Source organism: Heloderma suspectum, chromosome W (assembly GCF_057233095.1).
Source record: "Heloderma suspectum isolate Gila_16-S chromosome W, 16-S_ref, whole genome shotgun sequence".
NCBI lineage: Eukaryota > Metazoa > Chordata > Lepidosauria > Squamata > Helodermatidae > Heloderma > Heloderma suspectum.
The window spans coordinates 1,253,438-1,363,699 of record NC_139475.1 but is presented as its reverse complement, the minus strand read 5'-3'; the positions used below and the strand labels follow the sequence as shown (position 1 = coordinate 1,363,699).

At 47.3% G+C, this 110,262-nt stretch overlaps 2 protein-coding genes across 4 annotated transcripts; one reads left to right on the top strand and one right to left on the bottom strand.

The window, feature by feature from the left end:
- The first annotated feature begins 34,637 nt into the window (after positions 1–34,637).
- On the top strand, positions 34,638–84,010 carry LOC146333912 (tyrosine-protein kinase JAK3-like). 3 transcript variants are annotated; one of them, XM_084825199.1, is made up of 25 exons: positions 34,638–34,786; positions 35,245–35,319; positions 41,784–41,994; positions 45,002–45,125; positions 46,671–46,782; positions 47,498–47,643; positions 49,456–49,768; positions 50,740–50,862; positions 55,857–56,014; positions 61,507–61,618; positions 62,222–62,408; positions 63,460–63,584; positions 64,255–64,413; positions 65,138–65,222; positions 66,337–66,470; positions 68,192–68,330; positions 69,565–69,716; positions 71,655–71,805; positions 74,979–75,103; positions 75,511–75,700; positions 77,705–77,829; positions 78,613–78,785; positions 79,767–79,884; positions 81,413–81,523; positions 82,457–84,010. In XM_084825199.1, exons 3-25 carry the CDS (start codon positions 41,793–41,795, stop codon positions 82,571–82,573), a joined length of 3,381 nt encoding a protein of 1,126 aa, XP_084681325.1. In that variant the 5' UTR covers positions 34,638–34,786; positions 35,245–35,319; positions 41,784–41,792; the 3' UTR covers positions 82,574–84,010. The 3 variants fall into 3 exon arrangements, with proteins under 3 accessions (XP_084681325.1, XP_084681326.1, XP_084681324.1); XM_084825200.1 differs by lacking the exon at positions 35,245–35,319 and having other exon boundaries at positions 49,483–49,768; XM_084825198.1 differs by lacking the exon at positions 35,245–35,319.
- Positions 84,011–90,721: 6,711 nt separating this feature from the next.
- Positions 90,722–92,454, bottom strand: LOC146333911 (N-acetyllactosaminide beta-1,3-N-acetylglucosaminyltransferase 3-like). Its single transcript, XM_084824891.1, has one exon. The coding sequence runs from the start codon at positions 92,452–92,454 to the stop codon at positions 91,309–91,311; it is 1,146 nt and encodes a 381-aa protein (XP_084681017.1). The 3' UTR covers positions 90,722–91,308.
- Between the last annotated feature and the right edge of the window lie 17,808 nt (positions 92,455–110,262).

The following is a 110,262-nucleotide window of genomic DNA, read 5'->3' as shown; positions in this document are numbered from 1 at the left end:
GTGGCACCCCACCGTAGGAGTTCTCCCTGTGCTGAAACACATGCCACTCTTCTTTGGATGCCTGTTAAAAACATATCTATATCCCTTGCCATTTCCCGAGTTTAATACCAAGCTCTTCACTGTTGCCGCTGCTGTTTAATCTTTGTATTGTTATAACTGTTGTTTTAGTGCATTGTGTTTGTGCACCACCCTGTGATTTGATCATGAAGGGTGGAATATAAATATTTTAAATATATAATACATTTTTTAAAAAAATCAATAAACCAAGATCCACCCACCCACTAGTTAAAAGATCAGTTAGAACAGTGAGGCCTAATCATGAGTCACATTGATGTCCTGCTTGCAGGCTTCCCATATAGCTTTCACCCAAACTGGCACCAGTCCAATGTGTTGGACTACAACTCCCATCATCATCCACAACCAGAATGGCTGTGAATGCCACCACGGCCCAGGCTCATAGGACACAAATTTGCTCCAAATCTGCAAATGCCAATTTATATCTATATAGGCAAACTCAGAAATAATTACTAGGATTTATTTACGTTTCACAAGAGGCAAAGCCAGGGCTGCACAGATTCTGTGAAATCCATTCCATCTGGGTTTGGCAGATTTTCAGGTGTCTTTCATTCTGTCATCTGGTTTTTTTAGCGATGTACGAGAACTTCACTCCACTTGCACAAGTGCGCATTTGTGCCAGTGTGCATTGGCACAAATCCCCTGCCCCCCCCCCCCCCGCCATTAAAAATTGGTCCGGAACTCCGTGGAATCCCTGTGATTCAGAAAAAGCCGATCTGATGCAGAATTGACAGGTCGAATTCATAGAAACCCAAACTTATTTGAATCCGTTGCAGATTTCTGTGACATCCCTGAAGCCTGACAGTTCGTTTCTCACCCCAATCATCTCAAATAAAACAAACTCTTTACTTAATTTGGCCCCTAACACAGATCCTCCCAAATCAATGGAAAATGTGTCCTTGCTTTTAGCTTAATTGCCATATGGGGGAAGATTGTTGTGGCATATGGGGAGGGAAGAGTTAATCCTTCCGTCCCCAATGCCAATCCCCCTTAAAAATTGTCCCCTACATGGCAATTAAGCAGGGTGCCGGGGTTGGGAACTTCCATTGGCACCAATGAACACTCAGTACCCTGGGGAAGAGATCAGGACCCTGTAAAATAGTTTTGGGGAAGAGATCAGGTCCCCCACACACACACCCATTCCAAGCCTAGCAATACCCCTGCCTGCCACACACACTAAACAAACATATAAAACAATCAAACATATTTTTAAACATGTAGAAATAAATCAAGAGCCTCTTCCAAACTTTCTGGCAAGGGAAGGTGCAGCCGGAGGGGTGCGTGGGAGGGACAGAAATATGCAAGCGATCATTAGCCTGTCACTCAAGGACTTGCCCACCCCTCAAATGGGGCAACATGAATCACGTCCAGCTCCGTGTGCTTGGGATTAGGCTTAAAATACCTGACCCAGTTCTTTGATTTGACATGCTTGGCTTGGGGTTGCAAGAGAGGTTGCAAGAGAGTCAAGGAACCATTTTGCATTTGGGGTTGCAAGAGAGACAAGGAACCATTTTGCATGTTGATTAAAAGAAGCTGATTTGAATCTCATTTGAATGATAAACCTGCTTCCTTTGGAAGCTGTCGTCCCTGGCCAAGTATTTCCTCTATGATCAAATTCATACACCCGCCCCACACATGAGCCTCTCCTGAGAGATTAACCTACATTGCTCTGATGCCAATGGGCCCACACAGAGAAATGGTTGCTCCGTAGACACAGCATGCTACAAAGCAGGCAGCTCGAGTGAGCCACCCAGGTTCTAAAATGGAAACGTGCTCTCTCTCCTCTTATGTGCTTTGATCCTTCTTGGGGTTTATTCTGCCCCTGCATTCTGCTCTTGCTGAATTCTGATTTAACTAAGAGGATGTCTAACATGAATTCTGGAATTTCCTGCTTGGACTACTTGAAGGCGTCATATGTACGGCTGCCCTTCAAAGTAGGTGGGAAGATCCAGCAAGTCCAGAATTTGGCTGGTTTTCTGCAGTGGAGCCATCTTATCTCAGTTCTGAAGGAGCTACCTTTTGCTACCAAGCCCAATACAAGGAGCTGAGGCTTGCCTTTAAAGCCCTAAAGAGCTTAGGGCCCACAAATGCCTCTCCTATTCCATTCTGCCCATGCACTTTGACAGGGGGGAGCAGCAGGTAGCTCTCCAGATGTTTTAGACTTCAACTCCCAGAAGCCCCTGCTTGCATGGCCAATGGTCAGGCATGCTGGGAGGCAAAATCTACTTTCCCTGCCCACCCCTGCACTACGATCATTAGAAGAGGCCATTCTCGGTGTTCTATCTCTAGGAGATACATGTTACACATGGACAAAAGACAGGGCCTTCTCCGTAGTGGCATCCTAATTTAAGAATACCCTCCCACGGAATGTATATCTGATGGCAACACCATCCTCTTTGCAGTGCCCGCTTGGAACCTTTTCATTTGCCCACACATTTTAACCGCGGGTGTGTCCGTGTGTTCATTTTGCTGGTCGAAATAGTTTTTGTGCCTCTCAGTCTTACGGTATTGACGTAACTGTCCTTCTTGCACTGTCAGGGAAAGTAGGTGCAAAAGGGATAGTCCGTTTTTGATCGATTGTCCCGGAAGAAGCATCTCACCAGTCCAAACCATGTTGGGCTGGCATAAACCCTCGCGGCTGGGACTTCTGAGAAGTGGTCGCTCTTTTTCTTCTCGGCGTTCCTTCTGGTCTTGGTGCCTCCTCTTCTGATGTCCAGTTGCCAGGTTCTTCGCCCCAGTCTGACTTGGAAGGAAGTTCTGGACCAAAATGTGTCCAGCAGGACCCATTCAGGGAAGGGGGGTCAGATTTTGGAGGGCAAAACAGCACTCTCCATGGCCCCCTCCCTCAGTGAGCCTCCCTTCTCACCACCATGGTCACCAGCTGCTCTGCTCTTCTCGTCATCATCATTGGTCCACTTGCTTGCTTGACAAACAGAGAGCCAGTGAGCAAGCTGCCCATGGTGTCTCCTCACCATCGCCATTGTCTGGGCCGGAGCAAGAGGCAGGTGAACAAGCAGGCTGCCATGAGGAGCGGGGGACAACTCCAGGGGGCTCTTGTCAGTGGGCCCCTGCTGGTGTGTGGGCCCTCAGCACGTCCCCAACCATGCCAACCTGTGACTCCAGCCCTGGGGAGACAGGGATGGAACAGCCTTACCTCTTGTCACTAGTCCCAGAGTTTGTTTCTCAGCGATGGCAGGGCGGGCTTTTTTTCTGGCCAGTGTGCGTGCCCACGCTCACGCCTCCTGCTCTCTTCCACTGGGCTGCTCCACTGTTGTGGCATGCTTGGGAGTGGAGCCTCTCGAGTGTTTGCTTCGCGGTCACATCTTCTTCCTACACTTCCTCCAAGTGGCACAGAGCAAAGGATGCGGCTTGCATGGGTGTTATCCCATTTTACCTCTTTCATCCGCGTCCAGAAAACCATGAAGTTGTCAAGTGTATCACTATTATTATTATTATTATTATTTTATTATTAATTACTACTACCACCATCATCCTGCCTCTTAGCCTCAAGCCCTCTCAAAGCCTCTTACAAATAAGAAACTAAAAAAAGTTAGGATTCAACATTACACAATGCAGTAAAATAAATGTCAAAACAACCCCCACTTTAGAGATTGCTTGGCAATCTTTCTCCAGTTTTGGAATCGTGGGTTCATCAGAGGTTATCTAGTCCAGGGGTGCAGAACCTTTATATTGTGGCGTAAATCTCTTCCTGCCAGTAACCGAGCCTTAGGAGAGGGATGTCAACCATTTAGAATGGGGAAAAGAACTGCACAATCGCTGAGAAAGCACCAAATGATGGGTATTCAGGCCAGGGGGAGGGGCTAGGGAAAAGGGGCAGGCCGTTTGGGGAACCCTGAAGGGCTAGATTTGGGCCCCAGACCCGAGATTCCTTATCTGAGATTCCAGACCCAAGAGCTTTTCTGCACAAAGCATTTATTGTGCGCCTGTCATTCCCTACTCACAGTTGTTTACGGGTTCTTCAGACCATCCAGTTTCACTTCTGTGCCTGACCAACACGTTCAGCGAGATTCTTTAGATCGGGGAAATGCAGCATTTATGGTGCAAGCGAAAGGCAGCACGATTCCCTGTTGCATATTGGCGCTATTCCGCAATACCCCGGTGCCACCTAGAGGTCATGTAGCACAAGGGCAGGAAAGGAAACGCTCTCTGTGTAGTGCTCGGATCTCCATTCGGTGACAAAGCCAAAAGTAGATGCAGCGGATCAAGAGCCTTCTGCGGAAACGCTTTCGGTCCATCTCCTGCACAATGCAGGCTCTGAAGCGGAGGCTGCAGATACTCCATCCCTGATGGAGAACCCACCACCTCCTAAGACAATTTGTTCCCCTGCCTGACAGCTCTGACCACTGGGATGTTTCTCCTAATGCTTAGCCGCAATCCGCTTCCCCCAAATTTTCACCCAGGACAGCCCTTCAGACCTAGAAATGCCATCCTCCTCCCTCCCCTTAATGTTAATGATTCTCCCCCTTCCAATATCACCGGGTAGTACAGAGGGAGGCCTCCCGTCAGCCTCCGCTGTCCCACAGCTAAACGCACAAGCTTCCTTATCGCGCTGTGGTGAGTGACAGCGTGGAACCTCGCCTCCGCCACCACGTCCCGTGTTGCTTGGCTGCCCTGCCGCAATTTCTGTTCCTCTGCCATCTCCTTTCATCTCCGGTCATCAAAATGCAGCTGCCCTGGGTTCGAGATCACCGCCGACTCTTTGAATCCCTACTCCCATGTCTGGGTGTCCTTTGTACCTCTCCGCCCCATCTCTTTTCAGGTTGCTTTTTATTAAAGAGATTGTTTGTTTTACTCGCAGATTTATTTATTTACTACATTTCTATACCGCCCAATAACTCTCCGGCCAGTTATGACACTTTTCAGAACGAAAAAAAGCTTTCCCCAAGCCACTTAATCCCTTCCTGTTCTCCTCGTCCTCTTTCCTTCTTTCACTTTTTCTCCCTCCCTCCCCCTCATTCATTTCTTTTTCGTTTCATTTTTTACGTTACTATACCGCCCAATAGTGAAACAGTCCTACAACCCCCACCACCAGAAAAAAGTCCTACCACTCCCAGCATGCCCTAGCTAGGGAATGCTGGGAGCTGTAGGATTTTTTTCCTGACTGGGGCATGCAGGGAGTTGCAGGACTTTTTTCTGCTTAAACGTGTGTAAGATTGTACCCTAAATTTTAAAAAAATGGGGAACGAGTATTTCTCTGACATCCCCAGTGCACAGCAGTCCTTGTCCAGACCTCGCCGGTTTTTCTGGAGACCAGAGAAGGTGAAGGAAGTGCCTATGGTAGAAAAGAAGGAGGAATTACGCAAGAAAGCTGTGCCTCTTTTACCATCAGGGGTAGTCACAGCAGAGACATTCGTTCTGCTGAGTTTTCAGTTGTTTTTGTTTAACAGATTTACCCAATTTGCACCCCGATCTTAAGCCAAACACGCAGGTCCTATGGCAAGCGGAGGGGGGCTGGCAGTGCAATTGTGATAGGTCCTCATCGCACAAAAATGCAGCAAGGTCAAACAGGGTGAAGCACCGTCCTAAGTCCCATTTCCTGCACAGCCATTTGCTGACTTAAAAAACTGAGAACAAGCAAGACTTGTTATTAATAGTATTATCATTATTATTATTTACATTTCCATAACGCCCAATAGCCAGACCTCTCTGGGCAGTTTCCAAAAGATTAAACCATTCAAAAATACAATATGAAACATAATGCAAATAGCATTTCCGTACAGAAATAGTTCGAAGCAGAAATCCAGGATCAGTTAAAACCTTATCATATGGTCTCCGAGGCCTGGGTGTCATGGATCTCTGCCTTTTACGTGCAGGTGCCACCCGCAAGAGCGAGCATGCTGGGATAGCCAAAGGTGTGTGTTTCTCAGGGGTCAGAATCGCGCACTGGCTCCCAGCGATGACGACACAATTTTGCAGGAACTAGGATTTCACCGACTTCTATTTATATGACTTTAAATCCTTGCTTTCTTTACACTGCATGATCTTCTTATTTATTTATTTATTTAATTTACTAATCACCCATCTGACTGGTCACCCAGCCACTCTGGGCGATGTACAACCCACCATAAAACAATTTAAAACAATAAAATTTTACCATAATTTTTTTTTTTAAATACCCTAACCCACCCCAAATGCCTGCCTGAACAACCACGTTTTTAATGCACGACAGAAGCTCATTAAAGAGGGGGCATGGCGGAGTTCCCTAGGGAGGGAGTTCCACAGAGTGGGGGCCACCACAGAGAAGGCCCTCTCCCTCGTCCCCACCAGTCTAGCATTTAAACATGACGCAAACCTGGTAACCCTTGAGTTCTTCAGAAGTCAGTTGGGACATGTTTTCCTCCATGTTTGGCTTGTTTGCCTCTTTACTGCTTCCAGCGAAATCCGCTTCCACCATGAAATGGAACGTGTGCACAAAGAAGGAGTGTGTGTGTGGATCGGGTATTAATCAGTGATTATCTCAGTAACAAAAATCCACATGAAAACATTTAAAAGTGATGGCCATCTTACACAATGCTGCTGCTCACTTTGTTTCCTCTCCCCCAGCCCATAATCTGAGAAGCGATGGGCACCATGGCCTGACCCTGTACAAGGAAGCATCCGAGGTATGTTTGGTGCCATCCTGATCAGGAATAACCTCAGGTACCCAGTCCCCTTCCTTAGAAAGACTGGAGACTGGACCCATCAGCTCCTTGGGGCGGCGGGGGCCTAGCCAAGATTTCATCACCTTTGCCAGGTGCCAGAACAGTAAAAAGAGCCATGCTGGATCAGACCAAAGGCCCAAGAACGCCAACATTCCGCTTGCATATAAGGATGTGCAACTCAGTCCAACCTCGCTGACGTTCTACAAGGTCCATCGTGATGCTCCTTCCAACTCGAGTCTGTCTCAGATTGCGAGCTTTGCTTTTTTCTCTTCACATGAAAATCTGCGCATATTTTCATGCGTATTTTTCCAGACATACACGTCAGTTGTGCGCACCTTTGAAGCGTACGAATTCTTCTCCCATTGATTAAAGCGTATTTGTGTGCAGTTTTCAAAAAGTACGCATTTTTTCATGCACATTTTTTCAAAAGTCGAACACATTTTGGGGGTTCCACGAATCACACTGCAAGCTCAGAAATGTATGGAATTCAATCACGCATTGCGTCCAAGTCTGCATTCAGTCCAGAAGGTGCAGACTGAGTAAATCCTGATCAAAAATGAACTGAAGCAAATCTCTCATATATCTGCATTTGCATACTGGCCAACCTGATGTCCTGAGGGGGTAACCTCAGCCCCCTCTCTCTCTGCCGTTAACCTACTTCACAAGATTGTCATGAGGACAACCTGTAGGGGATAGACCGTGGTTTTGCCCTAGCAAAGGCGATTTCACTAACCTGAATTCCCTCATCTCTAATTAAAGTCTCTGCTGAGGGATGGTTCTTCCCCAACCTCCGTCTTCATGGTACGGAAGCAGGAAACTGGGAGGTAGTCTAAGGGCGTGTAAAGACATACCTTCAGTCAGGATTTGGGTCAATTATTTTGTTTTCCCACGGTGTAAGTCTTGCTTCCTCCTCCCTCTGCATTCCAGTTGCAAGACATATATGGCAGAAAATCGGGATAGAAATAAATAACGCATGCCTTGTTGTGGCGAAGGGGCTTGCGTAACACAGTGAAGCCATAAGCTATGCCATGCAGGGCCACCCAAGACGGACAGGTCATGGCAGAGAGTTCTGACAAAATGTGGTCCATTGGAGAAGGAAATGGCAACCCACTCCAGTATTCTTGCCAAGAAAACCCCATGGAACGTATCACAAGGCTAAAAGAGATGACGCCGGAAGATGAGCCCCTCAGGTCGGAAGGTGTCCAATATACTACTGGGGAAGAGCAGAGGGTATTTCCAAGTAGAGCCAGAAAGAGTGAAGCGGCTGGGCCAAAGCCGAAAGGACACTCAGCTGTGGATGTGTCTGGTGGTGAAAAGAAAATCCGATGCTGTAAAGAACAATATTGTTTAGGAACCTCGAATGTAAGATCAATGAATCAAGGTAAGCTGGAGGTGGTCAAACATGAGATGGCAAGATTGAGCATCGACATCTTGGGAATCAGTGAACTAAAAGGGACAGGCATGGGCGAATTTAATTCAGGTGACCATCATATCTACTACTGTGGGCAAGAATCCCTTAGAAGAAATGGAGTAGCACTCATAGTCAACAAAAGGGTGGGAAAAGCAGTCCTGGGGTACAATCTCAAAAACAATAGAATGATCTCAGTACGAATCCAAGGCAAACCACTCAGCATCACAGTAATTCAAGTCTGTGCCCCAACCACTGATGCCGAAGAAGCTGAGGTTGATCGGTTCTATGAAGACCTACAACACCTTCTAGAACTAACACCAAAAAAAGATGTCCATCATAGGGGATTGGAATGCTAAAGTAGGAAGTCAAGAAATCACCAGGATAACAGGCAGGCATGGCCTTGGTGTACAAAATGAAGCAGGACAAAAGCTAATAGAGTTTTGCCAAGAGAACACGCTGATCATAGCAAACACGCTTTTCCAACAGCACAAGAGGCGACTCTACACATGGACATCACCAGATGGTCAATATCGAAATCAGATTGATTATGTCCTTTGCAGCCAAAGATGGAGAAGCTCTATACAGTCAGTCAAAACAAGACCTGGAGCTGACTGTGGCTCAGATCATGAGCTGCTTCTTGCAAAATTTCGGCTTAAATTGAAGAACGTAGGGAAAACCACTAAACCATTCAGGTATGACCTAAATCATATCCCTTATGAATACACAGTGGAGGTGAGGAATAGATTTCAGGGATTAGACCTGATAGACAGAGTGCCTGAGGAACTATGGACGGAGGTCCATAACATTGTTCAGGAGGCAGCAACTCAATCCATCCCAAAGAAAAAGAAATGCAAGAAAGCCAAGTGGCTGTCTGATGAGGCTTTACAACTAGCTGAGGAAAGAAGGGAAGCGAAAAGCAAGGGAGAAAGGGGAAGAAATATCCAACTGAATGCAGAGTTCCAGAGAATAGCAAGGAGAGACAAGAAGGCCTTCTTAAATGAACAATGCAAAGAAATCGAGGAAAACAACAGAATGGGAAAGACTAGAGATCTCTTCAAGAAAATCGGAGATCTCAAGGGAACGTTTTGTGCAAAGACGGGCATGATAAAGGACAAAGAAGGCAGGGACCTAACAGATGCAGATGAGATTAAAAAGAGGTGGAAAGAATACACAGAAGAACTATACAGGAAAGATCTGAATGTCCCTGATAGCCATGATAGTGCGGTCACTGAACTTGAGCCGGACATCCTAGAAAGTGAAGTCAAGTGGGCCTTAGGAAGCATTACTAACAACAAAGCTAGCGGAGATGACAGTATTCCAGCTGAGCTATTTAAAATCCTAAAAGATGATGCTGTTAAAGTGCTGCATTCAATATGCCAACAAATCTGGAACACTCAACAATGGCCACAAGACTGGAAAAGGTCAGTTTACATTCCATTTCCAAAGAAGGGCAATGCCAAAGAGAGTTCAAACTACCGCACAATTGCGCTCATTTCACAAGCCAGCAAGGTTATGCTCCAAATCCTACAAACTAGGCTTCAGCAGTATGCGAACCAAGAACTACCGGAAGTACAAGCGGGGTTTCGAAGCGGCAGAGGAACTAGAGATCAAATCGCCAATGTTCGCTGGATCATGGAGAAAGCAAGAGAATTCCAGAAAAACGTCTATTTCTGCTTCATTGACTATGCTAAAGCCTTTGATTGTGTGGATCACAACAAACTGTGGCAAATTCTGAAAGTGATGGGAGTACCAGGCCACCTTACCTGTCTCCTGAGAAACCTGTATGAGGGTCAAGAAGCAACAGTAAGAACCAGACATGGAACAACCGAGTGGTTCAAAATTGGGAAAGGAGTACGACAAGGCTGCATATTGTCACCCTGCTTATTTAACTTATATGCAGAGTACATCATGAGAAACGCCGGGTTGGATGAATCGCAGGTCGGAATTCAGATTGCCGGGAGAATGATCAACAACCTCAGATACGCAGACGATACCGCCCTAATGGCAGAAAGCGAAGAGGATCTCAAGAGCCTCTTGTTGAGGGTGAAAGAGGAGAGTGCAAAAGCTGGTCTGAAACACAACATTAAAAAAACGAAGATCATGGCATCTGGCCCCATCACTTCCTGGCATATGGAAGGGGAAGAAATGGAAGCAGTGACAGATTTTATTTTCTTGGGCTCCAAGATCACCACAGACAGTGACTGTAGCCATGAAATTAAAAGACACTTGCTCCTTGGGAGGAAAGCTATGGCCAACCTAGACAGCATAGTAAGAAGCAGAGACATCACCTTGCCCACAAAGGTCCATCTAATCAAAGCTATGGTTTTCCCAGTAGTAATGTATGGCTGTGAGACCTGGACTATAAGGAAGGCTGAGCGCCGAAGAATGGATGCTTTCGAACTGTGGTGCTGGAGAAGACTCTTACGAGTCCCCTGGACTGCAAGGAGGTCAAATCAGTCCATCCTAAAGGAAATCAACCCTGAGTGCTCATTGGAAGGACAGATACTGAAGCTGAAGCTGAAATATTTTGGCCACCTAATGCGAAGAGAAAACTCCCTGGAAAACACCCTGATGCTGGGAAAGACTGAAGGCAAAAGGAGAAGGGGACGGCAGAGGATGAGATGGCTAGATAGCATCACCGATGCAATGAATATGGACTTGAGCACGCTCCGGGAGAGAGCGCAGGACAGGAAGGCCTGGCGTGCTATGGTCCATGGGGTCACGAAGAGTCGGACACGACTGAACGACTGAACAACAACATACCTATCTTGGTGGGCTTCCTACCAGAAGGGTTGTTCTTATTCCCAAATATAACATTATTTCCCTCCAAATCATCCATTGTCACTTTGTCTTGACAGCAGTGGACAGTTCAGACAGCATTGTTGGATTCCACTTTTTCTGTTCATCCACTCCAGGGTTTCTCATCATTATTTGGCACATGGAACACTGTCTTCCTCCAGATAATAAATTGCTTACCAATATTATTCTGTGCTTCCACCTGACCCACCCTCCCACGCACAGTTTCTCAAGATTTCTTTAAAATACAGACGTATGCTGACTTCTCTAATTTCTTTAATCTTTCCTAAGCCATCTTCTCAAAATTCTTGGATTGCATCACGATTTATGCAAAACTACAGCATCATTACTCTGAGATCCCCTACATTCCATTGAACTACAATTATATACCCTTTTAATCTTCACAGGTGTGTTTTAATAGCATTACCACATAATTTTTGCAAAAGGTTTTCCTTGATCGTTAGATTAGCAGAAATGGTCATGGCCTGTCGAGCGCTCCTTCTAATCGCCCGCTCGGGTAGCAAGTGCCAACAGAAATGGAGCCAGTGAGAAACAAGAGGGAGGTGTCAACGCGATTGGGGAATGCCAAGTTTTGCAGAAGGGCATTTTAAATCAACAAACTTAAGGGGGTGAGAAACCCTCAAATAGCCCAATGGCACTGAGTGTGCCCCCCAGTCACAGAACTCTCAATATCTGAACGGGAGCATTTCTACCGGTAGGGGGGATAAACTACAGTATTTGGATGTGCGCGCACACACACACACACACATCTGTACAAAATATGTTTTTCAACGTGTGGCATACTGTGATGCCAGCGAGGGAGCCAGCTCTCTGAGCATGCGGATCCCCAGTGACAGAGCGTCAGCAAACAAGTGAGTTAAGCAACTGTATGAGTTTAGCCACAGGGCGAGGAAGCCAGGGCAGGAAGCCCTTACTCCCTACTCCACACTCACAGTGACTAACTGTAAATAAATAACTATAAATAATTTCCACACCTACTCGTAGTAAACATCTAAGTTTTCCAGGGAAAACACACCCAAATAAAAAAGCGGTTATGAAAGCAGAAAGCCAGCAGCGGGGCGGGGGCTGTCCAGTGTATTGCAGTGAGTGCCATATGTATGACTATCTGCCTGCTGGACGGAAGTCGTGGGCGCGTCCTCGATGTAAGGAGCTCCTGGCCCTCAGGGAACAAGTGCGTTCCCTCGAGGCCAAGGTTGCTGACCTGGAGAAGCTAAGAGAGGTGGGGGGATGAGACCTTCAGGGACCGAGTAGCTGTGCCCCACTCCCAGGGTGACAGCTCCTCTGCTGTCACGGAGAATGCAGGTCTTGGGGAAGGAGGGCATCATTCTGAGGAAGAGGGAAATGATCCCTTTGAAGGGACTCATTCCTCAGAAGACGAACAAATACCCTCTCCCGCTGAGGAGGTGCCTCCTGGGGGAGGGGGCTTGTGGTAGTGGGAGATGCGATCCTTAGACACATAGACAGCTGGGTTTGTGATGGGCGTGTAGCCCGCAGGGTGAACTGCCTGCCTGGTGCGACGGTTGCGGATATCACGCGCCATCTAGGTAGCCTGGGGTGGAGTCAGTGGCCGTGGACCGTGTTGGTACCAGCGATGTGGGGAAATGTAGCCGTGAGGTCCTGGAAGCCAAACTTAGGTTGCTAGGTAGGTGTTGAAATCCAGGGCCACCCAGGTGGCTTTCTCGGAAGTGCTACCTGCTCCAGGCGCAGGGCCAGCGAGACAGGCGAAGCCAAGGGGTCTCAGTGCGTGGATGAGACGGAGGTGCCGGGAGGAAGGGTTCAGATTTCTTAGGCACTGGGAACGTTTTGGGACAACCCGGGCCTGTACAAGAGGGGCGGGCTCCGCTTGAGCCCAAATGGAACCAGGCTGCTGGCGCTAACAGAAAAGGGGGGCAGAGCAGCTTTTAAACTCAGCCCTGGGGGAAAGCCGACAGGAGCTGGGAAGCATCCGGTTTGGGCGAAATCATCCCAAAGGGATGAAGATGAAAATGCTTTTGAGTGCCCGAATGTAGAAGGGGAGGAAACGGGCCAGGAGCACGTGGCAGAACATAAGAGCTCATCAAAGGGGCCAACGTCCCATGGCAAAAGAGGCACACGCCAGAGGCATCTGGGGAGGGACACCGTGTAGAGGCGTTTCTATGCAAATGCTAGAAGCCTCCGTGCCAAAATGGGAGAGTCGGAACGCCTGGTTTTAAAGGAGAACCTGGATGTAGTGGGCATTGCAGAAACCTGGTGGAGTGGAGAGAACCAGTGGATGCGGTCATCTCTGGATATGAACTCCACAGGAAGGCCAGGGAAGGGCGCACCAGGGGAGGTGTTGCCCTGTACGTCAGAGAGGCACAGTGTCGAGCGGACGAGAACTCCTGGAGGGGGTAGGCTCTTCCACAGAAGCACTGTGGGGGACCATACCAGGCTCCGAAGCTCATTTAGTGCTAGGAACGTGCTATCATCCCCCAGACCAGAATGCTCAGAGTGACCTTGAGATGGAAAATGAAATCAGAGAGGCCTTCAAACAAGGCAGTGTTATAATAATGGGCGACTTCGGTTACCCCCACATTGACTGGACAAATGCATGTTCCAGCCACGAGAAGGAGGTGAAATTTCTAGATGCCCTAAACGATTGTGCCCTAGAAGAGTCAGTCATGGAACCGACCAGAGGGGAGGTGACCTTGGATTTAATCCTAAATGGTGTCGCCCAGGACCTAGTACCAGATGTAAATGTTGCTGAACCAGCTGGAAACAGTGATCACGGTGCTATCAGATTTAATATCTATTTCAGTGGGAAATTGCCCAGGAAGTCCAACACAGTCACATTTGATTTCAAAAGAGGAAAGTTCTCTAAAATGAGGGGAATGGTGAAACGGAAGCTAGAAGGGGGAGCCAAGGGGATTAAATCCCTTCAGAATGCTTGGAGATTACTCAAAACCACAACAATAGAAGCCCGGCTAAAATGTATACCACAGGTGAGGAAAGGCAGCACCAAGTCCAAGGGGTCGCCGGCATGGCTGACGAACAGTGGTAAGGGAGCTATCAGAGGAAAGAGAGCTTCCTTCAGAAAACAGAGGTCTTGCCCAAGTGAGGAAAACAAAAGGGAACACAAGCTTGCCAAAAGCAATGCAAGCAGACAACAAGAGACGCAACAAAGCATTTTGAAGAGCATATCGCTAACAACATCAAGGCCAACAGTAAAGAATTCTTTAAATACATCAGAAGCAGAAAACCAGCTGGGGGGCAGTTGGACCACTGGATGACAATGGAGTTAAAGGAGTAGTGAAGGAGGACAAGGAGACTGCAGAGAAGCTGAATGAATTCTTTTCACCCGTCTTCACTGCAGAAGATTAGGGATGTACAAAAGTCACTTACTTGTTCCCGAAAGCTGATTCGAGGTGGGGGGGAGGCGCCCCGTCCCTCCCCCCGAAATTCTGGCTGGGGGGGAGGCGCCCCGTCCCTCCCCCCAAAATTCTGGCCGGGGGGGGAGGCACCCCGTCCCTCCCCCCGCAAAATTCAGGCTGGGCGGGAGGCGCCCTGTCCCTCCCGCCGCGAATCCTGGCTGGCCGGAAATGCAAATGGCGGCGGCCGTAGCCGCCGCCGTTTGCGTCCCTGCAGTCAGCCGTGATAGGCTACGTAAATGTTTACATAGCCTATCACGGCTGAGTTAAAAAACAAACAAACCGCGCGTACGCAAAAGGCAGCGCCCATGGGCGCCGCCCTTTGCGTTCCTTATTTGGGCACATGTAGTCTACGTAAACATTTACGTAGACTACGGTGAAAATAAGGGGAACACAAATAGCGTAGCGTCTAAATAAGGGGAACACAAATAGCGTAGCATAGCGCGGTTTGTTTGTTTTTACTCAGCCGTGATAGGCTACGTAAACATTTACGTAGCCTATCACGGTATTTTTTTAAAACCTAGCCATGATAGGCTACGTAAATCTTTACATAGCCTATCACGTTTTTTTGGTGTGTGTTTTTTTTTTTACCGGAAATGGCGGCGGCAGCAGCCGGTTGGAAGACCCGCCGCCGAACCGCCACCAGAGCCACCGCCGCCAGGGAGATTCGCCCGAGGTAAGTCCCGTCCCGGGGGGCGGGGGGGCAGACCGTTTCGCCACCGATTTCGGGGGGCCGAATGCGCTGGCATTCAGCCTCCCCAACATTCGTGGAGAAATTCTCTGACATCCCTACGAGAAGATACAGGACAGATACCTGTGCCTGAATGGATGTTTTCAGGAAAGGAGTCTGAGGAACTGAGGCAAATAGTGGTGACAAAAGATGAAGTTCTCCACCTTATCGATAAATTGAAAGCAAATAAATCACCGGGCCCAGTTGGTACCCAGCCTAGTTCTCAAAGAACTCAAATATGAAATTGCTGATCTTCTACCCAAAATATGCAACATGTCCCTAAGATCAGCCTCTATACCAGAGGACAGGAAGATGGCCAATGTAACACCAATTTTCAAAAAGGGATCCAGGGGGGATCCAGGAAATTACAGGCTGGTTAGCTTAATGTCTGTTCTGGGTAAATTGTTTGAAGGCATTATTAAAGACAAAACTAGTAAGCACATAGAAGGACAAGCCCTGCTGAAAAAGAATCAGCATGGCTTCCGTAAAGGTAAGTCCTGTCTCACTAACCTTTTAGAGTTCTTTGAAAGTGTCAATAAACATGTAGACGAGTGATCCAGTAGACGTTGTTTACTTGGACTTCCAAAAGGCTTTTGACAAAGTCCCTCACCTGAGCAAACATAGCAGTCATGGAATAAGAGGACAGATCCTCTTATGGATCAGTAACTGGTTAAAGAACAGAATGAAGAGAGTAGGAATAAATAGTAAATTCTCCCAATGGAGGGAAGTAAATAGTGGGGTCCCACAGGGATCTGTATTAGGACCAATGCTTCTCAACCTGTTCATAAATGATCTGGAATTCATAGAATAGAATCATAGAATCATAGAATAGTAGGGTTGGAAGGGGCCTACAAGGCCATGGAGTCCAACCCCCTGCTCAATGCAGGAATCCAAGTCAGAGCATCCCTGACAGACAGCTGTCCAGCCTCATCTTGAACGCCTCCAGTGTGGGAGAGCCCACCGCCTCCCTAGGTCATGGGTTCCATTGTCGTGTTGCTGTAACAGTCAGGAAGTTTCTCCTGATGTTCAGCCGGAATCTGGCTTCCTGTAACTTGAGCCCATGATTCCGTGTCCTGCACTCTGGGATGATCGAGAAGAGATCCTGGCCTTCTTCTCTGTGACAACCTTTCAAGTACTTGAAGAGTGCTATCATATCTCCCCTCAGTCTTCTCTTCTCAAGGCTAAACATGCCCAGTTCTTTCAGTCTCTCTTCATAGGGCTTTGTTTCTAGTCCCCTGATCATCTTTGTTGCCCTCCTCTGAACCTCTCTAGCTTGTCTGCATCCTTCTTAAAGTGCAATGCCCAGAACTGGAGACAGTACTCCAGATGAGGCCTAACCGGTGCTGAGTAGAGGGGAACTAGTACTTCCCGGGATTTGGAAGCTATGCTTCTATGAATGCAGCCCAAAATCTCATTGGCCTTTTTTGCAGCCACATCCCATTGTTGGCTCATATTCAGCTTGTGATCAACAGCAATCCCAAGATCCTTCTCGCTTGTAGTGTTGTTGAGCCACGTATCCCCTATCTTGTAACTGTGCATTTGGTTTCTTCTTCCTAGGTGCAGAACTCGGCATTTATCCCTATTAAATGTCATTCTGTTGTTTTCTGCCCAGCGCTCCAGTCTATCCAGATCACTTTGAATTTTGTTTCTGTCTTCCAAAGTATTAGTTATCCAGCCCAATTTTGTGTCATCTGCAAATTTGATCAGCATTCCCTGCACCTCCTCCTCCAAGCAGTGGAGTAAGCAGTGAAGCGGCCAAGTTTGCAGATGACACCAAATTATTTAGGGTGGTTAAAACAGAATGAGATTGTGAAGAGCTCCAAAAGGCTTTCTCCAAACTGGTAGAATGGGCATCTAAATGGCAAATGTGGTTCAATGCAAGCAAATATAAAGTGTACATTGGGGCAACAAATCCCAACTTCAAGTATAGTCTGATGGGATCTGAGCTAGCGGTGACCGACCAGAAAAGAGATCTTGGGGTTGTGGTGGACAGCTCGAGGAAGATGTCAACCCAGTGTGCGGCCGCTATAAAGAAGGCAAACTCCATGTTAGGCATAATTACAGGAGGAATTGAGAATAAAACTGCCAATATCCTACTGCCCCTGCACAAATCTATGATGCGGCCACGCTTGGAATACTGTGTACAGTTCTCGTCACTGCACCTCGAAAAATATAGTGTAGAGCTGGAAAGGGGCAACTAAAATGATCAAGGAGGTGGAGCATCTCCCCTATGAGAGAAGATTACAACAGTTAGGAGTGTTTGGCTTAGAAAAAGGGCAAATAAGGGGAGGCAGGATAGCGGTCCACAGAACCATGCATGGTGTGGAGAATGTGGAGAGGGAGACATTTTTCTCCCTCTCTCAAATACTAGCACCCAAGGGGGTCATCCCATGAAGCTGATGGGTGGGAGATACAGGACAGATCAAAGGAGGTACTTCTTCACACAGAACACAGTTAAACTATGGAATTCGCTATTACAGGATGCAGCGATGGCCACCAGTTTGGATGGCTTTAAAAGGGGGTTGGACACATTCCTGGAGGAAAAGGCTATCAAGGGCTACTAGTCTTGATGGCTCTGTGCTGCCTCCAGTACCAGAAGCAGTGAGCCTGTGTGCACCAGTTGCTGGGGAACATGGGTGGGAGGGTGTTGTTGCGCTCATGCCCTGTTTGTGGGTTCCGGGTTGACGGCTGGCCGGCCACAGTGTGAACAGAATGATGGACTAGATGGACCCTTGTTCTGATCCAGCAGGGCTCTTCTGATGTTCTTATCTTTTGTTAATGGAAAATGTGCCACTACTTTATTTAATGGCTACACTCCCCTTCTAGTGTTATTCTGCTCTTGGCTTTATGGCACTAAATTGCCTTGATTGCAATTTAATTGTTTAAAGGCCATCTGGAGGCCTTTCTTTAAGCATCTCCGTGATTTATGAATAAATAACAGAGCAATCTGGTGCATTTCTATGAGTTTTAAGCTTGTATAGCAGCCTTTCCCAAACGGTGTTTGACTACATCTCCCATCCTCCCCAGCCAGGCACCAGGCTGGGGAAGATGGCTGGTGTATAGGAGTGCGGCCACAATAAATGAAATCAGGATTCCCAAAAGCACAATTAACTTTTTCAAGTAATCCTCCCTACAACACATATATGGAGAAAGAAAGAAAGAAAGAAAGAAAGAAAGAAAGAAAGAAAGAGATTGACTTTGAGTAAGCATAGATAGGATTCCGTGGTGTATGTGTCATTGTAAGATTTTCCAGTACTTTCTATTTCTCCACTTAAAATTTAAACAAAGTGAAAGGTACGGCGTTAGTTGCTGTGTCATTTACAGAGGTTTTTCATTCCAAACAAAGGTTTTTTGTTCTTTTAATAGAACACTAAATCACACCGGTTTATTGAACTGGTTTTCCTAATCAAATACTTTAGCTCAACTACTTTTGGCCGTTGTAAAAAAAGAAAAACAACTCATGGGATATAACGTATAGAGTGCAGAAAACAAACAAGGTATACAGGGGTGGTTGTTTTTTTAGTTTTGTTAAGCAAGTGTGGTGGCAAATAACCTACAGGGATTTTGTGAAGATAAAATGGAGAGGACGACGAGGGCTATGTGAACTGCCTTGGGTTCCTTGCAAGAGGAAATAAAAGGCAGGATATCAATGTAACAGCAGCAGCAATACTAAAAACAAATCAGATAGAGATGCTAAAGCAGATTCGTAATAATTTAAGGCATCAGAAATGTTCCAGTTCAAAATTTTCCAGAAGCCCAAGCTGAAGTATATTCCAGTGCATCCCTGACCCCATTAGAATAGGGATGGGTGACAAATTTGTTTCAGTTCATTTTTGGCTAGAATTTACCCAGTCTGCACCTCCAGGAAATGAACGCGGACCTGAACTCAGCCAGCGGTCTCCAGGTCCGCACATTTCTGAGCTTGCAATGGGCTTCGCGTGACGACAGATACATTTGAAAAAGGTGCACGAAAAAATATGCACACTGGGGAAATGCGTGTGAAAAATGCATGCATTTGAAAAATGCACATAATCACACTTTAGTCAATGGAAGAAAATGCATACAGTTCAAGAACGTGCACCGTCAATGCACACACTTTGGGAAATGTGCACTAATTTTTACGCAGGAAACAACACAACGCTTGTGATTTGGTTTGGAGCTTTGAACGAGCTTCAAGGTGGAAATTGCGGAACCTGCACAAGATGGGTTTTAGGAAAGGGTGGGTGCCCCCAATGGATCTGATCATGGTATGCTCCAAACTGGGGTTATCTGAGGACAGGACATGAGTGGTTTTAGACAAATTTGTGGAGGATAAGTGTGTCAATGGCTGCTTGTTATGACAGCTATGTAGCATGAGAAGCAGTATACTGGGGAACACGAGCAGAAGGGTTGCCCTCATACCCTTCTTGTGCGTTTCCCATTGGGGCAGCTGGTTGGCCACTGTGGGAGCAGAATGCTGGACAAGATGGACCCTGGGTCTAATCCAACATGGCATTTCTTATGTTCTTGTGTCCAAGAGGCCCGAATTTGGATTCCTCAGCTACACCACCATGGAACTGGGGTAGCCAGTTCATAAAATTGGAGACCAGCTGGGCTGAATAGCTTGGTAGAACTTCCTCCCCGCCCCCAACTGGCCTGACCTGGGTGGGCTTAGGGGGGTGTTGGAGCACCTGCCCATCCCTTCTCCCACCCCCATGTATTTTGGGTTGCTGTGCACTCCTGCGCATCTCTCTCCCCATCTCTCTGATGCTGGGCACCGCACTTTAAGAAGGATGCAGACAAGCTGGAGAGGGTTCAGAGGAGGGCAACGAAGATGATCAGGGGACTGGAAACAAAGCCCTATGAGGAGAGACTGAAAGAACTGGGCATGTTGAGCCTTGAGAAGAGAAGACTGAGGGGAGACAGGATAGCGCTCCTCAAGGACTTGAAAGGTTGTCACAGAGAGGAAGGCCAGGATCTTTTCTTGATCATCCCAGAGTGCAGGACACGGAATCATGGGCTCAAGTGACAGGAAGCCAAATTCCGGCTGAACATCAGGAAAAACTTCCTGACTGCTAGAGCAATACTACAATGGAACCCATGACCTAGGGAGGTGGTGGGCTCTCCCACACTGGAGGCGGTCAAGACGAGGATGGACAGCCATCTGTCGGGGATGCTCTGACTTGGATTCCTGCATTGAGCAGGGGGTTGGACTCGATGGCCTTGCAGGCCCCTTCCAACTCTACTGTTCTGTGATTCTATGATCCTCTCCAAGTTCTCTATTATTATTATTATTATTATTATTATTATATTTATATCCTGCCTTTTTCCCAATACTGGGACTCAAGACGGCCTTACAATGTTAAAACTGCTACAATTAAAACCTATACATAGAAATATAACTACAACTGTATAAAAGTTAAAAATAGCCAAAAATAGCTCTAGCTATCAAAATGCTACTATGAAGGGCAATAAATACATATATGTACCTCTATCGGTGACAGTATGTGCTCAAAACTCATGAAACCCCAATCTTCCACTGATTTAGTGTAGTCTAGAAAACTCTGAGCTTTATCTGTTATCGCTGGGAGAGCTAGACTTCTGTTTTATTCCTTGTCTCATTCCAATGCATAAGTTGGTGCCATACAGAGAGCAAGTCATAAAATCCGCGGATGCACTCTCTCCATATCCTAAAACTCACCACTTTGTCTGGCGACAAACAAATCTTGATGATAAAGGGCTGAAGCAACAGCTGATACTCAGGCACCAGCTCTACGTTTTAATCTTCTTATCAGAGAGAGCTAAAATGCTGACCGTTATCCATGCTCTGGTAGCGTCCCAGTGCCAGGCAAAGACCTTTCTTTTCTCCCAGGCATTTTGGAGACCCAAAATAGGTCGCTGAGGCTGTTTGACCAATCTGTCTGCAGTTTATCGCTTGGCATTATGTTCTTTTCTTGTAAATATTTATATGGCATGTTTTATTTTTAACTGGTGAAAAAATACCGGTACTAATTTCTCCGTACCGTCTGAATCAAGGCAGCTGTGCAAGACTTAGTCCAGCGCCTGGATGCCGCTGTGGGCTGGATGAGGGCCAATAAACAGAGCAAATAAATAGATCTGTGGGTGAGTGGCTCTCATGTCCAGGAACTGGGTCAGGCACCTCCTCAGGATGGCATTGCACTTCCCTAGAAGGAGCAGGTGCCATCTGGGGGTGCACTTGATCCAGCACTGTCCCTGGAGGCACAGGCGTCTTTGGTGAATAGTGCTTTTTACCAGCTCCGGCAGGTAAGACGATGACAGCCATAACCAGACAGGGATCGCTTGACTGCCGTGATCCATGCATTACTAACCTCAAAACTGGATTACTGCAGGGTTCTGAATCTTGAAGATGGACCCTCAACTAATCAGTTGGACTTCTGGTATAGTGAATTCTAATTTCATATAGAAACAGACCACTTAATGAGATGAGAATTTAATTCTATTCTCTACAGGTATACTGACAGTGTATATGTGTGACTGTATTTGATATATTGTTATAAGTATTTTTCAGAGTTTTGGAGGGGGGATGTTTGAGGGATGCATGAATGTACTTGTTATTGTCTGAAAATCTTTTCTTTTTTTTTTAAACTGGATTACTGCAATGTGTTTTACATGGGGCTGCCCTGAAGGGTGGTGCAGAATGCCACAGCTAGGATGGTAACAAGGCTTAACGCCAACATGGTGCAGCTATACTGAGGGAACTGCACTGGATGCCTGGATGCCGCCAGGTTAGGTTTTGAGGTGTCAGGACTTGTTTACAAAGCCCTAAACATCTCAGGACCATGATACATAAGAGATCACTTGATCACCTACTGAGCACAGCTGCGCTTGGTACCCAAGTTTTTGGAGGTTTGGTCCACTGTGGCTCAAAATAGGGCCTTTAATGTCATAGCGCCCACTCTCTAGAACTGGCTAGCCCTACAAATTAGGCAGGGGCCAACACTTCTCGGTTGTCGGTGCCTACTGAAAACATCCCTTTTCCACCAGGCATCCCCAGGAAGGAAACCGTGTCCTCTGCACGACGACTTGAGCTTGTACATTGCTTAGAACATTTATTTAACGCAACCCATTCATAAATATCGTCAAATAAATAACACTAGGCTTCCATCAGGGTTTTTTTCCCCCCAAACCCTGCCTGGAGATGCCAGGGACCAAAACTGGAACCTCCTGCATGCAAAGCAGGTAGGGATGTCAGAGAAATCTGCAGTGGATTCAAATGAGTTTGGATTTCTATGAATTCGACCTCTGGATTCTGAGTTGTACAGACTTGCGGACCATTTTTTAACATCTGGGAGGAATGTGCGCAAATGTGCACTTTCACTAACTCACACTCATGCTTATGCACATAAGCACAAGAACACATTAGCACCATTGAGCACTAGTGTGCATTAGCAGAAGTGGAATGAAATTCTTGTACACCCCTAAAAATATTCCAGTTCTGTCACTGAGTGGACAACAGAATGGAAGACTCCTGATAATCCATGAAACACAGATAGGATGGATTTAACAAAAACCTAAAAGCAGATGCTTTCCTGCTGAGCTACGGCCATTCCCCTAAAAATAAAGCACGCTTCTAGTCTCGTGGTTCTGAGCAAAGGGCTGATTTGAACAGGGACATGGGAAGCTGCCTTATATCAAGTCCATCTGGAGGTTGGATTCCATGGCCTTATAGACCCCTTCCAACCCTACTATTCTATGATTCTCTACACTGACCAGCAACAGTTCTCCAAGGAACATCATTCTTCATTCTGTTTTCCCAAGGTGCAAAACAGCAAGCATGTGAGCCCAGCGAACACAGGGGGCCAAGACAGAGAAAACGTGCAAATACACAACTTGTCCTTCACCTGCACCTTTGCCCCACCTATACCTCTGTCAAATCGGGGAGACTGAGCAGAGAGAGGTGAGCAGCAGGAGGGATGTTCTGCCACTCCAGATCTCTCCCGAGCTGCTTCTGGGGAAAGGCTTGAAGCCTGGCAGGCCAAGCACCCATCCTCTGCAGTGAGGTGTGAGAAGCACAAGCGCAGTTTGAGAGGTCTTGTTCAGAACGTCAGGCTTTTGCAGAAGGCTTTGAGGGATACACAGCCTTTAAAAGGAGCTGGAGGCAGGAGGCCATCGGTGGGGAGAAGACTGGAGCCTGGCTGTAGACCTCGAATGCTGCTATTCCCGTTAAGCCCTCCCTTATACAGAGGAAGATGCTTTGGACCAGTCAGAAACTTTGTCCGTTTTTCCCAGGATCGGCTGCTTTTGACTAGCCATGGCAGCTCCCCCAAAGAAGGGCCTTTGCCACTAACTGATCCCCTTTAACTGCATTGAACCCGGGTCCTTCGGCATGCAAAGCCGGGGCTCCAGCACTTACGGCCCTTCCCTAAAGATAAAGGAAGATGCTAGTCCTCATGCTTCAGAATAAAGAGCTGATTTACATAGGAATTGTATTATTCCTTAGAGCAGGGGCAGGCAAATTCAGAGCAAAACAAGTGAGATTTGGGGATTTTAGCGGTTTGGCACTGAATTTGGGGGGCTTGGTGGCACACCAGCGGCTGGCGAGGGCCATGTGCTTTGCCGACCTGCTTTATCAATAGTGATATCAGTACTGTCAACTCAGGTTCTCAGACAGGAGATGTTCCCAGACCAACCTGGAGCTGGCAGGAACTGAACCAGGAACCTTTCTGTGTGCAAAGCATGAGCTCAAACACTGATCACCACATACCTCACCTCCAAAGGGCAACTCGGAACAGGGGCGGCGGTGAAGAACTCAACCGCCGCTAATATACTCAAATGTTCTTTTATATGATCTCGACATATATGAGCAAAACCAGGAAGGGATCCCAAAAGGGGATTCTTGGGCTGGGCACTTACGGAAAGCCACCCACACGCCTCCCGTTGTGTTTTAAATTGCTGCGGCCTGCCCTGCCCTGGGCACTTGGGCTGGAACCAAAGAAAGTCGTCTCTATCTTGCCAGTTGCCCCACAGATGTGACAATCGCGCCCTGGTGGCACTGGCCCAACAAACGTGTGGGAATTGCTCCCGGGAGCACGGGGCGTTGCCCGTGAGGAAACTTTTCCAGACAAAAGGTGGTGCTTGGTGATGCAACGGAGGCCTTTCAGAAGAGAGGACAGGCGTCATGTTCAGCCCCAATATTTATTTGGGGAGGTGTTGAGTTTGAGAAGTGGTGGGGAGGAAAGCTGAATTGCACACCAGGGTGTGGGGCCGTATTCCGGGGCCACCTTTTTTGGCAGCTCCCTGTGAAGATTACACAAGGCAGCTCTAAGGAAGGAAAGGGCTTGGGGTTGCTCTGGGGGGAATCCCACCCCACTCATGAGATCTCCTGGGTGAACATTGTTCCTGGAGACGTCTGACTTGGCCACAGTGACACATGCCTTAGTTACATCCCGTTTGGATTACTGTAACGCGCTCTACATGGGGCTGCCTCAGAAGAGTGTTCGAAAACTTCAGCTGGTTCAAAGAGCTGCGGCCAGACTGCTGACTGGGGCTGGTTACAGGGACCATACCACTCCCCTGTTAAAACAGCTTCACTGGCTCCCAGTCTGTTTCCGGGCACAATTCAAAGTGCTGGTTATGTCCTATGAAGCCCTATACGGCTTGGGTTCAGGTTATCTGAAAGACCGTATTCTCCCTTATGAGCCTACTCATGCCCTGAGATCTTCAGGGGAAGCTCTTCTCGCCATCCCGCCATCATCACAGGCATGCCTGGTGGGAACGCGGGAGAGGGCCTTCTCGGTGGCTGCCCCAAGGCTCTGGAACTCCCTTCCCAGGGAGGCGAGAGTGGCACCCTCCATGGTATGTTTTCTCAGGCATGCAAAAACTTTTTTGTTCCAGCAGGCCTTTGGGGATAACTAGTCTGGACCTGGGAAAATGCGACGTATGGATACCATTTTTGTCGTTCTGTTTTTTTTTAATGTTTTAATATCTTTACAATTTTAATATTGATGGTTTAATTATATTTTTAACTTTTATGCAGTCGTATTTATATTTCTATGTATAGGTTTTAATTGTAGCAGTTTTAACGTCATAAGGCCGCCTTGAGTCCCAGTATTGGGGAAAAGGCGGGATATAAATAAATATGATAATAATAATTGTGCAAAGGATCGCCAGGTGCTTAAAGGGAGGGATCCTGCTCCAGTTTCCCAGTTTCTCTTGGGAGTCTTGCCTGTTCTTCTGGTTGTGGGGTGGGACATTTTAAAAACAGGTCGCCCAAAGGGTTCTGCCTTGACCAGTGTAGGTTACTGGAGGGATCCAAATCCCTGACTTTTGAGGACGGGGTGGGCGCACGCGTCCGTGGGAGGGCGTCTGCTCTGCACGGAGAAGCCCCCAAAGGCAGCCATTAGCCTAGCTGCCTAGAAGGACCTCGGGAAAGACCCCCGTCTGTCGGAGTAGACAACCGGATAGAGGAGTACCACGTAGTGAGCACCCAGGAGAGTGTGTCCTTTTCCCACTGGCCAGAAACTGTGGAAAGGTGAGGGAAAGAAACAGGCAGGAAAGGCTCCATCCACACCATAAGGACTAGTGTCTTGAATTTAACATGATCTTGGACAGCAGGGCTAGAAAGGGACCGCTCTCTGCATGAAGCCTGGAATGTGGCTACCCGTCAGATGAGACAATGCTGGCCTGGACGGTCCAGTGGTCTCATCCGGTGAAAGGCAGCACCTCGTGTTTACAAGCAAAATATCTACAGCTGCCTGTGGGCCTCCCGATGCTTTGGCCTACTACAACTCCCATCTGCCCTCGCCAGCATGGGGAACATGAATGGGGAGGTTGCTGTCATTGTCGTCCTGTCCTACCTGTGAGCTTCTGGTTGGCCATTGTGGGAGCAGAATGCGGGACGAGATGGAACCTTGGTCTGATCCAGCACAGCTCTTCTGATAGGAGCTGTAGGCCACATCATCTCGAGGGTCACAAGCTGCCCACCCCTGTTCTAGCCAGAAGCCCACAGATCAGTTGGGGAGCACCGGCTTTGCGTGCAAGAGATCCCAGGTTGAATTCCCGGCCTCTCTGGTAAAAAAAATAGACCCTACGTTGAAAGGCCAAGGCCTCAAAGACCCTCTTCCAGTTGGCGTAGTAGACAGAGAAGAGCTGGATGGAGCCCACGGTCAGACACTACAAACATAAGGAGAGAAGAAACAGATGCCCCAATGGGAAGGTTGGGAGAAGGTCTCTTTTAAGAACATCTGAAGCTGGCTCAGATCAAAGGCCTCTCTAGTCCAGCATCCTGTTCCCATGGTGGGCAACCACATACCTGGTTGAAGCCCACAAGCAGGACATGAATCCAATAGCACCCTCTGGCTCATGTTTCCCAGTATACTGCCTCTGATACTGCAGGGAATATATAGCCATCATGATGATGTGGAAAATGTGGATAGGGAGACATTTTTCTCCCTCCCTCATCATACTAGAACCCAGTTGGGTCATCCCATGTTGCTGACTGGTAGGACATTCAGGACAGATAAAAGGATGTCCTTCTTCACACAGCGCAGAGTTAAACCATGGAATTCACCACCACAAGGCGTAGTGATGGCCATCAATTTGGATGGCTTTAAAAGAGGGTTAGACAAATTCCTGGAGGAGGAGAAGGCTATCAATGGCTGCTAGTGGCTTCTCCTGGAGGAGGAGAAGGCTATCAATGGCTGCTGATGGCTATGTGACACCTCCAGTACCAGAGGCAGTATCCCTTCTATAGAGTGAGACCATCAGTCTATCTAACCCAGTGTTGTTGACACTGACTGGCAGCAGCAGCTCTCCAGGGTTTCAGGCAAGAATTTCCCCCCTAGCCTTACCTGGAGATGCTGCCGGGGATCGAACCCGGGACCTTCTGCGTGCAAAGCGGGGGCTCCCCCACTGAGCCACGGCCCCTCCCTAGCAGGTGGACGTGCGCAAGGCCAGAGTGAAAGGCGGGTGTGTGCGAAATGAGAAGGGGCGGGGGAGCTTTGACCCTGAAGGGCGCTGCACCCTGGGGCGAGCTGGGGTGAGAGACGTTATCGGGGTCCAGCTCCATCAGCTGGATGCGGAACTGCTACGATTTACACCTGGGAACCTGAAGCCCTAATCACGTTGGCGAAGTCTGGTCTGCAAACAAGGTCTTAGAACAATTACAAGCGTGAATCATTAAGAAAAACAATCAGCTGGTTCAGACGTATATCCACACAAGAAGAGAACGAACTGGGCGAGAGGTGGCCGTGGCACCCTTGCACGGACGACCGTTACCTGCAGCACTCCGCCTCCCGGCAGCGACGACAGGGCCGCAACGGTGATGCACGAGGTGCCGTAGATCAGCGCTGGGGGCAGAAGAACAGGCCGTTTCCTCCGTCAGACTCTTTGCTTCTGCTGACAGCAAAGCAAGTGGCTCGTCCGTGTGTGCAGCGGCGACGAGCCAACAACTTCCGGGAATGGACACGTTCCTGGAGAGGAGGCGATCGAGGGCTGCCAGCCCTGACGGCCCTGGGCTACCTCCAGTCTCAGGGGCAGCGTGTCTGCGTACCCCAGTTGCTGGGGAGCATGGGTGGGAGGGTGCTGCTGCACTCGTGCCCTGCCTGTGGGTGTCCCCTGGGCAGCTGGTCGGCCCTTGTGTGAACAGAACGCTGGACTCGATGGACCCTAGGTCTGATCCAGCGGGGCCCTTCTTATGTTCTTAACTACCAGCACTCCCCAGCCAGAAAAAAGTCCCAGAATTCCCAGCATTCCTGAATCTCCCACCCGTCCGCTTCCTGGGAGGACCCCACTGGGTTCTAGCCTGATGGGTGAGGAAGAAAATGCTGCATGTGGACGTTTTATATCATCAGACTGACACGGCTAATATCTTTATTCCCTGGTATTTCTTCCAACAACAGAGGATTCTGGACTCCTTTGACGCATCTTCATTGCTCCCTTGTGTTGCGTTCTCGTAACCGGCCATGCTAAAAATGACCGCTGATTATGGAGGAGACCGCAAAGATTGAGTTTTGTTGCACAAAAACAAACCCTTTTTCACAAAGGTTGCCAATTTCTTTGTGGACACGGAGCCCAGAAGAGATGTGGATGGGTGAGTGTCGATCTCAGTAAGTTTCCTTTCACAGCTCCACGTTAATTGCCAAGCAGGGAAATGGGTTGAGAACTCCCAGAGGTGACAGCGGTCTCAGATCCATGCTTCCGTCTGAGCATTGCAGTGACAGTGACCGATTGTTTGCCCATGTGGTGGTGAAGTGCACTTGGATCATGCCACAATGTGTCCAAGGCGTTTCAAATTCTGCTCAGCCCCAACGTTCTTTGCCTAGGTGAGGACGGTTTGTTCAACAATATTTTGCAGAGATGCGGGTAAAGAGATGAGGTGATGCAGGAAACAGTGACAAAGCTTTGAGATAATAGGGAAGTAAATAAAACGGAGAATGTAGAGAGTATGATCTACGATCTGGAAAACCCCTAGATAAGAATTTAAGGCTTGCCTTGCTAGATCAGAGCAAAGGTCCGTCAAGCCCAGCATCTTGTTTCCAACAGGGGATGACCAGATGCCACTGGGAAATCTCCAAACAGGATGTGAAGGCAATAGTTATTTGACCCTTGACCTGGTTGTGAGCAGCAGGGATGGACGGATCTGTCAAGTTCAGTTTCTCTCCATTTCTAATTTTTCCAATCTTAAGTTTGATTCATTCTGAACTTTGAGGAATTTAACTCTAATCAAAGAGAGTAGAGACAGACATGTGTGCTCTCACATTCTTGAGTTTGACTCTATTCTTCCAAGACATAATAAAAGTGCTCCAGCGAGAGACAAATCTTATACTCTGCTTTTATATCTCCGGTTCTCGCAAGTGCAACAGCTGTATTTTTTTCTAAGTTCCTAACATTCCATATTTTGCAAAGCATGCATTTTAATAGTTTTCTATATTTTATTGCAATAAGCAACTTAGCTGCTGCAATCATAGAGTGAAATCCAACATAGGTCCTACTTAAAGTAAACCCATTGAAATGAATGGGGTTTAAGTTCATCATGACTAATCCTATTCATTTCAGTAGGTCTTCTCTAAGTAGGACTTGTTGGATTTTATCCAAACTGGCCACCAGTTTGCCTTCTTCTTTTCTCTCAATTTTCTGATTTTCTGGTTATCCTTCAAACAATAAAAACAAGAACAGTCAAAACATTCAACTACATTTTTAAAAGGCTAAACTGAAGACAAGCATCTTAAGGCAGGGTCAGCTACCACTCTGGTCAGCTTCTGACTGTACATGCAATAGAGTGAGGTGGCATTTTGCCCTTTGCTGCAGACAGGAAAAATTGGGGGCCATCCCTGAACTGGGCTACATCTGCATTCAGCTTTTATTGTGCAATTGCTCTGCCTCATTTGCAGAATTTTACAGGGGGGCAGACATTGTCATGTGCTTCCATTTGTAACCCTTCCATGTTTCCCCACTGCCTTTTTTTCTTTCCACCCACCCTCCCTCAAAATGAATCAGTTCGGGAGGACAAGCTGGAATAGCTACACAGTGCCTTTGGACTGGTAGTGGGTTTGCTGAGAGGTCTGACCCTGGTGGTTGTATCTCTGTCAGGCACATTCCCAATCTTGAATTTGGGAACGGACAAATCCGTCCGTTGCGCTTCCTCCCATGTTCAGTCTTTTTAAATCCCTTTCACGAAGACCTCTGCAGAATTTGGTAAGATCTCCTCAAAAAACAAACGGAATTCTTGCCTGTTCCTAGTTTGAACAGGCTGCATCATGTCACCCTTTGCCCCTAAACCTCCCTGCAGTGAGAGCTTCTCTGCTTTAGGATTTTTAATGATGTTACGCTCAGAACATCATGCAACCTGAAACAAGCTGATTCTGTCATTCCCAGTTCAGGAGAACATCTGTGTTGCGGGGAAAAGATGCCACCTACAGGTCCATGCCTTTATTTCATCCTGCAAGATGGAAATTCCTTGAAAATTAACACAGATCTTATCACTGGGCCTTCTTAAGAAGGGAATTAGGTACTAAATATCCAGATGAAATGTGGGAACAGGGGGATGACACACCACATGAATTAACTAGAATATTGATGCTCTGTCTTCCGGGAAGCCTACAAGCAGGGCTTAAAGTTTTGTATCAAACTAGTGGCTGGGTCACTTTTCTTTTTCCTCCTCCCTCCCAATCCCTTTTCTTTCGTGTCATGCCTTTTTAGATTCTACTTCTCTTTTACCAATATTTGTAAGCTGGTGGCCTTTTCTGGCTGAAGAGCAGGGTAAAAATGCTTTTAATAAATACGTGGAAGATGGTTCCCCCCCCTCCCCTACTTATCATGGCTAAGAAGTGCTGTCACAAATTTATCTAACCCTATACAAGAAGATAAAAAGCTTTGCTGGATCAAATCAAGGTGGGTACGCCTCGTCCAATTTCCCGTTGCCAACATTTTGCAGTTAGACACTGCAACGAGAAACCCACAAGCCTTCCACAGTTGTTTCTGCCCATCATCTGGTGTCCAAAAGTGCCAAACCCAAGGGCCAAATCCAATTTCATGGACAGTCTCAGGGGCGGCATCCCAGTGGTGAGTGAGGCCAAAGGCAAAGGGGGCCAAAATACTCCCAAATACCAGCCTGTTTTAGCTTAAAACTCTTCCTGCGTAACGAAGCTATCGGAGAAGCATTTCAACCTTTTAGAAGGGGAAAAAGCTGCACAAAAGCCAGGAAACCCCCCAAACGGCTGGTGGTTGGTGGAAAGGGAGTAGGTTGCACCTAATAAGCTGCTTATAGATGTGTGTATTTATTTAAATACATCATGAGAAACGCCGGGTTGGATGAATCACAGGTCGGAATTAAGATTGCCGGGAGAATTATCAACAGCCTCCGATATGCAGACGATACCACCCTAATGGCAGAAAGCGAAGAGGATCTCAAGAGCCTCTTGTTGAGGGTGAAAGTGGAGAGTGCAAAAGCTGGTCTGAAACTCAACATTAAAAAAATGAAGATCATGGCATCTGGCCCCATCACTTCCTGGCATATGGAAGGGGAAGAAATGGAAGCAGTGACAGATTTTATTTTCTTGGGCTCCAACATCACCGCAGACGGTGACTGTAGCCATGAAATTAAAAGACGCCTGCTCCTTGGGAGGAAAGCTATGGCAAACCTAGACAGCATAGTGAGAAGCAGAGACATCACCTTGCCCACAAAGGTCCGCATAATCAAAGCTATGGTTTTCCCAGTAGTAACGTATGGCTGTGAGAGCTGGACTATAAGGAAGGCTGAGCACCGAAGAATCGATGCTTTCGAACTGTGGTGCTGGAGAAGACGCTTACGAGTCCCTTGGACTACAAGGAGGTCAAATCAGTCCATCCTAAAGGAAATCAACCCTGAGTGCTCATTGGAAGGACAGATACTGAAGCTGAAGCTGAAATATTTTGGCCACCTAATGCGAAGAGAAAACTCCCTGGAAAAGACCCTGATGCTGGGAAAGACTGAAGGCAAAAGGAGAAGGGGACGGCAGAGGATGAGATGGCTGGATAGCATCACCGATGCAATGAATATGGACTTGAGCACGCTCCGGGAGAGAGCGCAGGACAGGAAGGCCTGGCGTGCTATGGTCCATTGGGTCACGAAGAGTCGGACACGACTGAACAACAACAACAACAGCAACAACAACAATTTATTTAAAACATTTCCCTACCTTTCCTTTGGGGAGAAGTTGAGGTGGCTAGCAAAAAGATAAGACAGACTGGCAATTTCGATGGTGTCTGGATGTTATTACTTATCTTGGAATACTTATTCCCAGAAATATTTCTCTAATGATTACACTTGATTTGAATAAATTGATTCATGAGATTTCTCAGGATTTACACAGATGAGCATCTTGAAAGCGGAGTTTGTGGGGTAAGGTAAATACACTTAAGACGAATATTATGCCTTGGACTGTTTATGTTATATGTGAGGTTCCCTTATCTATACCTGCCAAATATTTTCAGAAAATCAGTGCTGCGTTTCGTAAATTTTGGCGGGGTTCCTCTCCGCCACAATTATTTCTGAAAAGGATGCAACTTCCAGTTAAAGAAAGTGGATTTAGTTTTCCAGGTCTTGCCTTATATCATTGGGCTTATCTGCTGTCTTGTACTGAATTTTGGTCTCTCCTGTCTGTATTGGATCTTGTGCCTTGGTCGGTTTGGGAATCTAAGTGGATGGCCTTAGCTTCTAGGCCTAGAAGAATGGATGGGGTTCCTCTCAGTTTCTCCTGTTAGAGATGTGTGGCATATAGTGTCACGTCAATTACACGTTGGTTCGTTTTCTCATGCTAAAGTGACTTTATGGGGCAATCCAGATCTAAAAGTTGACAAGAAAATGTTTTTGTGTCAGACGTGGCCAGATAAAGCTTTTTTCTTCTTCTTTTTTTACTTTGGATCAACTGGTGGGTGTTGAGGATGAGTTTTGTCATTTTCTGTCTCGTGCACCGAATATGACTTGCCAGCTATGGCTGGATGGCATTGCTCGCACCTGTAGCATTTGTTAGCATCTAGGTTTGGCCCGGCCTCTTTTACAGCATCAGGGTCTCCGTCATTACTGGAAGCACTTCTTGATGCTAGTCAAGCAAAGCGGCACACAATCAACGTCTATCAATACTTGTCATTGGTAAATAAATATGATATACAGGGATCTAAGCAGGAAGGAAACAAGGAACTGGATTGTCCCATTTTGCCTAATCAATGGATCGCCGCTTTGGCGTCTATGGATCTCAGGCTGCATCTTATTGAACAAAACTTTTGTTTCATGTCTATTGGATGGTGCAACGGCTCTTTAATAAGGGTTTGTCTAATTCAGCTAATTGCTGGAGGTGCAATGCAACTAATGCTTCTTTTCAATATAAGTTTTGGCAATTTCCAGCAGTTGCTTCTTTTGGGGAGGAGGTTATTATACAGATAAATTTTGTACTGGAACAGTCTTTAATATTCACTGATGTACATGCTCTTTGAAATTATCTGCCAGCTTCCTGGAAATTAACAATGGTTAGCGCAGATGGATTCTCTGTGCCCTTTTGACAGCCAAAAGACTGACATTACAACACTGGAAGGATAAATGCCCACCTCCTATAATGCAATGGATTGACAACCTTATACCATTTTCAGCATATGAATGGGTGGCGCATAGATGTGAATACTTATTTGGATATCTAATCCACTTTTGTTGAAGCCTATGTATAATTGCTAGAAAGCTGTATTTTCATATATATATATATATATATATATACACACACACACACACACACACACACACGTTTTATATGTATTCATTGCTATGGATATATATAAATTTATGTATGTATATTGAAAGAAAGAAAGAAAGAAAGAAAGAAAGAAAGAAAGAAAGAAAGAAAACAAGATAAAACAATATGCCAGTCTCATTCTGAGAGGTCCTCAGAGAGGGAGACAAGAACAATCTGCCACCTTCCTCTATCTGCCATCTGAGGCTGTTGCAGAACCCAGAGTCAGAGAGACCACGGAGTGAAGGAAAAAGAGATTCTTTATTTAATGCGCGGGCTTAAGGCTGGAATCATTTCCAAAGAGCCAGAAGCCCCGATTTATATTAGCACATTGTTTTTATAGATATTGTGACACATAGGAAACGGCTCCTCCTCCCCCTCCCGCGTGGGGTTGCAGTCCTCAACATTTCTTCTCCTAGCACCATTGTTTATAATACAAGAACTGGGTTATAGGGTAGCCGTGATAAGCAGAGAACAGCAGAGAACAGCAGAGAACAAGATATACAATCGTATGACCTTTGACAAGATAAGGAATTCCTGTGACTTGTCAGCTTACAACAATATATTCAAGGAAGAAAGAGCTCAGCAAGAACATGAAGCATGAGACTGCTTGAGGCTACTTAGTCTGACCCCCGATATGGCTGCTACATTCCCCCCTTAAATGCATAATTTCATTACAATTATAGCATTTCATTACACAAATAGACATTCTGGTTTGCGAAGCATAACACAGGACTCTTATAGCAACCTTCTTACTTAATATCTTGTTGAGCTATTAGAGCGTAGGGGGCGGCAGTTTTACTAGCCAAGACATAAAACAGATTGGTTAAACAGCGCATAAGACAAGGAATGCAAAGGCATAACAGTATCTCTATGAACAACACTGGTAGAATTAGGATGAACAATGCTTTTAATATATTCAATATATATTCAATATATATTCAATATATTCAAGGGAGAAAGAGCTCAGCAAGAACATGAAGCATGAGACTGCATGAGGCTACTTAGTCTGACCCCCGATATGGCTGCTACAAGGCAGAGGGGGCAACTCAGCTCCTGGGTGGGCCAGCCCTGACCCCCCCTGCACCTCTCTCTCTTCTAATCAAAGGAGTGTCCCTCCCCTCCATTCTCAGATATGTATCTCCCACTCTTTCTGCATCTCCTATCAGCGCTTGCAGTCTTTATTATCGCTGCTCAGCCTATGGTTTCAGAAAGCAACAGGAAACCAGTGAGAAGCTCCCAAGTTCTCTGAAAACAGGAAACCAAGACGGGTATTTTTTTCAACCCAAAAAAAATCTCATCAGCATCTCCTACATTACAACCAGCAGCCTACGCAGTTCTTAAAACTCGGAGGTGCTGTGCGCCACTGGCAGCCCATGCCCAGACCCTGGAGCTTTGGTTCCTGGCTGCAGCCTGGCTCTCGCCGGACCTCTCTCTCAGTTTCCAAAGAGGAGAAGAGCGGTCACTCTGCCAGGCCTCTCTGGAAGGTACGTTTGCAGGCACCCCTCATGCAAAAACAGAGTTGGGGAGTGGAGAAGCTAGCCTTCCCCCCCCACCACCACACACGTACTAGACATTAACAAGAAGAAGGGGGATTTAAAAAAAAAACAAACCCTGATGGTACAGAATAAAACTCGGAAGGAGGGGTGGTTCCTTGTACTGCAATTTTGCTATACAGGATAAGAGAGAGGGTACATTATTTTTACCCCTGAAGTAGCTTACATACATGAGGCAGCGGGCTTGGGAGCGGCGGGAGGGGGGCTGTTACATAGTTCAGCAATTATGGGTTTTGCACATTCAGGCAGCACAAAGAACAATAGCCCAGGATTTCCTTCCCAAACTGGTTGGAAAGGGTGGGATATGTTTTCAGCTTTTTATCTGGGGTGGAAATCCTATACTGTTTCAAGGCTCTTCTTCAGGAATCCATTTCTTTGCTTCTTTTTAGACACTGATGTACCACTCTTTGTCACAGAGACCAGGAAGAGGTTCACTATTTAAAACCGTTTATTAGGGCCTTAAGGTAATCTCTGGAAGCTGTTCCTCAAATCCACGTTCAATCTGAGGTTGAAAGGGTGGGAACACAACGGGGCCTTTCTGGTGGTGGCTCCCCTGCCTTTGGAATGCTCGCTTTTTGGCACCAAGCTAAGACCTTTCAGTTCCCCCTGCTTTTCAAGACCGTTTAAGAGCTTGTTCTTTCAGTCACTGCTGTCCTGATGGTGATTTTAGTGGCTGGCTTGGCTGGTTGTTTTTAAGCTCTTGCTTTTAGTATTGTGTATTTGGCCATTGTGTTTTGGGGGGTTGGGTTGGATTTTAAAGATTGATTGTTGGATTTGTATTACTTTTTACTGTATTCTTATTATGTTTTAACCACTTTTGTACTACGCCCAGAGAACTTGTTTATAAGATGTTGAACAAGTATAAATTAATATTCTGGCTTTAAAAAGAGAGCAAGAGAGAGAGTTTTTAGGGCTGCATTCCTATTCCCACTTACCTGGGAGTAAGACCTATTGAACTCAGCAGGACTTTCGTCTGAGTAAATTCTATAGAATTGTACTGTCAGTGTCTCTGGAAAGACCAAGGGGGCTATCTGGTTTTGTCTATGGAGAAAATTACAGTGTTTACTGGGGCAGCTACCAAAAAGACCCTGTGCTTAGTGGGGGCCAATCTAGACTTCATGTAAGATGGAAATTGGACTGGGGGGGGCATGCAGGTGGAAACATTCCCCTGAGATAATCAAGACACACAATTTAAGGGCTTTAGGACACAATCCTATGCATGTTTAGATAGGAAAAAAGTCCTACAATTCCCAGCGCTCCAAAGCCAGCCATGTCGTAGGACATTTTTCTGGCTGAGGAATGCTGGGAGTGAAGAACATAAGAACAGCCATGCTGGATCAGGCCATGGGTCCATCTAGCCCAGCATTCTGTTCACACAGTGGCCAACCAGCTGCCCACGGGAAACCCACAAGCGGGACAGGAGTGCAACAGCACCCTCCTGCCCATGTTCCCCAGCAACTGGTGTACATAGGCTCACTGCCTCTGATTCTGGAGGTAGCATGAAGCCATCAGGACTAGTAGCCATCGATAGCCTTTTCCTCCAGGTATGTATCTAACCCCCTTTTCTAGCCATCCAAAGTGGTGGCCATCACTACATCCTGTAGTAGCGAGTTCCATAGTTTAACTCGGCGCTGTGTGAAGGACGTCCTTTGATCTGCCCTGAATTTCGCTGCAATCAGCTTCATGGGATGACCCCACCGGGTTTTGGTATTATGAGAGAGGGAGAAAAATGTCGTCCTTTCCACATTCTCCGCCCCAGGCATCTATCATGTCTCTCTACAACTACAAAAGGCTGTAGGACGTTTTTCTGGCTGAGGAATGCTGGGAGTCATAGGACCGTTTTCTGCCTAACCATGCATGGGACTGAGTCCGTTTCATTAGGCGTGGAAACAAATTGGGAGCCGATGCAGATATTTAAAACACATGAAAGTATCACCCCACACCTACTGTGTATTCTACACAGCCCGAACCATTTTCAAGGGTGGCCGCATGATGACCACATTATAGTCATCCAGCCTAGAAGGTGCCAAAGTGAGAGGATCGCTGAACAGATTTCCATCAGAGCTCCAGCCGGCATTATCAATCAAAGCTGATAAAAGTGACTCTAGCTGCAGGAGCAACAGCAGATCCAGCAAAAGCAACAACCCCGGTTTTTTTAATCAGGTGCGTGGGTGTTCCCATGAGCTAGCCTGCACCTCCCCACCCAGCCCCCCACCGGGCTGCACAGTCTCACCTGGATTGGATGGAAAAGAGAAATAGACTTGGTCTCTGATGCCAGAGTGGGCCCCAAACCCTTCTGACTCTTAAGTGTTTGCAGCAGGAGGGAGCCAGAGATCTACCAGTGGATTGTGATCTGCCTTCTGCACACCCCTGCAGTGCAGTACCAAAAAGCAGTACCGAAAGGCCCCCAGCATGTCACTGCCACTCTCGCTTCTGCCTTGCATCCTCTCGTCTCCCAAGCCCACATCCTGTTAGTGTCAACTGCCCATCCTGGGTGTCACGGCACCTTTGAGGCCTGCCCCACTGCCTGGTTTGGTTGCCGTGGGCAAAGACTTCCATGGGTAGAGAAGCCAAAGGTGCATCCATTGGTTGCCTCCCCAGCACCCCTCCATGCAAAAAAAGAAAAGAGGAGGCTATTTTACAAAAGGGGAAAAATAAGACCCCAAAAGCAATCTAAGAATGGAGCAGAAGTACGCAGTAACAACCCGTCGGAAGAGAATTAATCGTTGTGTGAAAATCTCCATTTTTGCCTTTTCCCCGTCTTTTTAAAAAGTATCTTTGGAACGCAGCGAAACAACAACGAAGGGGGGAAATCATATCATAAAACATCTCAATATACAGAAATCATCACCATCTCCCTTGACACAGAGGTGGTGATGGAGAAGAGAAAAAGAAAACACCCGCACAAAAAGAGCCGATGGGGGTGGGGGGATTTTTCCGAACGTAGACATAAATATAATAGGCACCCATATGGCTTTGATGGTTGTCAGAGATACGCTCTGATGTTGTAGTTTTTTCGATTGCTTTTTTATTGTGAAATTTCAACCTCCCCCCCGACCCCAAACAATTACAAAAAGAAAGAGGGGAGGGAGAAATACACACACACACACACACACACACACACACGTACGTATATCCAGTACCCTTAAATGTAGCAAGAGCAGTGAGATCTTCAGTGCACGATGTCCACTGTTGTCAAGGATTTAGGGGTCTCCATGGTATTGTAGGCCGCCTCCGACCCTACTCTTCTATGACTATTCTGTGAGGGTACATTGCACTATCATTAATTCTATTTATTTACTGTTACATTTATGTCCCGCTTTTCTTCCTCCTTCAAGGAACCCAAGGCAGCTTACATGGCCCTCCTCCTCTCAATTTTATCCTCACAACAACCCTGCGAGGTAGGTGAGGCTGGGTGTCAGGGACTGGCCGAAAGTCACCCAGCAAGCTTCAGGGCTGAGTGGAGACTAGAACCCAGGCCTTCCCAGGCCTGGTCCAACACTCTAACCACTATACCACACTGGCTGTAGAGACCCCGCTTTGCATGCAGAAGGTCCCAGGTTCGATTCCCGGCATCTGCAAGTAAGACTGGGAATGACTCTTCTCTGTCTGAAACCCTGGAGTGCTTCTGTAGACCAGAGATAGGCAGGAAGTTGATCTCAAGATGTTTAGGCCTTCAGCTCCCAGAAGTATCTGCCAGCACAGACAGTGGCCAGGAATAGCTGGCATCCCAAACATCTGGAAATCTACTTTCTGCCAACCCCTGGTGTAGACAGTGCGAACTGGCTTGTTATCAGATGGCTCTGTAGTAGGTGGTGCCTCAGCTGCCCCAACAGGGAAGTCGCTCATCCTCGTACAAAAGAATGGTTCGTATCACAGCTGAGCAGTATAAATGGATCGTCACGCCGGCTGCAAAACAGGAGCGTGCATTCTGCGGGAAGAGATACCTCCCTGGTTTTTGCCGCCCCTCATCTCCCCCCACCCCGCCAAATGGAGGCTGCTTCAGATGTGCTGACGGGCGCGCAAATCCCACAACCCATCGTTTCCTTCTTGGTTTTCACAGTTTGCTAGTGATTGGAATGGACATCCCAGTTTGGTGTGGAAGTCCCATACTGTCAGCTGGGATGCAGAACCCCTTTCAGCCTGAGGTGAATCCCATTTTGAAGAAGTTCTCAGGGGCCACATTGCAGCAGTGGGGGGGGGGGCGAAGGCAAACAGGGCAGAGCCAAAAAACACAACCCTGCATTTGTTGCTGTTTATTCGAGTCAGGGGGCCCTAGCCGGCCTCTTTCAGTCTACTCCAGTAGCCAACTCCAGACACAGACAAAGGATTCTTTTCAAGGCTTTATTCCTTTTACAACTTAATAACTCTATCACCAGCGACTAAGCTATGAACAGCAGAGTAACCTATGCCCCGGGTTGGAAACAGTTGGTCCCCGTTTGAACGAGAATCACTTGCAGACCCTGGACTTAGGGCTAGGGAGAGTCCCTCCCCTTTTCCCTCGGCTCCTCTGGACGCGACCGTTGCTTGCGCGCCAAACAGGCGCTACGCCTCCTTTCCGCACCCTCCATAGCTCGTCGCTCTCTGCATCTGCGTCGAGCATCCAGCCAGCCCTCCTCCCGCGCTCCTTCACTCCCAGGACCGCTATCTATGTCTGGAATGCCGGCAGGAGGAGTCTCTGCCAGCTGAAGGGCCTGGGAGGGATGAGCGCGCTCCTCTCCCACGGACAGCTGTTCCTCCTCAGAATCAGAACTGCTCTGAGGTTCTATGGGCTCAGTGTCCACCCTGACAATTTGGTCAGTCACTTCCGACTCTTCGTGCCTTCATGGACCAGCCCACGCCAGAGCTTCCTGTCGGCCGTCACCACCCCCAGCTCCCCCAAGGTCGAGTCCGTCACCTCCAGAATATCATCCATCCATCTTGCCCTTGGTCGGCCCCTCTTCCTTTTGCCTTCCACTTTCCCTAGCATCAGCATCTTCTCCAGGGTGTCCTGTCTTCTCATTATGTGGCCAAAGTACTGCAGTTTTGCCTTTAATATCCTTCCCTCAAGTGAGCAGTCTGGCTTGATTTCCTGGAGTATGGACTGGTTTGATCTTCTTGCAGTCCAAGACACTCTCAGAATTTTCCTCCAGCACCACACTTCAAAACCATCTATCTTCCTCGCTCAGCCTTCCTTATGGTCCAGCTCTCGCAGCCATAGGTTACTACGGGGAATACCATTGCTTTCACTATGCGGACCTTTGTTGTCAGCGTGATGTCTCTGCTCTTCACTATTTGATCAAGATTGGTCATTGCTCTCCTCCCAAGAAGTAAATGTCTTCTGATTTCCTGGCTACAGTCAGCGTCTGCAGTAATCTTTGCGCCTAGAAAGACAAAGTCTGTCACTGCCTCCACGTTTTCTCCCTCTATTTGCCAGTTCTCAATCAAGCTGGTTGCCATAATCTTGGTTTTTTTGAGGTTTAACTGCAGCCCAGGTTTTGCACTTTCTTCTTTCACCTTCGTCATGAGGTTCTTCAGCTCCTCCTTGCTTTCAGCCATCAAAGTGGTATCATCTGCATATCTGAGATTGTTAATGTTTCTTCCAGTGATTTTAACTCCAGCCTTGGCTTCATCAAGCCCAGCACATTGCATGATGTGTTCTGCATGCAGGTTGAATAGGTAGGGTGAGAGTATACAACCCTGCTGTACTCCTTTCCCTATCTTAAACCAGTCTATCGTTCCATGGTCTGTTCTTACCGTGGCTACTTGGTCGTTATACAGATTCCTCAGGAGGCAGACAAGATGACTTGGTATCCGCATACCACCAAGAACTTGCCACAGTTTGTTATGATCCACACAATCAAAGGCTTTAGAATAGTCAATAAAACAGAAATAGATGTTTTTCTGAAACTCCCTGGCTTTCTCCATTATCCAGCGGATATTGGCAATTTGGTCTCCAGTTCCTCTGCCTTTTCTAAGCCCAGCTTGTACATCTGGCAATTCTCGTTCCATGAATTGCTGGACTCTACCTTGCAAGATCTTGAGCATTACCTTACTGGCATGTGAAATAAGTGCCACTGTTCGATAGTTTGAACATTCTTTGGTGCTTCCCTGTTTTGGTATGGGGATAGAAGTTGACTTTTTTCTTGCTCTCTTCTGCTTCTGTTAGGTCCTTGCCATCTTTGTTTTTGATCATACCCATTTTTGCCTGGAATTTACCTCCGATGTTTCTAATTTTCTGGAAGAGGTCTCTTGTCCTTCCTATTCTATTATCTTCTTCCGCTTCCGCGCATTGCTTGTTTAAAAACAATTCCTGATCTCTTCTGGCTAACCTCTGGAATTTTGCATTTAATTGGGCATATCTCCCCCTATCACTGTTGCCTTTTGCTTTCCTTCTTTCTTGGGCTGCTTCCAGCGTCTCAGCAGACAGCCATCCTGCCTTCTTGGTTTTCTTCTTCTTTGGGACGTTTTTTGTTGCCGCCTCCTGAACAATGTTGTGAACTTCTGTCCATAGTTCTTCTGGGACCCTATCTACTAAATCTAGTCCCTTAAATCTATTCTTCACCTCCACTGCATATTCATGAGGAATATTAGTGAGCTCATCTCTAACTGCTCTGTGGGTCTTCCCTATTCTCTTTAGTCTGATTCTAAATTGTGCAATAAGAAGTTCCAACCCTGGATATTTTAGCTTAAATCTCCTACTGCCAGTAAGTGAACCTTAGGGGGTTCATGCAAAAGCTAAAGAACCGCCCAACGATTGGTGGTTGAGGGAAATGGTCACCTGGGGAGCGGGGGTGCCCATCTGGGAATATTCCTCAATCTTTCCTCATCTTAGTCCATCTGAAACCGTAAAAACTGGAATGATGTGGTCGCATCTTTGTGGTGGATGAGACCGCTAAGAGTCCCAGTCCCAGCTCAGCTATCGGAAGACATCTGTTCCTTCCTACAGGTCTGAGCGATGCTTCCCCTCGGTGAAGACACCCCATTGATTGGCCATCGGACCAACAGCCTTTCCTGCAGCAGTTCAGGCATCCTTCTGGTACACCTTTATCACCAGCCAAACTCTGCCCAGCTGGCCCCAGATACGGATGGGAGTTTATGCTTCACCTTTGGGGAGTACACTGCGGAGGAGCTATGCACATCAGCTGCCAAAGCATGTGGTAAGTTTAAAGTCTCTCTCCCACCACGCACAGACATACATATATTTCCTCAAGGTGGAGGCGATGGCGGCGTGGGAAATTTTGAAATGAAGACACTCATCACGAGAACATGCACAAACTCACACACACCTGTGTCCAGTTAGGTCTCTCTCCGTTCGTTTTTTTCCCAATCATAAATTCCATTCATCTCAAACTTTAAGAATGTCACTTGCCTTGAGTTCTGTTCCTTTCAAATTTTGAGAATTTATTTATTCATAAGTATTTTGGGGCCCAATTCTCCTGTGACTTGTTTGTATATGCATTTTTGGCTAATAGAAACATTCTTTGCAAGGAATTTTCCTAATATCATGCATTTTTGAACATTACTTTTCCCTAATATATGTATTTTGGGTATGCATTTCTATTTGTTTATTACATTTGTATACTGCCCAAAAGCCAAAGCTCTCTTTTGCTACAATTTAAACCATAAAATACAAGTGGATAAAATACAATATAAGAGTTTAAACGTTTAAAACTACAGTATAAAATAAAAACCAAAAGGAAACCTAGTACCAATATAAAGATTTAAAATACAGTAACAGATTTAAAACAGAAACTGAACGACTAAAATATTTAGTGTGACATTTTTTGATTGGGGGACTCCCTTGCACAATGCAGAGCAGCCTGAATTCTGAAGGATGGCTGAGTTTTGGTTCACATTGTAGTTCGAACATGTGAAATTAGATAAGTTTGCCTTAAAACACGAACTGAACATATTTCTTCCCTATTGCGCTTTCTCTCTCTCTCTCTCTCACACACACACACACACACACTCACACACACACACACACACACACTTATTAGGATCAGCATGACTGCAAGTGCATGCACGATTACTGGAGAGCCAGCTTTGTTGAAATCAGTAATGCTGACATCTAACTGCCTCAGTTCCACTTCTAAAACTTGTTTTACTTGTATGCCACCTTGGCAGGATTTTCTCCCGAAAGACGAGACATAAATCACTGTAATCAATAAATACGAGCTCACTTTTTTTCCTCCTCCCTCCCCTCCCTTTTTTCCTCTTGTCTTTTAGGTTGTGTCCTGCTGTAGATTGAGTCTTGGCTGTTTGCAAGCAAATGCAGGGAGAGAGGCAACAGAGTAGTCAAGTTGGCATGCAAAGGGTCCAGCACACAGGTTTCAGTCCAAGGAGGTTTAGGGGAAGGCAGGAGCGGTCAAGATCTAGGCAGAGGTCCGAAGGCGGGCAGGCAGCGAACATCAGGCAGCAGCAGGAGTAGTCGGGGTAACAAGCAAGAGGTCAAACACAGCAAATCAAGTCCGGTACCTTGCGCAGCCCAGAAGCAGGGTCATTAGGCAGTTGAGAAGGTCAGGGGACAGAGCATCCATCACAGGGCACGGTGCGGGAGGCAAGGTGCAGGGGAGAGGCAGGATGGACCAAGTTCCTCCACTGCTGGCTGGGTTTCTAGTGAAGGTTTTTGGTCAATGCCAGCTGGACCCGGCCCAGAGCTCATCTGTAGCAATCAGAGCGCCCTTCCCAGAGCCTACTCCTGAGGAGTCCCTTTCTCCTGAGGAGACCTCTTCTGCAGGCGAGCGGCGAGCGCTCCTTCGCCAGGCGCCCTGCTAGCCTGTCACCTGAGGCTCGGCTCCCTGGGACCAGAGAGTGGCTCAGCTTCTGCCTCAGAGGCAGAGTCCCCCTCTCTTGACAGGGATGGCCCTGCGACCACCTCCCCCAACAGCTCAGGCTCCTGTGGGGCTGGGGGCAGTCCCTGATCTGGAGTAACCTGGGCTTCTGGGACCTCTGGCTCCTCTGCTGAGGAGGACTCCTCCAGCTGGGCACGGCAAGTTGTAAGCCTGAGCGCAGGGACTGTCTTGTTCTTCTGTTGAACTGTCAGCCACTTTGGGAGCCTTCTTCAGCTTACGAGCAGGATTAAAATGGTTTAAAACAGACACAGGCATGGCTGAGCTTCAACCCGAGATCTTCTCCTCGCTGATATGCAGCTGTCTGCTTTTCGTTAGAGAGGCATTCCATCTGACAAAGTAGGTCCCCATTCAAACTGAAGTTGGACTCCTTCGAAGAAAAGGAAGGGAAAGGCCAGCCTCTGGTGGTTTATTTTCCTCACTCTCTGACTTTTCTCCATGCAAACAGGAGCCAAACTTGAAAGCCTTGTTATCCCCTCACCCACTACCCAGAGCCCGGTGGGTCCGTCAGTTACACCAGCACTCCTGCAGATGACTTCACCGCTCTGAAAAAGTCCTGGGGCTGTGATCTCCCATATCCCCCCTGCCCCTCCACGACATCACTGGCTGAAGGAGTGCCACTTCCTTCAAGCCCTGATGGGCATCTCATTCCAAAAAACACAGAGAGATTCCAGCCATCAGGAGACCTCCCTCCTTCCTGTTCATTCCCGCTAACAAAAGAAAGCTTAAGAACATAAGGAAATCAGAAGAGCAGTGCTGGATCAAACCCAGGGTCCATCTAGTCCAGCATTCTGTTCACACAGTGGCTGACCAGCTGTCGACCAGGAACCCACAAGCAGGGCATGACCACAACTCCACCCTCCCGCCCATGTTCCCCAGCAACTGGTGTACAGAGGCTCACTGCCTCTGGTACTGGAGGCAGCACAGAGCCATCAAGACTAGTAGCCCTTGATAGCCTTCTCCTTCAGCTTGCCTGGATATAATGCGCAACCAAGTGTTTGCAAGCCAGATAGTCTGAAGCCCTGTTGAAAACTCTGCTGCCATCTCCCTCCTCAACCGTCCTAGGAGAGCAAAACTCCCTTCCTAAGAGACGAGACTTTTTCGACCCTCTGTATCTGCACTCCCCTGCAGGGGAGATATAAATAGAGAGGAGGTGGAAAGGCCTCCAACTTTCTCTAGAAATGTCTGCATTCTGATTTGCAGCAACGTCGCCTTTAAAAGAAAAAGTCTAAAAACAAAATCCAAAGCAGTTTGCAAGAGAAAAATAACACACATTAAAAATCAAACCTGGATCCTTTCCTCTTTCGCGCAGGGATCCTTCCTGTCTGCCACAGCCTCTTCTCGCTGGCCACGGAGGACCTCTCGTGCTGGTTCCCCCCCAACCACGTCTTCACCGTGGACGAGTCTTTCAGCCAAACGGTCGTCTATAGGATCAGGTACTACGGAGTTCTCCAAACTAGGGTGAATCTCCAGAAAAACAGCAACGACCACTTAGGAACTGCCAAAAGAGAGGACAGAACATGGGAGCCATTTGCACAAAATGTGCATGTCCTGATGTATCGGCGGAGGTGCACATTTATAAATCACTGCTATCATTTAAATAGAATTTAAATGATAACAATTTAACATTTCACCCTTTTGCGATCTGATAGCAGGCTAATATTTGTCCCTTTTCCCCAATTGCGCACATTGTGCCTACACTGCAGGGGCAGCTTGGTGAGTTGTTGTTTTTCATGCAGTTTCACTTTTTAGCTTCCCTCAGCATAGGAACCTAGGAAGGGGCCTTATACAGAGTCCGACCCTCAGTCCATCTAGCCCAGTGTTGTTGACACTGACCGGCAGCAGCAGCTTTCCCTCCAGGGTTTCAGGCAGGATTCTTTCCTAGCCCTACCTGGAGATGCTGCTGGGGATTGAACCGGGAACCTCTGGCATGCAAAGCTCATGTGCTCTACCTCTGAGTGATGACCCCTTCCCCTCATGTGCCCTACTCAACGCGTTCTGCCATTGAGCTGTGAATCTGCCCCTCGAAATCCGCAGACGCCTTCTTACAGAGTTGGACCACTGGACCACCCAACCCAGAACGAGTTGTTTCAAGCGGAGCAGGGAGCTGAGCAGGATCAGGACCAGCCCTTAGAGTGGACATAGGGAGCTATACCTCTTTCCACCCTGCCACAGTGCTGTCACACAGAGACACACGCCCTCCCACAAAAGTTGATGCAGATCGCACCTTCGGGAGATGGGGGGCAATTTTCTTCAGAGTTATGGCAGGGTAGGAAAGGGTTAAACTCCCCTTCTTCGACCCCCATGGTCCCAATCCTTCTTTTAGTCTTCCCCCCCCCCATAGGTGCGATATGCATTTTTAAAAGATACATATAGCACCACATCTAAGATGCTTATAACTTCACATCTAATTTGATTGACGAACCGCCTTCCCTTCACCTGGGGCCCTCTGGATGTGTGGGACCGCAAGCCCCATCGTCCCCAGCTGGCTGGCAATGATGGGATTTGCAGTCCTACACATCCAGAGGGCCCCATGTCAAGGGACGGCAGCCCTAGACAAGACTTGCTCAAGTTTAGAGAAATTTTATTTATTCACTGTTTTGATTCCATCATCAATTCAGCAGATCTTCACACCCTCCTTCATCCAGGGTGAGTTACAAGGGTTACAGTATGGAGACCCATTGAAATGAAGTTAAGTCTCATTCATTTCAATGGAACTACTTTAGGTAGGACTTACATGTGATGATACCCCACGGCTTTTTTAAAAACACAAATCTTTGAAACTGCATTTACAATGAAAAGGATCTGTTCTGGGGAATTCCTTCTTCCTGGACCTCTCAGTCTCCTAGAGTTCTCACCATCTCTGTGTCCATCAGCCACCAGGGGCTCCAGACATCTCTCCTTGAGGTCCCTTTCTATTCCTTGGCCTTCAGACAAAAATGTTCTCCATCTGCCTTAATCTCCCATTCTTTTTTGGGCAGGTTCTTGTTCCCTGACTGGTTTGGGCCCAGAAAATCCTATCGCTTTGGCCTGATGGGCAACTGTGAAAACCCGGTGTTGGATTATCCGATGATCGATTATCTCTTTGCTCAAGTGAGTCCAATGACCCCTTCTCCAGCTGCGCTTCCCAACAAATAGTGTGGTACTGATAAGGTCAGACCCAGATTTAAGCTGAATCAACTGTGCCATCCTAAGCCTTCCCCACCCCCCTCTAGTCCCCTGGAAATGCTACAGTCAGGAGTCCCTGCCAAATGGAGTAAGCTAGTGGGGCCCCAGGCTGGGGAAAGCCAGTTCAGAAGGAGGCTGGGGCATAAATGCTGAAGGAAGGCAGCCTCTGCTAGGTCAGGCTCAACAACTCAAGGCACGGAAACATCAGAAGCTGCCTTCTACTGGGTCACACCCTTGTTTCATCTAGCCAAGTGTTCCCAACACTGACTGGCAGCAGCACCTCTCCAGGGTTTCCAGCAGGAAACCAGCCCTACCTGGAGATGCTGCCTGGGATTGAACCTGGGCCTTTCTGCCTGCAAAGCAGGGGCTCTGTCACAGAGGCAGGCAGGAAGTTGGTCACCAGATGTTTTGGATTTCAACTCCCAGCATTCCTGACCATGGGCCATGCTGGTGGGGCTTCTGGGAGTTGAAGTCCAAGACATCTGGAGATCTGCCTGTGACAATTCCTGGGACCACAAGACAAAATGAAAAAGGAGTCCGTGACTTACTGGGGTGAGGAACCAGAAAAACTGGTACTGTCCCTGATAAATGACTGCTGTTGGAGACTGGAGTGCATCACCCATGGACAATCCCTTCTTAGACCCGCAGCGATTTCATCAGCAGACAGATGGAGATGTCCTGGACGCTGGAGGGGCAAGAGACATGTCTCGGCTTGGCTGTGCTTGACATGTCACGGATCTCCAAGGAGAGGAAGCAGAGCCTGCAGAAGACATTCAGAAGTCTCAGGTGAGAGGGGGATGCAGAAGGCTCACCAAGGAGTGAGGTCTTGGTGTGCAGGCCAAGAGCCCATCCTGGCAAAACCTGGTCTCACCTCATCACCATGGATTAACTCTCTTTGGGTCCCATCTGACAAGGCTTTTATCGTGCTCTCACGTTGGGTCACTCATGGACGTTTGTGGGTCCTCTTCAAGACGTCGCCAACCCCCAGAGCACATCCAGCGGTATTTCCCGCTTCTTCCATGTTAAAACGATCCAGAGATAATGGGGTGTTTAAACATCCCGGATTTCCTCTACTGTGCACTGTTAAACAGCCACTAGATGGCGCTGTGTATGGGAGCCCACGGTAAATGCAGGAAGGTTCCGCACGGGTAGGACGGTGGGCAGTTTCTGTAATGTCGAGATGCTTTGTCTCCAAAAGAGAGCCAGCGTGGTGTAGTGGCAGGAGTGCTGGACTGGGAGCCGGGAGATCCGGGTTCTAGTCCCCACTCAGCCAAGGAAGCTCACTGGGTGACTTTGGGCCAGTCAGAGTCTCAGCCCAACCCACCTCGCAGGGTTGTTGTTGTGAGGCTAAAATGGAGAGGAGGGGGGTTATGTACGCCACCTTGGGTTCCTCAAAGAGGAAAAAAGGTGGGATATAAATGAAATAAATGAATGAATGAATAAATAAATAAATAAATAAATAAAAATGCCTGGCAATTCAGGATCATCTAAATATCTATGAACTGTCTTATATAGAGTCAGACCATGGGTCCATCTGCACCCTGTTGTCAACACTGACTGGCGGCAATGGCTCTCTGGGGTTTCAGGCTGGATTCTTTCCTACTCCTCCCTGGAGCTGCTGCTGGGGATCAAACCTGGGGCCTTCTGCATGCAAAACAGGGGCGTTGCCACTGAATGCCTAAAATAAACCAAGATTCCAGTCCTCATGTTCTGAATACAGGGCCATTTAAATTATTTAAATTAAATTATTCATTTAAATTAATAATTTAAATTAAAAGCTGCCTTCTGCCAGGTCCCTCTAGTTTAACACCAGTAGCAGAGGCTCTCCCAGATCCCAGACAGGGGGATCTTTTTCCTAACCCTACTGGATATGCCGGGGATCAAACCTGGGACCTTTTGTGTGCAAAGTGTGAGCTCGTCCACTGAGCTACTAAAAATAAAGTAAGTTCCCGGTTCTCGTGGTTCTGCATGAAGGACTGATTTAAACAGGAAGCTGTTTGATGCGGAGCCATGCTGGCTGGGGATGGTGAGAGTTGTAGTCTGACACATTTGGAGGCCCCAGGTTGAGGAAGGCTGTTCTATCCATTATACCGTACTGTTGCTTCTCCTCCCCACCCCCATTTTGCATTAAAACAAAACAAATAAAGATGTTTAGGCAAAGGCAAAGTGTCCCTGACTGCGTGCAGAGTGTTTACTTTCGAAAGTGAATGCTTGCCCAGAGAGGTACACTGTTGGAGGTTAGCACAGTGGGAAAGCCATCTTCTTATGCAAAAGAACATCAGATGATAAGGCAGAGAAGGGGGCTTACCAGTCGTGGGGAATCTTATGATGACGACGGTGGAAATTTGGCCCGCGGTCCCATAACTGCCGCCTTATTTTTTATTTATATATTTAAAATATTTCTTGCCAGGAGCCCTCCCAAGGTGGCATACAACAATAAAACATATAATTTATATAATTATATTATATTATATTATATTATATTATACTATTATAATATAATTTATTTATAAACATATAAACCTCGATGCGGCATTAAAAATGGTAAAAACACAAGAAAAACAACAGGTCGTAACCTTTCTTCCTCGCTGGTGACAGACTTGTGCTCACGTCTCCCCGCTCCAGCTATAAGACGTGTCTTCCGGAGAAAATGCGGTGCCGGCTCCAGGCGGAGAACTTCGTCACCCGGAAACGGATCCGGCGCCAGTTCCTTCGGTCGCTGCGCAAGTTCAGCAGCCTCCAGACAGAAGCGCGCTTCCTCAAGCTGAAGTATCTCATGGAACTGGAGGCTCTGCAGCAGCCCGAGGAGACCTTCCTGACCAGGGTGCCTGGCCCAATGGGAAAGGAAGCCACGCGGCTGATTCGCGTCTCTGCGGAAAATGGGATTGTGTCAAGCCACAGTGGTGCTGAGGTGAGACGGCTGGGGGCACGTTTTCCCCCACTTAGTTTGGACCTGTGGAGACAGGGCGGAGCGGGGAACCAGTTCAGCTTGTGAGAAACAGAGCACTGGAATAAAAAAAATAATCCGCAAATCAAGTGATCCTCGCTTGAATTGGTTTGGGAGAAGTATATGCTTTCTCCCCATATCTCCCGATCTGTGTACATTGCTCCTGTGATAAAAATGCCACCTTCAACCACTCACAGATCCCCTGCCGTCTTCAGTGGTCCTTACTCCGAAGTGAGCGAGTACAGGATCACAGCCTCCTGTGCAAAAATAAGGGTCAGATTTCTGCTCCAACCTTTGCAGCCATAAGGACTAATAACTTGGTGCATGTACATGCGGTTGAGCTACATGAACTGAAGACAGGCTTATGTCGTCCCAAAGAACAAAATCTGTTCATCTTTAGGACAGAAGAAAAGATCAGATTAACTCAGTTCATTTCCTTTTAGTAAATCAATACGTGAGCAATCGCCATTAGTCCAGACAAATAAACAAGTGCATCGTAAAAGGTCCTAATGACTTACAAAAGATTCTGAAATTGCATCCAATACTACAAATGGTTGCACACAGAATGACAATATATGGCGATACTCCTTTTTTACTACAGGCTTTGCAGTCATAAGGCCTAGAAACTTGGTGTGTGTGTGTGTTTTAAGGAGGCAGGGAAGACATTCTCCAAAACTGCCTTGTGGGTTTGGTACAGGCTGAAGGTGGAACAGTGACGAACTAAAATAACTGTAGTTTGCTATTGGAGAGAACAGAGGGATAGGTACATTTCCCTCTCTGTGCAACATTAACAAATACCAGTTAGAATGTGATCCTCTGCAACAGTCCTTCGCTCCTCGGGGGGGGGGGGGTGTCAAAAGACAGGCCAGATTCATTCTTCTTTTTTTCCCCAATGCCCCCCTGCACCCTCCCCCCACCCCATTCCAAACCTTCAGGCCCCGCATCTGTTCTGCGATTTCCCCGAGATTGCTGACATCACCATCAAACAAGCCAGCCGGGATGGTCTCCCTGTGGAGGACCGCATCGTCAGCGTGACCAAGACAGATAACCGGGTTCTGGTACGTGCAGGCAGTGGTGCTCGGCTCAGTCTCTTGGCTCCTGACTGGCTTCAGGCCGTTCCATTTCCTCCTGTCAGGGATGAGTCCAATCCCCTTGAGATGTCTGACAGCTCCGATTCTGAATCAGAGTTGGAACAGCTAGATCAGAGCCCAGCAGAGGGACCTTCCCTAGAGCCCCAAGACGCTGGGAAAGATTCCTCCGATGGCCTTGACAAACAGATGGCCCAGGCTGAGTCACTGCCCCCTCCCTCCACCACCAGAACTCAAGTTTCTGAGCAGGAGGAAGAGGGGCATGACGTGAGAGATGCAAGGGCACAAGCAAAGAGGGAAAAGTTAGGGGCAGGGCTCAGATGCTCTGCCAGGATAGCCACTCTTGGAAGCCATTGTAGGGGGGAGCCACACTAAGGGAGGGGCATCACTGCAAAGCAAGCTTGGCCATGAGGTTCACGGGCAAACTGTCAGCAACTTCACTACCCTCCTGTTTGTCTCCTCTAATTAAAGATCACAGATTAGTTGTTTAAAGGCCTGAGGCAGTCTGAGAGCTTCCTTGAATCTGCATTTGTAGAAAGGCTAGTCTCTAGCAAAATAAAGACCTATTAGCCTGAAGCTTTGTCTCTTTGTGGAGTTGATTACCAAAGGGAAGGACAATCCAGTCCTGACATCTCTCCTCAGGGGCATGCTTTGTGTTAGAACTAAATGTGAATAACAATAACATAAGGTTGGATCCCCCCTTCAGGGATCACTGCCTTGTTGTGGCGAAGGGGCTTGCGCAACTCAGTGAAGCCATAAGCTATGCCGTGCAGGGCCACTCAAGACGGACAGGTCATGGCAGAGAGTTCTGACAAAATGTGGTCCACTGGAGAAGGAAATGGCAACCCACTCCAGTATTCTTGCCAAGAAAATCCCATGGAACGTATCACAAGGCTAAAAGATATGACGCCGGAAGATGAGCCCCTCAGGTCGGAAGGTGTCCAATATGCTACTGGGGAAGAGCAGAGGGTATTTCCAAGTAGCGCCAGAAAGAGTGAAGCGGCTGGGCCAAAGCCGAAAGGACACTCAGCTGTGGATGTGTCTGGTGGTGAAAGGAAAGTCCGACGCTGTAAGGAACAATATTGTTTAGGAACCTGGAATGTCAGATCAATGAATCAAGGTAAGCTGGAGGTGGTCAAACATGAGATGGCAAGATTGAACATTGACATCTTGGGAATCAGCGAACTAAAATGGACAGGCATGGGCGAATTTAATTCAGGTGACCATCATATCTACTACTGTGGGCAAGAATCCCTTAGAAGAAATGGAGTAGCACTCATAGTCAACAAAAGGGTGGGAAAAGCAGTACTGGGGTACAATCTCAAAAATGATAGAATGATCCCAGTACGAATCCAAGGCAAACCATTCAACATCACAGTAATTCAAGTCTATGCCCCAACCACTGGTGCCGAAGAAGCTGAGGTTGATCGGTTCTATGAAGACCTACAACACCTTCTAGAACTAACACCAAAAAAAGATGTCCTCTTCATCATAGGGGATTGGAATGCTAAAGTAGGAAGTCAAGAAATCACCGGGATAACAGGCAGGCATGGCCTTGGTGTACAAAATGAAGCAGGACAAAGGCTAATAGAGTTTTGCCAAGAGAACACGCTGATCACAGCAAACACTCTTTTCCAACAGCACAAGAGGCGACTGTACACATGGACATCACCAGATGGTCAATATCAAAATCAGATTGATTATGTCCTTTGCAGCCAAAGATGGAGAAGCTCTATACAGTCAGTAAAAACAAGACCTGGAACTGACTGTGGCTCAGATCATGAGCTTCTTGTTGCAAAATTCCGGCTTAAATTGAAGAACGTAGGGAAAACCACTAAACCGTTCAGGTATGACCTCAATCATATCCCTTATGAATATACAGTGGAGGTGAGGAATAGATTTCAGGGATTAGACCTGATAGACAGAGTGCCTGAGGAACTATGGACGGAGGTCCGTAACATTGTTCAGGAGGCAGCAACTCAATCCATCCCAAAGAAAAAGAAATGCAAGAAAGCCAAGTGGCTGCCTGATGAGGCTTTACAAGTAGCTGACGAAAGAAGGGCAGCGAAAAGCAAGGGAGAAAGGGGAAGATACATCCAACTGAATGCAGAGTTCCAGAGAATAGCAAGGAGAGCCAAGAAGGCCTTCTTAAATGAACAATGCAAAGAAATCGAGGAAAACAACAGAATGGGAAAGACTAGAGATCTCTTCAAGAAAATTGGAGATCTCAAGGGAACGTTTTGTGCAAAGACAGGCATGATAAAGGACAAAGAAGGCAGGGACCTAACAGATGCAGATGAGATTAAGAAGAGGTGGAAAGAATACACAGAAGAACTATACAGGAAAGATCTGAATGTCCCTGATAGCCATGATAGTGCGGTCACTGAACTTGAGCCGGACATCCTCGAGAGTGAAGTCAAGTGGGCCTTAGGAAGCATTACTAAGAACAAAGCTAGTGGAGATGACAGTATTCCAGCTGAGCTATTTAAAATCCTAAAAGATGATGCTGTTAAAGTGCTGCATACAATATGCCAACAAATTTGGAACACTCAACAATGGCCACAAGACTGGAAAAGGTCAGTTTACATTCCAATTCCAAAGAAGGGCAACGCCAAAGAGTGTTCAAACTACCGCACAATTGCGCTCATTTTACATGCCAGCAAGGTGATGCTCAAAATCCTACAAGCTAGGCTTCAGCAGTATGCGAACCGAGAACTACTGGAAGTACAAGCTGGGTTTCGAAGAGGCAGAGGAACTAGAGATCAAATCGCCAACATTCGCTGCATCATGGAGAAAGCAAGAGAATTCCAGAAAAATGTCTATTTCTGCTTCATTGACTACGCGAAAGCCTTTGATTGTGTGGATCACAACAAACTGTGGCAAATTCTTAAAGTGATGGGAGTACCAGACCACCTCACCTGTCTCCTGAGAAACCTGTACGAGGGTCAAGAAGTAACAGTAAGAACCAGAGATGGAACAACCGAGTGGTTCAAAATTCGGAAAGGAGTACGACAAGGCTGCATATTGTCACCCTGCTTATTTAACTTATATGCAGAGTACATCATGAGAAACGCCGGGTTGGATGAATCAGAGGTCGGAATTAAGATTGCTGGGAGAATTATCAACAACCTCCGATATGCAGACGATACCACCCTAATGGCAGAAAGCGAAGAGGATCTCAAGAGCCTCTTGTTGAGGGTGAAAGAGGAGAGTACAAAAGCTGGTTTGAAACATTAAAAAAACTAAGATCATGGCATCTGGCCCTATCACTTCCTGGCATATAGAAGGGGAAGAAATGGAAGCAGTGACAGATTTTATTTTCTTGGGCTCCAAGATCACCGCAGACGGTGACTGTAGCCATGAAATTAAAAGACGCTTGCTCCTTGGGAGGAAAGCTATGGCAAACCTAGACAGCATAGTAAGAAGCAGAGACATCACCTTGCCCACAAAGGTCCGTCTAATAAAAGCTATGGTTTTCCCAGTAGTAACGTATGGCTGTGAGACCTGGACTATAAGGAAGGCTGAGCGCCGAAGAATCGATGCTTTCGAACTGTGGTGCTAGAGAAGACTCTTACGAGTCCCCTGGACTGCAAGGAGGTCAAATCAGTCCATCCTAAAGGAAATCAACCCTGAGTGCTCATTGGAAGGATAGATACTGAAGCTGAAGCTCAAATATTTTGGCCACCTAATGCGAAGAGAAAACTCTCTGGAAAAGACCCTGATGCTGGGAAAGACTGAAGGCAAAAGGAGAAGGGGACGGCAGAGGATGAGATGGCTAGATAGCATCACCGATGCAATGAATATGAACTTGAGCACGCTCCAGGAGACAGCGGAGGACAGGAAGGCCTGGCGTGATATGGTCCATGGGGTCACGAAGAGTCGGACACGACTGAACGACTGAACAACAACAACAAGGTTGGATCCAGGGTCTGCCTTCCCGTAGAGATGGGGCGGCACAACAGGGGGGCCAGAAAGAAGCAAGGTCAAAACCACCCATCTTTTTCAGGGGCTGGATTAAAGTAGACCTGGTGGTTGATCTCTCTCCAAGTTGTGGCGTGTGTCACTGGCCTGCATGTATTCTGGGACTGTGCCAAAACTGGATGCAGAATCTGGTGTCCTGAGAATCCCTGTTCTTGCTGTAAAACAGAAATCAGGGCTCATGTTTACAAATGAACATCCACAAACCCTGCCTCCTGTCTCTCCCCACCCAAGTCACGCCTTAGAATCATAGAACCATAGAATAGCAGGGTTGGAAGGGGCCTGCAAGACCATCCAGTCCAGCCCCCTGTTCCATGCAGGAATCCAGCTCAAAGCATCCTTGACAGGTGGCTGTCCAGCCTCGTCTTGAACGCCTCCAGTGTGGGAGAGCCCACTGCCTCCCTCTTCCAGAGTCTTCTGAAATAGTAACTACAGGGAGCCTTGCCAAAAGGTAAGGGGGCAGTCTGTAATCCCCCCTGCTCAAATTGCATATGCTGGCCCTATTCAACAGACCACCATCCTGTAAAGCAGCCTTCCCCAACCTGGTGCCCTCCAGATTTTTGGACTATGGCACCTATCATCCCTCGCTGGAGATGACAGGAGCTGTAGTCCAATACACACGCACCCTACAGGTTGAATAATACATGCACACATCCAACACTTTGGAGTGGAAGGTCACCCAGGCTAAAAAGGCGAAAGCGCAAAGAAAGGGAAGATCAGAACAGAGGTGGACACCTTCATGAGATGCGTTTGTATTTGGTGGTGTTGTCCTGGGGGACTCAATAGTGAGTAGTATAAAAGGACTCACCTGATACTGTAAGAAGGGGGATGTAAGTTTGTATTGTGACTCACTCAGTAAAAACGATCTTTGCAACCTTGTATTTGGAGTATTCTGTTTACGCCTAAGAACACCCAACATTACAGACCCCGACGGGCGCCACGGCCTCTGCCATGTCACATAACTGTCAGTTGCTTCCGTTCCGCAGGAGATGGAGTTCCCCAGCCTGACCGAGGCCTTGTCCTTCGTCTCCCTCGTCGACGGCTATTACCGGCTCCTGGTCGACTCCTCACACTATTTCTGCAAGGAAGTGGTTCCCCCACGTCTCCTGGAGGAGCTGGAGAACAAGTGCCACGGCCCCATCAGGTGAGGGGAGAACTGCCACGGCACAAACTAAACCGCGCTTTGGGGAGAGGGGGGCAACCTGCCCCCAGTCCAGGGTGCGATTGGGTTGCCAAGACAGGAAGGTCGACTGAGGTTCAAGGCATTAGGGATCATTCCCAAATCTGAGGCTCTCATGCACAGCAGCTGCTTTTCACGAGAGTGTCTCTGCCGCTGGTTGCACGAGGGGGTTACTAGTTGCACCACATCCAGGGAAATGGCCCCAACTGTGCTCAACCTCCAGTGCAACAAGCAAGAGACCAACTCACCCAGGGGTGCCTTTCTCCCGTGATTGTTCCCTGGGTGGATCTACACTGTTGCATCATCAGTGGTGCAAAGTACCAGTACCTCTGGATTTCTCACCTTAATTTCTCCCCAGATTTTACCTGGTCTTTCATTCATTCATTCATTCATTCATTCATTATACTGCCCAATAGCCAAAGCACTTGGGGCGGTTCAGAACACGGTAAACATAACCTTTAACCTTTAACATGCAAACATTTAAAACAGTTTGAAACAGTTAAAACAATTACCAATAGAATTACCAGGACCCGATTAAAAAGGGACATTAAAAAGCCCCCGTCATATGCTGTCAAATGCCTGGGAGTCGAGGAAAGTCTTAACCTGGCACCAAAAAGATGACAATGTTGTGCCAGGTGGACCTCACTGGGAAACTGTTCCAAAATCAAGGGGCCACCACCAAGAAGGCTCTCTCCCTTGTTTCTGTCCTCTGAACCTCCCTCAGAGGAAGCACTTGGAGGAGGGACTCAGATGTCAATCATAGTACAGGTGGGTTCATATTAGAAGAGGTGCCCCATCAGGTATTTTGATCCCGAGCCGTGTAAGGTTTTATAGGTCAAACAAGCACCCTGAATCGGGGTTGGAAACATACAGGCAGGTAGCGCAAGTGGGCTAGAATTGTTGTTACATGCTCAGAACTTTTGGTCCCTGTTATTAACCTGGCTGCCACATTTTGCACAAGGTGCAACTTCTGAACAGTCTTCAAGGGCAGCCCCATGTACACTGCATTGCAGTAATCTAACTTGGAGGTTACTAGAGTGTAGATCACTGAAGCCAAGTTATCCTTGTCCAGATAGGGGCGTAGTTGGGCCACCAGTCGAAGCTGGCAGAAGGCACTCCATGCCGCTGAGGCCAGCTGAGCCTCAGGTGACAGCGATGACTCCAAAGTCTTTCCAAAACTGAACCAACACAGTAGGAATCCTCCACTGGTCCATTTTTATTTTGGTTACTCCCAAATAGTTTACAAGCTGATGTACAGCCATAGTTTTGCCACAGGTTCGAGCTCCTTTGATACATTTGGGGTGTCTTCCCAGCCATAGCTACATTACCCAGGCATGCGTATGCATTCATAAACAGTGGGGAGAAACCCACACACAACACAAGATTGTTGTTCAGTCGTTCAGTCGTGTCCGACTCTTCGTGACCCCATGGACCATAGCACTCCAGGCCTTCCTGTCCTGCGCTCACAACACAAGATATATGTATATAGTTATGGTGATGATTTATCTAAACTGTAGTGTTAAGAAATATGTTGCTTACGATGTATTGTGAATATATATATATATATATATATACATATATATCACATTAAAATAGATTTATTATATCATCGCAAAAAAAACAAAGCAAAATAAGAAATAAATTCCTTCTGAAATGAACCCAAACACTTCATTTCATATTAATGAAAAAGAGAGAGAACGGATGTACATTGCCCTGGAATTCCTATAGCCAGCAAATGTAACCATTTTTCAGCAAATGTATTTTCCACTAAGTGATTTCCTCTTACATTAATATAATTCGTCAGTTCCATTGCCGAGGCAAAAATCCCAAATCTGTTTTTAAAAACCCCAGTCTGATAGGGTGGGCACTGCATTTCTTCCCATCAGCAGCTATTGAGATTATGGCAGCCATAAATAAATTAATAACCATTTCTGTATCACAACCCTCTGCACAATACTTAAGGGTATTTTTAAAAAAAACTCTCAATCACAACACAACCATCTGGATGCGATTGTATGGACTGCAGGGTCAAGCTCCTTTTTCTCATGTTTCGCCAAAGCACAAGTGTAAAACACCACTCCCAAACACAGATGAATCTGCAGGCAATGATATACGAAGACAGATTGCTTTTTGGCCAGTGTTTTATCAGACAATAAGCACTTGTTGGTAATACAGATGAGGAAAAAACATGTGAAGCAACAGACATGCTGAGAAACAGCTCATGCTTATAAAAAGCACCTTATATCCTGAGTCAGATTGTTGGACCATTTATTTCAGTGTTGGGAGATGTCAGGATTTCAGGCCGAGAAGGGTTTTTTTTCACCCCTTGCTATGCAATCCATGGAACTGGAGACACCAGGTTTAACTTGCAACATTTCTTGCATGGAAAGCATTTTTAATTTTTTAAATATTATTATTTATTTTTAGTTATTATTAATTATTATTTTTTAATCCCCTTGCAAGGAGCCCAAGGCAGGTTACATGGCCCTCCTCTCCATTTTATCCTCACAACAACCCTGTGGGATAGGCAGGGATGCTCTGTCTGTGTTCCACAGATTGCTAGGCATCTTCCATTCCATCATCCACTCATTGGCGGAACTGGATTTTTATTTTTCATTTTAGGGATGAATGAGAATTTAATTCCTGCTTGCAAATGCACGTTTGTGCAAATGCACATTAGCACGTGTGTGAATCACCGCTAATGCGCATTAGTAGGAGTGTGAATTTGCCCAAATCCCACCCAAAGATAAAAAACTGCTCTGCTATTGCACAGAATTTGCGTGACTCAGAAAAAGCCACTGTTGAACCCACACGTTAGATTCATAGAAAACCAAACTCATTTGAATACACTGTGGATTTCTCTGACATCCCTGTGAGGTAGGTGAGGCTGAGAGTCAGTGACTGGCCCAAAGTTACCCAGTGAGCTTCAGGGCTGAGAGGGGACTCGAACTCAGGTCTCCCAAGTTCCAGTCCAACACTTTGCCACTGAGCCTTTCCCCACCCCAAAAAAAGAAAAATTCCTGTTCTCATGGTCCTAAGTGAAGAGATGTTTTAAATAGGAACATAGGAAGCTCCCTAATACCAAGATAGGTAGACAGATGGATAGATAGATGATAGATTATATATATATATATATAGAGAGAGAGAGAGATATTTTTAAAACTCTGCGGATGTAGTAAGAAGGGAACCTCTATACAAATGGAAATCTTTGCAGACAAAACAGGAAGGTACAAGGATGCCGAAGTGAAATGAAACAGTGGAAGTTGGAAGGGGGTCATGACTTAAGAACATAAAACCACAGAATTACTGTGAAGAATTACAGTCCATACAAGAACATAAAACCGGGAGAGGGACAGGGGGAGTGCGACCCTGTTGATTCTCCTCGACCTCTCAGCGGCTTTCGATACCATCGACCATGGTATCCCTCTGGATAGGTTGTCTGGGTTGGGAGTTGGAGGCACTGCACTACAGTGGTTCCGCTCCTACTTGGATGGCCGATTCCAGAAGGTGGTGCTGGGGGATTATTGCTCTGTGCCATGGCAATTGTGCCATGAGGTTCCACAGGGCTCTATTTTATCCCCCATGCTGTTTAACATCTACATGAAACCGCTGGGGGAGGGTATCCGGAGGTGTGGGCTGAGGTGCCATCAATATGCAGATGACACCAGCTCTACCTCTCTTTCTCATCAAACCCAGGTGAGGCAGTGGCTGTTCTGAACCAGTGCCTGGGCACGGTAATGGACTGGATGAGGGCTAATAAACTGAAACTCAATCCAGACAAGACGGAGGTACTGTTAGTGGGTGGTTCGTCTGCCCGGCTAGGTGATATTCAACCTGTTCTGGAGGGGGCTGCACTCCCCCTAAAGGATCAGGTTCGTAGTTTGGGGGTGCTCTTGGATCCAGAACTGTCACTTGAGGCACAGGTGAACTCAGTGGCACGGAGCACTTTTTATCAGCTTAGGCTGGTATACCAACTACGCCCTTATCTGGACAGAGAGAGCCTAGCTGCAGTTATCGACGCTCTGAGAACTTCTCGTCTGGATTACTGCAATGCGTTATACGTGGGGCTGCCTTTCAAAACGGTCCGGAAACTTCAGCTGGTCCAAAATAGGGCAGCAAGATTGTTAACAGGGACTGGCCTGCGAGCTCATATTACGCCAGTACTTTTCCAGCTGCACTGGCTGCCGGTCCATTTCCGGGCCCGATTCAAAGTGCTGGTGTTAACATTCAAAGCCCTGAATGGCTTGGGGCCAGGTTACCTGAAGGATCGCCTCCTCCCATATGTGCCTGCCCGGACCTTAAGATCATCCTCAGCGGCCCTCCTCCGTGAGCCCCTGCCAAAGGAAGTGAGGCGGGTGGCTACTAGGAGGAGGGCTTTTTCTGTTGTGGCACCCCAGCTCTGGAATGAGCTCCCTAGTGAGGTTCGCCTGGCGCCTACATTGTACTCCTTTCGGCGCCAGGTGAAGACCTTTTTATTTTCCCAGGCATTTTAGCTTTCTAAATTTTTATCTTTGCTGTTTTAAATCTGTATTTTAAACTCCTGTACTGCTGCTAGGTTTTATTGTGGTTGTATTGTTATATTGTGGTTTTAATGTTCTATATATTTTAAATTGTTTTATTGTGTGTTGTTTGGTTTTAGTTTTTGTGAACCGCCCAGAGAGCTTCGGCTATTGGGCGGTATAGAAATGAAATAAATAAATAAATAAATAAAATTACCTCTGCCTCCCTTCCTCCCTTGGAAGGCTTCATGAAAAGCCTTTCTCTGGAGCTAAAATGAAACCATGAGCTTCTCTACACAAAGCTGTTAATCTGCTGTATCTACTTTCAGTTTTGTTGCAGAATTGAGATCCGAGCATTATACAAAGAGCGTTTCCTTTTCTGCTTTTCCACTTCATGATCTCTAGGTGGCAATGTGGTATAGCAGAATAGTGCAAATACGCAAGAGGAAATCACACTTTCTTTCACCTTCACCATTAAATGCTGCATTATCCCTGCTCTAAAAAAAACTCGCAGAAGGTGCTGTTTAAATACAAAAGCGAAACTGGAGGGTCACGACATCGTCTAAAGAACGTGTAAACAACTGTGAGTAGGGAATGATGAGCACATGATAAATGCCTCGTATAGGAAAGCTCTATCAATCAGAGTTGAGTGCCATCACCAAACCTGGAATTTAGTAGTCTGTGATTTCAATCCCTGCCCCAAAGCCGATTTTTATCTAGAGAGGTTGTGTTTGACAAATTAAGGTGGCATCATTAACATTAACATGACAGGTGCTTTCAAGAGCGGCAGGGTTCTGTATTTGACATACTCAAAAAAATACAGAACCAGGCAAGGTAGGGGTATGTGTATTTAATCATGAAATTTATTCTATTTTGAAATACAGTTAACAAAATCAAGGCAACAAAAAGAAGCATTTACCTTTCCAAGGAACTCATATGGGTTGTTCCTGTTTGCAGGTCAGAATTTGCAATGCACAAACTGAAAACAGCGGAGTACCACGAAGGAGCGTATGTGCTTCGACGCAGCCCGGAAGATTTCGAGAGCTTCCTGCTCACCACCTGCCTCGAGGTGAAAATGCACCCCCTTATGTCTCCTGGGCCCACTAAGAAGGGGTTGGGTGGGAGCATTGCAACCCTGGGGTACCAAGATGTCAAATACCAGTGATGGAGGCATTCTAGACCAGCCCTTCTGATGCGAGGGATGTGGGGGCGGGGGTCAGCCCCATGCTTCTAAATTCTAATTTTAAATAATCAGCGGGGAGGAGTGGGAGGGAAAGGCACACTGCGCATGCTCCATTTCGGCCCACCTATAATGAATTAGGAAAAATCTTTTCTATCTTCAGTTTATGATAAGGAGTCTGGTTATCCCTAAAATTGCTCCCCGAAATACAAGAATGTACTGTTCGAATCATCTTTCCCCTGCCATTAAAGCTGGAAACCACGAAATGATCCGCAGTTAGGGAGAATGGGGCGGGACCAGGAGAAGGGAGGTGTGGCCATCTGGGAAGCCACTGAAGGCCGGATTGGGACCCCAGGCAGACTAGGTATGTTCCCTAGGCTTCAGATTCCACCCAGCTGGCCTAGGAGTGCCTCGCGCCTTTAGAAGCTTTTAACCGAAAAGTGTTTGTTTTTCCCGCCTGGGTCATCTCCTCATCCTGACTCCTGCGCCCAGACTCCCCTCGGCAAGAACTTCAAGAGTCTATTGATCCAGAGGAACCAAGATGGAGCCTTCTTGACTCCCGGTGTGGCCAAGAATTTCTGCAGCCTGCCAGAACTGCTGGACGTCTGTCAGCGCTTCAGCCTCCGTGCTGATGGGGTGGCCCTGCGGCTGAGCACTCTCTGCCCCCCACAGCCCAAAGGTACCTTCCGGACCAAGAGATGGGAAGTGTGGGGAGCGATGTGCCGACTGTGCAGGATCCGTTCTCTCTGCACCTCGCGGATTCTCAGGCGCCTTTTGTTCTGTTGTCTGCTCATCAATAGAACTGGATGGGGGGGGCGTCTGAATTTGTGCAAATTCGCACTTGCACAAAGATGTGCATGCAAAATTGTGCAAATCCCTCCAAATTTTGCACAAATTTCCCCAAAATATTAATCTTCACGCTTTAGCTTATGGGGAAAATGCACATTTTCAGCTGCCTTTTGTTTATTTTGCATATTTTTCTGTTACTAAATTTGCACAACATTCGGGAAAGTTAGAAAAATGGTCCACAAGTCCCCAGAATGCACCCAACTGGGGAAAAGCCGCTCCACTGCAGAATCCATGGGTCGGATTCATAAAAATTCAAACTCATTTGATTCCGTTGCAGATTGCTCTGACATTCCTAGTGAGGGGGCAGCAATTATAGAAATTCCATCACTAAAAACCACAGCACCCCACCTCCATGCCTCCTCAGGCTCCTACTCACTCCTGCAAAACAGGCCACTGACAGATAGGATATAAATTGAAGAGAGAAAGAGAGAGGCAATGAGAAAAAGAAAGAGGGAGGGAGGGAGGGAGGGAGGGAGGGAGGGAGGGAGGGAGGGAGGGAAGGAAGGAAGGAAGGAGAGCATGAAAAGAAAGAAAGAAAGAAATTCAAAGAGAGAGAGAGAGAAAAGAAAAGAAAGAGAGAAAAAGGATTGAAGAAAGGAGAGAAAGAAAGAGAAACAGATAGAGAGCAAGAGAGAGAGAGAGAGAGAGAGAGAGAGAGAGAGAGAAAGAAAGAAAGAAAGAGAGGAAGGAAGGAAGGAAGGAAGGAAGGAAGGAAGGAAGGAAGGAAGGAGACAGAAGGAAGGAAGGGAGGAAGGAAGGAAAGAAGGAAAGAAGGAAGGAAGGTTTCTGCCAGAACTGTGGGGAGGGGCAGGACCTTTAGCACTCATTGCACCCTGTCCTGCTTCTTCCTTCCCTTCCCTTCCCTCCCTCCTTCTCCACAGAAAAATCCAACCTGCTGATCATTCGTGGGGGCAGCTGCCACCAGCTGCCCATGTCCCCGACTGCTCCACGACGCGCCGTGAATCAGATGATGTTCCACACAATCCAGGCAGAGAACCTGGTGCAGGTAAGACACGAGAGAGAGAGAGAGGGAGAGAGAGAGAGAGAGAGGGAGAGAGAGAGAGAGAGAGAGAATGAATATCTCCTCTCCGGAGTGTAGAAGAAAAGCTCTCTTCCAGTCCTCCATGAGGACTACTGTCTTGCTGCTGTACTACTCTCTGTCACGAGATGCAGTGCTGGGTGCTTCCTGGGCTGGCTTTTTTTAAAAACCCAAATCCATAGAGGACGTTCCCCTTGCTTCGGACAGCCATCCGACCCCCTGTGGCCCAGCATAAAAACATCCCAGTCCAGACCGGGGCAGATGAAAGCACAGAGCAATAGGCCTTTTACAACTCAGACCAGCTCTTTTTCAGAGGTGTTTTATGGCTCATTTAAAAGTAACTGCCTCCAGTTAGCAGCTGATCCCTGTATCTAACCTGCAGGGTGGGATCAGAGCAGGCTGGGGGAGGGATGTGACCCTTTCCTCCCCTGTTGTGGTCCCCAGGAAAACCTCTCTTCTGAAGCTGTGGGGTGGCGGTGGGGGGAATCCCAAGCTGGCACCGTTTGTAGCTTCCGCAGTGGATTTCTGCACAACAAAGCTCTGCGAAAGGTCCTGGAGCAGCTGAAGCCACGTTTTCCTGGCCACTTGGAAGCCCTCCAGCCAACCCTTTTGCCCAACCCCATCTTTCCCTCCACAGTGTGAAAACCTGGGGCAAGGGACCTTCACCAGGATCTACCGGGGATTCAGACAGGATCCGAAGGAGGAGGGCGATGTCAAGAGAGGCGAGGAGTTTTGGGAGTACGGGATGGAAGTTGTGATGAAGGTCCTGGACAGCAGTCACTGCAACTGGGTCGAGGTGAGGCTCACAGGGCAGCGGAGGGCTTCAGGAGGAACAGGAACGTAGCAAGATTCCTAGCGCCCTTTGAGGAGAGTGGCTAGAGCTCTCCGGGGTTTCAGGCAGGGCTCTTTCCCAGCGTCACCAGGAGATGTCAGGATTCAAACCCGGGACCTTCTGCACTTAAAGTAGGGATGTCCGAGAAATGATTTTGGATTTCTAAAAATCTGACCTGCAGGTTCTGCATTGGACCGGCTTTTTCAAAGACGTGCTGACTTGCAGACCGGCTTTTTTATATGTTGAGGGGGTGCGTAAGTGCACGCCTGCGCCAATGTGCGTTAGCCAAGTGCACGTTTGCAAACGGGAACGAAATTCACATGCAGCCCTAAAAAAAAAAAAAAAAAAAATCTGATCCTGTTGATGAACTGACGAAGGACCCAAACCCTCCTGACAATCCGTGAAACGCAGACGCAACAGACTTAACAAAATCAAATGCAACACAAATTCAAATGCAGAAGTGAGGTTCTGCTGAGCTGTGATCGAAAGAAATACACAGGGCTGAACCAAACCAGACCAGCCACACAACCAGTGTGGCTGGGCAGTGTTATTTTGTAAGCTATTGCTGCACTTAACTTCTGTTAAGGGAAAGCTTTGGTTAAAGGAACGGCCGGAATAAAAAGTACGGGGCGGGGGGGCAGGGCTGGGACAGAGGCTCTCTATTAACCTCTTTGGTGTCCTTTTGTAGCCCTTCCTGGAAGCGGCCAACATGATCAGCCAGCTCTCCCATAAGCACCTCATCCTACTCCATGGAGTCTGCGTGGGGGCGGAATGTGAGTTTTCCTTCAGCCAACGGGAATGGGGGGGATGCAGGGGACTGTATCGCCCTGGCCGTGGGCACTGAACTCTTAGGTTAGAAGTGCCAAGATAGTGATACATCAGATCCATAGGTTTACTTACAAGGAGTACTTTACTGAGTACTGACAGCACACAGGCGTACCCAATGGTTGGATCAGACAGCTTCTCTGAACCAAGAGCCATGGGGTGCAATGGGTTTTATACAATACATGTTAGCAATAAGGCAGCACAACAGCAGCAAGCGCCCCGAGCGTTCATTCCCAGCGTAGCGTAGACTAACAGCACCACGTTCTCAGCACAGCCACCTGTATCTCAGCATAAACACACAGCTTCACTTCCCAGGCACGGCCTGATAAGGCCTTCTAGCATTCATTAGTATGGAATGCGCTGGGGCTCTTATCGGCCTTTTGACTCATCTGCACGTGCTCAGAGGCTTACTAACAAGGGAATTGCACCAATAATGAACTTAAGCAAGCCTTATGGATCTCTAGGCCCCTCTAACACTACAAATGGCTTGGCTAAGTTCCTGGGGCCAATACAGGGGCTGGTGGGGTTAGGGGAAGTGGGATACTGGAACGTGGGAGTTCCGGCCCCTTGAGATATGTTTGTCCGTCTGGCCCCATCTACATCTTCTGTTGAGTATTTTTAAAATTAAAATAAAATGTGGCAAAATCTAAACGAGAGAGGGTGCAGGGACAACCAGAGAGGGAGATGAGGCATTCGCTCGTCAAGGGTCCCCAGATGGCCATGCCCTCTTTCCCACTAGCCACCGATCAGTTGGTGGTTTCCTGGATCTGGTGCTGCTTCTGCCCCATTCAGAAAGGTTGAAATGCTTTTCCTAAGACTTCGCTACCGGCGGTCAGAGCTTGAAGCCGCAGTAAGCTGGTATTTTTGGCCCCGCCTCTTTTTTCCTTCAGCCCTGCCCACTGCTGGAGCGCGGCCCCTGAGGGCTTCTCTGAAATGGAATTCCGCCCTCGGGGTGAACGAGGTTCTGCTCCCCTGGTGTGAACAGACAGGCAACCCCTCAAGGTTGCCCAGGGAGGCAATCAGTGCTTCCAGCCTCTGATCTGGCTGCCTTCCTTCTTCCAGACATCATGGTGCAGGAGTACGTGAGGCATGGAGCCCTAGACACTTACCTGCGGAGGAACGCAGCCACCGCCAAAGTGACCGCCACCTGGAAGCTGCAAGTGGCCAAGCAACTAGCCTACGCCCTCAACTTCTTGGTAGGTTAGTGGGCGGAGCAGCCTCAGGCACCTTCCACCCTGCTCAAATCCAGACCTGGGAATGCTAGCCCTTTCTCGGGGGATCTGATTAAAACACGGGGCAGGGGGACTGGCCAGAATTGGGACCAGCCCCAGAGGCTATGGGGCCTTGTAGTTCTTTCAAGCATTTATTCATTTATTCTTATGCCACTGGCCCTGCCCTTTTGCTTTCGTCGCCACACCTTAAATGCAGGCCCCTCGAGACCGTCTCCAAAAGGGCCCATCTGAATGCAGCTGAGCCAATTCTGTCTTCAGTCGCTACCTACAAAACCCTCTGGTGGCCCAATGGCTGAATCAAAATTTATGGGATGAGCACCGATGGAGGATGCACCCATATTGGTGTGGTGTAGTGGTTAGAGTGTTGGACCAGGACTCCGGAGACCTGGGTTCAAAACCCCACTCAGCCTTGAAGCTCACTGGCTGACTTTGGGAGGTCACTGGCTTTCACCCTGACCTCTCTCACAGGGCTGTTCTGAGGATAAACTGGAAAGGGGGAATCATAGAATCATAGAACAGTAGGGTTGGAAGGGGCCTACAAGGCCATCGAGTCCAACCCCTTGCTCAGTGCAGGAATCCAAGCCAGAGCATCCCTGGCAGATGGCGGTCCAGCCTCGTCTTGAACGCCTCCAGGGTGGGAGAGCCCACCACCTCCCCAGGTCATGGGTTCCATTGTCATGTTGCTCTGACAGTCAGGACGTTTCTCCTGATGTTCAGCCGGAATCCGGCTTCCTGCAACTTGAGCCCATGATTCCGTGTCCTGCACTCTGGGATGATGGAGAAGAGATCCTGGCCTTCCTCTCTGGGACAGCCTTTCAAAGACGTGAAGAGCGCCATCCTGTCTCCCCTCAGTCTTCTCTTCTCAAGGCTCAACATGCCCAGTTCTTCAGTCTCTCCTCACAGGGCTTTGTTTCCAGTCCCCTGATCATCTGTGTTGCCCTCCTCTGAACCCTCTCCAGCTTGTCTGCATGCTTCTTAAAGTACGGTGCCCAGAACCGGACACAGTACACCAGATGCTGTGAGCCATCCCTACTATTCTATGTTTCTATGATTCTATGAGGCCTAACTAGTGCTGAGTAGAGAGGAACGTGAGCTGCCTTGGGTTCCTTGCAAGAGGAAAAAGGGCAGGATATAATGTATTATTATTATAAAATCACAGAATCATAGAATCACAGAACAGCAGGGTTGGAAGGGGCCTGCAAGGCCATGGAGTCCAACCCCCTGCTCAGTGCAGGAATCCAAGTCAGAGCATCCCTGGCGGGTGGCTGTCCAGCCTCGTCTTGAACGCCTCCAGTGTGGGAGAGCCCACCGCCTCCCTAGGGAATGGGCTCCACTGTCGTATTGCTCTAACATTGCTCTATATTCATTGCTTATTATTTAGTATTGTTTATTTATATACCACTCCACATCAAATGATTTTGGAGCGGTGAACAGCAAAGATAAAAGAATAACGCATCACCTTAAAACAGTTAAAACATTTTAAAAGAAACAAGTTCTGATAAGGCTGAACTTAATAACCCGCAGCTGGTCGCTCAAGGGAGGCTTCCCAAAATAACGATGTCTGCAGGAGGCGCCAGAAACAGCATATTGTTGGCGCCTGCCTGACCGCCCAAGGTCGTTTCTGCTGCTGTTATTATTATTATTGAAGATAATAATAAATCATGCTTGCTCGCTCTCAATCAAAGGAGGACAAAAAGATAGTCCATGGCAACGTCTCGGCTAAAAAAGTCCTGCTAGCCCGCGAGGGAGACCCAGCAAGCGGACAGCCCCCCTTCATCAAACTCAGTGACCCAGGAGTCGGCACCGCTGTGCTGACAAAAGACTGTGAGTTGTTGCTGTTCCTGCACCTCGCGTTTCTTTTGTTTTGTTTTCCCAAAGTCACGTCTGATTTTCAATGTTTTATAAGAGACGTAGCAGTGTAGGTGGGCCCTTTTCAACTCTGGACTTCGCGGTCGTCAAGGGTCTTTCAGTGGTTGGGGGCATAATGTCACTGACTTCGAAATGTGTGCACCAGCCTGCCTGCTGGGGTTGGGGCCCCCTCTTGTTCATGTTGTGGAATGGGGCTGGGATGTCTGCCCCAGAGTCCGTCCCTGATGGCACCACTGAAAGGGATCAGCCCAGACCCTCCTCGTCGCCCCCTAGTGACAAAAAGCAACCAGTTGCATCCGTTATAACAGGGCTGCAGAACCTCTCGGCCCGAGGGCCACATTCCAGGAGTGGGCAGGGCCAAAGTTAAAAGGGGCAGGGCCAAAAATATAACAGAGTGCCAGCATATTGTCATTTAAAGTTCTTACAGACAGTAACTAACCCTTAGGAGAGTCATTTCAAGCCTTCAGATGGGGGGGGGCAGGAAACCATCAAATGATTGGTGGTTGAGAGAAAGGGGGTGTGGCCATCTGACTGGAATCAGAGGGACTTAACATTAGCGTAGTGTAGTGTGTGTACTGGTTAGAGTGCTGGACTGGGAGCTGGGAGATCTGGGTTCTAGTCCCCACTTGACGGTGAAGCTCCCTGGGTGACTTTGGGCCAGTCACTGACTCTCAGCCTCACCTACCTCACAGGGTTGTTGTGAGGATACTACAGAGAGGAGGAGGAGAACTATGTATGCCACCTTGGGCTCCTTGCAAGAGGAAAAGAAGCAGGATATAAACATAGTAAATAAATAACTTAAGTCCCAGCAATTTCAATGGGTCTGTCCTAAGTATGACTCAGTCTGGATCCAACCCAAGGTACTGTATTGATTCCATTGATATCAATTCTTTGGCTTTTCCTCTGCTATCAGAACATAGGAAAGCGCCTTATACTGAGTGCAGACTAACCTCGACCCTATGCTTCCCTCCCCGCACTGAGAGGTCAGGTTAGGCCAAGGGATTGCAACTGGCTCAGTTCCAGCCAGCAGACCTCACGCCTGAGTGGAGATTAGGACAGGGGCCTCCGTGGTCTGATTCCAGTGGCCACACTGGCTGGGAATTATGGGAGCAGTGATCTATCTGGAGCGCGCCATGGTGGAGAAGGGTTGTTCTAACCTGTCTGTTCTTCCTCTCTGGCTCCGTCTCAGTGTTAGTCGACCACATCCCCTGGGTGGCCCCAGAGTGCTTGGATGACCCCCCAAAACTGGTGGCCGAGTCAGACAGGTGGAGTTTCGGCACCACTTTGTGGGAGATCTTCAACAACGGGAACATGCCATGGAGTGCAATGGAGCCTGAATCGGTCAGTTTCCTGGGTGCCCTGTTCTCATTCCGGGGGTGTCACTCACATTGCAAAGCTGGGGACAGGAAAAAGACCCGTCCTCAGCTCAAAGGTAGTTAAGCTGCATACTTGTGGAAGCACCTTGTCTGTGCTCAGGTTACCAAGTATTTACACCGTGCAGGTTTTAGTTAAGGATGTATGAGAATGTTGTCTTCGCTCGCAAAACATACGAGTGTGCCCTGTTCGACATCCCAGACACGATCACAAGCATGAGCACATGCCCACTGAAAGCGTTCGCAAATTGCCGGACATGTGCTCCCATTCCGTTTGCCCCATTTCCCCAGTTCAATTCTGCACAAATGTCTTAATTTGCACAATTTTCCCCTGCGGACTGAATCGGCTCTACTTTACTCTGTGGAGTGAAGTTGCGCAAATTAGGAATTTTGCAGAAATTTGGAGAAATGTGCACAAATTTCATGTTAGATCACTGCTCAATTTGCACAGTTTTCTCATTCGTACAGAGTGAGCAGGGATTGCACATGCATACAGGAATCAGGTGAGAAGACGTTCAGAGAATCCTAGCGAGCTCAAACATTGCTTGTTCACCCATCTGTAGCTTTAGATTTCTTGTTAGATGATTACATGGCTGTTATTCTCTGACATTCTTACTATCCTTACAATAATCTCCTTTTCCAACTCCACAATACCCTTTTTGAGGTATGATGACCAGAACTCTACGCAGCATACCAAGGCGTTACGATAACTTGGCCGTTTTTATTTTCAATCCCTTTCCCAAAGATCCCCAGGCGTGAAATTTGCCGAACAGATCATTCAAAGCCAGGGAGCAGAACTGGCCTGCAGGGGGTGGCAGAGTGCTTTGCCATCCTACAGGAATGAAACGTCTTCTTGAAACCTAAAATCCCATTTTTATTTATTCATGTATTACATTTCTATACCACCCAATAGCCGAAGCTCTCTGGGCAATTCATAATTAAAAAAAACAGAGAGAGAGAGAGAGAAGTTACTTCATATTTGTCCTGTAGATTCAGACTTCCCCAGCCTTGTGCCCTCTGGATGTGTTGGAATACAACCCCCATCACCCCCAGCTTTGTGGGGAAGGTAGGAGCTGTAGTCCCCCACATCAAGGAAGGCAGGTTGAGTGAGATCATGTGAAAGCTTTGTCCCACAGGGGCTTCCCAATCCAAAAAATAATAACCACTGATTCTACACCACAAAGAATATTCGTTATTTCCCTAACACAGAGGTGGTAGGAAAAGGTCACTAGCAGTGCAATCCTAGCCATGTCTACTCAGAGGTAGGTCCCATGGAGTTCAATGGGTCTTAGTTCTTGTAGTCTTGGGATTGGCTCCAAGCCAGGAAGAATATCACTGGAAGCAAAGGTTGCTGTCCAGATTTTTCTAAGCGTACAGGCCAACCCTTTAAAATCCATCTGATATAGATTCCTTTAAAATCCACACAATATAGGTTCCTTCCCAGTTAATGGATTCTCACCTTCCTCCTGCCCCACTTAGTCTGACCTGGGAAGGCTTTCCCCCCATGCCCCATTCAAAAGTAAATGAAAGCAGTTGATCATAATGTCGGCGCGATCGAACAAAAGCAAGAATACTTTGCCGTGTTTCAACACTGAGCAGCCAAACCCAATTCTTCTTTGTCCCACGCCGCTTGTAAGTTCATTCCTTAATTTTAAAAAAATGCAGCTGATCCCTTGCAAAGCTTAGCTTCAATGAAAGATCAGTTCTTGCACCAGACCACTGGCATTTATTTTCCCTCCTCCCTCCCAATACCTTTTCCTTTTGTGTCGTGTCTTTTAGATTGTAAGCCTGAGGGCAGGGACGGTCGGAAGCTGCTTGGGTAGCCTTTTTTGGCAGAAGAGCGGGGTGAAAATGCCGTCCATCACTGAACTCAACCACTCCTTTCTCCCTCCACCCATTTCTGCAGAAGCTCAAGATCTACCAGGACCGCCGCCAGCTACGCCCTCTCAAGTGGACAGAACTGGCTGACCTGGTGGTCCATTGCATGGATTACGACCCACAGAGGCGCCCAGCCTTCCGCGCCATCCTCCGAGACCTCAACGGCCTCATCACTTCGGGTAAGTCCTGGGGGCAGCCTGAGCAGAGTGCTCAGATGCAAAAGCAGACAGCACAGGGTCCCTGCACCTTTTAATACTTGAGTGATGAGGGTAGGTCACACGGGAGCAGGTCAAGAGCCTAAGAAGAGGTGCCGAGTCAGGCTGAAGGCCCATCCCAGCTCCTACAGCCTCCAACCACAGTCGCCCACTACTGTTTCTCCCCATCAACTGGTGTTCAGAGAGAGACTGCATCTGAAAATGGAAGCTCCATTCCTTTTGTAATTGCCATCAAGAGACCAAGGAGTCCCCTCGTAATACGAGCAGAAGAACTGCCTTATCGGGGTCGTGCCAAGAGTCCATCTAGCGGAGCTTCCTGCTTCCCCTAGTGCTAGGGCTGCACTGATTTTGTTAAATCCGTCGCATCTCTGTTTTGTGGATTAACAGGCATCTTGCGTTCTGTCATCCACTCATTGACAGAACCAGAATTTTTTTAGGGATGTACGAGAATTTCATTCCACTCACGAGCATCAATGCACATCAGTGCCACCGCAAACTTGCAACAGTCTGCAAGTCCACAGAATCAGCACGACTCAGAAAAAGCCAGCCTGCTGCAGTATCAACAGATCAGATTTGTAGAAATCCAAACTCATTTGAATCCGTTGTGGATTTCTCCAGCTTATCTATGCAATGCCTAGTGCAATGCCCAGGCAGGAAGCCCATGAACAGGGCATAAAAGTCGCAGTTCCTCCATACACATGCAAATACACACTGTATGTCACCAGTACTGGTTTTAAGGGGTAGACCTGTCTTGAACATGGAAGCTCTTTTCTTAGCTATCCTAACCAATAGCCCCCTGAGAGATGCTGCCTCCCTTTCCATTGTTGCAAAAATTGTGTTCTGTCTCTGGTAGACTCATCCAGTTTGTTTACCAAGAATGAGAGGAGGCAGAGATCTGGTCCAACATGATTTTATACTGCAGAATAAGGCAACTTTTGGGGCTAGTGCACCAACAAAGATGGCAATCAAGTAGTGTGATCCAGAAGCTTATATACACAAGTCTCTGGGGGCTGTCTTACGCTTGTGCTCTATCAATCTCTTTGTCTAGCTGAGATGGAGGCAGGAAACAGGCAAGGCCTTTCACATACTCCGGCATGCACAGAGGTAGCAAAGAGGTAGTCACGTACTCTACCGTAAATACATTCTTGGCATTCCTGAGTCTCTGATCAGGCACTGTGTCTTTGTCAGCATGGCAGTTTTATACAGAGGTAGAACACACACAAAAATCTAGCTACGTAGAACAGCTTAAGCTAAGCTAAACATAGTAAAGCCGAAATTTCTATAACACCATGAGCTTGTGTAATGCCTTTAAAATGTATCATTCATTCCTTCATATTTATATACTGTCTTATCAGCTAAAAAGCCATCAAACTGGTGTACAACCATTTTAAAAAGCAAAATCATTATAAAACGACACATTTTAAAAGCCTAAATCAACGGTCATTCTTGAGGTGCTGCAGTCAAATGTCATCCTGACCATGAAAACAAACGCCCACAGCAGGCAATGGAGCGGTTTCTCCAGCTATTGGAGAATTTCACAGGGAGGTCATGGCGCTCCTGTTCCGTGGGCTGGAAAAAATACCACATTTATTGCTTTTGGGGAAAACACAGGATAGGCTGGGGGAATCATAGAATCATAGAATAGTAGGGTTGGAAGGGGCCTACAAGGCCATCGAGTCCAACCCCCTGCTCAATGCAGGAATCCAGGGAAATGGCAGGAGACACCCTGGAGAGTAACGGCATCCTCTGAAGAGCCCACAAACGTCCGAGAGAGAGTCATCTCCATAGCAGGATAACAGCTCTGTGTGATGAACCCCTGGGGGTAACGGTGCCCTCAAAAGGACCCCTCCTGCAGATCTTAATAATCAGACAGGTTCATAGCTGCAAGGCCTCAGGCCTGAACCAAGCTACTAGTAGTTTTAGAGGGGCTTAGATGCCCCATAATGCTCTCTGACTTTGGTTCAGTTGGCCGCTGCTTTCACTAACAGGCCTCTTGATTTACCAGGATGAGTCAAAGGTCGATAGAGTGTCCTCAGCACATATTCCACACTAACGAGCCGGAGTGTTTAACGAGCATTTTGGCTTTCTAAATTTTTAGCTTTGCTGTTTTAAATCTGTATTTTAAACTCTTGCACTGCTGCTAGGTTTTATTGTGGTTGTATTGTTATATTGTGGTTTTAATGTTCTGTATATTTTAAATTGTTTTATCGTGTGTTGTTTGGATTTAATTTTTGTGAACCGCCCAGAGAGCTTCGGCTATTGGGCGGTATAGAAATGAAATAAATAAATAAATAAATAAATAAATAAATAAATAAAGTGAGGCTTGTTTGTCTTAAAGCTGCAGCTGGCTGTGCTGGGAAAGCTGTGATGGTTTCCCTTCTGACCAAGCGCTGTTAGTCTATGCTGGGAATGAATGCAAATTAACGCTTGCTGCTGCCATGCTGCCTCACTGCTGACATGTATAGTATAAGACCCATTGAACCCCTTGGCTCTGGGTTCAGAGAAGCTGTCTGATCCAACCACTGGGTACGCCTGTGTGCTGTAAGTACTCAATAAAGGCTCCTTGTAAGCAAACCTGGGTCTGGTTTATCACTATCTCAGCACCTCTAAATTAAAAGGCCTACAATAGTGAGACAGGCAGTGCCTTCGTTAGCCAGGTCCTAAACCGTTTAAGGCTTTCGGGGTTAAAATGGACACCTTGAATTGAGCCCAGTAAAGCAATTGGCAACCAGTGCAGGTCTTTCAACGACAAGTGTAACACGGTCCCAATACCGCGCACTGGTCCACAGCTGAGCTGCTGCACCCGTGGAAGCATCCAGACACCCTTCAAGGGTAGCCCCACACAGCGCACCTTGCAGTAGTCTAAACGTGATGTCACCAAGTCAAACTGACTCAGGAAGGCTCGCAGCTGGTGCACAAAGTGTAACTGCGCAAGATGCTCCTTTTAAAGCCATCTCTATGCCAGTCACCAAGCAGCTCTTGCATGGGAGGAGTGTTTTGTTCACCTTCAAAAAGGTCCAGTAATCCTTTAAGTCTGGTTGACCTGTGGTGGCGAGCACACGCTGTACACTCAATCATTGGTGTTTTGCTTTCTGCTGCAATCTTTGCTTGATGCTCAATCACCCTTTTACTTCCAGATTATGAGCTTCTGTCAGACCTCCCGGCCACGGACAATTTTGCGGGGTACCTGGACTTCTCCTTGGGCCAGGACCCCACCCTCTTTGAAGATCGGCACCTAAAATACATCTCAGTGTTGGGCAAGGTGGGTGGCACACCCCTTTAGAGGTCACCAACCTCCTTGAGTCGACAGGCACATTTGGAATGTCAAGAGAGTGGTGTGGGCGCTCTCACAACTTGGCTGCCACAGAGCAGGATTTGCTCAGTCATGAAATGGCTGGCATGGTGGGCACGGCCAGGCACGAAAAACTAATTTCCCAGAAGGCAAACTGGTAAGACTTTAGTGGCTGAGTCTCCCTGAACCATTAACTCAAAAGCCTCTTCTTCAGAGGACAAGAGGTCAGGATCCTATGAGGACGGGGGTTTGGGGTCTGGATCCATGACACCTCCAAATGGAAAAAAGGAATAGCACCCTAAGTGACTTGCTCGGGGAGGAATCCCCTCCCTCCAATACTTCCCCCCCTCCCCAAATGCATGCATTGTCGTTGGCAGGGGAATTTCGGAAGCGTGGAGTTGTGCCGATATGACCCGCTGGGCGACAGCACTGGAGAGCTGGTGGCGGTAAAGCGGCTGCACCAGAGTTCAGCCAAACAGCGGCAGGACTTTGAGAAGGAGATCGCCATCCTGCGCGCCCTGCACCACGACTTCATTGTCGCCTACCGTGGGGTGTGCTACAGTCGAGGTGAGGCCATGGTGTGTTTGGGTGTGTGTGTGTGCGCACGCGTGTGCATGGGATGGTTGTTGTTTGGGATGGGTGAGAAATTAGATTCATTTGCATTTCAGTGTAAATGTACCAAATTTGCTCTTCCTGAACCTAAACACACAGCATGAAAATCTGTATAATGCAGTTCACACAAATAAAAATGTGCAGGGAAGATGTATACATTTTTTAAAATGTACACACAAAAAATGTGCACAGAAGATGCATATGTTTTCGAAAAATGCTCACAAAAACACTTTATTCAATGGGGGGGGTATGTACATTTGCAAAGATGTGCACAAAAGATGCAGACGGGGGGCGGGCGGAATGCATACAAACCGTGCATTAATCCCTGCATGTTCCTCATGAGGACATAAGAAGAGCCCTGCTAGATGTGACCAAGGTGGGTTCAGCAAGCCCATCATCCTGTTTCCAACCTGATAGATGGCTAGATACGCCATTGGGAAGCCGTCAAACAGAACAACTGTCCCCTAACACTATGGTTCCCCAACAGCTGGGAATCCGAGACAGACTTTCCCTGAATGTGGATGTTTCATGGTAAAATGGCTGCCAGGACCTACTCTCCATGAATCTGTCAATTCCCTTTAGTGTGCATTTCTCCTAATACATCCCATTTTGTCTGCAATGTTTCCTAATACGCACAGTTTTTTATCTTTTTCATTTTTTAGTTTTTTAAAAACATATATACCTACATGGATTTGTATATACACATAGCAATGAATAGATATGAAATGCATATATATGAAAATACAACATTCTAGCAATTATACATAAGTTTCAACCAAAGCAGGCCAGATATCCAAATAAGTATCCATTCGCAGGTGGCGTCTATATGCCACCTGTCCAAATATTAAAAGCGTTGCAAGGCCCTCAGTCCGTTGCATTAGAGGAAGTGAGCCTTTATCCTTCCAGAGTTGTAATATCAGTCTTTAGCTGTCATGAGGGCACAGAGAATCCATTTCCACTGACCATTTGTTAGTTTCTAAGAAGCAGATAGATAATTTAAAAGAGCATGTCCATCAGTGAATAGTAAAGACTGTTCCAGGACAAAATGTATCCGTATAATGACCTCTTCCCCAAAAGAAACAACTCCTGAAAATTGCCCAAACATACGTTGACAAGAAGCATTAGCTGCATTGCCCCTCCAGCAATTAGCTGAATTAGACCCTAACTTACTAAAGATTTGTTTGTTTATTTGTTTATTTCATTTCTGTACCGCCCAATAGCCAAAGATCCCTGGGCAGTTCACAGAACATTGCAGTGCTCAATAGACATGAAACAAAAGTTTTTTGCTGACTAAGATTCAGCCTAAGACCCACAGATGCGACAGGTATAGATGCCAAAGTGGGGATCCATTGTTTGGGCAAAATGGGAGACCCAAGTCCCTCTTCCATTCCTGCTTATGAAATTCCTGGAATGTCATTCCATTCCCTGTGTATCATATTTATTCATCAGTGACAAGTATCCATAGACGTCAGTTGTGTGCCACTTTGCCTGACCAGCCTCAAGAAGTGCTTCCAGTAATGACAGAGACCCCGATGCTGCAAAAGCAGCCAGGCCAAAGATGCTGATACGAATAGATGCTGCAGTTGCCATTCAGCTATAGCTGGCAGTGGCAAGTCAGTTTTTTTGCCAGCAATTTTCCTAATAGCCTGCATTTTTAAGGTTATTTTCAAAATATGCACATTCTGGTGCGCACCTTTCCCTCATATGAATATTTCCCCCCACCACCACCACATTTTTGGATTGGGGAAGTCCATGCAAAATTCGGAGAAGTGCGTATTCTGAAGGAGAACCGAATTTCAATTTGCATCCCAGCTTGAAAGTGCGAAAACACTCCCCCGCCCTGCACTCGGTCCTTGTGGCCAAGACAGAGCTGCATTTTGCACCTCTACGGAGCAATGGAAGCCAGGAAGTTTAGTTCTGTTTCCCAGTGATTACTGCAGCACTCACCTCCCACCTCAGGCCGGAACTGCCTCCATATGGTCATGGAATACCTGCCCAGTGGCTGCCTCAGGAATTACTTGCAGAGGAACCAGAAGCGGCTGGACTTGAAGAAGCTGCTGCTTTATGCCTGGCAGGTGTGCAAGGTGAGATGACTTGGTTTTCTCATGGGTCGGGCACCACAAACCTTAACAAACAAAGGGAAAACCCAGAATGCGAAGCCAAGAACAGACTCTGGCCTGCATAAGCCATGTGACGTCCTCTCCCGACTTACATGATGCGCGCATGCGTTGCATCTTAGGAGCGCATTGGTGCAGCTTTGCTGGGTCAGACCAAAGGGCCCCCTAGACCAGCCAATGGCGCAAGTAGGTAATTTTAGACCAGGGACGGGTGACGTGGCCGTGATGCTCCCAATGCAGCCCGTGACAACCAGCACCACTCCACATACCGCAAAATAGAAAATGGCATTCAGAGCACTGTGGACCCCCCAAAGGTCAAATCTAGCTTGCTTGGAGGAGGCTGGCTGGGAATGATGGGAGTTGTAGTCCGACACATGTGGAGGGTACCATTTTGGTGGAGGCTGGCCAGGAATTATGGGAGTTGTTGTCCAATGCATCAGGAGGGCACCAGGTTGGGGGAGGCTGACTGAGAATGATGGGAGCTGTAGTTCAGCACGTGTGGAGTGCCCTTTCCTACCCTGCACCCCAATTCCATGATACAGCTACTGGGAGGGGAGGATTCTCCTTTCGACCACCAACTGCATGTCACCACCAAGTGTGAAGATCCTGAGGTACACTAGATTTGCCAAGGAACTCTTAAGAAGCTCCTTATTCGTTGCTCCAGATGTATCTCAGAGGCACAGCGGGGTGGGGTGGAGCTGAGGAGAAACCCCGGCCACTGAGGCCCTCTGATGTCCATCTTCCTCGCAGGGCATGGACTACCTGGGCTCTCAGCGCTACATCCACAGAGACTTGGCCACCAGGAACATCTTGGTGGAAAACGAGAACCGTGTCAAGATCGGTGACTTCGGCCTGGCCAAAATCCTGCCCCCGGGCAAGGAGTACTATGTGGTGCGGGAACCTGGACAAAGCCCCATCTTCTGGTAGGAGAGGAAGCCGTTGTCGCCAAAGCAGACATGTGGGGGGGGGGCGGTCTGTGTACCTGGCGGCAAGGTTACGTTTTATTTTGATATTTTATTTTAGTTTTTATTTATTATTACCATTTATATACTGCCTTAGTTGCTAAAAAGCCATCAAGGCAGGGCAGAAAATGTTTAAACCGGGGTGGGAAAGTATGGTTCGCAGCCCCCAAGCCTTATCTGGCCCACCCCAGACTGTCAGCATCAGGCGCCACCAAATAAAGCAGGGAACAAGGGAAAAAATGCTCCATGGTTCCTGCCATTGGAACCTCATTCTTAGACTGTCCTTGAAGCATCCTAGCAAGCAGCGCTTGAAACTTTCTGCTTGCTTCCTGGGATGTTCTGGGGATGCTCTAGGAAGGAGGCTTCCCTGGCAGGACCCAGAGAGCCCATCCTGGAGTGGGTTTTTTTTTTAAATCTCTTTTTGCTTCCCAACAGTGATCAGGCAAGTGAACCTACATAAGAATATAAGATGAGCCCTGCTGGATCAGGCCAAAGGCTCTCTGGTCCAGCATTCTGTTCACACACTGGCCTAAAGAGAAAGCCCGGTTTAAGGAAGGGTAAAGCATGTCGCCATCATCACAAAACATGTCACTATCATCAAAGTGCGATCTAACAATTTTAAGATAGCAAGGGCACAATCCTATACCTGTTTAAACAGAAAGAAAGTCCTACAACTTCCACCATGCCCCAGGCAGCATGCTGGGAGTTGCAGGACATTTTTTCAGTCTAAACGTGCATCGGATTGCATCTTAAGAACGGCCTTTTTTATGCAACCAGCGAAAGGAAGTTGCAGGAGACAATCAGGGCAGGAATCTTGAGAAGAATTGGATGGTGTGAGTCCAAGCAAGGGATGCGACCTGGGAAGCAGGACAGCTAGATACACACACATCTTTTGTTTGGGGTTTTGTTTTGTTTTTTAACCATGGCTTCCCCCCATGGCAGGTACGCACCAGAATCTCTGGCTGACAACATCTTCTCCCAAGAGTCGGACGTCTGGAGTTTTGGTGTCGTCCTCTACGAGCTGTTCACCTATGGGAGCAAGAGCCGCAGTCCCTCGGAGGTGAGATTGACTCCTCCTGGACCTCACAGACATTAGGGGCTGATCAAGGAGAGGTTGCATTGGTTGCTCTCTGGGGTATCTGTGTGTACTGGATCAGCAGTGAGTGTTCAATTCCCAGAGGGGTGTGTGTGTGTGTGTGTGTGTGTGTGTGAGAGAGAGAGAGAGAGAGAGAGAGAGAGAGAATCTCTGTTGCTGTTATTTTATTTATGTCGTCATTCATTCGTCTGTTTGTTTATTCATTAAATTTCTTAGACATCTTTCTCAGACAAAGACTGAAGGTGTCTTACACTAGGGATTAAAACATACAGAAATGTAAAACAATTTAAAACAGCTAAAAACAATCCACAATAAAATACCAAGAGCTGATAAAACAACCAAATTAAGAAGCCCACTGAGTGGCACCACATGCTTGGAAATAGTGGGAAATCTTCACCTGGCACCAAAAATGTGGCAATATTGGGGCCAGGCAGACCTCACTGGGGAGAACACGTCACTATAATCACACGATTTGGAGCCAAAACACATTGCTATCATCACAAAACATAGCAGTATCACCACAAAACACATCAGTATTATCACAAAACACATCACCATCATCTCAAAACACGTCACCATCACTGTCTGGGGCATGCTGGGAGTTGCAGGACCTCTTTCTGTATAAGCATGCAAAGGATTGTGCCTTTATTGTATTTTTAATTCTGCTTTATTTGTTACTGTATACTGCCATGAACATGACAAAGGCAGTTTAATTAAATAAATAAAAGGCTTGGGTTTTTCCTGTAGTTTTTAGGTTGTTAAACTTTAGTTTCATTCATTGTTTCCATGCTGCTTTTCTGTAAACATACAAAAGACAAGAACAACCAAAGTGGAGCTTACAGTTCCCCGGAGGAAACGTTGCTGTACCCGACTAAACGTTTGCTTACTGCAAACAAAATAAAAACAAAACATCCATTAAAAGAATAAAAACGGCAGAAGCGGAGTGGTCTGAAAAGACTCCAACTTAAACTTAAAATGGCAAAAAGAAAAAAAGTCTGAAAAGTCTGAAAAAAGTCTGAAAAAAAGTCTGAAAAGACTCCAACTTAAACTTAAAATGGCAAACAGCAGATGATACAGTAAAAGCCGGATGGAGTTTTATTTTGTTCTTTGTAAAGTCAGCTGAAATAAATAGATCAGCACATCAGCACAGGTCTGTCCTGCGTATCTATGTGTGTAGGCATTGTCTGCGCAGTGTTAGTGTGCGTGTGCATGCACTGTATTTCTGTCGCTGCTATGCCTTTCTGTGCTGTGTGTGTGCTGTGGTGGCTGCATCTAGTTTTATATTGTGCACACGCATGCGCACGTGCACACACACACACACACACACACACAGATATAGAGCAAGGTGTTTTTTGAAAGACATTGCTACCCCCAGGCAGCCGTAGTCTGTTTCTGATATTGGAGTGTGTGTGTGTACACACACACACACACACACACACTGGCCATTCTTTTCTGCCATCTCTTCACCTCCCCCTCCTCTTTTTCCCCTTAGGAATTTCTCCGCATGATGGGACACACCAACCCCCCCACGATCGTCTGTCACCTCCTTGAGCTGCTGAAGCAGACCAGGCGACTCCCGCCCCCCACGGACTGCCCGATAGAGGTGAACAGACTGTCCATGCGTGGCCCCTGGCTACGCCGTTCTAGGTTACAATTTAAGGATGAGCAGGGACCCCCCTCCCAAACGGCATAGGCATGTATACAGCACCACTCCCTTCCTAGCAGGACTTCTCCCTCTCTGTCCCTCTCTCAATCCCTCACAAAGCATTTTCCCTCCAGCGGCTGAGTTGTCACCCAAAAGCATAAATGCTATTATTATTATTTATTTGTATCTACTTATTTCAAGTATCTTTTATCCCACTCCTCAGCCAAAAGGCCTCCTGAATTAGGTTATATATAATCAGTAAAACAAGACAGTCCCTCCCCCCCTCCCCGGTTTGCAATCTAAAAAGACACAACACACAAGGAAGAAGGGATGGGGAGGGAAGAGGAAAAAATTAAGTCTTTCAGCAGGGCTGGTGGAACGGCCCAGCTTCCCCTCTCCTTTACCTTACTACAATCTTTAGCTGTGATTTTACATCCCAGCCACCCATTTGTTATCTCCACAAAGCTTTTTTTTTTTTTTTAAGTGGACATTAAGGGTTTTTTTTAATTGCAACATGGGCTGGTACTTCACAACGGACTGCCTGTGTCCGTAGTAGCTTCAAGCCACCATAGCTATCCAATTGTATCGTTGACATTGTACTCAAAATAGTATGTATCCTTCGGCGTCCTCTTCCCCAAATTTAAGGCCACAGCCCTGCCTGTGCAGAATGCCTGTGTGCCGCAACATCTGAGGAAGCAAAATGGCATTCTGACACGGGCGAAAGGATCGCAAGGGGGGAAATTGGATTTCTGGAGCACACCTTGCTGGTGTGGAAGAGGGCCAAAGGGGAGGCTTGGCTTGCTTTGGGAAGATGCCGGGATTGTGTTCTGCTCCTTCTGGCTTGCCCTGATTAACAGCCCCCTCCCGTCTCTCTCCTTACGCTTTCCCCAGGTTTTTGCCTTGATGCAATCCTGCTGGTCCTTCGCGCCGAGCCAGCGGCCCCGATTCTGCAAGCTGGCCCCACAAATCGAAGCCCTGAGGAATAGCCGCTGCAAAGCCCGGGGCTAGGGAGTGACACCACTGGGTTTTTAACCCCATCCGCCCAGCCTTGATATTTTCATTCACCTGTGCTGCCATCATGGAACTCAAGGTGGCCGTCCGGGGGGGGGGGGGGGGTCCCAAAGTGCTGCCCCGCCATCCAGGCATGAGTCAGACCTGCTTAGCCTCTGTGTGAACCACTCCACCTTCTCCAGTGTAGGCTACTTTGGTCTCCTCTTCCATTCCTCCCCTCCTCCAGCATCCAAAGGGGTCCCCCAGATTGCTGTGTGTGAAGTTTCGGTGTCCCAGGTCCATAGCACACAAAACTGTGGAAAATCTACCCATGCTAATTTATACCTATATATGCCAGTTTAGAAATTATGTCTAGGATTTGTTTAAATTCCACAAGAGCCAGCAGCGGACAACGACTGTCTCTTCCACGTTGTTTCACATTCAATACGTTCTTCAGTTAATTTGCACCCTGACCCAGATCAGCTGAAACCAAATGAAAAAAAGAGGCTTTTCCCCCCCTCAGCTCAATTGCAGGGGACAATTGGAGAGGGGGTGTTGCATCATGTGGGAAGGAGAGGGTTTGCCCTTCCTGTCCCCAGCTGCAATGACCCTTGAAAGCCGCCCCCTACGTGGCAATGAAGCTGAGGAAACATCTTCCACTGGCACCCACAGACCGGCAGGGCCCTGGGAAATAGAGCCAGGGCTGGAGCCTCATGAGCCCAGACCCATCAATGCCCCTGCCAGCTCTGTCTCAGCTCTGGAGACCTCGACAGCACTCTGCCACCAATGTGCCCAACCCCCTTTTTAAGGAGAGCACAGGAGCAGCCTGCTCGTCTTGCAACCCCTGCAAATATGCATCCTTCTCTCCTTCTCTCTCCCAGTTAATACATCCTTGCCTGGTGGAAACATGGAAATGTGTTCTGTCAGGTCAGGGCATCCATCTGTCCAGCCCACGATGGCTATGTTGATTGGGAGTGACTCCGCAGGGTCTAAGCGGAGAGGGGCATCTCCCAGCCTCCTCTTACCTGGCAATGTTGGGGATGGAACCTCTCGGACTTTGGAGCCATGACTCCATGTTGGCGTTCTCCTTTGTCTGGTCTGCTGCAAATCTTCCCTCCGCCTCTTCCTCTCGTAGCTAATGGGCTGCTAATATCAGACGTGCTTGATACTGGTGGCCACATGTTTTTGGAAGGCACCAGGCTTTGCAATGCAGCTAGTCCTCATTGCGGCAGCGTATGCGTACATTATCCAGTATGCACGAAAGACCCCTGAATTTATCTGATTTGAGTTTAAAGACTTTGCTGAAGCCCGGAGAACTTTGGCTTTGGGTAAATGAACGAACTAACAAACACAGGCAGACCATTGGCCCATTTAAGCTCAGTTCTGCTCTATCCCTGAGCTGTGGTCCATCAACTAAAGAAATCTAAGATTCTAGTCCTTATGGTTCTGAACAAAGGGCTGATTTAAAAAGGAACATAGGAAACAGTGTTGTACTAAGCCAGACCATCAGTCCATCTAGCCCAGTGTTGACACTGACTGCCAGTGTCTCTCCAAGATTTCAGGCAGGAATGTTTCCAGCCCTGCCAGGAGATGCTGCTGGGGATCGAACCTGCGACATTTGAAGGCAAAGCTACCACTGAGCTATGGTCCTTCCCCTCAAAATAAAGCAAGGTCCCAGTCTTCGTTGTTCTGAGTAAAGGGCTGGTTTAAATAAGAAGCAAGGAAGCTGCCTCATACCATTAGACCTCGAACCATTAATCCCAGGCCCTGCTGGGGAGCAGATATTTCTCTGCTTCCCAGCTCCACCATGCTGCATTTAGGTTTTAAAAACCTTTATTGCAACCACTGGGGTGGGGGAGCATTTTCGGGGGGGGGGAGTGTGTGTGCGTGCGTGCATGAGTGGGGTATGGGCAATTTCATCAGCAGCCACATACCAGCAGCGACTGGCCCAGCCCACTTTTGGATGTGGCCCAGTCCTGTCATCTGGTCCCTTTGCCCAGAGCCCATCCAGCCCTCAAAGTGATGAAAAAGATCCCTCACTTCCAGACCTTTTCCCTGCACTGGTCATGAGAAGTTGTCAGTGTTCTGAGAAGGGCGACACTGCCAGAAATGATCCAGTAAACTTTTAACGCTGTTGCTGTACTGTGTTTGCGTGTCTGGATGTTTTTTCTTCCTCTTGCACTTAAGAGTGTGTGTGTGTGGGGGGGGGTTATATCCCTCACTCCAAATAAAATTGGTAATTCACAGTGCCTCTTGTGCGGCACTTGGCCGTACCTAGGGTTGTGCGAAGCAGGAAGACTTGCTGAAGTTCTTCAAACTCCATTTCAGCTTTGGGTGGTATCCAGCTGTGTCATTTCATGAGTGCAAATGATGTTGCACTAGCGGAAACTAGGTTACTAACTATGCACAAGAGGAGACGCCAACTAAAGCTATGCTTGCGCATGTATGGTTGTGCAAGCAGATGCACAACCGGCTGCAGAAGATTCAGCAGAGCTCTGCTAGTGCCATTTGAGTTTGTGGAACTGTGGAACACTGCCTTCTGTTTTTTCCTCTTCGTAGGAAAATCCGTGCATATTTATGTGTATTTTTCCAAATGTACTCATCAACGGTGCACATCTCAGAAAGCAAGCATGCTTCTCCCATTAATTTTTGACTGATGCGTATTTGTGCACATTTTTCAAAAGTATGCATTTTTCATGTGCATATTCCAAAGGTACACATGCTGTCAAACGCATTTTTTGTGGGGGTCCCCAAATCACATTGCAGGCCCAGAAATCGACTGACTTCAACTGCATACTGTGTGTGTCTGAGTTCGTGTTTGGTGCAGAATGTGTAAACTGGGTAAAATCCTGATAAAAAAACAAATTAAAATGAAGTTCTCATACATCCCTAACTATAACCTTCCACTGCAACTGTGCCATCAGTTCCCCAGGATTTTCCACTGTTCTTCCAAATAGTGTGGGATGTGCCACTAAGCAATAAAGCAGAAGGAAAATCCACAGGCATGCTGTAGCAACTCATGATCACATACCGCTGTGCAAATTTGCCCCCTCTGAAAAACATGCCCTCCCAGAAAGAACCCTCTATGTCCCCAATACCCACCTCACATCCACTCACTTTTCTCTTCCCCACTTACACACACGCACACACACACACACACACCCCTAACTCACATTTTAACCCTCCTCCAAAAAACGCATTCCTAGAACATCCCTGGAGCATCCTGGAAGCAGGCAGGAACCTCAAGCACAGTTTTCTTCGGTTTTCTAGGAATGAAGCTTCTATGGCAATAGCCAAAAAGCACATTTCTAGAGTGCTTTTTTCCCTTTCTTTCTCTCTCTCTCTCTCTCTCTCTCTCTCGGCAGTGGCAGATGCTGGGGGTCTCTGGGGCTACTCAAGAGGACTTGGGGGTAGCTTTTTTTGCACTCCTTCTTGAAATGTTTTGCTTGGTGCCCAATCAAGCTGAAAGTGCAAGACAAGTGCAAGACAAGGTCACCCCCCTTGTTGTTGTTGTTCAGTCGTTCAGTCGTGTCCGACTCTTCGTGACCCCATGGACCATAGCACACCAGGCCTTCCTGTCCTGCGCTCTCTCCTGGAGCGTGCTCAAGTTCATATTCATTGCATCGGTGATGCTATCCAGCCGTCTCATCCTCTCCCATCCCCTTCTCCTTTTGCCTTCAGTCTTTCCCAGCATCAGGGTCTTTTCCAGAGAGTTTTCTCTTCACATTAGGTGGCCAAAATATTTGAGCTTCAGCTTCAGTATCTGTCCTTCCAATGAGCACTCAGGGTTGATTTCCTTTAGGATGGACTGATTTGACCTCCTTGCAGTCCAGGGGACTCGTAAGAGTCTTCTCCAGCACCACAGTTCGAAAGCATCGATTCTCCGGCGCTCAGCCTTCCTTATAGTCCAGCTCTCACAGCCATATGTTGCTACTGGGAAAACCATAGCTTTGATTAGACGGACCTTTGTGGGCAAGGTGATGTCTCTGCTTCTTACTATGCTGTCTAGGTGTGCCATAGCTTTCCTCCCAAGGAGCAAGCGTCTTTTAATGTCATGGCTACAGTCACCGTCTGCAGTGATGTTGGAGCCCAAGAAAATAAAATCTGTCACTGCTTCCATTTCTTCCCCTTCTATATGTCAGGAAGTGATGGGGCCAGATGCCATGATCTTCGTTTTTTTAATGTTGAGCTTAAAACCAGCTTTTGCACTCTCCTCTTTCACCCTCAGCAAGAGGCTCTTTAGATCTTCTTCACTTTCTGCCATTAGGGTGGTATCGGCTGCGTATCTGAGGTTGTTGATAATTCTCCCGGCAATCTGAATTCCGACCTGTGATTCATCCAACCTGGCGTTTCTCATGATGTACTCTGCATATAAGTTAAATAAGCAGGGCGACAATATGCAGCCTTGTCGTACTCCTTTCCCAATTTTGAACCAATTGGTTGTTCCATCTCTGGTTCTGACTGTTGCTTCTTGACCCTCGTACAGGTTTCTCAGGAGACAGGTCAGGTGGCCTGGTACTCCCATATCTTTAAGAATTTGCCACAGTTTGTTGTGATCCACACAGTCAAAGGCTTTAGCGTAGTCAATGAAGCAGAAATAGACGCTTTTCTGGAATTCTCTTGCTTTCTCCATGATCCAACGAATGTTGGCGAATTGATCTCTAGTTCCTCTGCCTCTTCGAAACCCAGCTTGTACTTCCGGTAGTTCTCGGTTCACATGCTGCTGAAGCCTAGCTAGTAGGATTTTGAGCATCACCTTGCTGGCATGTGAAATGAGCGCAATTGTACAGTAGTTCGAACACTCTTTGGCATTGCCCTTCATTGGAATTGGAATGTAAACTGACCTTTTCCAGTCTTGCGGCCACTGTTGAGTGTTCCAAATGTGTTGGTATATTGAGTGCCGCACTTTAACAGCATCATCTTTTAGGATTTTAAATAGCTCAGCTGGAATACTGTCATCTCCGCTAGCTTTGTTGTTACTAATGCTTCCTAAGGCCCACTTGACTTCACTCTCTAGGATGTCCGGCTCAAGTTCAGTGGCCGCACTCTCATGGCTATCACCCCCCTTCCGCCCCAACAAAACACACCGTTTCCATTAACCAGGATGTTCTTTTTTATTACTTTTATTAATATTTAGCAAAAACATCATAAAACTACAATCCAAGAAGATTCTTTAAAAAACAGAAAGAAAAAGTAGAACATAGTTCCTAACCAGAGTTGTGCTCTAAGAAAAATAACAGGCAGGCAGTTATAGCTTACTTTGTTACAGGAGATCCGTAACTAGAAGCCCAATGCTGTGGAGAAAGAAATCCAGGCTCTGGGCTGCCACATTAGCTTAGTGGCAGAATGCAGTACCCTTGGCTCTGTCTTTCGATAGATTTCACATATGCCACTTACAGTGCAATCCTAGGTATGTCTACTCAGGAGTAAGTCCCACTGATTTCAATAGGACTTACTACCAAGTCACTGTGTGTATAGGATTGTGCCTTTAAAGGGCTTTTCAGCCTCTTTCCCACTGTTGGTGGGCATGTATGAAAGATGCAGTTTCAAACATGCTTATGCCAGGAGTTGAAATAAACTAATGATGGTGCTGAACAGCGGACTTACAATCAGAAAGCAACCTTCCTGTGTGACCTATATATAAATCGATGTCTTCTATTGGAAGCCTACTGTTGGTTCTCTGTACCCATCACATTTTTCACTGAGTGCTACAACTGTCTATATTGCTATCTGCATAGAGGAAAACCTTGCCAGTTTCACCAGCAGCAAAAGCCTCCCAGATTCAGCAGTGCTAGGAAAACTTTGCCCATCCACTCCTTTATCCTGCTGGTGGTGGTTCAAGAAAGGCAAGTGAGAGGGGTGTTTTTTTGTTTTTAGGGGGAAGGCTTCAAAAAGAAGTGAATATTAATACCTTAACATTTTTTAAAAGAAAGAAACTGACAAGTGGGTGGGAGAAACTGACACAGCTTTCCCCTGATTTCCCACACACCATCGCAGAGCAGCGAGGATGGTGAAGAAAATGTTAGCGAGGTGGAGTAGGGTACTGTTGGGACTGTCCAGTCCACCCAGCGGTGTAGGTCTTCTTCCGCACTAGTTGGATTGGGCAATGGCAGGGAAAGCCCAGCTTCTGAACAGTGGTAATGAGAGGAGACACCCAGTGTTGGTGAAAGCACTGCCTGTGTGGCATCAGCCCTCATAGGAACATTTCATGGGGAAAGGAAGCCCCGGGGATGACATTATCTAGGAAGGTAAACATTGGGCTGGGCTGATTCATGTTGGTCTCTGCAGGAAAAGCACCTGGGGGCTGTTTCAACCCTGTCTAGGACTAGCCAGAATGCAAAGTAGAGAGAGAGGCAGCTCAACGCAAAACTGAAGGCTGCATTTTGCTAAATGCGGTATAGCCCTGATTCAACGCGATAGCCCCCTCCGCCCTCGGTCTCACGGGATGTCAACCCCCAGATGGACCCAACCCTGAGAAGACTTCAAACATTTAGAGGCGGGAGCTGTGTGAGCCTTCCCTACCCACCCACCCATTTCACCCACAGCTTCCAACTCCATTTCCTGCTGAGCACTCGCCTTAGCTTCCTGCGAGATCCAAATCGGCAAGCGTACATTTGCATCCTCGCCCTGCCAGATCAGAAGAGGAGGTCCCACCTGGAGCCACAGTTTCACATTCCATTTTGGAAGGCAAGAGACAACAGCAGTTAGCGGATGTGAACATCAGGACAAACCACAGGAAAAGGAGAAGGGGGAGATGCAAAGGAAAGGGGAGGGAGCCAAGGAGTTCTAATCCTTGGCAGGCCACTCGGCAGGCCCCGGAACTCAGAAACCCACACTGGGCCAAGGAGTCCTGCTGGGGACCACTGATAAGGGCCTTGTGACAAATGTGCAGCTGGGCTGGGGATTTGGACATTGTGTGTCAGAAAAAGTGGATCTTGGCCCATGAATCTCAGGTGATCAAACCAAGTACCTTAGCCCATGAAAGGTGCAAGAGGATGGATCTGCACAAAGCACTACAATGACCTAAGATGAAATAATAACAGCTATTTCACGATTAAGCAACTTCTACATGGGAATTTGTTCTTTTTCTAACGACAACAACAGCAATTCCTGAGTCTTATTTGCTCTGAAGCTCAGACACCCTTAATTGCTCGCATTTTGGAAGGACAGTTTGAAATGTAATAATAATAATACCATTGTTATTAATAATACATAATACATAATAATAAATTATATTAACATTACTATTATAATATCATATTTACTATTATAAAAGTTATTGTTATGGATCATTACTATTATTATTATTCTTGGATGGATCTTATTTGGTTTGGTGCCGAGACACAGTTAATGGCTTGCATTTTGGAAGGACAATTTGAAATGCAAGAATAAGAATAATATTTATTATAATTATGAGTATTATTTCCTGGATTTTATTTGTTCTGAAGCTCAGACACCCTCAGTTGATTGCATTTTGGAAGGACAGTTTGCAATGTAATAATAATAATAATAATAATAATAATCATATTTATTACGATTATGATTTCCTGGATATTATATGTTCTGAAGCTCAGACAGCCTGAACTGCTTGCATTTTGGAAGGGCAGCTACCATCCCTCCAGAAGCAAGAAAGAATTACTGCCCCTCCCCCAGCCAATAAAGTGAGTGAGTGAGAGGATAGGGGGTCCCAAAAGGGTATCCCCACTTCTGCCCCCAGTGGCTTCCTTATAGACAAGCCCTTATCCCAGCAAAGCCTCAGGCAAGCCATTTTTAACTGATACCCGTGTCCCATGTATCGTGTGGTGCAATGCCACATTGTGGGTGACCACAGAGACCTAAGGTTAGTGCAAAGAGCTTTGTACATCCTGAATCAGAACAAAATCAAGCATGACTAACACACACACACACACACACACACACACGTTGATTCCAATGACAGATATCCACTAAGGCCATAAACGTTCCCACTGTCTTGGCCAAGAGTCTCTAAGCAAAGAAAGCTGCAGATGGATTTTTCCCTCCTCCTTTTCTAATTGGCACCAGTGAGCCATTGGGAGAAAGGTGGTGAGTCCTCCAGACTTGGTGTTCAGGCCTGGAAAGAAAAGGGCAGTGAACCATGTCCCTCCAGCTCCAGCACGACCACACGCTTGCGTCCAAAAAGTGACCTTGCCGAGGGAGCTCTCAAAGCTGCCATTTTGCCTGAGCCAAGCCAAAGTGGTCATGTTGAGACCCTGAATGAACCACCAAGCGAAGGAGGCGGCAGAGGAGTCAGTCTCTTCTGGAAACAGAAGGTGTAACAGAAGTCCCAGAGAAGTAGTGCATCACTGATCAGAATTCCTGAGATATCATAAAGCCGCAAATATCATTCATTTCTGATTTTGACACAATCCTTTAATGAAGAAACTGTGAAACGCCATGGAGAACCCAAAGTGGAAGCAAAATGCGTTTGAAAGAAGCCATCAAATCCAAACCATCTAGTCAGGGCTGAGGAAAAAACTTACCCTGACAACCACCATGCACCGATAGCTGGACGATTTTAGCAGTTTCTTGGCTCTCTCAAATAAAATCACATCTCTGTCATCAAATGTCCAGACGTACTTTCTTTCATCCTTCCTTTGAGGCACCAGGGGGGAAAAGATGCAAAACAGAAGCTATCAGCTGCAAACAAGAACCCATAAAAAAAGCAGGTTCTTTCGATCTTCAGTTTTAGATTCTTCTGACCTCTCTGTCCCTCTTCCTCCTCCTCGTGACCCTCAGAGACTCTGATAAACCTCCATTTTCTTCCCACAGACCAAGTCTGGCTGGTGAATGGCGTCCCACATCACCAGCATCTCATACGGCACAAATCGATGGACCAAGAGGAGCTCTTTGTAGTAACAGGGGTCGAAGGACTCCAGCCGGGAAGACGGCACCATCACGCCCACTGTCCGGATGCCCATGTGGGAGGAGGGTGCAAGGCCTGCTCTCTGCAGGCACATCCCCAGGTAGACGTCATCAATGGGGAAGAGTTCGATGCTGAGGGATTCCTTGTAGATGGTGTGGGAGGTGTAACCGGACATGAGAAGGCCTCCACCACCACAATACGGTGGGTAGGACTTGGATGTGGTCACTTGCTCCGGCACATAATATTTGCTCCACTTTTCCCGGATGGGGCCCACGTTGGTAATCAGCTGCCCCACGAAGAGGTGCTCATCTCCTGCTCCTGGGACGCTCAGCAAGTAGTGGACGATGTTGTCGGTGTTGGCAAAAACGTCATCATCTCCGTTGAAGACAAAACGGACTCCCGGGCACCGGGCCTCCATCCAGGTGTGGAACAGGACCTGTTTGAGGGTCAGGTTGAAGAAGCTGTCCTGGAAGTCCCATTGGAGGATGTCTCCATACGCCTCAGTCTCCAGCCTGAGGAGTTGGTTGAGCTTCCGGGCTTCCCGGGCATTCGCTGCTACTCCTGAGAGGAATACCCGGCGGATGTGGACGCCCTCAAATGTCCGCTCTTGCCCCCACGTCTTGCGGATGATCTCGCGCCGTTCATAGTTCCCAGGAGATGACTTGATGGCCAGGAGCAAAAAGACCTCGTAGGAGGTTTCCAGGCTGCCACACTTCTCCGGGAGGTCCAGGAGCAACGGGAATTCTTTGCAATGTTTATACCATAAGAAGTCTTTGATGTGATTGGGCAGTTCAGCGAAGCCAGAGACGCTGGCCGCTGATTCATTCACCTGGCACTTGGTGAGGGGCTTGGGGGCTTTGGTAGTGATTGGCGGGATCAGCTTGGAGGTTTCCCTTGCCTCTTCCACGACATGGCTGTTCGGACGGTCGTTGCTCCGGAGAAGAAACAGGAAGCCTGTGAACCCCACCAGGCTCAGGAAGGCAGCTTCCAACCTGTAGCACCATCTCCAGGGCATCTTCCCTGAAAGACAAGGGGACACTGAGTGGAAGGACGACACACCACTGTGCTCCCACTGGCTACAGAACATCCAGCTGCAAGACCACCAACTATCTTGAAAATCCAGACCCATCGGTATTTAGATTTGCGCCAACGATGTGTTTGGCATTCACATCACTGGTTTTAATAATTGGTGCCAATTTAAGGGTTTTTTTTCCCCTAATGCTGGTCTCTACACAGCCGACAAGTGGGGTATGTTTACTGAGATCAAGGCTGGTGGCAGAAGGCGTAACCCTCATCCAGCCATATATATATGAGCGGGGGGGATTTTACTAAGCTATTCTCCAGTGTATCCTAGGATGGTCAAATGCGTCACAGCCAGAAATGGGTCCGCAGTGTCGGAAGGAGTATATTATACACTGAAAACATTAGAAAAGTATCACAAACTGTCCAGGGAAAACTTTGTTTTTACTAACAACCAATGTTTCTTGGTGTTGTGGGGTATTTTTCTATCCCATAACACTTTGCATTTCTGAATATGATGAGGGAAATGTTCCCCAATGAAAGCCCGCGGTTTGTGCCAAGCTATTGACACCCAGAGTACTTAAGCCAGCTTCCCTGAATCCGTTTTCTTTGGTAAATCCATATGACGTTGTTATACCCCAGGCACATTGCCTGGTTTTGGGGCATAAAGACGCCCCAAGTTGCAAAATCAGTAGATTCTCAGAATAAGTAGAACAGATGAGAGGAGAGGATTCAGGATGGGAACAAGAGAGAGAGAAAGCCTTTGTAAACTTTAATAATTAATCTTCCCTTTTTACTCTCATCCCTCACTCTTCTTTACCTTGGGGCTTATTCCTGACAGATGCGTACAGGATTTCACTGTAAATGTACACATGTAAATTGACTAGGCAAGCTCATATGAATCAACCAAGATTTATTTGATTTATTTATTTTATTATTTATTGCATTTATACCCCGCCTTTTTTCCTCTTGCAAGGAACCTAAGGCGGCTTACATTATCCCCCTCTTCTCCATTTTATCCTCACAACAACAACCTTGTGAGGTGGGTTGGGATGAGAGTGTGTGACTGGCCCAAAGTCACCCAGTGAGCTTCCATGGCCAAGCGGGGACTAGAACCCGGATCTCCCAGCTCCTAGTCCAACACTCTCGCCACTACACCACACTGGCTCTCAGGTGATCCAGTGACAACCCTAGTTAGATCATTAGGGGCAGAGCTCCTGAATTGTGAATGAGCCAGGAAAACTTATGCCCAGGATCCAACCCATCCCTGCTTACACTTTCTCTGCCCATCGGAGGCATTTAAAAAGCTTTCACAATGCACGTTTGAAGCCATGACTTTAATACTGAGCATGGGGCAATATGATTCCACTGAGGATCAACTGCCATATAGGACACCCCCAAAAAAGATAAAGATGAGGAAAAACTAGCTCTGATTGGTCTTCAGTGGCTGGTGGCAATTGGGACATGATCCAGAGAAATACACTTGCATAAGAGAGAACCTGGCCCTTCACTTTCTTCCCTCTGTGCAGACAAGGTGCAATTGCACAACAAAGGAAGTCTAGAAGAAGAAATGCAGAAGATACAATTGCAGTTGATTTTTTTCCTCATTCCAGAGTGATTATTCTTTTGCAGCACAAAGACGAACAGATTATTATTATTATTATTATTATTACTATTTCATTTCTATACCGCCCAGTTGAGGAAACTCAACTCAAGTTCCTCCCAAAACACACCACAATAGAAGATAATGAAAACATAACATACAATCGCTAATATACACCATTTGAAACAGTTTCATGCACAATCCCATGCATGTTTAGACAGAAAAAAGTCCTACAACTCCCAGCATTCCCCAGCTGGGAAGAAGAAGAAATGCAGAAGATACAATTGCAGTTGGTTTTTTTCCTCATTCCAGAGTGATTATTCTTTTGCAGCACAAAGACGAACAGATTATTATTATTATTATTATTATTACTACTACTATTTCTTTTCTATACCGCCCAGTTGAGGAAACTCAACTCAAGTTCCTCCCAAAACACACCACAATAGAAGATAATGAAAACATAACATACAATCGCTAATATACACCATTTGAAACAGTTTCATGCACAATCCCATGCATGTTTAGACAGAAAAAAGTCCTACAACTCCCAGCATTCCCCAGCTGGGGAATGCTGGCTGGGGAATGCTGGGTGTTTTAGGACTTCTTTCTGTCTAAACATGCATGGGATTGCGTTCGAAAACAGCTAAAACCGTTACAGTAAGATATTGGACCTGATAGAAATAACCTTTACGGTGGTGGAGAGGTTTCTCTCAGGGTGATTGCACAACAAACGCCTTGTCTAGAAGCACCCTTCCTCTCTTTGTGGGACCTGCATGAAACAGGCTCACACAGACACTGAGAGCTTCTCAAGGCACACGTTGCGCCAACCATGCAACTGATAATCACAACAAACCAATTGCCTTTTCTCTCCAACCCTCCTCCCCGCCCTGCCCCCAAAGCATCCAAGCCTGTATTATTGGCAAAACATGACCGGATCACAGCAACGTGTGTGGCTGCAGTGAAAAAGGCAAATTCCACGTTCGGCATAATTAGGAAAGGAACTGAGAATAAAACTGCCAATATCATACTGCCCCTATACAAATTGATGTCACCACACCTAAAAATGACCTTGTCGAGCTGGAAAAAGTGCAGAAAGGGGCAACTGAAATGATCGAGGGGCTGGAGCATCTCCCCTGTGACAGAAGGTTACAACAGCTGGGATGGTTGAGCTTGGAAAAAAGGAGGGTCAAGGGAGACATGACAGAGGTGTACAAAATTATGCCTGGTGTGGAGAATGTGGAGAGGGAGACATTTTTCTCCTTCTCCGATAATACTAGAAACCAACGGAGTCATCCCCTGAAGCCGATTCATGTGAGAGTGAGGACAGATAAAAAGGAAGTTAAACAATGGAATTCACTTCCACAAGGCATAATCATGGCTACCATTTCGGATGGCTTTAAAAGAGGACTGGGCAAATTCATGGAGGAGGAGAAGGCTATCAGTGGCTACTATGCGACCAGGGGCAGTATGCCTGTGTACACCAGTTGCTGGGGAACATAGGTGGGAGGGTGCTGTTGCACTCATGTCCCATTTCTGGGCTTCCCATTGGAGCATCTGGTTGGTTGCTGGGTGAACAAAATGCTGGACTAGATGGACTTTGGTCTGATCCAGCATCAGGGCTCTTCTGATGTTCTTAACAGTCTTACGGCTACCAGCCAATATTTAGTTTTGTTGCTGGTTGGTTGCTTAGAAAAGGTAGTTATCTCTGCAAGAGTTAGGAAAGAGCTGAGATTCTCTCTCAGTTTTGGAAGGAGATACCCAGCAGAGCCTGGGGAGGGTGCTACACAAACCAGTCAAAGGGGAGAGGGCTGTGTGTGTGTGGTTCTGAAGGCACCTATGATGAAAAGTATCTGAGGATCCAAGGATGGGCAGAAGATTTATCTCTATCATTTTTACTCCACCCTTCCTCTACGGAGCAGTGTTCATGATTCTTACACACACACACACAGCTTTTATCCTTACACAACCTTGCAAGGTAGGTTAGGCCGAGAGGTTGGAACCAGGGGCAGGTGAGGCTACCTACCGTCCATTTCTATAGGAGTGAACAAGGCGATTTTCTATTATTTGAAAAGATGGATTGCTATGCTTGACTATTACTTGGCCAAACTCTGCAGAAGAGGAAGGAGCTGATTTGGGGCTGATTTTTGCTCCGAAAGACTGGCCTATGCTGGATGCTAATAAAGATTGGGAAATTACTCAGCAGACAGCATCTGCTAGGTGGTACCATCCTTACAAGTGCGAGAGATCTCTCTCGTTCTCATGAATTCTTTGACTGATTTCAAGTGGAGGGAAGTATTTACGGAACAGTGTTTCCAAGCAGTACCTTCTCTTTATCTGGGACGGCCAGTGTGTAAATCTCCCATACTTCAATGACTCTGTATATGTGGAGTTGAACAAAGAGAGAATATTCTACACTCGCTCACTCACACTCTGTGTGTGTGTGTGTGTGTGAGAGAGAGAGAGAGAGAGAGAGAGAGAGAAATTGATTTGTACACTGGTCCCCTTAAAGATTTCTTATACCTCCCTTGAAAGGAATGTCTGATAAAAAATCCTGCTTGAGCAAACGTGTCAATTACTTGCAGATACAGATCTTTACCTAATCAAATAGCCTGGTTTGCTATCACTGCCAAAAGCATTTGAATAGGGGCGTAGAACTCCTTTTAGCCAACGGGCCAAATTGCATTTCAGAGAGGCCACTTTCCGGTGGCGGGCACTGCCAAAGGCAATGGGAAAAACAACCTGGGCAAAAGCTGCAAAACTACCAAAGATCAGTGGTTAAACGCTATTGCTGTAAATTGTGAGTATGATTATTTGATTGGATTAGTATGTCCAATTCTGCCCCCCGCCCCCTGCCCTGGTAAAATTTTCCTACATGAGAACCCGGCAGTTCAGGCCAAAGCTGGATGAGGCCCATGAATTCATTCCACTTGAAGCTGCTTAAAAAAAATAATAATGATTTAAGCATAGCTGGCTGGGGAATGCTGGGAGATGTGGGACTTATTTTTCTGTCTTTTTTGGACTAAACATGCATAGGATTGGGGCCTTAGAGACTTTAGAGTCTTACGACTCTAACTGTGAATAAAGACAAAACAGAATGCAACTCCCGAACAATGATAAAACGATCAGCCAAAGAGCCCAGTAGGTTTGGCCATGCCTTGGCCAAACAGCCAAGAAAAATCATGGAGACAGATTAAGATCTCAAAAGCCTGCCAAAATAAATAGGATTTTTAAATGCTCCCTGTCAGGAAGCTGCCAAATTCATCACAGACAATATTTTGTCACTGGGGCAAAATAGGGACACGCTGGCAACATCCCAAGCCTTACACAAAGGGTCAAACACCACACAACGTCAAAACACCGAGGGAAATTGCCACCTCTGCATTTGGAATTTGCATTGGGAGGGGGAGCCAATGGGGAAGCCCCCCACAAAGCCAATGGGGGATACCCCCCCCCCAAGCAAAACTAGACAGGCCTCTGACTGCAAAGCGCTTACAATCTCGAACAACTTGGGAAAACAAGAGCAGGAAGGAAGGGAAAGGGAGAGTGCAGCTTCACAAATCGCACCTTGGTTTCAGTTGGGGGAAATGACGATGAAGGGGATAAGCCAAAGGCTACCCTCAAAAAAGTGGGGTTTGGAGTTGGATCTGAAGGGCAGGAGAGAAAAAGAGAACAAGAAATACGCAGGTGTTCTTGGACGCAGGTGTTCTTGGACAGTCAGGGGCAGCAAGGGATGGTTATGATGGAAAGTAAGGGAGCTTTCGTTGCTGGAGGCGGCAGAGTATGAAAAAGGCGAGGTGGGGGTTAATGCTAATCCCTTTCTCCTGCCAGATACCCTGGGGCAAAGTACCATGTGCTGTGTGTCACCTGTGGGTTTGGGTGGGTGGGGTGTTTCCTGTTGAGTTGGCTTTCTGAGCTGCATTTCCAAGGCCCGAACAGGAGAATTCCTCCCTATTTGCAAGGCAGAATTAATTGAACAGGAGAATTCCTCCCTATTTGCAAGGCAGAATTAATGCAAGCGGAAGATCATGTCTAGCAAGAAAGACTAGAGCTGCAGCGGGGAGAGAACAGAAACTTTCCAGCTTCTGAAGGCAGGGTGTGGGGAGAGAACAGAAACTTTCCAGCTTCTGAAGGCAGGGTGTGGAACCCTTTTTGCCGTCAGGGCTGCATTGCCTATAGGCAACCTTTCAGCAGCCCCATGCCTGTAACAGGTGAGGCCAAAGTCAAAAGCAGGCAGGGCCAAAGTATGCACATAAACACACGTCAATATGCCCTCTCTTCATGCAGTGGGAGGTTTGGGGGGGGAAATCTTCCCGCTGCCTCCAATGGGAAGCTTTTCTCGCAGTAACTGCTGCAGTAGAGTTCCTTGCCCCAGCCTTTAAGCAATTCAGATTTTGACCACCAAGGTGTGAAAAACTCTGTGGGGAACAAACTAACAAATGAGAAAAAAATATTTCCAGGCTACCTTTAAAGGTGGAACCCTCCCAAGACAGTGTCCAAGATAAAAAGCACACAAAGTGGAAACAATTAAAATCCATTAAAATGTGTTTCAATAAATATCCATACAAACTGAGATTGCCAATTAAAAACATGCAAAACTAAACTGACCAGTAAAAACAAACAGACCCAACTTAAGGGAAGGCTAATGAAAACAGACAGGTCTTCAGAGCTTTTCTGATGAATCCCTGATGGAAGTTGATTCCAGAGGTCCAGGGCTACCACTGAGAAAGCCCCGCAGCTCCAGAAACCACAGATAGAAAGGGCACGAAGAATGGAACATGAATTGATGCAGCGTGCAGTGATTTACACAGTCCGAGGGGACAGGTTCGTGCCCCAAGGACCTTGCAGTCTAAGCTTCCACGGAGCAGAGTCAATGGAAGAAGAGACAGACTCTGACAAAAGAAGATGTGCCAGATTGTGGTCACACATACCTAACATTTGGCTACATTTGGGGAACAGAGGATGAGCCAAATGCTGTGTGGGGAAGGATTATGGGCAGGGAACAGTGGGGGCTGGGGGCTCTGATGTCAGGGGGCAGTGCATCCGCTTTGGGTTTCAGATCGAACCAAAATAGCTCTAAAGGAGCTATCCAAGATGCACGGACTTCGACAGCAGATTGCATGTCCAAGCCCATGTTCGATCCGGAAGGCACAAACTAGGTAAAATCCTGACGAAAAATTAACGGAAACAAATTTCCCATCCAGATAGCGGGAGAGAAATCATAAAAGTTGCATGTGTTCATTGACAGGTATAGATGCAGATGTGGGAATAATGATGATGGATTAAACAGAAATACAAGGCATCCCACACTAGCGGGAAAGATTCTGTGACCAGGCGAGCTGTGCGTCTCCTGCTCATTCTGCCGTCCATGTGCTGCTGCTGGGAATTTCCGAAACCCGCCCTGCTCTGCTGCCCCTACTTAGAGATTCCTGACCTTGGACTGAACAGCCTTTCAAACAGAGGACTGCCATCTGCAAAGGAAGCCACATGGGCCACCCTACTATGTATGCTCCTCCTTCTGGTGGCAAGACGTGAACTGCAAAACGGCCCAACTCCCGGACTGGCTTACAAATCAACACTTGAACAGGACGGTCTGTGCCCGTGATCTTAAAAAGGCATGACACACAAGGGAAAAGGGGTGGGAGGGAACGGGGGGGGGATTAAGTAGACTTTCCGCGTGCATCGGAAATGGCGGCATCCTGGGAAAAGGGTCCATGGGCAAGAGATACCCCCTTTTCCCCCTGACCTGCTGTGTTATGCGAGTCCGCCTCCTTTCAACCAGGCTTCTCTGCTGTGGCAGCAGATCTCCATCCACACTGCCCCAGTGACCGCCAAAAGCTTTGGCTCGTTCCTCGTTTGCTTGTCTGAAGTCTCCAATTAAAGAAGTCCCGGGTCAGCCAGCCAGGCCTGGCAGCCGCCTTCTCTCCTTTGTCGAGGTGAAAGATGAGCGCAGCGCCCAAGGTGGGCGGAGAGGTCGTCCGAGGGGCAAACAGAGCCCAGAGAGAGGGCCGTGGCCCTGTGCCACAGCTCAATGGGGAGGAAAAGCCACCACATTTGGGCTGGCCACAACTGAACTTTGGCAGTCCATGGCCCCCACACAGGCTGGTTCCCAAGCAATATCCGGGCCCACCCACTCAGTGGTATGATAGAGCCAGAGGGGGTCTCAAAAGGTCATCTAGCCCACCCCAGATGCTGATGCAATCAAATGGTTTTCTAGCTGCTCTGGGGAGGGGGTCTCCTCTCACCTTAGCACAACCTCCCTCAACCCGGCGCCCTCCAGATGTGTTGGACTACAAATCCCATCGTTCCCTTTCAATGTGGATTAAACAAATTAAGGTGAGAGGTGTAGGGCTCTATCCATGTCCCTCAGTCGCTCAGGTTAGCTAATTCAACCCTCTCTTATAGCTTACAGCTTCACGTAGTCTTCTAGTTGTTTCAGGCTACAACTCTCAGCATTTCTGACCAATTGCCAGCAGGGGCTGATGGGAGCTGAAGTCCAGAACAAATGGCCAGAGGTCACTGGAACGGAGAAGGCAGGGCAAGCGTTTGGAGAGTTCTCTTTCGCAATCCCATCCACCAATCCAATCCACCAATCCCATCCACCAATCCCATCCACAATCCCATCCCATCCCATCCACCAATCCCATCCACAATCCCAATCCCATCCACCAATCCCATCCACCAATCCCATCCACAATCCCATCCAATCCACAATCCCATCCACCAATCCCATCCACCATCCACCAATCCCATCCACCAATCCAATCCACCAATCCCATCCACCAATCCCATCCACAATCCCATCCAATCCCATCCACCAATCCCATCCACAATTCCAATCCACCAATCCCATCTACTGTTAGGCAGAGCTGGCACCTGCCTTGCGCACCAGTTGCTCGGGAGAGGGGGGACAGAAGAGAAAGCCTCCCCTGTGCCCCCTAAGTTAGCTAGTTGCCCTCAGGGTCAGTGGTAGAAACTGTCCCATTGCCGGCATGGAAGGAAGGTTCCATTCACCTCAGCAGCAAAATGCCTCTGACCGGCCCCAGTTGCAAAACCCACCGGTCTCTCGCTGGCTTTCCCTGTGCGTCACAACAACAGAGACCAATGTCTCCTGGTGGGAAGGAAAGCCACCACCTAAATCCAACCTGGCACATTCCAAAACCTGTGGACCCAGTTTCGTCAAAGCGTGCTGCCAAAAATGGGGGGGGGGAGAAAACTGGACACACGAGATCAGCCGGCTGCCCAAGGTGACAAAACCCAGGTTGAGCCAGTTTGGGTTGAGCCCACAGGATATGCGACGAACCACGGAGGGGTTGAGGAGGAGGGTTGGGTGGGAGGCTGGGAGGGGCACAGCTTGGGGATTGATCCCCTGCTTTGCATGCAGATGGACCTGGTCTGGTTCTACCAGTCTGACCTGGTAGAAGGCAGCTGCCCATTTAAATGAGCCCTTTATTCAGAACCACGGGGACTGGAATCTTAGCTTAGTTTTAGACGTTCAAGGCTCAGGGCCAGCTTATCTGTTGGATTGCCTCCTCCCCTGTGTGTCTGCCCAGACCCTAAAATCATCCTCAGGGGTCCTTCTCCAGGAGGCCCTGCCAAAGGAAGAGAGGCGGGTGGCTATCAGGAGGAGGGCCTTTTCTGCTGTAGAATGAGCTCCCTAGAGAGGCTCGCCTGGTGCCTACCTTGTTTTCCTTCTGGTTGCTTTCCTTCTGGCGCCAGGTGAAGACCTTTTTATTCTCCCAGTATTTTAGCATATTAGCTTCCTAGTCTTTTAGCTCTGGTGTTTTCAGTCTGTATTTTGAATACCTGCACTGCTGCTAGGTTTTATTCTGGTGTACTTCTCTATTGTCGCTTTAAGCTTTCATATTTTATATTGTTTTATGTTGTGCTCTGTGGTTTTAATTGTTCTGAACCAACCAGACAGCTTCAGCTATTGGGCGGTATAGAAACGAAAGAAAAGAAAGAAAACAAAGTTCAGCAGCAGGGCCCCTCCTTGGCATGCACATGGTCCCAGGTCCGGTCCCCATCTGAAACACTGCAACTTGGTGTAAGACCAGAAGTGCAGAACCTCACACCCCCTTTTTCCCTTGGCCTCACCCCTTTTCCTCCAACAATTTGGTGATTTCCCAGCCTTTGCATGGTTCACACACACACACACACACTCCTTAAAGGTCAAAATGCCTCTCCCAAGGTTTCGTTATTAGCAGTCAGGGCTTGAAGCTACGCTGTGCTGGTATTTCAGGTTTTGGGGCCTACCTCTGTTTGCCCTTGGCCCTGCCCACTGGAATGCTGCCCCCGAGGGCTTCTCTGGAATGGAATGCGGAATGTGGCAAGAGGTTCAGCACCCACGGTGTAGACAATGCCGAACGTATTCTTGTTGTATTATTTTATATAGCTGTCCCACCTTTCTGCCAAAAACCCAACAACGAAGTTGTTGTTGTTGTTCAGTCGTTCAGTCGTGTCCGACTCTTCGTGACCCCATGGACCACGGCACGCCGGGCCTTCCTGTCCTGCGCACTCTCCCGGAGCGTGCTCAGGTTCATATTCATTGCATCGGTGATGCTATCGAGCCATCTCATCCTCTGCCGTCCCCTTCTCCTTTTGCCTTCAGTCTTTCCCAGCATCAGGGTCTTTTCCAGAGAGTTTTCTCTTCGCATCAGGGGGCCAAAATATTTGAGCTTCAGCTTCAATCCAGATTAAAAACAGAACCCTCATCAAAACATACTGTAACAAGAAATATATTCAAGACACAATTTAAAAAGCTAGACAGACCAAGGGCCTGATGCAGTATAACACAAGTGCCTATGGTTCTCTTTAAAGCAGCCATTTATTCAGAACCTTGAGGACTGGAATCTTACTTTACTTTTAAGGGAAAGACTCCTGCCTGAAACCCTAGAGAGCTGCTGCCTGTCAGTCAATCCTGAGTTGGATGGATCAAGGGTCTCACTTGGCATGATGCAGCACTCAGTGTCCCTACTTAAATCTGTTCAGAATCTTGAGTACTGGAATCTTATTTACTGTTAAGAGAAAGAAGGCAACTGAGTGGTAGAGCCCCTGCTTCGAACGCAGAAGGTCCCGGGTTCCGTCCTCGGCTCTCCAGACAGGGCTGAGAATGACCCTGTCTGAAACCTTCTAACTTCTGTCTTCTCAAGTTTGAGAACGTTTTAATCTCGCCAGGGGTTGCCAGCACTAATCGTATAATAGCTGGACGTCACGCACATTCACCGAGATAGCAAAAGACGTCAAGTGCGTTGGCTCCCAGCTATTGATACTGGAAGTTATTTGAAGGTGGAAACTTGAGGAGGAGAAGGAGGAGGAGAAATCAGTTGAAAAGAAGCAACAGCACTTTGGTTCACAGCAGGGACATACCCAAAGCAGGGTTTCTAGAAGGCACATCAAAGAAACTTCCCAAGAGATGGGAACTGGGGCTGCGGTTTTCATCACCAGAGACCGAGAAACAGGGCCTGTCCTTCTCACAATTATGCTTTTTCCCTGGAAAGGGAGTCGTTCTTTTCCAGGCTGCCTACCTTGATGCTGCAGGGATTAGAACCCCTGTCCGGATAAGCATCGGTGTTTGCAGCTGCAGGTATATTGATAGCTGCCATCCTAACCACTGACCTATGGCATTAGGTGTCCTGGAGGGTCACACTCCATGCCTTTTCTGGTGGCATCCTTTTGCTGTGCCTGGGAGAGGGCACAAAAGGAATTCAGTGACATCTGCATGGTGTTCCTGCTGTGCACACATGGTGATTGGTGCTTTTCAGGCATGCAACATACAGGAACATTGTCAAAGGGAACTACTACTACTACTACTACTATTATTATTATTATTATGCCATGTTTCAGTGCTGGTGGATCACACGAGGACCACAAATAATTCCCTAGTCTAAGCTTCGGAGTAGCAGCAGCTTTTAGCTGGGCCAGTAGATTGTCTGGGCTGTTTATACCCATGATGTCTGCATGAAGATGCTCAGGAACATGTGCAGAACGCAGTGTGAAGGCACAGGAGCTAGGCAGGTTCCAATTACACCAAGCCCTTCATTTTAGCTTTAATCCCAACACCAAAGGACCGTTTGATCAGGGAATGCTGATCAAATGTGCAGATGACACAAAATTGGGCGGGATAGCTAATACTTTGGAAGACAGAAGCAAAATTCAAAGTGATCTTGATTGGCTGGAGCGCTGGGCAGAAAACAACAGAATGACATTTCATAGGGAGAAAAGCCAAGTTCTGCACCTAGGACAAAGGTGGAAAAACCAAAGGCACAGTTACAAGATGGGGGATACGTGGCTCAACAACACTACAAGCGAGAAGGATCTTGGAATTGTGGTAGATCACAAGCTGAACACAAGCCAACAAGGTGATGGGCTGCAAAAAAGGCCAATGCTATTTTGGGCTGCATTAATAGAAGCATAGCTTCCAAATCCCGGGAAGTACTAGTTCCCCTCTACTCAGCACTGGTTAGGCCTCATCTGGAGTACTGTGTCCAGTTCTGGGCAACGCACTTTAAGAAGGATGCAGACAAGCTGGAGAGGGTTCAGAGGAGGGCAACGAAGATGATCAGGGGACTGGAAACAAAGCCCCATGAGGAGAGACTAAAAGAACTGGGCATGTTTAGCCTTGAGAAGAGAAGACTGAGGGGAGATATGATAGCGCTCTTCAAGTACTTGAAAGGTTGTCACAGAGAGGAAGGCCAGGATCTCTTCTCCATCATCCCAGAGTGCAGGACACGGAATCATGGGCTCAAGCTACAGGAAGCCAGATTCCGGCTGAACATCAGGAAAACCTTCCTGACTGCTAGAGCAATACGACAATGGAACCCATGTCCTGGGGAGGTGGTGGGCTCTCCCACACTGGAGGCGTTCAAGACGAGGCTGGACAGCCACCTGTCAGGGATGCTCTGACTTGGATTCCTGCACTGAGCAGGGGGTTGGACTCGACGGCCTTGTAGGCCCCTTGCAACGCTACGATTCTATGATTCTAAGCCTCAGAACAGATCAGGGCTGTTGAAACTCTTCCAACCCAAGGGCCAAATTCCATTCCAGAGAATCTCGGGTGGGGGGCACATTCCATCAGTGGGCGGGGCCTAAGGCAAACGGGGCAGGGCCAAAAATACCAGCATCCTGCAGCTTGACGTTCTTCCTGCCCAGTAACTCAGGCTTTGGAGAGGGATGTTGACCTCTGAGAATGGGGGGAAAATTGAACAAAACCTGAGAAACCCCGTAAAGGTTGGAGGTTGGGGCTTGGCCTTCAGGAAAACCCAGGCAGGCTGGATTTTAAAAGTGAGATCTCAAGGAAATAATAGAGGATAGAAAGTCGAATAGTTTTTGATCTTTAAAAAACACACTATATTCAGTCTCAGCAAAAACACAGGAAAAACTCACTGAAAGTTTTTCTCCACTGGCATATGACCCCAGTCACCCTTAGTCATATCTGTGCATCTATATCTGTCCTGTTTACTGTTTCTGTAATTGTTTAATGTATTTATTATTTTATATTATTTGCATATTGGCTTTCATATTGTATTTTATTTCTTGTGTTTAGAGATATTATATCTAGTGGTATAGAAGTAGTATCAATTATATATATTATATATCAATTATTAATTATATAATTAATTGAATAACTGATTGATTATAATTGATATATACATGCCCAATGGTTAGAGGCAGTGGAGGTTGGTGGCTGTACTTTGGGTGGGGCTGTGATTCCACTCTGGGTTTTAGTCAAAACCAGCTAGAATGCTAAAGGACCTATCCAAGGTGCTGAACCTATTTCGGGATAGGGTTAGAGGGGCTGTAGGGTGCAGACCCATTACCACATGTAGTCAGAATTTCAGCATGTGCAAGTTTCTTGGAAACAACATCTTTCAGGAATGTGGTCTTATAGTAAAGACGGAAATCCAGATCCAAAATTAGCGCATTCTCAGTTTTCAGCGGCCAAAATGCCCCAGTTCCATACAAGGAAATGTTTACTGTTTTGTAGCAGCACATTTATTAATTGTAAAATGCTGGAAGGACCCCAAAGATCTACCAGTGATAAAAGCAGAGTATAACAATATATGGATAATTATATTGGCAGGAAAATTGAGTAGACAAGTCTGGGCACAAATACAACCAAAGGAATGAGTTATGTTTCCTGAAACATGATATGGCTTCATTGACTTTTTTTTAACAGGATGAGAGGAGAAACCCAGCAAAACCCCACAAAGAACTATGGAAAAATAGGTTTTAATAAGAAGATTGAACACCAAAATCCCTTAGGATGAAATCCTATGCATACTTAAATGAAAAACGTCCTACATCTTCCAGCATTCCCCAGACAGCTATGCTGGGAGTTGTACTACTTTTTTCAGTCTAAACATGTATAGGGTTACATTCATAATAAAAAATTTATGATAGATTTTATTGCATGTGATCCTATCCCCCTGATGAATGTAGTTAATTACTGTTGTAAGTGTTATGAAATAGGGTTTTTGTTGAAAAAATTCTTGTATATTGTTATATCACATTTAAAATTGTTGTTGTTTGAAAAGTGCAAAATATCTGGAGGGCACCAGGTTAGAAAAGACAATCCTAGTATAACTTGAACCAAAGAACAAAAATGTCCTTTGCTTTCGATCACAGTGGCTGGGTTCACACAATCAGTGGTTGAATGTGGACTGTTGTTGAACCATGGGTTGTGGTTGTACCGTGGGTTATTGGGTTGCCTGAATGCAGCACATTTTCCGCAGGGTGGCTTGTTAGCCATGCAGTGTGGCTTATTTTTCTTGAACAGGCTACCTTGAGAACCCATGGTTTGTTGTTTGGTTGTGCAGGGTGGTTAACAAGCCACCCTGTGGAAAACGTGCCATGTTCAGACAACACTATTAACCCATGGTTCAGCAGCCCACAGTTGAACAACAACCCACACTCAACCACTGAGTCTGGGTTAGCATGTTGTATGACCCCAGCAAGCAGCAGAGTTTTTTCTTTTCATTTCTGGTTGCCATTCTCATTGTGGAAACACATTCTGGGCTGACACATGGCTACCACTCCCTGTCTGCCAACAGCCAGGAATACAGTAAATACTCAAGTGTTGTTTGAGTTGCAATTAAGTTATAGGAACACAGGACCAGATCCACAATAAGATTAAGCAGGCTATTAAACAAACTTGATTTTAAAAGGAACCTCTTATGGTTGGCTAACTAACATGGCACTAAGCAAACACGACTTAAGAAAATGCTACAGTTGCCTCACTAACACGCTTTGCTCCAGAAGTTATAGCAACGTGTCTTCTGGCTTGTGGAGAGAAACACACACACACACACACACACACACACACACTTCCATAACAGGAACATTTCACACCTTTGCATTTGAACAGGTGTGTAAGGAAAGGATCTGTACTTTTCAGTCAGAGGTATTGACTGCCAGAGGCAAAGAACTTTTGAAATTAGCCCATGGGCCACAAACAGCAGTTGGGTCCTTCCCTGGCAACTTAGTAGGTGGGAAGGGAGAGAGAAAAGACTGGGTGGCAGAAAGAGAAAGGGGGTCGGTCAGCCACCGACTTTTGGTTCTGGCCCTGCCCACCTCTGGCTTCAGCCCTGCCCACCCCACACCCCGTGGCAGATCCCCCACGAGGCAATGCAGCTGTCAACAGAAAAAGGACCCCCACCCTGAAATTAAAAGAACTCCAGGCTCAACCTGGGCAAGCGCTCATCTGCACCAAACCTTCCTCCCTTGCCCTTCATTTCCTCAACAGCAAATAAGACCTGCTCACCTTCCTTATTTGACATTTACTGGGCTTTTGTTCGTTTTGAAGCCAAATATTTGTGGAACATAAGCTTTTCGGAGCACATGAGGACATGGGCTCTTGCACGCTCTGATGTAATACTGTCAGCGCCCTCAGATGGGAGATCCCTTGACTAGCTTTCCCCAACCGGGTGCCCTCCAGATGTTTTGGACAAGGACTACAGCTCCCAGGATCCCTGGCCACGGACCAGGCTAATTAGGGCTGATGGGAGTTGCAGTCTAAAACATCCGCAGGGAAAGCTGCCTTGTGCCAACAGATTATGTCCCTGTGAATTTTCCCAAACAAAAATATATTGTTCCCTAATGTAATGCTGAAGTACTTTGGGCACATCATGAGAAGACAGGACACCCTGGAGAAGATGCTAATGATGCTAGGGACAGTGGAAGGCCAAAGGAAGAGGGGCCGACCAAGGGCAAGGTGGATGGATGACATTCTGGAGGTGACGGACTCGAAAGCTCTGGCGTGGGCTGGTCCATGAAGTCACAAAGAGTCAGAAGCGGAAGTGACTGAACGAATAAACAACATTATAATGCAAAGTGTTTTGAGGTGGCCATTCTGACCCATTCGCATTACAAAAAGCCTGTTCCTGGTAGAGAGGGAAATTCTTAGGGCTGGTTTATTGATATGGATCTGCCTGGATTTTTGGCCTCTCCTTGGGTTCTTGGTTATAGGGGCTATGACAATGACCCCTTGCGCTTCCAAATTTGCCACCACACCACTGGTGAGTCAGAGGAAATTGAAAAAGGATTTTGCTTTTTTGTAAATGAAATGTCTGGAGAGAGTTACTCAATCCATGATCATTTTCTAGTTCAGACGGTCTTCTGAATATTATGTTATCCCCACCCCCCACCCCCCGCTTTCCTCGTGACATAAATGGGTTTATCCCGGAAATGGTAGCTATGGTTTTGCTAAAAGCAAAGCGTCTGAGAGTTAAAATTGTATCCCATTAAATGTAATTTTGTTTTTCCGGATGTGTCCCGAGAGAGACTTGATCTTAGCTTTTGCATGTTAATTGGTGCCTATGTTTTACAGTGAGATCTGTTGACTGTATCAATAAACTGACTGATGGAGTGACTGGCTTCATCTGTAAGAACGCTGGATCACAGGAGTGTGGCTAGCCAGCAATAAAGGCAAAATGTCGGAGATGGAGACATAAGTTGCATGTTCCCAAGGACCACATTGCTTTAACAAATGTTTTTTAAAATGTCAAAATTAGATACAAGGATGGAGAAAACAAAAGTGATTAGAATCATAGAATAGCAGGGCTGGAAGAGGCCTGCAAGGCCATCGAGTCCAACCCCCTACTCAGAGCAGGAATCCAAGTCAGAGCATCCCTGACAGATGGCTGTCCAGCCTCGTCTTGAACGCCTCCAGTGTGGGAGAGCCCACTACTAAGGGTAGACAGGAGCACTGAGCATCCCTTTGCTAAACCTCAGGTGCTCAAACAGGTAGGCGACACTTGTTTCAAGTTGCATTATCAATTACCAGCCAGGGGGAAATGTCTCAAGGGCATTGTCCACAGCCGAAGGTTGACTCAATCCAGATTTTCACCACCGGGTTATTTCTCATTATGGCTAACAGCAGGGGAGGAACCAAAAGTAGCCCCCCCCCATCCCAATAGCGATGCAATATAACACAAGCACCTTTTTTGCATGTGCCACTTGTCCAGCATTTTGGAGATAAGCAGATCTGCAGCAACCAGAAGTTTTTGTTTAGGGCAGGGAGCCCAGAGGAAGGAAGTAATCTCTGAAATGTAGGGCAGTAATGGCGCATTTACGTGCTGCTGCATCACTTTTGTTTCTTGGCTATTCCTTAACCTGGTACTTGTAAAGGTAGCCCACAGTTCAGCTGGAAGAGCCCACCGCTTCCACGGCTTTTCGAGCAGATGCTAGCCAGGGATCTCAGAGTTAGGTGGACAACAGAAAGAAATCCCTCCAAAGCCAATCCATTTGCTCTTGCCCTGGCAGCTGAACTTATGACTTTGGGGCACAGACCCAAATGAGACAACAAAACCACATGGCTAAATCGACCCTGTTACATTCTGGCAAACTCCCCTCACTGCCACAAGTGGGAGGGTGTGTGCTGGCTAACACGCCTCGCTTGCCAGATGCCAAAACCACAAGGATCACAAAGGGTGCCACTCCTATGGGCGGACAAGAGGACTTCTCAAAGGCCTTAGAGAAAGAATCCCATGAAGGAGGCTCCCTTCTGGGAGTGCAGAACCTCTTTCAGCCTGACGGCTGCATTCATTTCAGAGAAGCTCTCGGGGGCCGCATACGATCATATTGTAGCTTAAAGCTCTCACGGCCAGTCACAAAACCTTCAGAGAGGCATTCTAACCTTTTAGGGGAGGGGGGGTGGAGTGCACAGCAGCTGAGAAACAGCCAAAGAATTGGCAGTCAGGGGAG

Excerpts from the sequence above, each read along its gene's own strand:
- LOC146333911 (XM_084824891.1), bottom strand. The coding sequence starts at position 92,454 with ATGCCCTGGAGATGGTGCTACAGGTTGGAAGCTGCCTTCCTGAGCCTG.
- LOC146333912 (XM_084825198.1), top strand. The coding sequence starts at position 41,793 with ATGCTTCCCCTCGGTGAAGACACCCCATTGATTGGCCATCGGACCAAC. Across the intron at positions 75,104-75,510 it reads ACATCTCAGTGTTGGGCAAG|GGGAATTTCGGAAGCGTGGA; the intron begins GTGGGTGGCACA and ends TGTCGTTGGCAG. Across the intron at positions 79,885-81,412 it reads AGAGCCGCAGTCCCTCGGAG|GAATTTCTCCGCATGATGGG; the intron begins GTGAGATTGACT and ends TTTTCCCCTTAG.